At 35.9% G+C, this 144179-nt stretch overlaps 1 protein-coding gene across 1 annotated transcript; it reads left to right on the top strand.

The window, feature by feature from the left end:
- Positions 1-27576: 27576 nt before the first annotated feature.
- Positions 27577-115743, top strand: LOC137240462 (autophagy-related protein 16-1-like). The gene is made up of 5 exons (XM_067766760.1): positions 27577-27768; positions 98475-98775; positions 98877-98961; positions 108464-108607; positions 115493-115743. The coding sequence occupies exons 1-5, from the start codon at positions 27577-27579 to the stop codon at positions 115584-115586; spliced, it is 816 nt and encodes a 271-aa protein (XP_067622861.1). The 3' UTR covers positions 115587-115743.
- Positions 115744-144179: the final 28436 nt, after the last annotated feature.

The raw sequence follows: 144179 nt of genomic DNA, 5'->3' as shown, positions 1-144179 counted from the left end.
AAATCACCATGTTGTAAAAGGAACCTAGGGTAACCCTGGAATGCGTTTGTATGACATGTGTATCAAATGGAAGGTATTAAAGAGTATTTTAAGAGAAAGTGGGCCATAGATCTACAGATGGACGCCATTTAGGGATATCGCCATAAAGGTGGATCAGGCCTGACTGGAGAATTTGTTTGTACGATATGGGTATCAAATGAAAGGTGTTAATGAGTATTTTAAGAGGGCTTGGGCCTTAGTTCAATATGTGAACGCCTTTTCGAGATATCGCCATAAACATGGACCAGGGGTGACTTTAGAATTTGTTTGTACTATATGGGTATCAAATGAAAGGTGTTAATATGTATTTTAAAAGGGAGTGGGCCTAAGTTCTATAGGTGGACGCATTTCGGAATATCGTTATAAAAGTGGACCTGTGTTGACTCTAGAATGCGTTTGTACAATATGGGTATCAAGTGAAAGGTGCTAATGAGTATTTTAAAAGGGTGTGGGCCTTAGTTCTATAGGTGGACGCCTTTTCGAGATATCGCCATAAAGGTGGACCAGGGGTTACTCTAGAATTTGTTTGTACGATATGGGTATCAAATGAAAGGTGTTAATGAGTATTTTAAAAGGGCGTGGGTCTTAGTTCTTTAGGTGGAGGCCTTTTCGAGATATCTCCATAAAGGTAGACCAGGGGTGACTCTAGAATTTGTTTGTACGATATGGGTATCAAATGAAAGGTGTTAATGGATATTTTTAAAGGGTGTGGACCTTAGTTCTATAGGTGGATGCCCTTTCCAGATATCGCCATAAAGGTGGGCCAGGGGTGACTCTAGAATTTTTGTGTACGATATGGGTATCAAATGAAAGGTGTTAATGAGTATTTTAAAATGGTGTGGGCCTTAGTTCTATAGGTGGACGCCTTTTCGAGATACCGCCACAAAGGTGGACCAGGGGTGACTCTAGAATTTGTTTGTAGGATATGGGTATCAAATGAAAGGCGTTAATGAGTATTTTAAAAGGTCATGGGCCTTAGTTCTATAGGTGGACGCCTTTTCGAGATATCGACATAAAGGGGGACCAGGGGTGACTCTAGAATTGGTTGGTTTATACAATATGGGTATCAAATGAAAGGTGTTAATGAGTATTTTAAAAGGGGGTGGGCCTTAGTTCTATAGGTGGATGCCTTTTCGAGATATCGCCATAAAGGTGGGCCAGGGGTGACTCTAGAATTTCTTTGTACGATATGGGTATCAAATGAAAGGTTTTAATGAGTATTTTAAAAAGCCCTGGGCTTTAGTTCTATAGGTGGACGCCTTTTCGAGATATCGACATGAAGGTGGACCAGGGGTGACTCTAGAATTTGTTTGTACGATATGGGTATCAAATGAAAGGTGTTAATGACTATTTTAAAAAGGAGTGGGCGTTAGTTCTATATGTGGACGCCTTTTCGAGATATCGCCATAAACGTGGACCAGGAGTGACTCTAGAATATGTTTGTACGATATGGGTATCAAATTAAAGGTATTAATGAGGGTTTTAAAAGGGAGTGGCCCTTAGTTGTATATGTGAAGGCGTTTTCGAGATATATACCAAAATGTGGACCAGGGTGATCAAGAACATCATCTGTCGGGTACCGCTAATTTATTTATATATGTAATACCACGTAGAGTATTCCTTCCAAGATACCAAAGGCTTTTGATTTCGCCCTGCAAAACTTTTTCATTTTCTTCTACTTAAATTTATATCGAGGTAAAGATGTCTTTGGTCAGTGCCAAAACAACATAACAACAACAAAACATATCTTAGAATGCCTTTGACGAAAAAAATTAAAATATGATAACTTTCTTAAACATTCTGACTCGAATTTGACTCTCCTTAACTGCAATATTTCCAGTTGTAAATGACAAAGCGTCAGATGTTAATTCGAAAGCGACATATAGAAAACAGAATAGTAAATTACTAATGCGAAAGCGTTATATGCAAATGAGAATAGTCACTTCTAAATGGGAAAGTGTCAAATAAAATTTCGAAGGCGTTAACTGTAATTGAGAATAGTCTGTTGTAAATGAGAATGGTCAATAGTGAATGCGAAAGCGTCACTTTGATTTAAGAATAGTCAATTGTAAATGAGAAAGCAGCAACACAAATGCGAAAACGTCATTTATGACACGTAGAAAAGCTTGCTTTGGGAGCAAATAAGGTATGAATAAGTTTCAACTACTACTTCGCTGTAAATATTTATTTTTACTTTGATAAACCAAAGAACATTAAAAAAATAGAGCTCGTAGAAGATAACTATATCTGCTTCACATTTTTCAAGAACAAAAAGACAATCATTTGATTTCAGTTTTTTTCATCCGTGGTGTCTCTTTTGGAGGATTGTCCCTATTTCTAAATATTTAGCTCCAAAATATTGCAGAAAATCCCACATTAGTTTCGAAATAATTTCAAAATTAGCTCGAAAACTGTTTTTAAACGATGTCAAAGGGTCTTGCAATAATCCCGTAATAGTCCCAAAAAGAATTCCGAAGTTTTTTCGATCAGGTGGCAACCATTATCCTTTAAAATTTCTGTATACGATCGGTTGTATACATATACGAAATCAATTGTTCCTCGGCCAAGGCCGAATAGAGTTCGACACCCAGGCAATTTTTTTGGCAATCATGGATTTTACTATAGATACCAAAACGTTTGTTACGTGACTAATTTAACGATAAAAAATCAGTCGAAGGCACTTACTCATATTGTAATCTTCAAAAATTTCGAGAACCTTACAAACCATATCCCATAAATATTTTGAAATCTTTGTTTTTTGGTGAATGTATTCGTTACTGGAAAGAATGAGTTAGCACACAAATGTGCATTTGGCGGCAATTTTTATACGGGGGCGAACAATTCGCGTGTCTAAGCGTTTTCTTAAATTCACATCAGAAAACGTTCGAAACATTGGATCTTGCTAAGAAAGTGGAAAGGAATTCTCAGAGCAAAAGTCGCAAGCAATAATTAAACGTTCCTATAGGTAGAAACTAGCAAGTATTTTAAGCGTAAATTGATCATCTACATTGCTTGAAAATACATTTTTTGTTATATACGTTTTATATCTTCAAATTTTGTTTTTTTCTTTTCAGGTGAGCTGCTTGTTTATATCTAACTTTCATTACTTTTGTGAAACTGATGAGTACTCTCATATTATATTATATAAATAACTTTTATGGCCAGATTTTGATAAAACATGGCGACTTCAGATATGTGGGCCCTTACTTAGAAAATGTTATCTTCTATGATCAATACTTTGGGCGGAGTCTTGCATTATATCTCAAATATGTAGCCGGTTTTGGGAATCGTATCTTCCGATTCCAATTGGTGGCAAGAGGACTTTTAATTTGCCTCCTAAAGCGCTAGGTTAATAAACGTATAAGGGTAATAATATACTTGCAACATTCAGGCGTGCATGAGCAGCTAACACTTGCTGCAAAGTAAATAACCGTAGCAGAATATTTTTCTTTTATTATTATAGTCGAGGGATGATTGTAAATCCCTTAAAATACGAGGTTAAACAAGAGTTGACGATTTATATAATGAATCCTTCTCTTGTGATTGAATCATGGAGTATAACAATGAAAAATACTCTTCCAATTTATACACGCGTATAGTAGCAAAGATGACAGCTGACTAATTCTTCAACGTAAACGACGCCATTATTATGGCAAAATATGTAGCTTTAAGAGCGACTTTGTATACGAAGTACGATAGAATGAAATTGCCACCTATTTAAAATTTTTTTTAAAAAATAATTTAAACTAATAAAAATCAAGATTTTTATAAAAACTTTTTTGAGAGTTGCCACCTATTTTGAAACATATTTTTTTTTAACTCAGATAAACCTTGTAAAGGATGCAAAAGCGCCAGATAGTATAGGATGTTACAGCAAGACGTGGTGTTGGCGGATGCGTTTATCAACAGCCCGACTATCACGGAAATGCGTGCTCAGATCCCTTTTCGCGGGAGAATGATCTTTGAAGAGATTTAAAAAGTGACTATTTTGTTTTTGTAGGACAAAAGTCCATCCTCTACTTAGAAACTCAAGTCTAAGAAAATATCCCAACATACTAGAGAATATTGAAATAATGAAATTTGAAGTTACCTTGAGGCTAATTATTTCAAAAAAAGTCTATTCAAACTAAATTTTAACAGGGCAGTGTAACCGTCTTATTAATAAAAATTATAAGAGGTTTAAATCTTTTAAGGATTATGCTTTCATTAAAATTTCCAGTTTTAAGAACTTCATGAACCTAAGAAGCTAACCTTACTGAAACTCATTTGTTTCGTTCTTCTTGCCCTTTCAGGAGCAATCTTGCTGGACGCTACGCTCTATAATCGACTTTTAAATAAAAAAATACATGAAATAAATTTTTTTCAGTAAGTGCCTTTCGCGTTGTTAATGTGAAAGCGAATTTAAAGATTGAAATAATTGATGCTTAGCTAAATGTTTTTATTCTTACGCCAGCTACTTTGACTGACTGCGAATGTGCATGTTGGGTTGTACGTATGTAGCAAATCAATGAAAGTCATTGAATTTAATGGCTTCTATTTTCTCTATGTGATTTTTTTTGTTTTTCTGTATTGTAAAAAGCTTCTATTGTGCATGATGTCTGTTATTTATTTTTTTTTTTTGTTTTTTTTTTTTGTTCCAAGCTGTGAGCTGCATTTTTGGCCTTGCAATAGATTTTCGTTATAAAGTATATGTGCTATACTCAAAGTCTATTATGAAGTGTCTACGTGTTGCATGTTGTCGTTTCTTCCCTACGTTTTGTCGCCAATCACCTTTTGACATTGGCATTGGCTTTCAATTAAATTTTTATGTCTGTCTGGTGCTATACAAAAACGTTTGCTATTTTTTTTTTCTTTGTTTTTTTTCGTTGTTCTCTTTGGTCTTATCAGTACGAATGCATTTTTAATATTCGCTCGTGAAAAACGTGATTCGCAAACATTCAATAATGAGGTATTGTAGCCACAATCGAAACGATTGTGTATAATTGCATTGCCATTAGGGGCAGTTAACAAGTAGTGATTGGTTTACTTTACACGAAAAAAAGTTGGCAAGAAAAAGGATTTCGATTGGAAAACATAGAAAACCATTAAAATTGATGTTGTCGTTGTTTTGGTCTTCGCGTTTGCAAGGGCGGTCGTAAATTTACACTTGTGCCACTTATACAAGAAAAAAATACAAATACAAGAGGCCGTTTTGCTGCAGCTTGGCGAGTAGCAGCGGCTTCATAAAAGTCGAAATATTAAGACAGAAAATGTGAGTCAGTTTTGGTCTAAAAGTCGGTTAGGAGTATTCGCCTTGCTCACACTAAGAGTAGCCATCATGAATTTTTGCTAGTTGAAATTTTGAGCTTTTGCAACGGATTACTGAAAGCGTAATGAAGGGCTGATTTGGAACTATGGGAAGTATTATTATACTATCATTTAAAGAGCTATTGAAATCGAAATATATTGGAATCAATTTCAGTAACATGAAAGATTGAAAGATTAGTTGATTTAAGAATTGATTTTAGGAAATCCACTCGTAGATTTTTATCTACCCATTTGGCAATCAATAATTAAATAAAGAAAATTATTGTTGCCTTGCTCCAACAACCTTCGTAATAATATGTTTAGGCAGCAAATGTTGAATATCCAAAAAAGTGCAACAAATGATAAAAGTTGATCAACAAATGTCAAACACAAACTTGGTTGCATGCAATTATTGCACGAACTATTTACAATTTGAGAATTAACCAGAAGTTGATTGAAACTTCATTACAATTACAAAAATTTGGAAAATTAGTAAAATAAAACATTATTTTGAATTGTAGAACTTTATATGCATATTTCGGCCATTTCACGGCAAACGACTTTAGGGTTTCAGTTTCACCGGGATTTTGTTATTTTTCTCCGTTGCAAATTGAGTTTCGTTTTCATTTCCAGTTTCGCTCTAGTTCCTGTTGTAATTTAAATAGAAATTTCGGTCTCGTACCATGTTCTAGATTAGGTTCCTGTTTCGGTTTCCGTTTCTGTTCCAATAAAGTTGCTTTTTGTTCTTGCTATGGTTTCGGTTCGGTTATTGCTTCAATTTAAGTTCCGATTTGATGTCAAATTTTAGCACACTGTTTCGGTTTCGGTTTTGAATCCGGTTTCGATTCTGATATTGGTATCTGCAATAATTTTTGTTCCGCGTTCGGTCTCGGCCCCCGTCTCAGTTCTGCTTCAATTTGGATGTCGATTTTGGTCTCAGATTATGTTCCAGTTTAGTTTCCTGTTTCGGTCTCAATTTTTCTTCCAACTATAATATAAGTTTCGGTTCCAATATTAGTTTGGATTTCGCTTACTGTTTCGGTTTAGATTCCGATTTCAATCCAAATCTCAGCCTATGTCTCTAATGCAATTTAGGTTTTGATCTTGGTCCCTGTAACAATTTATGTTACGATTACGGTTTCAGTTCCAGTTTTAGTATCGTTCCTTGTTGTTTTGTAAGTTCCGGCTTCGATCTTGGTCCCTATTTTTATTGAGATGTTCCACAATCGTGCAAAAAAAGCGAGAAAACAATCTTTTTTAAAGAACAAAAGCACCAAAAAATGTACTCATGTCCATAAAATTCGAATGAGATCGATTCAAATCAAAATAAGTGGTGAAAATATATTTAGATATTTCTGAAAAACATTTTTAAAAAATAATTTCTGTGATAACTGCGGAATTTCTAAAAAATATCTATACGAATCCTTAAAAGTACCGATAAAAATCGTTAAAATATTGATAAAAATCGTTAAAGTTGTCAGTTAAAAAATCGCAGAAACGATTATAATCAATAACAGGTATTAACAAGTAAGGAAGGCTAAGTTCGGGTGTAACCGAACATTACACACTTAGTTGAGAGCTATGGAGACATAATAAGGGAAAATCACCATGTAGGAAAATGAACCTATGGTAACCCTGGAATGTGTTTGCATGACATGTGTATCAAATGGAAGGTATTAAAGAGTATTTTAAGAGGGAGTGGGTAATAGTTCTATAGGTGTACGCCATTTACGGATATCGCCATAAAGGTGAACCAGGGCTGTCGCTAGAATTTGTTTGTACGATATGGGTATCAAATGAAAGGTTTTAATGAGTATTTTAAAAGGGAGTGGACCTCAGTTCTATTGTTGGACGCATTTTCGAGATATCGCCATAAAGGTGGACCAGGGGTGACCCTAGAATTTCTTTGTACGATATGGGTATCAAATGAAAGGTGTTAATGAGCATTTTAAAAGGGAGTGGGCCTCAGTTATATAGGCGGACGCCTTTTCGAGATATCGCCATAAAGGTTGACCAGGGGTGACTCTGTAATGTGTTTGTACTATATGGGTATCAAATTAAAGGTATTAATGAGGGGTTTAGAAGGGAGTGGTGGTAGTTGTATATGTGAAGGCGTTTTCGAGATATCGATCAAAATGTGGACCAGGGTGACCCAGAACATCATCTGTCGGGTACCGCTAGTTTATTTATATATGTAATACCACGAACGGTATTCCTGCCAAGATTCAAAGCCCTTGATTTCGCCCTGCAGAACTTTTTCATTTACTTCTACTTAATATGGTAGGTGTCACACCCATTTTACAAATTTTTTTCTAAAGTTATATTTTGGAACAGAATTATGGCATTTTTTAATTTTTCGTCACTTTCGATATCGAAAAAGTGGGCGTGGTCATAGTCGGATTTCGTTCATTTTTTACACCTATATAAAGCGAGTTCAGGTAAGTACGAGAACTGAGTTTAGTAAAGATATATCGATTTTTGCTCAAGTTATTGTATTGACGGCCGAGCGGAAGGATAGGCGGAGGACTGTGTAAAAAACTGGGCGTGGCTTCAACCGATTTCGCCCTTTTTCACAGAAAACAGTTATCGTCCTAGAATCTAAGCCCCTACCAAATTTCACAAGGATTGGTAAATTTTTATTCGACTTATGGCATTAAAAGTATCCTAGACGAATTAAATGAAAAGGGGCGGAGCCACGCCCATTTTGAAATTTTCTTTCATTTTTATATTTTATTGCACAATATCATCACTGGAGTCGAATGTTGACATAATTTACTTATATACTGTAAAGATATTGAATTTTTTGTTAAAATTTGACTTATGAAAAATTTTTTTTATAGTGGGCGTGGTCGTTCTCCGATTTTGCTAATTTTTAATAAGCATACATATAGTAATGGGAGTAACGTACCTGCCAAATTTAATCATGATATCTGCAACGACTGCCAAATTACAGCTTGCAAAACTTTTAAATTACCTTCTTTTAAAAGTGGGCGGTGCCACGCCCGTTGTCCAAAATTTTACTAATTTTCTATTCTGCGTCATAGGGTCAACACACGTACCAAGTTTCATCGCCTTATCTGTCTTTGGCAATGAACTATCGCATTTTTTCTGTTTTTCGAAATTTTCGATATCGAAAAAGTGGGCGTGGTTATAGTCCGATATCGTTCATTTTAAATAGCGATCTGAGTTGAGTGTCGAGGAACCTGCATACCAAATTTCATCAAGATACCTAAAAATTTACTCAAGTTATCGTGTTAACGGACAGACGGACAGACGGACGGACGGACGGACATGGCTCAATAAATTTTTTTTTCGATACTGATGATTTTGATATATGGAAGTCTATATCTATCTCTATTGCTTTATACCTGTACAACCAACCGTTATCCAATTAAAGTTAAAATACTTTGTGAGCTCTGCTCAACTGGGTATAAAAATCAACAAACTTGAAGTTTTCACTTGGTATATTTGTACGAGCTGTGTGTAGGTTTCTAAGGTTATTTGTTTTATGAAATTATATCGTCTAAAATTCGAAAAAATTTTTAAAAAATGACATATATCCATACGGATAAGAAAATCGACATAGAGTAACTAAACGCGAATTATATAGGCCAGAATCAATAAAATATCACTTAAAATTTAATAGTAAAAATGTTGGCGGAAATTGTTAAAATATATATAAAAGTTGTTCAAAATATCTCTGAAAACCTTTAAAAAAATTGTATAAGGTATCGATAAAAGTCATTAAAGTATCTATACAAATCGTTTAAATATCGATAAAAAGAGTATATGCGATAAAACCCGATAACATGTTTTTAAAATCACTTAATCAAAAAACAAAAATGAGAATAATCGATATCAGTTGTTAATAATCAGACACTACGAAAAGCTTACATTTAGTCTATTCAAAGGAGCTGTTTGATAGTTTCGAATGCTGCTTTTTTGAAAATATTTGGGCTAAAAATCGAATGAAGTCGGTAGGAAATGATACATTTCGACAAAAATCAACATAAGTAATAAATAGAAATTATATTGAAAACTGTGAAGATAGGATGCAGTGTTTAAGTAGGTGTCAATACTTGCTTTTTTAAAAAATTATCGATAAAGAAATTGGATAAGTCAAGTGGGTCAATATCTATGATAATTAACATTCAATAATAAGGGAATATGCGAAGATCAGCGGCGAGTAAGTGACCGAATTTCACTTTAAAATTGCAAAAAAAAATCGATAACAATATTTTACTAAAAAAAAGCAACCGATAACAATATGGATTGAGGCAATTGAGGAACAATAACGACAATAATTAATGAAATTCGATGATAGCTACGTAGTAAAGAACGAATAACCGATATTTAAAATCGATAATATTTGCTAAGAATAAAAAATGTTAAAATGCATTAATGATCGTCAAAAAAGAAGATGATAGAGAACCCAATACTCTTATTATTTAATCATAACGTTTTATTTTGTATTCAATTTCTCTGCTATTTTTTATTATTCTTACCATACTTAATTGACGAAATTCGTTAATATTTACGTTACAAAGAACGAATAACCGATATTAATAATCGACAGCAGTTGGTAAGAATCAAAAAACGTAAAAGTGCATTAATGATAATTAAAAAATATATATATAGGAAAATCAATATTTTCCATATTTAATATTTTCTTTCATTTTATGTGCAATTTCTCTGCCATTTTTTACCCGCCAATCTTTCTTTTTATTTGATAAAATTTTGTTTCATTTGTTCTAGTTCTGTTCTTGTTAATTAAGTATTATAATTTTATTTCCTCTAATTTACACTCTAATAAACAATCACATATCAGTGATTTTAAATACACAATCAGACGACTATAAAATTGTTGTTGTCGTTATACTGCTTTTTGCCATAGCGTGTTAAACAGGCTGTCCAATATGTTTTGCTACTCATGCTGCTGCTATTGATGATCTTTTATATATTCGTGCCGATTCTACACGAAATTGCTGCCTGCAATACCTTAACCGGCTTTTTTTCAAAACTTGCCTACTAACTGTGAGCTTTTTTTTCATTGATTTCGTTACTCTCTTTCTCTTACTGCTATGCATGTACGTTTGACTTATTTGACGTTTGCTGATTCTTTTGTTCTTTTACTTACAAATTTGTATATTTATACAATTCTTGGATCTGTTTTTGTATGTAAGTGTGTGTATGTGTCGCTTTAATGCGTGAAATCTAACTACATAAATTTTCTACCAACCGACTGTCTTTCGATTGACTAATGTGCTTTCAAAAAAAGAGGAAAAAAAAGTCAACTAGTGGAACATTTTTTTTCCTGCAATTGTTGTAGGTGGTTGCGTCTTGTTTTTGTCTACGCTTGAGAATTATTCATTAATAAAGATGGAAATAGGTTTTAGTTAATTATGCATGTGCATATATTTATTTTTCTGTGTTACAATGCTAAAGGGAGTAGAGCAAAGTGTAACCAAATGAGATTAAGAAGCTTTTAAAGTTAGCTCATGACAAACTTAAAACATTTTTAGTAAATCAAAAATAAGGTGAGATAATAAATTCATTGATGCAAAAGTTCTCATTCATTTACATATTCTCAAACAAACTTAAGTGCTTTCATGTGAGTCATGGGTCAAAGGTCTATTATAGTTATTTGAAAAACCAAAACATTTTCTTAAGGCATAGCACGATATCTAAAAATCTACCTCCAGACTTGAATCTAATATTCAGTTGCCATAAGCGATAACAGCCTAAGTCACATGTAAGAGGAGCATAGCACTTAGGCTGTTATTGCTTTGCACACAAAATTATTTATTAAGGTTTTGATTGGATTTTGTTTATGCTTTTTCATATATAAACTTTATGGGTTCCCATCTTCCCATGAGAAATCTAATATCACCTTCATATATTTATTTCATGTGAGTAACGAACAATGCCACCAAAAGTCCATTAAAGAAATGCATTAAAGACGGACGATAAGTTATTCTTTTCCATTATTGTAATTAAATTATGCAATATTCACAATAAGATAAACATGAACTGTATATAGCCAGTGGTTTATAAAAATATAGAAATATACTCAATTTCATCTTAGTATTGTGGTAAAAGTAATGTTTTTTACAGTGAAAACGTAGTTGGAAGCCTCTTTTCTAGAAGCCCCAATTTTCACAGATAAAGATAAATTTCTATCTGGTTCACCCTAATTTATGTATATACTAGCACTTCCCGCTGCGTTGCAGCTTAATACAATATTGTAACGAATTTACTGAAATTCCTCTTATTTGCAACCTTCTACTAGCGTTCGAATTACTAAACTGTTGAACAAATAGCTCCACTATTCAATAATGCAAAATGGCCTTTATTTAAATCAAACTGATTGGTCGTGCCTCAACTGCTGCGGCTTTTATACTGTTTGGTTTCCTCGTTGGCATATTTCTAGGCGGTTATATTTCTAAAATTTACTAGTTAGTTACCAGATATAAAATTACCAGTTATAACTACGTTTATAGCTTCTCATATACGCGTGTATATGTGAGTGACACTTGCACAAATTTTTGCCTACATTTGGGGTTATCTCAGATATATGCATGTGTTTGTGCGTTGCTCTCCGCTGCTTGTATGGACATATATATAGACATATTGATTGATTTATTGATGTGCATACAAGTCACTGCTTAGTATTGGCTTAGAGATGATAGTATCCTTTAGTGTTGCTAATAGTCGTCACAATATATAAATATTTCAAAAGTAAATCTAAGATAAATCTTTTCTATCTTACGTATTCCACCTCACGATTTCTCTCTATATACCTCTTCTTTTTCTATAGCTCTACTCTAGCTCTTGCTCTCACTGTTCTTTTTTTGTTGATAAGTCACCAGCTTTACACATTGTAAGGGGGATATAGACTGTAAGCGTAAGTGTAAACAATAAACTGCAGCGTAATGTAGGGAAAATGTGGGTAAGAACGAAATCACACAGAAAATCACGGATAGGGCAGAAAAGAAAAGAAAAAGAAGCGAAAGGGCAGGAAAGAAGCGGAGAGGAAAGGAAGGAAAAGGAAATAGAAGGAGAAGTAAGAAAGAGAAAATAATAAAAAAAGAGTATTAACTTCTTGTTATAGATAACATCGGCGAGCTACTATCCATTTGGTTGTAGTTTGTTGTCGTGTTATGGGTGGGTTATAAATTTGTTACCAAAGATTCGTCGATTTGTTATCGAAAAGTTAAAAATTTCTTATCTTTAATTTATTCATTTCGTATCGAAAAGTTTCCGAAAACTTTTCGAGAATACCGATTTTTTTAAACTATTTTTTATGTATAAAAAAAATTTTATTTAGTATCGACCCTTTACCAATTTGTTATCGCTGTGTTATTATTGTGTTATCAAAAGTTATAAATTTGTTATTGGAGTGTAATCAGTTTTTATCAAAAAGTTATCGATTTGTAATGGAAAAGCTAATCTTATAAAATTATAAAACGTTTCAAGGTTCAAGGTATAAAACTTCAATAAAATAACTTTTTTAGTATCGGTTGTAACCTATAAGATCTCTTTATTATTTATTATTTTCTTATATCATTAATTGCACTTTTAATTCCCAACTTATCTTTTGCTCCTCTTTCTTTTGCTTTCCCTTTCCCTTTCATCTTCTATTCCTTTTCACTCTCCTCTTCAGCTCTTTCCACTTCTCCTTTTTCTCTCCCACTCTGCCTCCTTTATCTTATTCTATACCGTCTTCCATTTCTATTCCTGCTCCTTATCTACTCATTTTTGCACTCAGCAATATCTTACCACTCTTTCTACTTTTTAATCCCCTCAACCCTTCTCTTAACTTTTCCTATCTCCTATCTATCCTCCTCTACATTATAATTTCCCAGTGCCTGTTTATTTTCCCGCCTTTTGCTTTCCCCCTGGGAAATCCCCTTTCGCCCATTTCCCATTTCTCCTACCCCATCCTCACCTTCTTCTGCCCTATGAGTACGTGATCACTAAGTCTTATATTTTCTTAATCAACAAGACCTTTACATAAAAAAATTTAAACGTAATATACTTGCGGTTATTAGGATTAAAGAAATCATTTCGCCTGGCGTGGGGCATCTCCCGCATTGCTCGTTCATTGAGATGAGAAGTAGAATGGAAATTGACCCAAGTTCTAGCTTACCATCGCCACTTTATTTGAGTAAAATATAAAAACGTTCCTCAAAGGATTTTTAATAAAAGTTAATAGCCTTGAATATTGTAAATAGTTAGATTTCTTGAGCTAGAAGGCTTCACAGAATGAATAAAACTTATTTTATTTTATTTTGTAATTTGTTTGGTCGATTTTTCGACTTCAATCTGAAGTCATCATCATTGTCCTCAGTCTGGATGATGACCTCAGATTGAAGTCGAAATATCGGCCAAATAAATTATAAATGAATAAAAACAAAAAAAAACAAGTTTTATTCATTCTGTGAAGCCTTCTAGCTCAGCAAATCTAACAATTTCCCCAAAAGAGGTGAAAGGTTTGCTAGTTGTTTGGAAATTCTTCTTTCCTTCGCGCAAAAATCTCGAATGTTTCGAAGAATTTTTACTTTGACTTTTTAAAAAATAAACTCCCATATACTGTTGCTTTTGTTTAGTAGAATGTAACTCTTCAGATCTGTCTCTTGGTTGATTTTCACCTGCAACGCGAGCACAATTTGTTTGAGCTCTCGAACCGTTGACCTTGTTTGTATACTCCCCAAAAGAAGTGTACAGGATATTGATAGTTAGAGATTAATTTTTTTTTTATTTATATAAATTAAAATTTCGCATTATATAAAATTCGTATCTGGCATGAGAGTTGGTCTTCGTATTCAACATACGCCATCACCGCTGTCTTTTACTCATTTGCCCTTTCATTCACCATGTTCTCGCGAACTTTCTTTTTCTTGTAATGTCCTTCCTTCTTTTTCATCTCTCCATTTCTTCCTTCTAGTGATTCTCATTTTTGTTTTTCAAAATTGGTTTATGTATACTTATTAACCGGGTTTTTCTCGTTTTCACTTTTTTGTTTTGCTGATTAACTGAGTTTATCTCATATATACCCAACCGTGTTGGTTTTGTTGTTGTAGCAATAAGGACACTCCCTGAAGGCCCTTAGGAGTGTTGTCGATGCTGATTGTCTTTTGCCGGATACAGATCCTGTAAGTTCCGGTAACAAGCGCCATTAAGGTATTAGTCCGACCATATCGGGAACGATTTCCTATGAACACATGAAACCTTCTGGGCCATCCCGCCCCTAGATCCATAAGGTACTTGGGGTCGCCAATCCATCGAATGTTAAAGAAACAGGATTCGCTACGGGTTGGTGAGGTTTACAATTGGGCTGGAGAAACTATATATTGCACTGGAAATCCCTTCAAAGGATTGCGCGACACTAAATCAATTTGGTATTTTAGTCGCATACCTGCCGCGGGTATATTCTAAGCCCCTAACCCCCTGGGGTTACCGAGCCGTGTAATGCTTCTTGCTACAATTTCCTCGCTACACATTCCAAGCCGAATTTCCACTACAATCAGTAAAATGTATGTACGTACATATTTTATAAATATTATGTGCTCATCAGCTAGCTTACGGGAGCTGAGTACTGAACTCGAAATCTTACACATTCATACTGGCTACTCAGCCATATGAATGTCCCGCTGCACGCTTTGTAAATTGTCTCTAAGTGTTGCCTTTTTGTTGCTATTCCTTTTATTCACAATTTTGGTGCATATGTTTACTATATGTTTTTTAATACGAATTGTGTGGAATATTAAAAGACGAGCTTCAAGAGCTTAGTAGCATTAGCTTTTTTATAAGAAACATGTACTTGTAATCTTCGTAGTTTTTAATTTTTGTAATTTTCTCTGATATCTATATTTTATAAATAAACAGTTTTTAAACTAATATGAGATACCAATTCGTTACAGATGGTTTTATTTTTATCTTGCACGATTTCTCAACTGTATTTTTGGGCGCATGCGCCCATCCCATTACAACCAGTTTTGTAAAGTCTTTTTCTGCAGCCAAAATTTGGCATTGCCGTCTTGTCAAAAAGCACCGCTATAAACTCATAGCGCTCAGCGGCACGCTTATCTCCAGAATAGTAACTGTACGCTGGCAACGACATTAAGCACAAGAACGCATATTTTAAAAAAAAAAAAAAAAAAATTATAAAGTAAGGTAACAAAATAATACTTTAATACAAGACTTCTTTTTGTATTCGCATCTCTTATGCGGCAGTTACCCACCGACGTGTGCCGTACGTAAGGACGTTTGTCGTACGAAGCACGTTTGGCCGAACTCTCAAGACCGTAGGAATCAATGTGTTCGTCTGTGTACATGTACATAACATATTTGTGTGTGTATTGTTTGCAGATAAGCACTGTTGCCATTGACCATTTTGCATGTATGCTTATGGAAACATCAACTTTTCCAATTTAATTTTTGATATTGTAAAAGTCCGGAATACATATTAAATAAGTATAAATAGATTACATATTTATAATCAGCACTTTTACATAATTATTTCGAATTATTTTCACAATTTTTCAAACCTTAGTTAGGTGCTTTTGCATAAAATTGCAAACGATCAAAAATTAGCGCACAAAAGGCAACTCTGTCTAGTGAGAGAGCGATCAGCTGACACGTTCTTACGGAAAAAATCAAAATTGTTTTGATTTCTACGTTCCGGGCTACGTACGTACGGGCGTTGCACGTCGGTGAGTTTTGGTTTACATTGCACACTCATAAGATAGGTCCTGTCAGCGACAAATTTTTGGTACGTACGTTCGTGAGTAACTGCCGCATTAGCGTAGCGGTGTTTGACAGTTGCTTTAGACGCATGTCCACTTGTGCGTGCTCGATTATTCGCTTCCTTTTTATATTTTGCGTAGATATTTGCTGTGTGCATTCGAACGTTAAATGTGAATTAGATATATATATATTTAAATGCATATATATATAAATATATATCTTATTTTGTTATCCTTATATATTTGCTTATTTTTTTTTTTTATATTCAGCTATTGTTGTAGTAATTCTTGCTGCGCACATAGCAACGCTGTGCTTCTTTAAGCTTAGAAGGAGTGAAGCTTTCCTCTAAGTTATATTATTTTTCTACGCAGCCTTTACTGTGCCGCTTTGTATATGTAGCGAGACAGTTTCTGCTACTTACCAAATGTTCGGATGCCAAATCAATCAATGGTTAGCGTATTTGATTGTATTTATTTGGTTATAAAAAAGGATCACAGCTAGGTTATTTTATGCAAATACTTATTTGCATTTAGCTGGGGGAAAATGTAGCTTCTTAAAAGTGATGTCCGTCTCTGATGAATGTTCGCCGAAAAAGGAAAGAGAGAACGCAGTTAAGGTACCGAACAGTGATTTTAATTTTCAGTGTCAAGGGCACGGCGAATTAAATCAGCTGTTGAGGTATTACATTGAATTAGACCATTAGGCTGACATCACATGCACAATTGTAGAGCGAAAGTCGCTACACACTCCCCTTGTTTAAAAAAAAAATATCTTGTGATATTTAGTAATATAAATTAATCATGTGATGACAATGCAAAGATTTGAAAAATAAACAATGTTTAAATTTGATAATATAATGTTTAGCAAGAATATGAAGCTTATAGTTAAGTAATTATTTTTTGAATGAAACTACTGCAGAGTGTTGAGTCGACGCCAACGTATGAGAGGATGTGTTTGAAATTTGTATGTTTTCATCTGCAACATAAACTGGCTTTAATCTGTCAACTGATATTGCGTTATGTTTTCCTTTATAATCCACTATGAAATATTTGGCATGGCGTGAAATAACTCGAAAAGGTCCCTCGTAGGGTGGCGAGAACGATATCTCGATGTGGTCGTTTCGTATTAAGACGTGTGAGCAGGTATCGAGTTCCTTAAAATAAAAAGTAGAGCGCTGGCCGTGACGTGACATCTCGGCGGGCGCCAAAGTTTTGAAAAAGTCCTTTAACGAGCACAAGAGCTCGCTAGTTGAAATTTTAGAGTTAGATGGAGCGATAAACTCACCTGGTAGGCGTATCGGCTCACCGTACACAAGTTCGGCAGGAGTTGTTGCTATGTCCTCTTTCCAGGCCGCACGAAGGCCAAGTAATACCACGGGTAGAGCGTGGTACCACGATTCGTTGTGGCATAAAAGTGCTGACTTAAGTTGTCTATGGAGACGTTCAACTAAGCCATTGGATTGTGGATGATACGGTGTTGTTCTTAGGTGCTTGATTCCGAGAACTTGCGACAGTGTTTGAAATAGCTTGGATTCAAATTGCCGGCCTTGGTCCGAGGTAATTCTTCTGGGAACTCCATATCTCGCAATCCAATTTCGTATGAGTTCGCGTGCTACTGTCTCTGCGGTTCCGTTTTCCAGAGGCACCGCTTCTGGAAATCTTGTGAAGCGGTCGACTATAGTTAGACACTGATTGAAACCGCGTGACGACGGCATAGATATCAAGTCTATGTGGATATGCTCAAAGCGTTGCGAAGTCGGTTGGAAGGTTCCTATTGGCGAAAACACATGACGTTGTATATTTTGTTGCGCTGGCAGTTGATACACGCTTTGGCCCACGTACGGCAATCTTTGTTCAACGAAGGCCACGCGTAGCGCTGACTAACGAGTTTTTGGGACGATTTGATTCCGGGGTGTGCGAGAGAGTGAAGCGCATCAAAGATGCTTTTCCTCAAAGGCATAGGAACGTAGGGTCTGACAGTACCCGTTGATACGTCGCAGTATAATGTAGGCTCGTTTGCCTCAATACGCAGCTTCTGTAGGTTTAAAGCGGTGTTGGAATTGTTGATTAGACGTTGAAGTTCTATGTCTGTCTGCTGTGCATCTGCGAGCTGACGTATTGAAATGGTAGGTGAGATGGCTTCTACACGCGAAAGGGTGTCGGCTACTGTATTATCACGCCCTGAGAGATGTCTGATATCAGACGTGAACTGGCCTATAAAATCTAGCCTTCTAAACTGCCATGGTGAAGCCCTCTCTGTACGTTGTTGAAACGCATGCTGTAGTGGTTTGTGATCCGTATAAATGATGACGGAACGGCCTTCGAAAATATGACGAAAGTGCTTCACCGCCTCGTAAACTGCATGTAACTCGCGGTCGTACGTTGACAGCTTTTGAATAGACGGCGGCATTTTTCTGCTGAAGAATGCTAACGATTGCCAGTTTTTACCGACAAGTTGCTGCAAAACTGCTCCTACCCCGTAGTCTGATGCGTCTGTGAATATGGCCCACTGTGCTGTTACGTTTGGGTGTGCTAAAAGGGTGGCTTCTGCAAGAGAGCTTTTCGCTTGCTGAAATGCAGCTTTTGGTTCCTCGGTCCAGTCAATTTTTTGGGAGCCTTTCACGTTCGGCCCTTCCAATAGTTTGTTAAGTGGCGCAAGAATCTCTGCGGCATTCTTTATAAACTTCCTGTAAAAATTTATTGTTCCAAGGAATCCTCGCAAATATTTTATTGTAGAAGGTAGCTCGATATTAATAATAGCGTCAACCTTTTCAGTTAAAGGCTTGATGCCATGCCTATTTACCGTATGACCCAGAAAACGAACTTCACTCTTGCCAAAAACAGATTTTGAAGGGTTGATAACTAGGCCATAATCTTGAAGTCGTTGAAATAAAGTCTCTAGGTGTTTCAAATGATCCGTCTCGTTGTTTGACGCAACGAGTATGTCGTCAATATAAGAAAAAATATATGGTAGATCGCGTGTCACCTCGTCGATGAACCTTTGAAAGGTTTGCGCGGCGTTCCGAAGTCCAAACGTCATGTAAGGGAATTCAAAAAGCCCGAAAGGTGTAATAATGGCAGTTTTGCAAATGTCTTGCGGTGCCACTGGGATCTGGTTGAAAGCACGTACTAGATCGATAGTCGAAAATATTTCTTTACCACTGAGGGTTGCGGTAAAATCTTCTAAGTAGCGTACTGGGTACTTATCAGGAACAGTGCGAGCATTGAGACCACGGTAGTCTCCACAAGGTCGCCATTCGCCAGAACGTTTAGGTTGTAGATGTAGTGCTGATGACCAGGGGCTATTTGAAGGTCGTGCAATACCCAGTTTAATCATTTTGCTGAACTCTTCGCGAGCGATGTTAAGCTTATCTGGAGCAAGTCGGCGAGCCTTGCTTGTTACTGGAGGTCCTTCTGTAGTTTGAATATGGTGCTGTGTAGCGTGCTTCTTAGGTTTATTGACACCTTCAGGTTTGGTGATTTCAGGGTACCTACTGAGCAACCTGTGAAAAATTGTGTCGCCGTCGATTGCTTTAATCGATGAAGCGCCGGTTGCGCTGGCAAAAAACGCAGGCGATGTAAACCCTGTAACTCCATCACGCAAACATTTTCGCTTAAGGTCGACAAGTAAGTCAAAGTGACTCAACAAATCTGCCCCGATAATGGGTTTCGTTACATCCGCAACGATAAAGTTCCATGTCAATTCCCGTCTAAGGCCGAGATTTAATGAAATTATTTTGGTGCCGTTAGTTTGAATCACCGTACCATTTGCTGCGTGGAGCTGGTAGTTGACTGGAGGTAATTGGGTTCTCAGCCGCGACTTAGGAAATACGGACAGATCGGAACCTGTGTCCACCAAATATGACGTACCAGAGGTGCGATCTTTAATAAAAAGGCGGCGAGAGTCGGGTAGTGAATCACTATCCGCCATTAGTGATTCTCTTTCGCGTTTCCCGAAAACTTACAGCCCTCAGTACAGCGTTTAGCATCTTTACCAAACTTTTCGTGGTAATAGCAAATTCCTTTCGAATTTAGTTTGCGAACTTTTGAAAAACTGCGTGACCTATGTCGAGGTTGGTATTGTTTTCGTCTGCTTCGCCTAGACCGTTGATTGTTAATAGTAGTAGTCAAAGCGGCCACTTGTTTAGTTAAATCTGATATTTGCATACTCACGTCCGTAGTACTTGAGGAAATTGCAGCTGTCTGCCTATTCTGAAGAATTTCGTGCAATTTGTCAGCGCTGGCACCTAGCTCGTCTAACGAAGCGGTGGTTTGTAGTGCAAGCATGGCGCGCGTGTCTTTAGGGAGCGCTGATAACCACTTTGCTTTAATAACGTCTTCACCAACTCCGGTTACCAAGGATTTGAGGTGGCGCAAAAATTGAGAAGGCGTTCTGTCGCCGATGGCTTCGCCATCCAGTAATTGTTGCAGCTTTGCCTCCTTGGATTTTGAAAAACGCGTTATTAGCGCCGTTTTAAGGGTCGAGTATGGATTTACCGACGGTGGTGCGACAATTATGTCCTCCACTTCTGCGGCGTAGCGGCCGTCAATTACCGAAATTGCATGGTAAAATTTGTCTACTTCTTTCGAAACATTTAAAATAATAAATTGAGCTTCGATTTGGGCAAACCAAAGAGATGGCTTATCAGGATTAAATTGAATTTGCCTCACTACAGATTGAGCAAATATAGGTTTGAGTTCAGGCGCAGTGTTCTCCGAATTAGTCATGTTAGTTTTTTACGTACTTCGGGCAGAAGGAAAATATCAAATCGAGATGGTAAAATTGGCAAAATTAAATGCGCGTTGCTTTTCCTACGATTATTGTGCAAATTTGTGGTTATGCATAAATATGTAGCAACGTGCACTTTACCGGGTGGCAATGTGATGATTTCACAAACGATGATGATAGCAAGTCGCAAAATTACTGCTTGCGAAACAATTCTTCGTCGGGGTCTCCAATGTAGCGAGACAGTTTCTGCTACTTACCAAATGTTCGGATGCCAAATCAATCAATGGTTAGCGTATTTGATTGTATTTATTTGGTTATAAAAAAAGATCACAGCTAGATTATTTTATGCAAATACTTATTTGCATTTAGCTGGGGGAAAATGTAGCTTCTTAAAAGTGATGTCCGTCTCTGATGAATGTTCGCCGAAAAAGGAAAGAGAGAACGCAGTTAAGGTACCGAACAGTGATTTTAATTTTCAGTGTCAAGGGCACGGCGAATTAAATCAGCTGTTGAGGTATTACATTGAATTAGACCATTAGGCTGACATCACATGCACAATTGTAGAGCGAAAGTCGCTACATATACATATATATGAAGCGCATCGATCACACTTACCGCAATGCAGCGCTAAAATACTGCAACGACAGCAACTGCAACAATCAGCTAGCGATCAGCGATCAACAATTTTTTTTTTGCATTGTGCATTTTTTGTCGTGAAACTTGTTAGCGTTTTGCAGACTTGATTCTGGACTTGGCCTGAATAGCTGCGCGGCTGGTCATGAGTAGTCAGCTTGTTGAACGTTGCTGCTGGTGTATTCCGTGTGTGTGTGTGTGTATGTGTGCTCTATAGTTAATGCTACTGTATGGTGGTGCATATCTTCCTGTATAGTGCGTTTTTGTGGCATGCTAGAATCGTCAACATTTGCTTTTGTTGTTATTGTGATGTTTTTCAAAGGCATTGTGCTGTGTGTTCTGTTTTAACTGGAATTTCTAGATTGACATTCAAACGGTTTTTTGTGCTATGCAACAAAATGTGGCAAGCATCTTTGTAGTAGAAATGTATGTATGTCTCATATATTGTAGCTTTTAATAGTATAGAATAAAATATAATAAAATAAAAGAGTGAGTACCAATTGAAACGCGTTTTCCAATCGAGATTTGTTGACTTGCTGTGCGGGTAAACTATGCTGCAAGTTGATGCTTAAAGTTGTTGTTCTTGTGCGCAGTTCCTATTTTTTATATATGTCCCCTTTTTCTTGTCAACGATGCTATCACATCTCAATGCTGTGTATGCTTTGCTTGACCGATCCTCATAGCTTTGTTTTTCCAGCGATTTCATTCTCACCAGTTTTCCTAAGCCGCTTACGGCATGTGTCATTCGTTGTATTGCTTAAATGTCGCTATTGCATTTTTGTGCACATCTAGCAATTTTGAAATAATTCTTATGCGATAAAATGCAATTTCACTGTGACCATTAAATTTTTTTTTTTTTTCATAGAAACTTTACGTCTGATGCGCTAATTTTTATTGCGTAGCGTTTATTATAATTCGAGAGCAGGAAAAACAGTCTGCATTGAAATATTTTCTAATTATGCAGATAGAATTTTTAATTTGTCCAATGATATGACGTAGTTTGAAGTAATCATGCCCGTGAAAGTTGTTAGCTTTATTTAAGTTTGTTGATATCGCTGTGGCGATTTTACTGTTGTAGCGGTTGGTAATGCTTCCGATACTAGACCCACTCTTGTGTAATAATTTGACTCAAATCTGGAAACTTGCAGGGTTGTATTGGATCGATCCTTCTGCTGTGGCGACCACACTTACCAAATATTAGAAACGTAGCTCCCTACATAGGTCCAGTAAAGGCAACATAGTGACGTAGACATGCATAATAAATCCAGTATGCAGTACAATGACTCGATTGGCATAATTTCTGACGATGCAATTATTAACATTGCGAAGCTTTCGGTGTGCAGGCTTCTGCTTCGGCATTGCAGTTTGCGTAGCTAACTGCTGCACCATTTAGACTGGTAGCTCTTTCTTAATCACATCATACACCGCACGACTACCCAAACGAGTATTTGTTTATCGGCTTTAAGAAATGGAAGGATTTACTGTAATATTTTGTAAAGAAGACCAGCAAACACTGTTATTCTTGGGGACGGTCGGAAATCACAATCTCAAACAACATAGCTTTGTTAAGACGGTCCAGTATTCTAACTAAAAAATTCGTTTCCTCCGGGTGCATTCCTTCCGAAAACACCTGAAACACGACATGTTCTGCATTATCCAGTTCGTTGTAACATTTTGAACTAAAATTATTCTTCACCATCCTTGATTGTTGTTCGTGAACTTGTCGTTTTCTTGGCGTCTTCATGTTATTGATTGGTATCTATTTCATAATAAACCGATGGGTCTTCGATAATACATGGATAACAAATTAGTAACGCTCCGATGACAAATCTTTCCGAGTCCATAAGTTTTTTTTGTACAAATCGATAATTTTTCTATAAAAAATCTCTAACTTTCCGATAGCGAATCGATCACTTTCCGATAACAAATATATAACTTTATGATAGCGTACCGAAAACTTTCCGATAGCAAATCAATAAAATTTTGCTTACATATTGATAGTTTTTTTATGAAAAATTGATAAATTTTCGATAAAAAATCTATAACATTATTATAATATACCGATAACTTTACGATAGATAATCGAGCACGATTCAATAATAAATCGATTCATTTTCGATAAAAACTCAAAAACACGCCAATAATAAATTGTTAATTGTCTGATAAAACTTATATCATTTCAATAAGAAATCGATAACATATTGATAAATTTTCTATTACTTCTCGATAACAAATCAATAGATAATCGGTAACTCATCGAAAGCCTACTTTATAGACAGCAAGTGTATAATGCTTCGATACCTAATCGATAACTCGTCTATGTCTCTCGGCTAATGCAACGATAACAAACCCTCCGATAAAAAATGGATAACCCGCTCATATGCCTTTGATAATAAACCACTAACACTTTGATAACGCCATTTGGAGTCTGTTCAGTTCTAGGTTTTGGCTTCAATTTTGACTTCTAGTTATACTCAGCTGAGCAGAGATCACAGTGTATATTAATTTTGTTCTCATAACGGTACCCAGTAACAGCACAAACTAATCGAGATATATATAGCCTTCTATATATCAATATGATCTGGGCGAAAAAAGAAATTCATTTAGCCATGCCCGTCCGTCCTCCCGTCTGCCCGTAAACACGATAACTTGAGTAAGTTTTGAGGTATCTTAATAAAATTTGGTATGTAGGTTCCTGGGCGCTCATCTCAGATCGCTATTTAAAATGAACAAAATCGGAATATAACCACGCCCACTTCTTCGATATCGAAAATTTCGAAAAACCGAAAAAGTGCGATAATTCATTACCAAAGACGCATAAAGAGATGAAACTTGGTAGGTGGGTTGACCTTATGACACAGAATCGAAAATTAGTAAAATTTTGGACAACGGGCGTGGCACCGCCCACTTTTAAAAGAAGGCAAAGGTTTTGCAAGCTGTAATTTGGTAGCTGGTTATGTAGTGTTCGGTTACTTACACTCAAATTTAGCCGTCCTTACTTGTTTTTCCTTCCTCTTCCTTCATTTTTCCTTTCTATTCCGCTCTGTCCCTTTCCTTTTCTTTCCTGTCCTTTCCTTTCATTTCATTTCCTTTGTTTTCCTTTCCCTTCCTTTCCTTTCCTTTCCTTTCCTTTCCTTTCCATTCCTTTCCTTTCCTTTCATGTAAATATTCAACCGGATAAACATGTAGTGGTAAAGGATGGAACGTGTAATTAAAGGAGAGAGGCTAGACTTGCTATTCATACTGGAATACCAAGCTAGCCTTACCAATGGAATTCAATTATGTATTTAAGAAATATAAATTTGCTACTAAATCATTCAGCGCGTTCTTATTAACTGTTTGCTAATCGCTAATATAAGTGCGTGTGCTTAAAAGAAGGGAAGCAAAAATTCTCACCTACTAGCTGACCTGAATTTCTAAGTAAATATACTTAAAGCATTAATGGTTAAAAAACATTTTTATAACGGCAACTCAAATTTAAATAAAACAAGGAATTAAATTAGCAATCAATCAGCATGTGATTTCACATTACTCATACGCCATGTTGTACCAAGAAACCAACCGCCGCGCATATCTACAATTAGTGTATAGGATCTAAAAGCAACTGGAAAAAACATTACCTAAATACATACTTAAATATTTATTTAATAGCGGTTTGGGAAGAAATTTGCAAAACTATGTAAATCCGTAAGGTTACTTAGCGCTTTGAGTTCTAGGATACGATTAAAAAACAAGTAAGGAAGGTTAAGTTCGGGTGTAACCGAACATTACATACTCAGTTGAGAGCTATGGTGACAACATAAGGGAAAATAACAATGTAGGAAAATGAACCGAGGGAAACCCTGGAATGTGTTTGTATGACATGTGTATCAAATGAAAGGCATTAAAGAGTATTTTATGAGGGAGTGGGCCATAGTTCTATAGGTGGACGCCATTTAGAGATATAGCCATAAAGGTGGATCAGGGTTGACTCTAGAATGCGTGTGTACGATATGGGTATCAAATGAAAGGTACTAATGAGTATTTTAAAATGGCGTGGACCTAAGTTCTATAGATGGACGCCTTTTCGAGATATCGCCGTAAAGATGGACCAGGGGTGACTCTAGAATGCGTTTGTACGCTATGGGTATCAAATGAAAGGTGTTAATGAGCATTTTAAAAGGGAGTTAGTTCCATAGGTGGACGCCGTTTCGAGATATCGCCATAAAGGTGGGCCAGGGGTGACTCTAGAATTCGTTTGTGCAATATGGGTATCAAACGAAAGGAGTTAATGAGTATTTTAAAAGGGCGTGGGGCTTAGTTCCATAGGTGGACGCCATTTCAAGATATCGCCATAAAGGTCGGCAAGGGGTGACTCTAGAATTCGTTTGTGCAATATGGGTATCAAACGAAAGGAGTTAATGAGTATTTTAAGAGGGAGTGGGCCTTTCTGGACCAGGGGTGACTCTAGACTTTGTTTGTACGATATGGGTATCAAATGAAAGGTGTTAATGAGTATTTTTAAAAGGGAGTGGGCCTTCGTTCTATAGGTGTTCGCCTTTTCGAAATATCGCCTTAAAGGTGGACCAGGGGTGACTCTAGAATGAGTTTGTACGATATGGGTATCAAATTAAAGGTATTAATGAGAGTTTTAAAAGGGAGTGGTGGTAGTTGTATATGTGAAGGCGTTTTCCAGATATCGACCAAAATGTGGACCAGGGTGACCCAGAACATCATCTGTTGGATACCGCTAATTTATTTATATATGTAATACCTGCCAAGATTTTAAGGGTTTTTTATTTCGCCCTGCAGAACATTTTCATTTTCTTCTACTTAATATGGTAGGTGTCACAACCATTTTATAAAGTTTTTTCTAAAGTTATATTTCGCGTCAATAAAGCAATCCAATTACCTTACCATATTTCAATCCTTTTTTCGTATTTGGTATAGAATTATGGCATTTTTTCATTTTTCGTAATTTTCGATATCGAAAAAGTGGGCGTGGTCATAGTCGGATTTCGTTCATTTTTCGTGCCAAGATAAAGTGAGTTCAGATAAGTACGTGAACTGAGTTTAGTAAAGATGTATCGATATTTGCTCAAGTTATCGTGTTAACGGCCATGCGGAAGGACAGACGGACGACTGTGTATAAAAACTGGGCGTGACATCAACCGATTTCGCCCATTTTCACAGAAAACAGTTAGCACCATAAAATCTATGCCCCTACCAAATTTCAAAAGGATTGGTTAATTTTTGTTCGACTTATGGCGTTAAAAGTATCCTAGACAAATTAAATGAAAAAGGGCGGAGCCACGCCCATTTTTAAATTTTCTTTTATTTTTGTATTTTGTTGCACCATATCATTACTGGAGTTGAATCTTGACATAATTTACTTATATACTGTAAAGATATTAAATTTTTTGTTAAAATTTTACTTTAAAAAAATTTTTTTTTTAAAAGTGGGCGTGGTCCTTCTCCGATTTTGTTAATTTTTATTAAGCGTACATATAGTAATAAGAGTAACGTGCCTGCCAAATTTCATCATGATATCTTCAACGACTGCCAAATTACAGCTTGCAAAAGTTTTAAATTACCTTCTTTTAAAAGTGGGCGGTGCCACGCCCATTGTCCAAAATTTTACTAATTTTCTATTTTGCGTCATAATTTCAACTAATCTACCAAGTTTCGTCGCTTTATCGGTCTTTTGTAATGAATTATCGCACTTTTTCGGTTTTTCGAAATTTTCGATGTTCAAAAAGTGGGCGTGGTTATAGTCCGATATCGTTCATTTTAAATAGCGATCTGAGATGAGTGCTCAGGAACCTACATACCAAATTTCATCAAGATACCTCAAAATTTACTCAAGTTATCGTGTTAAGGGACGGACGGACGGACGGACGGACGGACGGACGGACGGACGGACGGACGGACGGACATGGCTCAATCAAATTTTTTTTCGATCCTGATTATTTTGATATATGGAAGTCTATATCTATCTCGATTCCTTTATATATGTACAACCAACCGTTATCCAATCAAACTTAATATACTCTGTGAGCTCTGCTCAACTGAGTATAAAAAAACGCATTAAATCAAGCGTAATCAAAAATGACGTAAAAAGAGAAAATAAAAATAAATTAAAGTAAAAAGTAGGCAAAAGAAATGCACAAAATTAGTAATAACAACAACTGCATAGCAGCAACATTAAAAGAAATTAGAATGACAAAAGCAATTTTGGTGGAGCTTATCATCAACAACCGATCAATTGAAACAAATGACATCGAAATCCACTTAAAAGCTGGTTGGCGCACCGCATTCGCTGATGGCAAAAGAATTTTTGCACAACAATTTGTGGTTTTTCAGTTGCGCTGCTGTTGGTTCTCCATGATGTTTTGCTATTTATTGAGATGCTGCAGCAGTTTTAGTTGCAGCTGTTGTTGTTAATGATTAGATCTGTTGCTGTTGATATGCTGGCTCTGATGACCTAATAAAATGCAATGTTGTAATCAGCAACTTATTTTCTACATTCAAAGTGCGCTTCTGAAATGTGCCAATGAGATGTGTGGCAAAGCGTTGGTAGCAGCGTGTGAATGCAACACTACCACATACATATTTACTTTGTTGAAAAGGGCACAGGTTGCTGCTGGTAGGAAAATGTGTCGTGAGTAAGGAAGTCAAATAGAATTTAATTGCATAAATAATTTGCTGTGGTTGCTAGTTATGGTGTCATAGTCATTGTCATTGCCGCTTATGCTGAAGCCAGCCAGCCAGATGCAGCAGCCAATGATGATGATCAAACTGGCACGCACGCTGCCACTGTGATGAATATATATTTTACCACAAAAATTATTGTGTAGATGTTTGTAAATTTATATTGTTAGTGTACTGGTTTTCATGTTTCGTAATTTTAATGGAAGGATAGATCCGTTACTGCACACTTAAGCCGCGAATTTATATGGTATGATTTTGTTAATTATAACGTGGTAACTAAATTGTTGCTTTGAGTTGGAGTAATGTTTGAATTGGTAACCTACTTCAGGATTTCCTGTCTTCCATAAAGTGCATCTTTTGTCAAACTTTTCTGATTATGGAATGCCCTCTTCGCCAAATATTTTGCTTTTTTAACGAGTTTATCAACCATTCCTTGGCTGAGGTGGCTAGACTCTATGGACTCCAATTCAGTGTGCCGATTTAATATCCAGACTTAAGAATTTACCACCAAAATGTTGTTGGAAATCAATGTTTTGGGTGGTTGTTGTACCTGCACAAACACTCACCGAAGGATTAGTGGAACGTCAAGGGAATGGGTAGTCCTTTTATAGAAATGAATCCAGTACGCTCAGGTACAAACATTTTGTGGCACCTTGAACCTTCTGGTCTCTGGAGTCTAACCGCCCCTTTCGATATGCATGTCTTGCGAATATTCTCCTCATGCTTAAGCATTTGCGATGAGGTATTGTAGAGGGTCTACAGGAAAGTGTGTTGAAAAATCAAACATTAAAATTAAAACAAAAAAGACACGACGTACCTCCGAAGAGATTTAGGCCGAGTTTCTCTTCGAATTTGCGTGGTTCTCCTTTTAATTTATTCTGATTTTTTGATAGAGCGTTACCTACGGGCAAATGATTCTTAACTAAGAAGCTTTTTATGACAGATATACACTCAGAATATTTTCCAAATCACTACCTACTACTTACTATCGCTTAAAAAGGGTTTTTTAAAGTTTATTATTTACTTTAGTTAGATATGCATGTATGCCTACCAGCAGATGGATCCTTTTTCGGGAGGATGTGCTCTGGAGTCTTGGTATGCTCTCTCTTTAACAAAGTTGTATGTTATCTCCCCAGCAGCTACGACAATGCGAAATATGTCGACTTAAGTCCGATTAGTCTAACTAACGCTGCCTCCAACACTAAAATACCCGTTTGCTCATTATCTTTTACGTCCTGTGGCATAGAACCAAAGTCGGGAGGTCAGCGTTTTCATTTTTTAGCTGGTTCGGTTCTTATTTTATGCAATCCTGATTTTATACCAAGTGACGAATACTCGTTGAGGGTAGCTTAACTCTTTCTCAATATGGCGATTATCTTGTTCTGGGGTACAATTCCCTTCGGCGTTTAGGTGCCGTCTGTGGTGCTATCAGTTCAGGAGGCATTCTGAGTTGGCTTGCATAAAAGAATCAAATTTTACCTTACTACCTGTTTAGGAATTAATTCCCTAGGAATTTGAGAAATGTATTAACTTTCGCCCAATTTATCCATTACCTTACCTTACCCTGCGAGAGCTTTATTTTCCAAATAATAAAATTTTCGTTTGGCTGACTACCCTTTTGCCACGTGTAGTAGATTATTTCGAGAATTTCCTCCTATGATAGAGTTGGATATGTTAACAAGGCCATTGTAATGCAGGCACACGCATCTGCATTGATTTTTCTGGGAATGCTTCGCTGTTCATGGGTGATGATTTGATTTGTAAACCAATCTCCTCAGTAAAGATTAACTCCTTGTGCTGCTTTTACAGGAGCTAAATGCCAAAAACGGCCTCTAACGTATTTACTTTAGCTACTTATTCTTTGTTCTAATGAAAGCAGGGGCGGAAACTGTTATTCCTTTTATAATATAATTCCTTGCAAAACTATTAATTTAAGATAAAAATTATTTTCAGATTTTTATTACCTGAGTCCGATAGAACTAGTTAAACTCGGACTTTTAAAAATAAAAGTCCGGAAATAAAAGTTAAATCCGGACTTTTATTTTTTAATGCCAAAATGAAGATCTGGCTTGATAAGAAAGAAACGTTTCTTTTACTTTTAAAAGTCCGAGTTTAACTAGTTCTATTGGACTAAAAAAATAAAAATATAGATTTTACTTTTAATGTGGACTTTTATGGAAAAAGTTCGAAAAATAAAAAGGATGCATGATTCGACATGATATTGCTATAGGGATACCTAGGAACTCAAACATTTTCACCTAGGACAATTTTTTGACCAGAACTATTTCGACTCCGAAAAAAAATTATTATTTTCCGTCCCTGGATGAAAGGAATGAAAGCCATTTTTAGAAAAAAATATATATTTGGCTTTACAGGTTCCTTTTGTGTCAGCTTTAGTGCTAGCATAATACGTACACCACAATTTCCTTCCCTACAAGATCGTACCTGTGACATTAAATATTGCACTATTTCAGGCATATTCACAATTCTATTAGCGAAGATTATGTAGTACCTACTCTTCCTTTAGAGGTTTTGCCTTAAATTTGTATGAAGCCTCAAACTGAACCTAGATGATCTGGATACATTGAGCTCTGGCATCGGGTGCTTACTTTTGTCTATGTTATGCATGGAGCCTCCAGTTGAACGTAGATGTTAAAAGGAAGCATTGCTACTATCAGAGAAAATCAGCAAGTTATCTTTAAAGGAGTATGTTAAAATTGGCGTTTTCATCTTAATCGCGAGCCGTTCGGTTTCTCTCATCATTAGAAGCACTGACCTATCCACCAATTCAAGCCTATTCAAGTTGATGTATGCTACTTGAAACACAAACCCATACTCATCCTTTAAGACGCGGCTTCTAGCTCTCAGATTTGATTATGGTCCGTATATCTTTTTCTATGTCTTTAAAAATACGATATACAAAACCACAGACCATTCTTCTAACGTTTACCTTTTTCATTCAGGAAAGCAGTCAAGGCAAACTTGCTTTAAACAGATGCTTCATTTTGAATACCACTTTATGTAGCGCAGTCTCTTTTGCTGTAGCCCTGCATAGTCGCCATATCCACTAATGGATATAAAATGAGGAATAAAACAAGGTTGGTTTCACTTAAATGGAGGCAATTAGTCTTCTTATATCGATTTAGGAATAAATGAAGTCTTGAGTGATATCCAGAAAAATTTCAGGTTTTCTATTTTATTTGGATCAGCTCAGTTTTTGAGCTGGGATCATTTTTTATATTAGCTCTTCTTTTGAAGCGCTGAGTCAGGAGATCCCGTAAATGCTCTTTGAATAATCTTTTTTCGGGGCACAGGACGAATACCAATTTCTTGGTTTTCTATATGGTTTTATTTCACAATAAGATTCACGACAATGGTCATGAGATCAGAATAAATATGACTATAAATAGTAAGTAATAACCAATTGTGGGAACGCACACTGCAGTCTCGTATATAACAAATCTAATTAGCTAACAATCATTGTGTCAACATGCGCAACAACAACAACTGAAAAGTATAAATGGCATACAGAGCAGAAAGTAATCTAACAAAGCGATTCCGCCGTGGGGTACAAATATGTATTGTAATAAAAGCAGCGCTGCCAATATACTCGAATTTCATGAGTTAGCCAACAGCTAAAAACAAAGACATACGAACAAGTGAATCTTATCAAGGGCTACAATGCCATCAAAAAAAAAAAAAAAAAAAAAAAAAAAAAAAAAAAAACCGACATCAGCATCGCAAATTCTTTTCACATGTTCAAGTGTCTATACCGCGTGTGTTCAGCATTCGCACATACACAGGGCAGTTAGTTTCAAAAGAATTGAGGGAACGCCAAATATTGAGCGACACACTATTCGATATATGTAGCTTATGATCTTTAACGCTGCCGCCACCAATTATGCGTCTCAATACGTACCTGCATGCTGTTTTTTATTACCCGCAACCTAAACATGTCAGCTAAAGGCGCTGCTTAGCTTTCGCATGGTGTAAGATGATGATGCAGAAAAGCCAAAAACATAAAAAAAAACTCCAACCAAGGAAGAAGAAAAGCATGCCAGCAACAAGCAACTGCTTGCACATTAAGATAAGTACGTAATTTAAGTGTTTTTTGGCCAATTTCGCGGCAATTGTTGGCACGCATATGAGGCCAAGCTACGCAACGAGCTTGGTTGTTGTTGATGTGGTTGGTTGGTGTTACTTTTGGGCTGCTGCTGCCGCTTTTACCGCGATAAAGACAAAAATAGTTCAAAAGACATGCGATGCGCTTGAATGGCGCGAATTGATTGTGTTGGTACTTTTTTATCTATATTAATTCTTTCCTATTATAATATTTTATTTTATATGTACTTGCGGCTCTTTGTTTTGTGTCTTTGTTAATTGAACACTCGAAATTGGGATAATAACGTAACGAAAGCTCTTTGTAAGGTCGATTGGAGTAAAATTTCAAAACAATTTGCCACGCCAAATACTTTTCTAGATAGAAATAATTTTGCGTAAGAAAGCGTGGAATTATAATATGCACTTACTTAATGATGTTGAATTGCGGCAAGTAACTAGAATAGCCGCATATAAGTATATAATTATATGCCTATTAAAATAAATACCTCCGAATATGCAACTTAGACCAAGCGTTAACGAGAATTATTAGGCAAAGAATAGTAGAAAACGTCCCCATTTAGAAAAAAGGTTTAGACCCATAATATGTAAGTCATGCACATCAGCGAACACGAAAATTTCAGTGGCAATTTTTATGAAAATATCGCCAATTTAATCCTTGTTTCTATAATGAAAGAACACGTTTTCTTGAGCTTTGCAACTGAAACAATGAAAAACCAATATCAAAAGCGTTTCCGAAAGTTCGAGAAAATTTAATGGAAGTTTCGAACTATCAATTTTACTCCAACAAAATATTGCTATAAATCTATCAAAATTTGCAAATCAGATTAGAATATTTCGGGAATATTTTCGAAACACTTTAGGACATTTAAACATTATTTTGGAACTCTCTTCTTCTAATTTCGTGCTCGTTTGGATGCTATTTCAAATAAATTTTTGAACCATATTGCGATAAATTTTGTACAATTCGGTAATGTCTTCGATATCAATTCGGTTCGGTTTGGGAATTATTTCGGAACCTTTTCGTGATGAATTAGATTCCAAACGAAATTTAACAAGGAATGACGGCAAAACGTCGGAAAATCAGACCAAATTAATATCTTTTCTCTGTGCAAGTCAGTCTCCTAGAGCAATCTTATGGATTTACACCTCCGTGATCAGACCTAGTATCACGGACTCTTTTGTTGAAAGTAAGTAGAGAGGCAGGAGCTGATACATATCTCGTGAAAACAGGATGCTTCTTTGCCTTTATCCCTATTTTTTCTTTTATTTTTGCACACTGAATTTGGCTTGAAATTTAGAATTGTTTTGAAAAAGTTTTAATTTGTTCCCGATATCTTGGAATTCGCAGTAAAAGCTGTAGCAGGTTTGTGTCTTAAGTCTTTCATTTATTCTAGAACACCTGCAGAAAATGTATGTACGAAGTTTGTGTCTTAAGTCTTTTAATTAAGCGAGCGACAATTTTGAAATCTGCTGCGGAAATATAAGTTGCAGTTACATTATGTTGCCAAATATAACGAGGTTGACCAACAAGACCGTTGTTCTAAACTAGCAAAAAGGTGGTAGTACTCCCTTCTTCAGTCTTATAGTCCTTGATTAAAAACTTTGTAAAGTGAGATCGACCTTTCTGCTTAAAAACTTTTGAACAATTTTATATATTTACTTCAGATTTAGAGATCTGTTAATGTATACTATAAGTAATATTGATGTAAATATCACGGTAACTGGTAACGTCCGTTTCAAACCTACAACCAATTCTTTTCACTCGCCCGTTTACGCTTTGGCACTCCGATTTTTCACCTACCGCACCTTATCTTTACATATGCCTATTTGGCGGTGATCATTGCATTTACTCACGTTTACTCACTATAACCAATAGCTTCAGCTGCACTGACCTTCTCTCCTAGCCTTTGCAGTAATTTTATCTGGTTCACAGTTTGTTTAACAACTTTAATAGCATGTTTATTCCTTAAGCGCCTCTTTTGATCCATTTTTCACATTGTTCCTTTTTTTTAAAATTTGTCTGCCTTTTACTAACATTTTTTTAAGTTTTTGCCTCTATGGCCCTTCCGCTTGCTGCTTATTTTTTTATTTCGGATTATTCGGTGTCATGTTCGGCAAGCTATTTTGCTTTACCTTTTTTTACATTTTTGTAGTCAATGATCGCATAATGACCTGTACGTTTTGTACATATACTTGTGCATATGCTTGTTCTAAACGCGTACAGGTACACCTACAGTAGTGAAACGAAAAATGCAGTGATAATTTGTATCAAGTTTCCTCAATTAGATTTTTCTTTTTTTTTATCTTCGAAGAAACGTCTATGAATTTTATAAAAAAAAAACTATGCAAACCAGTTTCAAAAACATATTCGAAAATTTTCGAAAGTTCGAAAAAATTTTACTAAAACTTCGAATCTTATATTTGGACTTATCTGAGTTTGTTTAAAATTCGCATGGATTTTATAATATTTTTTTTTTTCATACAAGGTGTGAAAAATGTCTTTCTTATATGGAAGAAAATTGAAAACACCGTTCAGAAAAGGCGAATGTTAAGAGTCCTCTAACTTACTATTTTGCTCGACTATAATTTATTGGGCTACAAAAAGACTATACTATAATGTTCGTACAACTTTATTGTATTTTCAAAATTTTTCCAAAACATGTTTCATATAGATTTGCATAATTTCAGTCAAAAAATTCATACGAGTTGTTTTCTAAAATATAGAAAATAAAAAAGGCGAACCTACTTCCAGAAATTTGTTAAAAATTGACACAGGTATTTTTCTATGCGCTGCTGTAAGTCTGTATATTTGTTTTTGTGTACCTTACATACGAGCATCTTGTAGCTTGTTTTGTTTATTTAAAATTGCTCTCAAGTGTTCACTTTAGTCCTACATCTTTGCGTTTCTCTGCCATACAATGTCTCCGTTGCCTTGCATACGGGATGTACATATGTTGATACACCCTTAAGCCTTTGATTACCCCTTTAAGCGGCATTTTGCTGACCACTCAATTTACTTATATATTTACATAGTGTAATTTTATTAGTTTTTGCTCGCACTTAATACATTTTGAAGACAATAGCGTTTATATTCTTTAGACGACTAGCTGGTATGCTTGAAGTTTTTATTTTGTTGCAATCTGTATGTCTGTAGCTTATGACCGTAGAGGTCGACCCTTAAAAGTTTTGGACCAGTTGAGGTGGCTTCCATTTGGGAGTTAAACCTTCCTAGTAGTAAAATTGTTTCTGTATTCATCATTACATTTTTTTTTAATTAATAGAACAATATCTTCTTCATGCATTCATAATTACTCCTTAAATTTCTAGAGTAAGCTATGCTTTCAGCTTTCTACGTCTAACACACTGCTAACTTTCAATATTTGTGTTTTTTTTTTTTTGGTTTTTTGATTTGCGGCCATGTGCATGTGCAATAACAAAAACTAAACATTTTCAGATTTATGCAAATTTTTTAACCGTTTTTTCATTTTCTTAGTTATGTATGTGCATACATTATTAATTTACACATCAGTTTAATGCATTTTTTGTGACAATTTTCAACATTTGACACTTTCGCGTCTATCCAAATTTATGTTCAAACAAGTTGTATTAATTAAACAATCTCTTTATGTTGTTCATTAGTTTTCAAATGCGTAAAAGTAAATTTGCGTTGTCTTAAGAAAGTTGAAGATAAGAAAACTGTTTGTCGTTGTACAAGCTTTACTAGCCTTTTAGCTAATAAAGCACGTTTCTGTATAGTTTACGCTTGAGAAAGTGTATATTTTACGATTGCAAATTGTTTAACGCATTTTGGAATGCAAGTTCCTACTATACAGAAGTAAAAAAAAAAGTAAAAGCACGCACGTATGTAAGTAGGTAAATGTAAGCAGGTTCGTGTCTTAAGTCTTTCTATGTTGGAAAAGGTCTAAAACAGATCTGTACCAAGTTTGTGTCCCTAGTTTTTTTTTTATTACGCGAATAGTCACATAAGATTAAATGATGAACCAGTAGGTGAATAAAGAAACTAGTCTGAATGTATCCCTTTGAACGATTACACCAAGTATTACTGAAGGTCATATCTTTTTATATGAAGGCCATGTACTTTCAGATACTCTATATAACCGCATGGACTATGATTGGTCTTACTAAAACAGTTTGTATTGCGCTTATCAACCCCTTGAGTCCTGGAAGCGAGCTTGAATGGGGCCAGTGGAGGAGAACATTTTCCGCTCCTACGACATAAAGTGGCCATCAACGCTGAACTAGGTCATCACCATTCGTTTTCCTTCAAGTAACAATGCCATTTACCTTAAATAAAAAAAACGTAATGTTGATTCGCCAATTTCAAAGGAGACTATCTTAAATCTCCAACCAGACTGCGTACCAGTAATACCTTGCATTCTTCTTAGATAACGAATATTTTCGATTGATACCCGCTTGCTGACCTCATTGCTTGGCACCACCTTCAATTTCTGTAACTACAAAAGTAGCCTCGATCAACATTTTTTATTTGTTATGACTTTAGAAATATTATTTGATAAATTACGAGCTTAAAATGAAGTGATTTTTTTAGACAGCAGCAACAATACGCAGGCAAGGAAAAGTAAAAAATTAAAAGCAGGGAAGTTGTTCGATTAAAAAAAATCTCTGCCACTACCATACATTTGGATTTAACGATACACTTTTACCTTAATAAACAATTTTCGATGAAATATTCGAAAAAAAAAGAAAAATAATATATATAATATATATATCTATTTGGTTTGAAATGGGTTACCAAAACATTTTTTTGAAAACACTTAATTCTAAAATTCTTTGGCTATGTTAGTCTTCATCTGTTTTTCTTTTTTTACTACTTAACAGGTGTAAATGTCATGTTTTCATTAGAATATTTGTTTGTTTGTTTCGTAGTAGCCAGGAGCTAACTTATGAGCGTCGCAGAGTGCCGTCCGCTAGGTGCCGCACTTTCAACAACTTATTTATAACAAACCATTTTTAAAAATGTGTACCCATATAGTAAACTGGGTTAAAACTCCATACCTTATGTGCCAGGTGAGTTCCGCCTAATTCAGGCATACCTTGTTGATAAATTTTTAGTAGCGAAACTAATTTCCGCATAAACGAAAATAATCTATTAAAATGTCATAATACTTAATCTATCTGGGGTGATATTGAAAGTAAAGAAATAATGTTTTTTTTTTCGCACCAAACATTTACATATTTTATTAAGCCATACCAACTTTCTTTTCCTCAGTACCTTCTTAATCTCTTTTTTCAAGCTTGTCAGTTGCTATTTAAAAATATTCATAATATTTTAGCATCACTAATTAGCACACCGCACCCATATTTGGGTAAAATATGCGCGATAAAGCCAAAAAAAAAAAAAATGTTACCAATTAAAAATAAGCCCGAAATTTTATTTGTAGTTCAATAAAGAGCACAAGCTCAGCGTCAAAGACATTAATATAGGTCAACTGACACCTGTGCCTCATCTAGTAGTTATGATTCATAAAATTTAAATAAAAGGAGAAAGTTTAGCGCGTTTTTGAAACAAGAAACATGAAATATATAAATATGTAAATTAAAAAAAAAAAAATAATAATAATAAAAATAAAACAAATTTAACATCGCAGAGTACGTTAGTCAGTTTTTGCGGCTTACATAATTTATTAAGCTGGAACTAATTTAAGTTTGGAAATAAGTCATGACATCTTGCCTTATCGCTTTGTTTATCTTAATTTATCTTACAGTTCTTGCAATATTCCTGCCATTTTTGGCACTTTTTTCTTGAAACTCACACCTTAGCCGAATAAAGAATCAATACCAAACGAAAAAAGTCACATTAAGAAAAACGAAAACCAATTTCAAACTGCATACTACCGCGCGAGCTATTCAGACAGGGATGTAGATTTCGTTGGTTGGTTGCTCTGCTGCCCGTATACTGGAGATACGAGCCCAAGTAGCGTACGGGGTGTCTTTTTGAATCACTTTGTCTTGGAACTAATTCCCAAGGTATGGTAGAGCCATTAAGTGCCCCTTTCAAACCATTTGTTTCACTCAATGAACCTGCTGATATCTTTAAAGGAGCCTTTAGCTGCTTCCTGAATTTACGACAGTATGTAATTGCCTATAATTTCAAACCTGTATGTGCTCGAGTTGGTGGTGCGTGACTGTTTCTTCTGCCTCCCCTACTGGCTCATTAAATGGATACCTCGCACACTTTCACCAAGTCCTTCAACAGTAGCGTACATGTCGTCTCTGTACTCACACCTGAGCTAGGAAGACAGATCGACAGCGACATCTTAAGTTGCTCAGAGCAGACACCAGCTCCGATGTCGCAGCCCAATTTGTACACATGACTGTAAAGTGAAATTGCGTCCATCCTTTGCACTCTTTCTCTCCGGCAGTCCACTCTTCAGGAAAACTTCAAGTTTTGACACTTGTCGAAACTTAGTGGTGGCGTGTGATTAACTGATGACGGAGCTGAGAAGCCACTGTGATCATACTGCCTCGAGCTCCAACAGTCACACTCGCGAAGTGTTGCTGCCGAACAAGTTGCAGTTTCACGTATGCACATGAATGTCGGTGGAGCACATTGAGTGCGGCAGTTGGGCACGACTTCAGTTCACCTTTTACTCGTCCAAAGGTTCCTCGCTGTACTCTATTCATATTTTTAATAATGTAATGTTTGTCCTTGGCCGGCCACCATACTATAGCTGGGACTGACGACGCCCGTATAGACCCCAGTTTCTATTGACGATTCTTTAACATATGTAGAGAGCTATGCAAGCCCTTTTTATACGCTACGTGTGATATGATATTTCCAGCTAAGCTTGCTGTCTATATTTACCATCAGATACATGGTTCCCGTAGAGAGTGCAGAGGGTAGTACCAATTTCAGAGAGAACTCGAAATTGCGGTATTGTGTTCTGTCAAAATATGTGTTTTGCGTTAAAAGGAGATAGGGCGATACATGAGGGCCTGCATCAAAAGCACTCTTGACGGATGTGTTCGAAAGTTTGAAGGACTTTATCTATCTGGGAGCTAGCACGACGAACAAATATATTTACTTGGCCTGACCCACCGACGGGAAAAAGCTATCGAAGAGAAAGAAAGTTCAACTGAGAACTTTTCGCAGATATGAATATAGTGCAACGAATAAAAAGACAAAATATACTTCAGCTCGGTCATTGTATATGTATATATGACTACACTAAGTGAGGTCTCACCTCAGTGAGAGACAAGCAGATAAAGACTTTATCTCTTCTCTTTCTCCAAATTGGTGTCAGTTAGCGTGAAACAGATATGAACGGCGTGAATTGCTATCATTAGGCGAAAATCGCTTAGGCACTTTAAGTCTCAAACAAAACAAGTAAGGAAGGCTAAGTTCGGATGTAACCGAACATTACATACTCAGTTGAGAGCTATGGAGACAAAATAAGGAAAATCACCATGTAGGAAAATGAACCTAGGGTAACCCTGGAATGTGGTTGTATGACATGTGTATCAAATGGAAGTTATTAAAGAGTATTTTAAGAGAGAGTAGGCCATAGTTCTATGGATGGACGCCATTTAGGGATATCGCCATAAAGGTGGACCAGGGCTGACTCTAGAATGTGTTTGTACGATATGGGTATCAAATGAAAGGTGATAATGAGTATTTTAAAAGGGAATGGGCTTTAGTTCTATAGGTGAACGCCTTTTCGAGAAATCGCCATAAAGGTGGACCAGGGGGACTCTAGAATATGTTTGTACGACATGGGTATCAAATGAAAGCTGTTAATGAGTATTTTGAAAAGGAGTGATCCTTAGTTCCATAGGTGGACGCCGTTTCGAGATATCGCCATAAAGGTGGACCAGGGGTGTCTCTAGAATGTGTTTGTACGATATGGGAATCAAATGAAAGGTGTTACTGAGCATTTTAAGAGGGAGTGGGCATTAGGTCTATAGGTGGACGCCTTTTCGAAATTTCGCCATTAGTGTGGGCCAGGGGTGACTCTAGAATGTGTTTGTATTATATGGGTATCAAATGAAAGATGGCAATGAGTATTTTAAAAGGGAGTAATCCTTAGTTCTATAGGTGGACGCCTTTTCGAGATATCGCCATAAAGGTGGACCAAGGGTGACTCTAGAATGTTTGTACGATATGGGTATCAAACGAAAGGTGTTACTAAGTACTTTAAGAGGGAGTGGGCATGAGGTCTATAGGTGGACACCTTTTCGAGATATCGTCATTAGGGTGGGCCAGGGGTGACTCTGGAATGTTTGTACGATAAGGGTATCAAACGAAAGGTGTTACTGAGCATTTTAAGAGGGAGTGGGCATAAGGTTTATAGAATGTGTTTGTATTATATGGGTATCAAATGAAAGATGGTAATGAGTATTTTAAAAGGGAGTAATCCTTAGTTCTATAGGTGGACGCCTTTTCGAGATATCGCCATAAAGGTGGACCAAGGGTGACTCTAGAATGTTTGTACGATATGGGTATCAAACGAAAGGTGTTACTAAGTATTTTAAGAGGGAGTGGGCATGAGGTTTATAGGTGGACGCCTTTTCGAGATATCGCCATTAGGGTGTGCCAGGGGTGACTCTAGAAGGTGTTTGTACGATATGGGTATCAAATGAAAGGTATTAATGAGGGTTTTAAAAGCGAGTGGCCCTTAGATGTATATGTGAAGGCGTTCTCGCGATATCGACCAAAATTTGGACCAGGTGATCCAGAAAATCATCTGTCTAGTACTGCTAATTTATTTATATATGCAATACCACTAACAGTATTCCTGCCAAGATTCCAAGGGCTGTTGATTTCGCCTTGTAGAACTTTTTCATTTTCTTCTACTTAATATGGTAGGTGTCACACCCATTTTACAAAGTTTTTCCAAAGTTATATTTTGCGTCAATAAACCAATCCAGTTACCATGTTTCATCCCTTTTTTCGTATTTGGTATAGAATTATGGCATTTTTTTCATTTTTCGTAATTTTCGATATCGATAAAGTGGGCGTGGTTATGGTCGGATTTCGGCCATTTCTTATACCAAGATAAAGTGAGCTCAGATAAGTACGTGGGCTAAGTTTAGTAAAGATATATCGGTTTTTGCTCAAGTTATTGTGTTAACGGCCGAGCGGAAGGACAGACGGTGGACGGTGTATAAAAACTGGGCGTGGCTTCCACCGATTTCGCCCATTTTCACAGAGAACAGTTACCGTCATAGAATCTATGCCCCTACCAAATTTGAGAAGGATTGGTAAATTTTCGACTTATGGTATTAAAAGTATTCTAGACAAACTAAATTAAAATGGGCGGAGCCACGCCCATTTTGAAATTTTCTTTTATTTTTGTATTTTGTTGCATCATATCATTACTGAAGTTGAATTTTGACTTAATTTACTTATATACAGTAAAGATATTAAATTTTTTGTTAAAATTTGAATTTAAAAAAATTTTTTTTTAAAAAGTGGGCGTGTTCTTCATCCAATTTTGCTAATTTTTATTTAGAACATATATAGTAATAGTAGTAACGTTCCTGCCAAATTTCATCATGATATCTTCAAAGACTGCCAAATTACAGCTTGCAAAACTTTTAAATTACCTTCTTGTAAAAGTGGGCGGTGCCACGCCCATTGTCCAAAATCTTACTAATTTTCTATTCTGCGTCATAACGTCAACCCATCTACCAAGTTTCATCGCTTTAACCGCCTTTGGCAATGAATTATCGCATTTTTTCGGTTTTTCGAAATTTTCGATATCGAAAAAGTGGGCGTGGTTATATTCCGATATCGTTCATTTTAAATAGCGATCTGAGATGAGTGCCCAGGAATCTACATACCAAATTTCATTAAGATACCTCAAAATTTACTCAAGTTATCGTGTTAACGGACGGACGGACGGACGTAGGACGGACATGGCTCAATCAAATTTTTTTCGATACTGATGATTTTGATATATGGAAGTCTATATCTATCTCGATTCCCTTATACCTGTACAACCAACCGTTATCCAATCAAAGTTAATATACTCTGTGAGCTCTGCTCAACTGAGTATAAAAAGAATGAATATATTGAAAATAAAAAAATAAAAAAATGTTTAAGTTAAACGGTTTTATTGAAAACAATACTTACATTAAGTAATAATAGTACTAAAAGTTAGAAAATAATTAGGTAGGTCCTAGGACTAGTCATCACAATCCTCATCAATCTAGGGCATTGATCAGAAAATTAAATTAAAGCGTTGGGCGCGTGAAATTTCTGCTCGCCGGGCGGCCCGCCTGTCAAATCAAGCTAAATAAAACCGTTAAAAAAATTCATATCGTTGTGCTATTTGTCCAAGTAATATATTAATTTAATGCGAAAATGAATGCGGCTAACATTCACCAAATATTCTTCCAATTCTTCAAAACATTGCAGTGTTTCTGAAATAGAAAGACTTAAGAAACGAACTTTTTGTGAGGTGTTTTTTTCTAAATAAATAACAATAGTAAATCAACCTAACATAAGTTTGAATGCGTATAAGAAGTCGAAGAATATCAAATTTTGATGAATACAAAAACATTTATAAATATGTACGCTAACGGCTAATATCTGCAATATATTTTTATATACCGTCACCGCCGCCCTTTTAACAAATTTTAAGCCTAAGTTTTCAATGAACAAAATCAAATATTTAAAATACGAAAACAAGTTGCCCAGCTTAAGAAACAAGTGCGCTAAGATATTGAAAAAAAAAATAAAAAAAAAAAAATTCAAAATATAGTTTTAGCCAACACGTTTCACATGTGCAGCCACACCAGCTGAGGCTGTAAAGCTTAAGAGTTTCTCTAATAGTCTGTGAATAGCGGAGTCGTGCTGCACGAAGAAAAGAAAAACGTCTCATACGCACAAAGCTGCAAAAGTTAAACATGTAAGAAACTTTAATTAAAAAAATAAAAATAAATGTAAGGCGCGATAACCTCCGAAGAGATCTAAGGCCGAGCTTCTCTTCCAATTTGCGTCGTGCTCCTCTTGATTTTCCCTACAAATTGGCCGGACGGGACCTACATGTTTTATGCCGACTCCGAACGGCATCTGCAAAGCAGATGAGTTTTCACTGAGAGCTTTTCATGGCAAAAATACACCCGGAGTGCTTGCCAAACACTGCCGAGGGGCGACCCCGCTTAGAAAAATTTTCTTCTAATTGAAAAATCTTATTTCTAAAATTTTGATGTTACTTTGCCCGGGAGTTGAACCCAGGGCATACGGTGTGATAGGCGGAGCACGCTACCATCACACCACGGTGGCCGCCATATGAGCCATGTTTAGGCAGAGAAAATAAAATGGCTAAAGCTGAGGCCATCGCTGTCATGAGGATGCTTGCCCAGAATCACTCTTTTAACTCAATGTACCGAATAGCAAAATTTAATGCTTCTATATACACAGATTCGGCAATTTCAAAGAAGGCGAGTTTTTTAACAAAACTTGCTAAAAATAAATCACCTAAAGTATAGATTTTTGCAAGTGACTTGCGGTAAAACAAAATCTAGGGGTGTTGCAGTATTTCTGGGACAAGAAAGTCAACTTCTAGTTCAACAAATGAGACAAACTCGGTTTAGTCTTATAGTGGACGAAACTACTGACATATCGACCACCTAATGTTTAGTTCTGATCGTAAGACAATTCGATATGGAAACGGGTAAGTCCACGGAGCGTTTCTTTCGTCTTGTTGAGCCCGAAAATAGTCAGAGTATCACCTTATACAACTCCATAATTGCATCTTTGAAAGAAAACGATATTCCAATTTCTAATTTTATTGGATTTGCTTCTGACAACGCAGTTACAATGGTTGGAAGAAAAAGTGGTGTAGTAACACATTTAAAAAATAACATACCGAATATATTTCATATTGGATGTATGTGCCATACGGTTGCTTTGATGAACAATGCAGCATTAGTCCATGTACTACACGAAAATCATCAATCCTTGGCAGTTAGTCGAAGTGAATTGTTATTAGGGGCGGTTAGTTGGTGCACCAAAGTCAAAGCCATGTCTATAGTTAAAAATAAAAAATAAAAACCCACACAAATATACTAGAACTTAAACATAAATGCGCAGCACGGCAGAGAACAGATTTGTGGCGCGAAAAAAAAAAACTAAACGTAAGCGTGGAACCTCCTCATACATGACTGGTAAAATAAATTAGATTTTCACAGCCCTACTTTCTCTGCATTAGCTTTAGCTTAGTGGCCCACACAGAAGAGCATATGAAGCTATATAACGCGCTTACTTACTGCCACAGCCACCACATTAGGTAATTACAGTTGCTGCTGCTGTGCTGCAGTTGGTCTGGGGAAATTGATTGATTTTATTGAATACAATAACAACAAGTACAACACAGATTAACAACAGTAACAACACTATTTTTTCTAACTACTTTTCACAAGTAACATAGTGACCTCTTGGCGAGCCATTTGTAGATTTATATCTATAGTCAAGGCCATTCTACAACAACCAGGGTACTCATTACAACTGAAAAGGTTACTGAATACATGAATGTAGAAGAAACAAAATTTAGAACACTTTACAGCAATAAGAACAAAAACAACTGATTTTGTGGTAAAGCTGCACTAAATCCTTGGAAAAGCGGATTGAACGTCGCCGGCCACCAGCAGACAAATTAGAGCAAACGAAGTGCGTGAAAAGCATTGTAAATAGGTGTACATGCGCATTGATCTTTAAGGATATGGAAATTAATTTTTCAAGACACTAATTGGAGCTGATGGTGGAATATTATTGGTGTTGAAAGGCACATCTTTAGTCATAATAATATGCTTGTGTGGTTTAATAAATGAGCAAGACTGTGTGCTTATCAAGAAATGATTTAAATATAAAAGACAATGCCAAATATTGCAAAAAATAAAATACATACACACGGTTTAGCACGATGACAACTGGTTGTGTTATTATTTTGAATAACTAACTACAGCAGAGAAGACGAAAATAGCAGTGGCAAATTTTATAAAGTTTCATTATTTGAATTCTGTTTTTCTTTTTCAATAATTAAAAAAAAGAGAAGTAAGGAAGTCTAAGTTCGGGTGAAACCGAACATTACATACCCGCTGTACACTTGAATTGCTGCTGTTGTTTGGTTTGTGTGCTTAATAGTGTTACAAGGCTGCGCAATAATACAGATACATAGATATGGTTCTATTCTGAACTAATTTTCGTTTAAAAGAAGCAAAAAGGATACAGAGGCTAACACCAATGACCTTGAGCGAGTAATAATGCAGTTTTCCTTCAGAAATGGGGATTTCCCTACTGTCTGTTTTAAAATAAAGATAACAGAACAATAAAAATACGACTGGTACAAAACTATTTTCCGCTAAGATTTAGCTTACTATTTCTGCCTACGACCCTTTTGAAAGTCATTTATATAAAGGTGGGTGTGGTCCTTAACCAATCTTATCCATTTTTACTAGAAATATTTCCTGCTATAAGGAAAATATGTGTACCCAATTTTGTTACGATCCGTTAATTTTTTATCGAGTTATAGCTCCCGAAGCATTGAAAAATGCTTAGTCATAAAAGGGGCGGTGCCACGCCCATTTTTATTTAATTTGAAAGTTTTCCTGTTTATTGTTATAAATCCACCTGGGAAATGAAATACCATTGATATAAAGCTCTTTCTTGCAAAGATATAGCTTATTTAATCGTCTACGACCCTTTTATAAATCTTTTATATAAAAGTGGGCGTGGTCCTTAACCGATTTCTTTAATTTTCCTTCAGAGCATTCCTTATAATAAAGGCAACCTCTCTGCCGAATTTTGTTACGATAGGTTTAACGATTTTTGATTTATGACTAATAATATTTGCAAAATTGATTTTATCACAAATGGGCGGTGCCACGCCCATTTTAGGTTTTTTTTTCAAATTTTCATCAAGAGTCTCAATATTAGTCCTCATGTCACATTTCCACATTCTAGGTTTATTATTTACTAAATAATCAGGTTATTTGTGTATTCCAAAATGTTATATATATAAAAAGTGGGCTTGGTTATCATCCGATTTCGCTTATTTTCAATACCAATCTATTCTGGGGAAAGATAAGCTCGTGTACCAAATTTGGTGAAGATATCTCAATATTTAATCAAGTTATCGTGTTAACGGACAGACGGACGGACGGATATGGCTCAATCAAATTTTTTTCGTTTCTGTTGATTTTGATATAGGAAGTCTATATCTATCTCGATTCCTTTATACCTGTACAACCAACCGTTATCCAATCACAGTTATAATACCCTGTGTACAAGTACAGCGGGTATAAAAAACTTCTATGAATTTTGTAACAAAATTTTTTTCGAAAAATTACAAGATTCAAGAAAATTTTACGACAATTTTATTTAAAGTTTTCTGAATTTTTTTTTAATATGCAGATTTGTAGCTCAATTTATATTAGCCTAACAAACTACAAGTTGGCAATCTTTTTTTCAGAGGGGTTTTCAGATTTTCTTCATACAATGTGCGCGTAATTTAGTTTTTTATATGGCATGAAATCTAAAGCAAAAAAAATTGCCAAAATTCAGTTCGAAGTCTATGAAACTTATAATTTGCACTTTGATAGACTATAATTGAATGGGCTACAAAACTGCATACTCGAAAAAAAACTCTAAATAAAAGGTTCGAAAAATTCTTGTAATTTTCTCAAATTTTCGATTTTTTTCGAAACGTTTTCGAGGATTGTTTGTATAGTTTTATTTACAAAATTTGTGAAGTTTACTGAAAATAAAATAAAGAATTTAATTGACAAAATTCGCTAAAAATGCACTGCAATTTTAACGTTTAGTGCTATGTATAAAAAAACTTCAATAAACCAGATCGCTTCTTGAGTCTTTCATTTTTAAACTCTCAAAAATTGCAACAAAATTTTGCGAATGTAAGTCGCAATAATTTGTATATTAAATGGCGCCTAGGAGCTTTCTTCCGACCATTGGAGCACGAAGGAAATCAGGTCTTTCTCCAGCTATATTTTTTATCGTGGCGGAGGTTTCCCACTCCAATAGGAATAAATTCACTACCGTCTACGTCTTATGGGCTTGGTCTGGAGTCCGGTATGAATTTCTGTGCAATTTTAAATCTTAACCTCGCCACAGCAACGTTGCTATGAATATGTAACTTTTGTTGATTTTTGTTTTTTTTTTTTTTTGATGACAGCAAGTACTTGGGCTTGATCTCTCTAATCGAAAGTCCCTTTACTTTGCCTCCTTATCAAAGTCAAAGAAAGCAACATTTACAGCGAACTTGTCGGAATGTCATGATATCAGTTCAAATGGTCAAATGTAACACTAAAGCTAGTTCTTTGAACCAATGCAGAAAATATATTTGTGTTTTACCATATTTCTTACCATTCTCAACCGCCACATCTAGCAATTCCGTTTGGTCTTGTCATACGAGTTTATAGTTGAGCACAGTGCACACAATTTTCTATTAAACTGCCATAACATTTTTATTTATAGTGAAAAAAGTTTATTAAAATAAATTATTTAAAATAACTTTTTACTATTAGAATAAGTTCGTATATAGGGGTAAAGTGGACAGTGTGTACTTGAAGGTGGTCGGGCTTTGCAATTCAGTATTAGTCCTGGTTGCTGCGGACGAGCTAATTTCTGTTCGCAGTAAGGCATAGGTGTAGAAAGTGAAGGCGCTTGAAGTGACAAAAAACCTTGCCACCACTCTTTGTCGAACTGAAAACCTGCGTAGATGCTACACGCGTTGCTTCGAACAGAATTAGAGCTTTTATGACCGAAGTCGTTAGTTCATCAAGCTGGTGATGTTAGTTTCTAGAACAAATCTTTTAAAAATCATTAGAGCTCTAAATACTGGGTATCGAGCAGCTCAATACTCCCCACAGTCTGCAAATATGCCTATCGTAAACGCATTTTATAGATTCTCCAACCCAATTTTCAATGACCAAAGATCCAGACAGAGGTTCGACTTTGTTAATATTCTTCACGTGATAAGAGGGCTCTAAAATCATGTATACGCTGGTGATGTTTAATCTTACGTTAAAGCGTTTTACTTCGCTGATGAGAATTTCTCTTTAGCTGAGTAGTTTTGGAACTCGTCGCTTAACAAACCCATGCCAGTTATCGTGTCAATTTGGGGGCATATGGTATATAATCTGTGGGGTAATATTATCATTAATAATAAATCTTAACACAAAATTACGATCTACTTACTACCGAATCCTGAATTACAATTAAATAATTAAAAAAAAAACACGAACTATTAAATCGATTTGAGCGCCATTGTATACAAAATTTAAAAATATCAAAAACTAAAATATCTAACTACTTTTTTTGAGGTCCTCTGCTAACAAAAAAAAAATAGTATTCTTCGGTCTGCCAGCTTATAAGTTGTGCTTTAACAGAAAAAAAGGCTGCCAGTTTGATATATTTAATGTTTTCTAATAAGCCAATAGTTTGCGAAACAAATGCGAACAATTATTATAGTTTCCAAAAAACGCTTTAATTTAACTTTAACTATATTGGGCATACCATTATGTCATGGAGTATTGTTCAGAAAAAAAATTTGCGTCTAAACGATGAATTGCAAAAATTCTCGAATACAACCGGAACAAGTTTTAATTAAATTTTACATTACTGTTTTAATTAAAAATTGCGTGTTCAATTTCGATGCTTCATTAAATTAGATAAGAAGCGACTTTAGTTATTCTTTTATAGCTCAAAAAATTCGTAGCAATATCGTGTACACATAGTTATAAAATTTTTCGGCAGAAAATACACTTCGACATTTATGTAACCAGTTGCGTAATACTATAGGTGTAAGAGTTCAATGCACTGTTCCTCAAAACTGAAGATCAACAACTCTTTTGTCCACGTACTCATTAGCAAACATTAATCGAGCACTAGTTTAGTTGATTTACTCTGCTTCACCAGGCACAGCTGTTGTCAGGCCGGTGTGTACGTATGTATTTTTAAACATATTAGCATGGAAGATAAGTCAGTGTGTATGTATGTAAGGGAGAACGGCTTCAAACAAAACAAAAACAAAAATAAAAAAATCTAAATACCGCAACATTGCATGACCACAGACCGCCTCCTCTTTTGTTGAGACGCTAAAAAACCAATTTGCGGCAGCAATCAATCATTAATTGAACGATATTTTCAGAAAAGTCGGCAATTGTTCTGACTAGTTGCTGCTGCTTAAAACGTTTAAGTATATGCGTTTAAGAATATTGAAAGCTAAAACACAAAAGAATATATTAGCTAAAGTGTATGTAGAATAAAAAAAGAAGTGAACGAATTTACTAGCATGCACTTTTCCCGCAGCTAATGAATGAATAAGCCCGAAAGCAAGTTCGTTGCTTAAGTCTTTTGTAGTTGTTGTTGTTGTTGTAGCGATAAGGTTGCTCCCCGAAGGCTTTGGGGAGTGTTATCGATGTGATGGTCCTTTGCCGGATGCAGATCCGGTACGCTCCGGTAACACAGCACCAATAAGGTGCTAGCCCGACCATCTCGGGAACGATTTATGTGGCCACATTAAACCTTCAGGCCATCCCCTCCCTCCCCACCCCCAAGATCCATGAGGAGCTTGGGGTCGCCAGAGCCTCGTCTGTTAGTGAAACAGGATTCGCCGCGGATAGGTGAGGTTGACAATTGGATTTGGAGAAGCTATATATTGCGCTGGCAACCTGAAGGGTTGCGCTACACACCCCTTGAATCTGGTATTTTAGTCGCCTCTTACGACAGGCATACCTACCGCGGGTATATTCTGACCCCCTTACCCGCTGGGGTACCCTTTTGTAGTGGTTTGCTAGGGTGGAAAGTGTAGTGTGTAGAAAACGGTTGTTAGGTTAAAAGTGCATGTCAATTAACGAATGGAAGACTAAAATTATAAATCAAATTAAGAAAGCCCAAGTGATGAGTTATAAGCTTAAACGAAATTTGAAGAAAAGAAGAATTGAAGAAGTGGATACTGAAAAAAAAAAGAAAAAAGTTTTGTATTAAAAAAAAAAGATTACAAACAACAAAACCAACAGTCCGATCATCGCAGCAGTACGGGTTCTAATCCCACTCCCTAAAGAAAAGGCTTTGATGAGATCTAAAAGGTTTTATCGAAACAGCTGTCGCCTTGTCCGTCCTGGTGTCGAGTTTAAATTTTCTCCCAAACATTTAATAAAATAGAAAATATAAAATTTAAAAATTGGCGTAGTTGCGCTCCACGTAAATAAAGTACGCGGTAATTCAACATTTATATACAGATACAAATGAAATTGAATGTTGAAGAGCAAAAGCGAAAGGTAGTAGATAGTTATATAAAACAATAAAATTTAATAACGATGCTGACAACAAATTTGCAACATAGCTAGGCCGTCAGCTGTAATATACAGGTCAACATTTCTGTACCAGCATTAGTATAGGAATTGAAAAGAATAAAAATTGCTATACAAAATTCGTATTTACCACGCTTTATGAATTCCCATACTGTTGCCTGCCACAATTCTCGTTTATTGTTTTTTTGTTTATTTATTTTTATTTTTTATTACATGCCCCACATCTCTACTTTATGCTTTTATTTGTTACTCACATTATGCTATGTTTGATATTATTATCGTCCTACTTGTGTTTAGCTTATCTGCCTGCGATTGCTTAGAACTCAGATAGTAGTTAGTCCCTTTTGCGTACATCCACAGCTATGAGTGCCAAGTTACAATTATGACTTCAAGGCATAACAACGCCACAACGTGCCACAAATATGTATCATACGTATCATAAACAATACAAAAGCAACAGCAACAACACCAAAATCATTGATAGTGGCAACGCTGATGGTAACGTCATCATCGTCCTAAATCGTCTACTTGGCGGCAGTAGCAATTTGATCAAACACGATTTTCTCTCTGTACCTATTTTGCTGCACTATGATTTTTAAGATTCGCATACACGCAGACTTAAAACGCATGCACGCATAGGACAATTGCATAGTAGCATCGTTAATATTCTGGTAACAGTCGCTATTATAGATATCTGAACTAATGTGAGAAACACGCTATTGCTGCATGTAGTGCGTAGACTATCAAAAGCGCAGAATGTGGAAGACAGGCTAACTATAGCCGGTAGGTGCAAAATTTTGTACTTTATGTGTGAAAAAATGATCACATACTGATATTTTGTTTCTTTTTAATTCTTTTTATTTTCGCAGTTTCGTGGAATTCTTGCTGAAAAGTGTCTAAGAAGTGAATACTATACAAAATTTGATCCATTCCCGAAGTGTGAAAATGTTTTCGAAAAAACTCGAATATTTTAGAAAATTTTAATAAAACTATTTTATTTTGACTTTTTGAATTTCTTTAAGCATGCAGGGCATATGGGAATAGATGGGAACGAAAAAGCAGGTAAACCAGCTAAAAAGGGCGCATCCCTTGAAGCTTGCTCCGTAGACGTCCCAATTAGACTGGGCGAGATTAAGAGAGGGCGAGAGGTGCACATGATCGACCAAGCGGGAAAGGCGTGGGTTCAAGCGCGGGGCTATAAAGTGTCAAAGATCATTACAATCTTAGACTAACAAAGTTGCTTCTATCATTAAAAAGAGAGGACTGTAGACTCATGACGGGTATTCTGACTGGATACTGCCTTCTTGCGTCACATACCTTTAAATTAGGCTTGGTCAGCGATAGCAGATGTAGGAAGTGCGGGTTGAGGGAGGAAACGATTGAGCACGTGCTGTGCTCATGCCATGCGCTTCCCGGGCTAAGACTTCAGCTATTAGAAGTGATAAAGCTGGCAGATCTAGAAGCAGCAAGGGGCTTAAGACCTAGAAATCTTCTAGTATTTGTCAAGATGACGGAGTTATTTTATAACATAGGTCCTGGTTTTTGATAGGGTTTTTCAATTTGGTCAGTCAGTTTATGTGAAGTCCTCATGGATCGGCCAGTTCAACCTAGCCTAAAAATGCAGTTTTGTAGCGCAACCAATTGTAGTACTACAAAGTACAAGTTATTGGTCTCGCAAATTTCGCATTGATTTATTGCCAATAAATTTTCAATTAATATGCTTTGTCTAGTTCGGATTTTTCGGCTGCTTCCTTAATAATAAAAAATATATATGTAATGCTGATATAGGATGACAGACAGACCATTAAAGAGAATAGTGCACTCACCCTAAAATATAAGTTGAACGAGAACTTGACGAAACAATACAAACTACAGCTACGGAGCAATTTGAATAAAAGACGAACGTATAGTTTAAGCCGGACAATGAATTCGCAAAGTTGCACTTGAACGTGTTTATGTGAAAATAATTTATTTGATATAACCATTAACTATTAACTATAACTACTTTATTTTAATAAACTTTGTTATTAATAAAAACTCTAATAAACGAGTGTTGTGTGCTCATTAAGTGGAGAGCCAGGTAAGAATTCCTACATATATATACATATAGAAAATAGCAGGTATGCTGGCACCTTTATTACTCCGTTTGAGGTGTCAGTGGGTGATTCTGGTGCTTTCCATGCTGATCATAGAGTTAAAGAGGTTGCATGCATAATAAGAGCAGCTGAAGTACAAAAGCTTCAAGTGCTAGATAGAATGAACAGCGCGTAGCCTTATATACATAAACGCATTTGCTATAGTTATTGTAAGTATATTTAAAAATTTACTAAGCTATTTATTTTCTATTGAAGTTGTTCTTTTACTTACTGCCTCTGCGTAAACTATGGAATAAAGAAAAGGCAAGTTCAAGTCATGTCTTTGTTAAGTTCTCAAGATAAGACTGTTCTATTCGCTAGAACTATTTTTAATGAAAGTAAATCTTTTCAGTAAGGGATCGCATTTTTTATTTCATTTTTTATACATTCTATGTTATCTATTTTAAATTTTTTTTATATATGTATGATTTTAATTTTACTTTACAAATAAAAAAATTTAGGTCGAGCGTCTCATCCCATTTGCGTCGTGTTACTTTTTTATTTTTTCTAAAAATTTGTACATGTTTTATTTTATTTTTTATATATATTTTTTATTTGTGTCATGTTTTGTATTTTTTATAGTTTTCTGATCAATTATTTTTATTTTTTTTAATTCGTTTTTAATTTAGTTTATTTTAATTTATTTCGTTTCCTTACTTCACGTTTTAGCTTTAAGTCTGTATTGTTCTTTTATCATCCTACAAATTGGTGAGATCATGGGGTCGCAATGAACTCAGCTCTTCGAAATAAGCCTATACAACCAGCTATGGCATATGAAATTATCATTCTTCTATTCTAAAACAAAAAATTATCGTTAAGCCCTTGAGCTCCTTTCTAACCCATATTTCTGCTTTTTGATTACATTATTATTATTCCAGTTTTTTATTTATTTTTAATTTAGATTTTTTTAAAACATTTTTATTTTTAATTTCGCTTATTACTTTATCTTACTTTTTTATTTTATTTAACTTAAATTAAATTTTATTTTATTGCAATTTATTTTATTATATTTAACTTGCTTTACTTTTGTTTTTTTTTTTTAAGTTTACCTTATTTTAAAATATGTATTTTATTTTATTTTTATTTGTTTTATTTTATTTATATTTTGCTTCGTTTTAATTTTACTTTTTTTTTATTCATTTTAACAAATTAAATGTTTTGTTTTAACTTATTTTATTCTTTTCATTTTTTGTTTTATCTAATTTATTATTTGTTTTATTTTAATTTATTACTTTTTAGTGTGACATTTTTTTACTGTGATCACATTGTTTATTTACTTTATATGACTTGGTCACTTAATTTTTTTAACTTTATAATATTTTATTGCATCTATTTACTTTGTTTTTATTATTTTATTTTACTTTGTTTAATTTTACTTTTTTTTAATTTTTCTAAATATATTTTACTTTGTTTCTTTACTTTTTTGTTTGTTTAATGGCGTGTTCAATTTATCTTAATATTTAAGAACTCATGAACTTAACACCGGCATACAACAATTGAAAATTCAATTTCATTCAGTTTCTCTTAAACAAATACAATAATTGAATATTAAATTGTTATAAGCCGTTGTTAAGCTCATGAATTCTTAAATTTTAATTTTTTTGTTATTTGGTTTTATTTTATTTTATTTTATTTTGCAAATTTGAAAAACGGCGATGTGCAATTTTTCTATAATATCAATAAGAAAACAATTTTATAAAGCAGTATGACCAAGTCTCGCTAATTAATTTTGTTTTACTTTATTTTATTTTATTTTATTTTATTTTATTTTATTTTATTTTATTTTTAAGTTTACTTCATTTTTATTTATGTCACTCATTTTATCTTATTATATTTTACTTTGTATTATTTTATTTTATTTTGCTTTATTTTAGTCTAACTGATTTTGTTCCATTTTTACAAGTTCTTTATTTTTTAACATAAAATAATTTGGTTTCAGTATATTATATTTTGTTCCATATCTAATTATTTTAATTCTTCTAGGATTTATTTGAGTAGGTTAGTATGATCTCATATTTCCGGGTACAAATAAAGATTTATTTTACCTTTCGCTGAATATTTTAGCCTCTTCAGAGGCTACACTATTTTTATTTTCACATAAATAAAGAAATGAAATGCCACAACACATAGAAGTTAACATCAAAACATTAAATTACACTTACAACAATACAGGACAATATGAAAATACATATAAAAGTAAAAAATCGGTACCACCCTACGTGGTAGTCTTGTCCAAAAAAAAAACACAAGAAAAAAATATGTATATTTTAATTTTTTTGAAGTTAATTTTATTTTGTTAATAATATTCTATGTTTAATTTTGTTAGTTGTAATATGTTTATTTCAATTTCATTTAATACTATTTTATTTTATTCAAGCTTGCTTTATCTAACTGAAGTTTTTCAATGTTTCATTGTTTTAAATTTGGTTGTTTATATATTTTTAAGTATATTTTTCTTTTAATTTTAGTTTATACTATTTTGCTTGTTTTGGGTTTTAGGTAGTTAATTTTTTTTTTTACTTTTTTTTAGTTGTTGTATTTTTTTTTGGGTTTGTTTGTATATTTATTGCTATCTCATTTTATTCGTTTTAATTTATTTTCATTCTCTCATTCTATTTTATAAATATTTTTTTTTCAACTAAAATTAGTTTTTGTGTTTACATAAGTAAGTACGTGTAAGTTTTTCCCTTTCTACTTAAAAGTAATAACCATTTTTTAGTTCTGTCCAATTACTCATTTGATAAAATAAGAAAAATTTTTATTTCACTTACCAAATTGACTCTGCCTTGAGATATTTTTAAAAATTTCCAGCAAGCGCACAATTTTCTACAGAAAAATGCTAATCGCGGTTTAAATATTTTTTTGTTTATATAAAAACGAGTATTTCACTATTTGCGTTCCGCAGAATTCACAAGTTCTTGCAACAATTTTTTCTTTTTGAGTTTCACCAAGCACTCTTGCACAAGGATCATACATACGTTTATATGTAAGAAAGATAAGCAACCCAAACGTTTTCACCTTTCGATACTTTATTCAAACACTGAGTTTTTTCTTAAGTATTTTTTTTTTTCAAAGAGCAATAGCACGTTGTATATTTAAATGCAGCCACAACTTTCGTATATAATTTTCTCAACGAATACCTACCGTTTTTTTTAATAAGTTTACTTTTTCTTTCCAATTCAAAATCAAATAACTGTTCAGAGAATACACAACACAACTCTTGAGTTGCTTGTTGTAATTGTGTTGTGCAAAAATCGTACTTGACCGTTGTAAGGTCGCCGAAGGATTAAAGTCTTTTACCAAGCTAATATGTTGTTATATAAATTAGAAGACTTCTTTTACACACAAGACATACCATCAAACCAAACTTCGATTTGTGTGAAGTTGTCAGGGAAAACCATTTCTTGCTGCTCTGCTCACTGCACAAGAGGTGATGAGCGTACTGCAAACTACAATACATATTCACACACACAATAAAAAGCCTACAAAATAATCATGTTACAGCTTAATTGTGTGTGTTGGTGTTGCTTGCTGCGGTCGAGTGTAGAAATGCTGCCTCAGTGGGAAGTCATTGTTAGTTTTGGAGGTGAGAAAACTCGCCAAAGTAAATTTTAGAGTCAAGAATTGTTACAGTGGTAGAAAAAAAAAGAAGAAAAGTTATAACGTGAAATTTCTCTTCATTATCATTTGTGTTAACAGCTTGATTATATTGGTTATGATAATGTTGTTTGTCATTATTTGTTCGCTAATTAAGCCATGCTTAATTATGACTGCGAATATGATGAGCTTAATTAGGTTGAGGAAATTAGAAATGGTTGGCTGTTGAGAGGATTTGTATGTTGTTTGCTCGAAATAAATAAAATTCTTTTAATACCCATTCTAATCATGCTGTTAAAGCCATAGACATATAAAATAAATTCGAATGCTGTCGCAATAATCGTTTGTCCAAAGAACTTTCTACAATTTTTAAACTAGCGCCAAGAACTGCTGCTTTTCAAACTCTGAATATAACTCGTGCTTTATTAAGGGCCTTCTATTGTAAATGTGTCCAAGTACCGACTTTTTGTTGTGAGTGTAGTTCCAACAAACTGACTGACCTGTTGACAATCTTTTGACCCGCACAGCATTTTTCCTACATAATTACTAATTATTATTAGCGTCTTTTGATGGACCATTTGGCGTTGCTCGCTTCTTGGTGAGCACTTAAAAATATTTCCTCATCATCGTCGTCGTCTAAATACATGCACTTTGAGAGTTGAACCAGTTAGTATATATTTTCTTGAAGCGCCCCGGTCCAAAGAGCTTTAAGATCTGCAATAAGTCTTACTCTGTCTGCCGATTTGTTTCAACAAATTTTTGGGTGGATGAAACCGTTTGTAGAAATATACAAAAGTAATAAAAACTTTGGATCGTCATTCACGAGGAAATGACCAGTGCAACTCATTGACGTGGTTCACTGTTTCCTAGCGCATGCGTCAAAGTATTCACTGGTTAGACACGAAACCTCCAGTTGAGGGTGAGCAGATGTGTGAAGACTGCAAGACCAGTTTGGCATAGTCTGTTTAAGGGCTGGCTGGGAAACATCATCAGCAGCGTCTGATCATCATAAGGTGCGGCTGTATGCAGGTATTGGTCTGGGTCGCTGTAAAAACGTGTGGCACAATATCATTTCCCGCATATCGAGTTGTGCACTAAGTTCAAGATCCGCCACCTAAAATCATATATCAATAAAACCCTCAAGAACCCTAAGACAATTAAACACCCTACTTTAAGGACGGCCATTTAAAAAGATATAAAGCCCACGATATGATGACATATGCCTAGGAAGGATGTCTTTGGCCGGATGGTTGATGTCGTCATGAAGGCGAAAGCTGACTATCCGAGATACACAAAGGCATAAACATGGAGTTAGGACTCTTAAAATATGTGAAATATACTGGATTAGTCATGCAAATAAGCGCAGTTTCAGAGTCGGACTCGCATGTAAACGAGCGTCTTGCTACATTGGCATGACAACTCAATAGCCCATGCAGATGCGTTAAAATATCGAGGGAGTATATGGGCGACAGAGAGAATGGCACATTCTATGAACGCCTAGAGCGTCCCCACCTTCATATAAAATACGCACTTGGCGACTTCTACACCAAGACCCAAAAAGTTCCGTGTTTCGTTTTGTAACTCCAGTATTTCATATTAGCGCACTATCCGACATCCTAACATCAACTCAGATTACAACCTCGTTGCAGCAAAACCTCACGCCCACCTCCGTACTGCTTAAAACGTGAGAAAAACGCTAAAGTAATTCCAACCGAAACATACAGCCATAGACTTTGTGACTCAGATCTCATTCCGGCTCTCTAAGACCGCGACAGATGCATGAGTAGTGGAAGGGAAGGATATGTATGTATCTTTAAGGCACATCGTACCTTCGCGGAGGAATAAAATTACCTAATTAACCAGTCGCTGCTTTGTGCGTATAATGACTTGATGGAGCCTCCTCCATCTTGGCGCTTCCACTGAGAGCATGCCATCGGGAACTTCAAAAATAAAAATGGCTCTTAGCTGCAACTCTTTAGCTCAGTGATGGATTGATGTGCTTTTCCGTATGTGACATTTATAATCCTCGATCCCTCTGAGGGTTAGTGTGTAAGGCCTAAATCGGGCCAACGTATATGGTTTAATATTTTTAGTACGTGATTAAAAAATTTTAAATAACATTGTGATTATGTTTTGTCGCAGTGAAATTTCATTAAATTTGTTTACAGAACTAAATCGTAATTTTAAATCACTTTATGACAGTGAAATGATCCCCTTATGCAAAGATCCCAAAATCAAATTAATAAAATCACCATATCAACACCATTTCGCAATATCACCTCAACACAAATGCAAAAGTTTAACAGCAGAACGAAGTAGAACCATTAAGTCGACGCACTAGTTTCAAACATACATAAATATAAGTAATTAGCAACCTGTGCTTAGCAGCAAGTTTACAGTAAAGCTTTCATACCGTCGATTCCCTTGACATTGACAAGAGAACAGCCTTGAAATAGAGCTGGTTCGCTCATGCAGCGTTGTGACGAAATACAAAAAAATAGAAACTTGGCGAGAAACAATTTTAAAAAGAAAAAAGGCGGTTTGATAGACTACCAAAAACTCTCACACACCGGTCTTTTCATGAAATGCAGTTAAGTTGTACATTAATACTAGCGCTATTAACCATACTCACTCGTTTTTTGCAGAGCATTTTAAAAACCTCACCACATCTCTCATTATGTGTTCTCACATTGCCATTATGAAAAAAAAAAATTGTATTTCAAATCGGCGCGCTCTAAAACATGTTCGCTTAAAAATGTTCCCTTTGTTGAGAGGATCGCATCGAACCTTTTGTATGATGGAACCACCTGTGCGTATAGATCTCCACCACTTATCAGCAAGCAACAAAACTTGTAATGCACGTGTTTTTATATTCTGCACATACGTACATTGACCGCATACGGCTAAATGTTATATGTGGCGTGCTGAGCATAAGAGCGAAGAGTAGGCACAATTTTTATTCTCTAATAATTTTTCTTGTTTCTTCTTTCTCGCTCGAACGCTTTGTGTTATAATTTTGTTTCCACTGTGTGCGCTCTCATGCCAACTTTTGCCGGTTATGGTTAATGTACATAACTTTGTCCATGAACATGAACTTTTGTGAATAAAGTAATTGCTGACCTCAAACTGTTTTTGTTCTGTGTCTTGCAATGTGCAACTTAGCATAAATATTGTCTAAGTTAACAGTGTATGCTTAATGAATGTTAGGCTTCAACACAAACTGATGATATCAACTTGTGCTGCACCACATAAAATAAAGTAAAACAAAGCAAATAATTTGATTTACAGTTTAAAGCTTATTTACTTAAACATGTTTTAAATATGATAATTATTGCAAATGTATTAAACGCACTGATTTTGTAAACACAGTGCTAGCGAATTATTTCTTATTATTATTTTTTTTTTTATCCATTCCCATCAACATTTGAAATCTTAAAATAGTGTCCTAAAATGGAGGGCTTACTTTCTTTATGAGCTCGTGCGATATCAGCCTTTTTTAATACATTATGTGAGCCTAAATAGGAGTCCGATCAGACTCCCATTTGGCTAATAAACAGCTCATAATTTGTTTCTTGCATGACTCTTGTCGTAGCCATTTATGTGCTTTATATTAGGCATTAGGATTGTCCAGAAGTGAACGAATTTTCGACGCGTGTGGTTTCAATGAAAAAACACTGTGGTGTCCATGCTAATTTATATCGGGAAAAGCAAGACTCGTCATAAATTATGATTTTATTTTCAAAATATGATATGAATATTTGCTCCAAAGTTGCCTTGTTTGCTGAACACTCCTTGCATGCAGCTCATCATTTCATAATATCGGAATTATAAAATATTTCTGAGTCTCATATTTCGGACTCATATTGGATTCCTAAATTAGGCAGCTACGAGAATATTTGAGGTGTTACAATTTTGCTTTTGAAAATATCAGAAAAGCTGATATTTTCGGCGTTATTCCGTATAATTTAGTTAGAGGTATACTGGTGGAACTATAAAGGTGGAAGAACCAGGGTACGAGGTGGAGCAAGAACAAACAAACAAAATTTTCATAAATAACTGGAAATTTTATAAAAAAGAAACACTAAACTTATTTAATAATTCCGCACAGAACATTTATTTTGTATATAACGTTATTTTTGCATTTTTAAGTCTAACCATGTAGGATAGTGTTTTTCAATAATGCGAAGGAATGTATAAATTGGGCATGGCTACTTACCAAAATTTGGTTAATACTAAAAAGAGAAAAAAAAAGTTTAATAAATAAATAAAAAAAATATATCCTTCTTGTATAACTCAATTTAGAAAAAAAATTTATTTTGCAAAAAAAGCCGTTTGTGTGTGTGTTCGCTGTGAACCAAACGTTCAAAACCAAGTGCGAGATCATTCCATTGATCAATTCATAAAAATCATATTTGAAATACAACTGCGTACGATGCAATTTCTTACTGAGATTATTAGGCGCTTCAGACACAGTTTTTTTTTTTTGGGGTAGTGGACTGGCACCGTTCCATGCAAGAAAATCTTATTTATGGTGCGAGTTTTACGAAATTCGCGCATATTAATATTTCGCATTTGTTTAGGAAGCGGATTGCTACTAATTCGGATAAGAGACGGAGAGAAATCGAGGGGGAAATGGGAATAAGTGATTACGCCCTTACCAAAGTCATGCAAATAACTTGAAATAAGGCAGAACAAAGATGACGGGTCGGCTAGTTTTCATACAAAAATTGATTTCGGGCAGGTAAATGGAAAGTTTCACACACATTTTATTACTACCGCAAAGCACCCAGCTAAACATGTATTCTGGGTAATATTGATATCTGCTCTCAAGCAATTTACTGCACTTAAAATCAATGATATTATTAATGTTTTATAGTACACTTTAGCTTATGACTTTATGTTGAAAGATGCAAACTGAAATAAATGGCGCCAATAATAAAGACTTTTATTATATACATATATATATGAATGTATTTTTAATAGTTATATATATAGCTATAAGTGAAGCAACTAATAAAATTAAATTGGTTGGGAAACAATACTCAGCTGCTCCTATCTCATGGGTCACCTGTATATACGTGGAAGAGGATCACCTTGCTGTATGGGGTAAATATAAGTAATTTGTTTTATTCTATAGAACGCAAAACATATTATTGACACGCAAATATTGAAAGAACACTGACAGATTTTATGCTAAGAGTTTTTTACTCAGAAGATGAGTGCAATTTGCAAGCCCAATAAATTTCTGAATTGGTGTTTCATAATATTTTTAAAAATATATTAGCGTGTCAGGTCAAGCCTTCAACAACGGGGAAAATGAGTAAGAAGGAAAAGCTAAGTTAAAAAAATTTTGTATATTTGGACGAATAATCCCAATGCTAGTCACAAAAAGTTGACAAAACTCACAGGATTATCCTACGACACTGCCCCGAGAACGGCTTTGTATTTCAAGGAAGGACACGCCAAGAAGTGGTTGTCTAAAAGGATTATCAGACGCTCAAATGGAGACTAAGGTTCTATCCCTAATTAGGAAAACCCGATCCATGTGAACAAGACATGTTGCCAAAATAGCCAAAACCACACATGTGCAATTCATACGAATCAATCAGAGAAAAACCTACAAAAAGAAAAAAGATCCAAAGGAAAGTGAAAACCAGACGTCAAAATGCATTTCCCTTGTACGTAAGCTCTATGCGACCAAATTGGCAAAAAAAAATTTTTGTGTAATTATGGACCGCAAAACGTTTTGAAAATGGACCTAAGAAAGTTTCCAGGTTTCGAAAAAGAACACCTTGTGAGAAAAGTTTGGCAGAAGGATCTGAATTGGAAATCTTTAAATAAATCCACGCCGTTCTCTATGATGGGAACCATAAACGCAGATATTTACTCTAAAGAGTGTATTCACGCCTTCTACCAATCTTACGTCTCCGTAATGGTTAATCTATATTTTGGACGGACTTAGCTCCAGAATATTGCGCTTGTGTGACCCAAAAGTTGTTCGAAGATAACAATGTATATTATGTTAGGAAAAACTTCAATCCACCCAACGTGCCTTATGGTCGAGCCACTATGAAGTTTTTCAGATAGATGCGTTCAACAAAATCTTATGCATGCCAGTAGCCTCGCCACAATCACGCAAGATGTTGCATTTGTAAATATAAAGGAAATTCATAGTTAGCAATTGAATTTTATTTCACCTTGACCAATCGCATACAAAATTTCGCGAAGCACTGATATAAATATTCTCTCTATACAACAAAAACACTTGCTAACATACTTTGTGTTCTATTCGTTTGTTTAGTTGCAGTTCTTAACTGTGAAAAATGTTAGAAAAGTATCAATAAGTGGGAAAAATAATTTCACTTGCAAAGTGTGAAGCCACCCTTAGCCAACGAAATTGTTCTTTTTCTTATGCAAAAGTTTGCTACTTTTGTCGCTCAAAAAACGGTGCAGAAGTAAAAATAAGGTGGCGAACGGTGTCGCTAAGTGGATAAAACAGCTGTATAAAATACGATGTCGGGTCTCTCCAGAAAAGTTCGGTCATACAGACAGCAACGAATAAAATTATAAAAATTTTTCACGTGTTGTTATCATACACATTTTTTACCCGCTAGACTAGAAAAAAAGACATGTCAAAAGTAGTAAAAAAGTAATAAATAAAACGGTAATACCATATCATTGAATTCGCAAAAGCAGAATAGTAAAATTCTAAATATAAACAAATATTCTGCTAATAAGTCAACTTAACATACATAGTACAACCATAAGTCATAAGTCAACAAACATCTTATTAGCATTTGTTTGGTCAGCTAAATAGGCGAAGCAAAAAAGTTAGCGCTATGTTGGAAGCGGGGAGGGGTTCGCTTGTTAAAATAGAAAATACATTTATTCTACACAAAGAAAAGTGGCACGAATTATGAAAGAACATAACGCTTTAGCGAGTAAATGAGATGTTTTCTTTTACACCTAGAGACATTTTCTTATCTCAATATTAAAAACTATCTAAACGATAAATAAACATTTTTTCGCAAAAAGAAAACTTAAAGCATAGTACACAAAAATATTTATGCAAACACATACATTTTATTTTAAAAAGGGTTACACAACTTCCAAAATACTTACAACAGCGATCACGAAAGCAGCGAATGCAATTTCTATCACCTTTTGTCAATAATATTCTAATTTTTTTATTTTCGATAATTTCAAAAACAAAAAAAAAAACTTTCCATCAATTCGAATTCTTCCCTAGAGTTTTCTGAATTTTCTTGATTACGCAGCTCTCTAGCCCAATCAATTTAAGTTTAACGAAGTGTGTTGATTTTTGAACTGTTATTTTTTCCGAAGCGTGTTTTTAACTCTTCTATATAAAAAATAAAGCTATGCGCCCTTCGGATGCAACAAAATATAAAACATCCTTCAAATAATTTGTCAAAAATCAAAGTAAATTTTAAAAGACCTAGGCTGTACATATTCCAAAAAAATTCAGATAGCTCCAAATAAAAAGTTTAAAATTTTCATGAAATTTACTCGAACTTTTTCGAAAAAATTTTCTAAATAAGATTGCATACCCAGTTGCAAATGAATGCATGAAACATCGATATTTGTGTCATGAATTGAGGCAGTATATCCGTGCTAGTATAAATTCACGTTTATTTCTTTTTCTTTGGGATCATACATATTCTTATTACTCCCCTTTGTACTACTTACGTATGCATATGGTCGTATTAATGCCGAATGCATTAAAAAGCACTAAAGAAACATGTATACATCTATATGTATGTTTCATACGTACGAAAGCACTTTCCCTGTATTGACCAATAGGAATTTATGATATACATGTAATTACAGTATGATTGATATGATGAGAGATCTCGCAACTTGAATCCATCAAATTGGATTATATGGACAATTAATACGCGCTCAATTCTAGCTGGTTTAGTAGAATCTCACCATCCTGAAAATTGTCTTCACAACAGTTCTACGACTGCAAAGCATCATTTGCCAAACGGTGGGCTGTCGTCATTGATCCTCGACATATTCCATGTTTATTGCTCCAAGTTGCCCAATATCTCATCAGTTGATCACACCATGGAGTACTTTTCGACAAAAAAAAATTTTCTTTCAAGTACATAGATTTCGTAAATACAAATAAATTTTTCAATACGGTAAAGAAAAATCAGAGTCCTACTTTCAATCATTGATCCAACATGCATATTTCCTGCATGCATAAAGCTTTCCCCCACTCGGGTACCAATCAATTGTTCATACTTTTCCACTAATACAGCAAGCATACTTTTTGTATGAATAAATATGTTTTCAATTTTGAAAATATGAATCTTACATACTTTTTCATGCATTCATCATATTTTTACAAACCTTACCTCAACTGAGTAGTTTCGGTTACAAAATTTACAGAACTTTTTTCCTGAATTACCGATAATAAAAAAACGATTTTAACAAGAGAGTTTGGTTAAAAGTTTTCGCTGCTATTTTCGCGTTCGTTGCTGTATATATTAACCTAATTGAGCGTACAGATTTAAATTGAACGATTCTTTATCTAAAAGCTTACCTTAATCAATATTAGCTTAAAACAGCCAAAAAAGTATGCAATTTGTCAAAAAAATCGAAGCTGGCACAACAATTTGTTAGCAGCAAAATAATCCAGGCATATGCCACAATTCGTCTCATGCGTATCATTTACTTTAATCGCTTATCATACTACTTCTTCTGATCATGATTAAAACTGGTCGTAAATTTGATTTATGCCACTTTAAATAAGTATTTCCCCCTGCCACTCTCAAGTGCCGTTTCTTTTGAAGGCTTTATGTTAACAAAGAAGAAATTAATAACAAAAGACTTAAGAAACAAACTCGCGTATAAATTGTATACTATTTAATTCTACTGACTTGATTTACAGCAAAATTTCACGAATTATAAAAAATCAATGACCATTTTAGTACACTCTTGTAGTAATGTGAAGGTGCACGGTAAAGCAATAATTAGTTAATTTTCAGTTGGTTTGTAGGTCTCTAAGAATGTTTTGCTTTTATTTATTGCATTGATTGTTACGTGATTGCTAATTTATACGCAATTCGAAGTGTTAATTATTAAAGCATAAATTATTTAATATTTTCGTGTTTAGCATCCAGTTATTTGTTTGGCTGTCGACTGTCTAGACTATTATTGCAGTTGGCTTAGATTCGTCACCTTTTTCAGATTATTACTATTGCCCCAGCTTGACGACGTGGTGAAGCAGTGCACCTAACTTTATCTATTGAGAACGTTGGACTAAAATAGAGTCTGCAGGAGCACCTGTTATTTCGTATGTGCTAAAGCGCATTTTGATCTGAGCCATATTAGGATGTAGAGTTTTAGTAGGGAAATTTTCAAGCAGACAAGCTACTTTGGAAACGAAAAAGAAAACAAGTAAGGAAGGTTAAGTTCGGGTGTAACCGTATATTACATACTCAGTTGAGAGCTATGGTGACAACATAAGGCAAAATAAACATGTAGGAAAGTGAACCGAGGGAAACCCTGGATTGTGTTTGTATGACATGTCTATCAAATGAAAGGCACTAAAGAGTATTTTATGTGGGAGTGGGCCATAGTTCTATAGGTGGACGCCATTTAGGGATATCGCCATAAAGGTGGATCAGGGTTGACTCTAGAATTTGTTTGCACGATATGAGTATCAAATGAAAGGTGCTAATGAGTATTTTAAAAGGGAGTAATCCTTAGTTCCATAGGTGGACGCCGTTTCGAGATATCGCCATAACGCTGGACCAGGGGTGACCCTAGAATTTGTTTGTACGATATGGGTATCAAATTAAAGGTATTAATGAGGGTTTTAAAAAAGAGTGGTGGTAGTTGTATAGGTGGTCGCCTTTTCGAGACATCGCCGTAAAGGTGGACCAAGGGTGACTCTAGAATACGTTTGTACAATATGGGTATCAAAAGAAAGGTGTTAATGAGTATTTTAAAAGGGAGTGGGCCTTAGCTCTATAGGTGGACGCCTTTTCGAGGTATCGCAACTTAGACTTTGTTTGTACGATATGGGTATCAAATGAAAGGTGTTAATGAGTATTTTAAAAGGGCTTGGGCCTTAGTTCTATAGGTGGAAGCCGTTTCGAAATATCGCCATAAAGGTGGACCAGGGGTGACTCTAGAATGTCTTTGTACGATATGGGTATCAAATTAAAGGTATTAATGAGGGTTTTAAAAGAGAGCGGTGGTAGTTGTATAGGTGGTCGCCTTTTCGAGATACCGCCATAAAGGTGGACCAAGGGTGACTCTAGAATACGTTTGTACAATATGGGTATCAAAAAAAAGGTGTTAATGAGTATTTTAAAAGGGAGTAATCCTTAGTTCCATAGGTGGACGCCGTTTCGAGATATCGCCATAAAGGTGGATCAGGGGTGAACCTAGAATTTGTTTGTACGATATGGGTATCAAATTAAAGGTATTAATGAGGGTTTTAAAAGAGAGCGGTGGTAGTTGTATAGGTGGTCGCCTTTTCAGAGATATCGCCATAAAGGTGGACCAGGGGTGACTCTAGAGTGCGTTTGTACAATATGGGTATCAAACGAAAGGTGCTAATGGGTATTTTAAAAGGCAGTAGGCCTTAGTTCTATAGGTGGAAGCCGTTTCGAAATATCGCCATAAAGGTGGACCAGGGGTGACTCTAGAATGTGTTTGTACGATATTGGTATCAAATTAAAGGTATTAATGAGAGGTTTAAAAGGGAGTGGTAGTAGTTGTATATGTGAAGGCGTTTTCCAGATATCGACCAAAATGTGGAGCAGGGTGACCCAGAACATCATCTGTTTGATAGCGCTAATTTATTTATATATGTAATACCTGCCAAGATTTCAATGGTTTTTTATTTCGCACTGCAGAACTTTTTCATTTTCTTCTACTTAATATGGTACGTGTCACAACCATTTTACAAAGTATTTTCTAAAGTTATATTTTGCGTCAATAAACCAATCCAATTACATGTTTCATCCCTTTTTTCGTATTTGGTATAGAATTTTGGCATTTTTTTTCATTTTTCGTAATTTTCGATATCGAAAAAGTGGGCGTGGTCATAGTCGGATTTCGTTAATTTTTTATACCAAAATAAAGTGAGTTTCGATAAGTACGTGAACTAAGTTCAGTAAAGATATGTCGATTTTTGCTCAAGTTATCGTATAAAGGGCCATGCGGAAGGACAGACGGACGACTGTGTATAAAAACTGGGCGTGGCTTCAACCGATTTCGCCCATTTTCACAGAAAGCAGTTAGCGTCATAAAATCTATGCCCCTACCAAATTTCAAAAGTATTGGTAAATGTTTGTTCGACTTATGGCATTAAAAGTATCCTAGACAAATTAAATAAAAAAGGGCGGAGCCACGCCCATTTTGAAAATTTATTTCATCAAGATACCTCAAAATTTACTCAAGTTATCGTGTTAACGAACGGACGGACGGACGGACGGACGGACATGACTCAATCAAATTTTTTTTCGATCCTGATGATTTTGATATATGGAAGTCTATATCTATATCGATTCCTTTATACCTGTACAACCAACCGTTATCCAATCAAACTTAATATACTCTGCGAGCTCTGCTCAACTGAGTATAAAAAATATTTGCCACGGTTTACTTCCGAAGGGATTTCAGGCGATGCTCTCTTCTGTTTTGCGTCGTGCTTCTTTCTAATTTTTCCTAAAAATTAGCAAAATGGGCTGTTAGGATTATAGATAACGTTCTGGGCATGGAAAAATTGATGAATACGGTTATACCTATGATTTTAGCTACGGTTACGGCCATAAGTATGTTCACGACCATGCCATTATATAACAAAAAAGAAATTATCTGTTTTTATGTCAAGTTTCACGTCTACAAATATGTACTGGTATTTTCAATTATTCCACCTTTGATTCCATAAGTCCAGTTTTCTTATGTTAATAAACTAAACAGCCTGATAAACACAAGTCTTCTTCATATCATAAAGTTCAAATGAGGAAGAAACACGGTCAGTTAACTTTCGTTTTTTTTACCAATTTCTTTGCATACCAGTTCCTTATTTTAAGGCTTATTGTACCAGCTTGCCCTTTTGTGCCAGTCTCTTTTTATTGCAGCTCATTTCACAACTGCCACTTCTTATACCAGTCTCGTTTTGTACCAGTCTCATTTTTTACCAATCCTTTACCAGTTTTGTTCTTCTAGTCCTTTTTGTAACATTCTCCTTTTATACGAATTGATTATACCACTCTCATTTTATGTAAGTCTATTTTTATACCAGTCTCTTTTCTCTACTCACTAAACTACTAGTCTCTTTTTAAGTCTCTTTTTATACCAAATTTTTTTCATTACAGGCTCTTTTAAAACCAGTCTCTTTGACAATTGTCAGTTTTTATACCCCTTCCTTTTCATATCAGTCTTGTGTTATACAGGTTTATTTTTATACAAATCTCTTTTTATTCCATCCTCTTTTTATACCTGTCTCTTTTTGTACAGTCTATTTTTGCGCCGGCGTTTTTTATACCAGTATTTTTTAAATTAATATCTTCTTATACCAGACTTTTTTTTAAAAACCTTTTTATATCTCTGTTAATTCCAATCTCTTTTTAAATCAGTGCATTTTTACAACTGGTACTTTTCGTACCAACATCCTTTTATACCAGTTTATTTTTATAAAAGTCTTTATATGGCAATTTCTTTTAAATCCGGTCTCTTTTTTTATAATTGAAACTTTTTATACCATTTTTATACCTTATACCTGTTTCTTTTTATATACACTTCTTTTTATACCAGTCTCTTTTTGTGCCTGTCTTTTAGAGTTCCTTTTTATATCAGTTTTTTTATCCGTCTATTTTTATGTAATATCATTTAAATACCAGTGTATTTAGGCACCTGTCGCTTCTTATATATTAGTACTTTTTATACCTGTTTACTTTAGTTCAAGTTTCAATGATTTTGATACCAGTGTTTTTTATAGCTGTTTATTTTAATGCCAATCGCTTTTTATACCAGTTTTTTGTTCAAGTTTATTTTGATACATTTCGCTAATACCAATTATTTTGATTGCTGTAAATTTCTGTAGCAGTTTTTTTAATACCAGTCAATTATTTTCTATATTTTTTATAGTAGTTTATTTTTATACCAGTTTATTTTTAGTATAGTATTTTTAGTAGTTTATTTTGATGCCAATTTATTTTGATATCACACTTATTGTAGCAGTTTTTAATGCAGTTTATGTTGATGCCAGTTCATATTTATAAGATTATTTTTATACTAGTTGATAATAATAATAATAAACCCAAGGGATTAATACCCTCTAAAACCCGCCCCACCGACACGAGGAGCGCATCTTGCAAAAAAATTTGTTGTAGGTTTTAGCAGCAGTCGGAAAATAAAACATCAAAATTCATTGGCCAAAATTATCCTACAAAGACAAAAAAAAAGAATAACAAGATATGACATTGGATTAAAAAAATGGAAATCACTTTTGATTTTCGCTTTTGAATGAAAGAGTGGTTATTGATTTTGATTGCCTTAAAGCGCTGAATGCTCTTGCGACGTGCCTTGAGTGCTGCCGCTAACGATTACTAATATCAGCAAATTGTAGTGCAATATTAACAAAAAAATTTATAAAATTTTTGTGATTAAACGAAAGTTAATGGTGGGATCTGTATACCGGTATACTCGTAAGCTCATCCTTAAAGAGTTTTCTGTCGTTATAATTTCAACATAATTATAATCCGCACATCATTAACCCAATTAAAATTCTCTAAGCGTTTCAAATATGCCGCCTTTGAAACTGCATTATGCACATAAAAGTAAATTGCTGCAGGCCATTTAACAAGTGGGGAGTGTTTAACGTTGAATTCATACGCACGCTTGTACATAGCCAATCGGTAATTGAAAAAATTCGTTTCTAATTTAGCAATGCTATATTGCAACCTTTAAATGATATTTCTAGCTTTACGTAAATCTTAGGAAATAAAACTCTAAAGGTTAAATAAGTTTTTTTTTAACTTTTTAGAATGGTAAGGAATGCTCAAATTGCTGGTCTTCTAGCAAAAATAAAAATTAAAAATTAATAAAATCCGTTTTAGGTACCCACATATTTTTCATTCAAGTAGCTCTACTCTTTTTCGTTTTTTTTCAAGTTTTTTGTTTCGTGCCTGGAAGCTAAAACAATTCATTTACTTTTCGACTGATGGCCGTTGAAAGAAATTAAAATTCAATTTAATTTTATTGCGAGTGTTTGTAGGAGCATTTGGCATACTCCACAGCAGTGGCCGCATAATCAATAGCTTTTTAATATTTTTGGCTTAAATTATTTACAATTTTTGGCTACCACTTAGTTAAGCTTCTTTTTTGCTTCAGGTGGAGCAAAAAATATGAAAATATTACGAGTGAAATATATCAAAGGTGCGCGGCAAATTACAGTTACGTTAACCCTTATTTGCCTTGTGATTTATTGAGTTTCAGTAATCAAATAAATGGACGAGTTATAGTCTTTTTTGGTACATGAAAAAACAAAGAATTGCTTGGCATGTTAGGAAAGGTTGAGGCATCATCGTGGCTTATAGCTCCGCCAGGACTACAGAGAATATCAGGACCAATCGAGCTTTTAGAATAGGAGACTTCCCATCTTGCAAATTTCTTCGACCCGGTACCAATGATGATGCTGTCATATGGTGATTATATTGTGACGAATATTACCATCTCTAAGTGTTTACTAAGTAAATAATCAGGCAACAACAGAAAAAAAAACATTGAAGCGAGCCACACACGTACATGTACATAAACACATTAATCATCATGTACACACAAGCAGCAGAGAGATACTCCCAAACATATGTCATCATCAGTTACTACTTCGCTCACATATACACACGCATATACACACGCATACAAATATACGCGCGTCGTATGGTTGGTGACCAGATAGAGGATTCTAGAAGAAGAAACGTCTAGACATGGGCAAAGTGTATAAAAGCAGCAGAAGCTGAGTAGTCCCTTATCAGTTTGATTTAAGCACGCTATTGGTTGTGAAGTATAAGTGTTATTGTGAAATACTTTAATAAAGACCAGTTTGCATTATTGAATATTGAGTTATTTGTTCAACAGTTTAGCGATACGAACGTTAGTAGAAGGTGTGAAATAAGCGGAGTTTCCCTAAAGTCGTTACAATAAAAATATTATTGACCTTAACAGTCGAGGGTTGCGTGATTTTCTCTGAATTAATAGATGGAAAGGTGATCCTACTGTGAAGGAATAACCATTAATTACTCTTTGGTTTTACACTTTTATTAACCACTGGATAATCACTGTTTTTGTATTTGTTGTTACGGTATATCGTTCTCCGAATGAATGAATCCGGTGAGCTTTTCTCTTTTTGCATTTTTCGTACATAAGCGACTGCTGCGAAAATAATTTGCTTAATACCACAAACCAGAGGTGATTGATGGCCTGTTATGAAATACACTAGATCAGCAAATTTGCTTCGCGGCATTAACGACATCTTGCCAACAGCTGTGACATTGACCAAGTAGGCGAATGGATAAATATAGACTTTGTTCGACAATCAAAGATCACCCTGTGCCATATCACACCAGCTTTTAAACCATTGTCTTCCGGTCCCTGTTTTAGTGGCTTATTTTATACCAGTCTGTTTTTATAGCATCCTCTTTAATACTTGTCTATTTTTAAACCAGTTTTTTTCTATACCAACGTCTTTTTATACCAGTCTCATTTTAATCCCGTTTCCTTTTAAACCAGTCGCTCTTCACACTTTTTATATCAGTTGCTTTTAGTAAACCTTTTTTCACTAGTACATTTTTATTCTCGTCTCCTTTTATATTATTTTCTTTATACCATTTTTGTTTGCACCATACTATTTTTACACCAGTCTCTTTTTATGCAAGTCGGTTTTTACTCCAGTAATTTTTTTCATGCTCTTTTTATTCAAGTATTTTTCCAAGCTCTCACCAGTGTCTTACTAAACCAAATTACATACCGGTCTCTTATTAAGTTAAAATGTATACCACTCTTTTTTATGCCGGTGTCTCTTCAAACCAGTTTGAATACCAGTCTTATTTATACCAGTATGTTATAAACCAGATTTTAAGCCAGTGTTCTTATAAACCAAATTGTATATCAGTGCTCCATTAAGCCAAATTTTATGTCATTGTCTTATTAAACCAAATTTTATACCAGACTTATGAAACCAAATTTTGTACCAGTGTCTTATTAAACCAAATTTCGCACCAGTGTCTTCCTAAGCCAGATTTTACAGAAGTCTCTACTTACGCTCAATTATATATCAGCGTCTTATAAAGTCAAATTTTTTCCACTTACTTAATTGGCGCTTAACCGTTTAAACGGTTATGGTCGTTCAAATACATATATATATATATAAGTCTCTTATTATTAGTCAAATTTTATACCAGTCGCTTATAAAACCAAATTTTATACCAGTCGCTTATTAAACCAATTTTGTACCAGGGTCTTATTAAACCAAATTATATACAAATTTCTTACTAAACCAAATTGTATACCAGCGTCTTATTAACTCAAATTGTATACCAGTCTCTTATAAATCCCCGGCAAATATTGATACATAAATAATTGAGGGCAAGTGGCACATAATACAAACGCTTGAAAGCAACATAACAATAGCAACGCGGTCCACAGCAACAGCAATCGCGATAAAAAAAACTTGGAGCGTAGAATAGAGAATTAGGCCTTAAAAATTGTATGCTATAAAAATGCGAAGCATGCTAATGCGTTACAGCTACTGCTGATTTGTTTAGAAATAGTGATTTTAGAAAGTTTTTTGGTTTTTTGGGTTGCTAGAGCTATATTATCCAATAAAGCGTAAGCGCAGTGTAGTCAGCCAAATAGTTTTAGCATCTTTTTTTCGTTTCTCAATATCAAATTGAATTTCGTATTACGGAACGGAAGTGTAGTGGCAGCAAGCAATTGGCACATACACCTGGCTGAACTTATCGTTAAAAACATATTCGTCAGAATAAACGACGGCATTTTTGTTGGTAGTTTTTTCGTTGTTGTTATTGCGTGTTCTATAAGACCAGGATATTAATCAATGCAATGCGTCGGCGCAATGTCAGGCAAACTATCATAACGCCTACGCCACCCCAACTTACTAACACGCTGACTGCTCATCCATTGTCCACTACTTTTGGTGGAAGCATAAGCAGCTTTAGCATGCTATGAAAAGTTAGTACGTGCAACAACCGAAAGGATTTATGCTTTGTTGCAATAAAAGTTAACAACAATCGGTTAAAATCGCATCAAAATTAATTATTGGCGAGCTGCAGTTTTTCTTTGAATGTGTGTGTATGTGTTGTGGCTTCCTTACCTTGCGTGCAGCTTTTGCTAATTTGTTTTACAGTTAAGAGGTCACCACGTTCGTTAGTTGGTTAAAATGCCTCTCATGCTGTTTTCATTATATTCTCAATTTTCTTCTGATATATATTGAACTCTTTTTGGGCTTACAACAATACATTTTGTGGTTTTGCTTTAGCAGAATTTTATGAGTATTGAATGTTTATACAAAACGCATGGATCTTATATAAGAACAATTATATAGAGATCTCGTAATTGAATAGTACCAGCGCTAGACTCAGTAAATCTCAAAGACCAACTAAGCTTGCGTTTAGTTGGTTATGGCTGTATTAAGTTTAGTGAATACACTGTAATAAATTATGCCCTACAATTGGTTGTACTTATACTATCTTTTTAATACAAATAGCTATCAGGCTAATTTTTGGTGAGTTTATCCTTAACACCATATTGCAGGTGTTCTGGTCTGGTTCACTCTAGTTTATTGTTATACCATTTTTTATAAGTCTTTTTTATGCCATTAATTTTATATGCGAGTATTTCTTATACCAATCTCGTTTTATAGCAGTCTGTTTTCACACCAGTCTTTTTTGCACCAGTTTCTTTCTACACTGGTTCATTTACTTTAACAGTCTTTTTTATACCAGCCTATTTTAATATCGGTCTCTTTATACGTGCATCTTTTTATACCAGTCCTTTCTGACTATACTCTTTATATCCCTGCCAATCTTTTTTGTACGATAATTTTTTTATACCAGCCTATTTTCGCTAAATTCTCCTGTTGAACTAGTATCTTTTTATACCAGTAAATTTTTATATAATAATCTTTCTATGCCATTTTATGCTCTTATTATTCCATAGTTTTTTTTATACCAACGATATTTTATACCAGTTTGTTTAGGTGCCAGTGTATTTTCTACCAGTCTATTTTTATACTAGACTATTTTTGTACTAGTCTATTTTTATAATAGTCAATTTTACACAATTTTTTTTATACCATTCCCTTATAAAAGCCTCTTTTTAAATCATTATTTCTTTATCTAATTATTATTTTTATACCAATTTCGTTTTGTACCCATAATTTTTATACCAATATCTTTTTTTCCCACAATATAAGATTACCGAGAGCTCTTTCCTAGTTTAGAGAACAAGTCCTTGAATTCCTTGATTTGATTTATAGTCCGACTGAAAAATGAATTCTCATTTACGCTTTGATTTCGGGTAATAGGTTACGCTCTTCTTTATGGGCTCATCTGCAGATCCATTTTAACTGGGTTTCCGGTTGCACTTCCAGTTAAAGTTCTAGTGTCAGTCTGGTCTCATTTAAGTACTCAGTTCCGGTTTCGGCCACGCTTTGGGTTTAATGTCGGTCCCGATTTCCGTCCCGGTTTCGGTTAAGATTTTATTAAGCATCCGGTTTCCGTTGCGAATTCAATTAAAGTTTCAGTTTTGGTCCCGATTGTCATTCCGGTTTCAGTAACGTTCTGCTTAAGATTCCTGTTTCGGTTCCATACAGGATTCGTTTGCGGCTTCAGCTTCTTATCTTTTATTCCCCTTCCTTACCTCTTCTTTCCCACTCTTTTATAAGATTGCAAATTTATTTAGAGGTGAAATATTGGATCCCTCCGCTTTCATTGCAAGGTCTTTAAAGGTCCCTTTCCAAAATATTTCCTTCATATTTGTTGTATTCATCGGCTACTATTACATAAGCGCGGCTTAATAGTTCGCATAAACTACTTTTTGCTTTTGAAACTTTTTGGCCTTTGTAAGTCCGAAGATTTTCTTATTTACCGTGTGCTTTTTCGATTTAAAAAGTTGCTGCTTTTGGCTGATATCTGCCTATTTTAAAATAATGCGACAATTGCGTTACATAAAAGCTATAACTATAAGCACATTATTTTCAATTTTATACCGCATACCGCACAACGAAATGAAAAATTGCCTCCTCTACACTCTAACAATTCCCACCTAAATCACACACATATTTCAGTCCAAACGCAATTTCGGTGCAATAGCCCACTTAGTTAATATCCGTACCAGTCAACATCCTAAGCAAACAATGGGATTGCAACAGCATAGGAACTATAGACAAAAAAGAAACAACAAAATTTAAAGAAAAAAAATACTACAAAAAGTAAGCAGAGCAACCATATAAAAAAAATAAAAAATATTTCGCACATTCGACTAACAATGCCGTGATTGTGGCACGTAAGCTGCCGCCGAATAACTTGTGCCACTGATTATCTAACTAGTGCGCATGTGCCGCCATATTGCTCTGGAGTGCAAGGCAATTCCAACTCCTTAACCCAATTTAAAATGCGTTACGGTCAAAGAATTAGATTGAACATAATTTTCAGTTATCTGCACAAAGAAGCAAACCACAACAAAAAAACAAAAAACTAGAAACACGCGCGTTAAACGCGCTGCAATAAAGCGCACAATGAGCTTCTCATAAAACGTAGAAAAAAAAATAAATAAAATGTAAAACATATATAGGAAGCCATTGTTAAAGATAAAATATAAATAAATAAATAGCTGCGGCAGCGAAAAATCTGAGAAAGTTCCATATTGAATAGATGTGTTAGTTTTTACTCTTGAGCACTTGAGCAATTTATTGTACGACAGTGTAGCTGAATGAATGCAGCAACAGAACAAAGCAGAACCAAAATATGCCGCAATCGAAAACCATTTCATTAAATTACATGCTTAGCGAGCGCAGGTTAAACCCAAAGCGCTACAACAATAAAAATCTCTAGTAGGAAAAATGCAATAATAACAATAACAATATCGAAAACAGATTACCACAATAGTCGTAGCAATAACAAAATCAAAAGCAACAACAATATAGAGTTTTTACCACAAGGCAAGCATATTAAATAGATATCTACCAGCATTGCGAATTCTTATCCAAACCTAAAGTCAGTATTCGTCTCCGTGCTTGCTATGCTTGTACGGCACGAGCTAGAAGGAAAGCTTAAAATTCAGCAGCAAATATTTGCACAAAGTGCGTTTTTGTGCACAGATAAATGTGGCCGAAATGGTAGCATAAACACATTTACAGCTGCGAACTCGAATATAGATACGTCTTACAAAGTAGTAGTTTGGATTAAGTTAGAAGGTTCACTGCGGTCATATGAAAACTTTCCCGAGATGGTCGGGCTAGTACTTTAATGGTGCCAGTTACCGGAATATTTGGGATACACAGCAGCGCAAATGAAAATAGCAACGGACATTTTTATAAAATTTCGTCAATTATTCGTCATTTCTTCATTTTAGATAATTTAGAATATAACTTCTATGAATATTGCAAGTGAAACTAATCAAGGTAATATCAATTCGAATTACCACTTGGAACTTTTAATTTAGTTTTTTTTTTTAGAATTTCTTGAATATGTAGTTTTATAGCCCAATCATTTTTAGTCTACCAAAGAACAAGTTATAGGTCTCTCAAAATTTGCATTGATTTTTGAATATATTTTCCAAGGGAGTTTCAGAAGAAAGTATAAAAACCTTTCGCAAAAAAGGTGTAACAAATTAATACGCATTCAAAGAAACCTTGAATTTATACTTTGTTGGATTAAAATTGATTGGGCTACAAAACTTTATATTAAAAAAATTAAAAAACTATAGCTATATAAAGTTCAAGATTTTTGAATTGTTTTCAAAAATGCTTTTGAGCTTGGTTTGCATTATAAATGAAAAGTTCGAAACCTGTTTTAATTTTTTCGAATATATTTTTGACAATGTTTTACATATTGAATGAAGATATAGAAAATTTCGTAAAAGTTTTCCGAAAACGTTATTGATTTGCATAATAAATTAAATTGTGTTACAAAAACAATCACGCTTATATCTTATATAAGAATTACCTTAAATTATTTTTCAACGACATATCAAACTTTATAAGTAAAAGAGCTATTCATATAATTTAACTTTGGCTATGTTTTTTTTTTGTTTGAACCCTAAAAAATTATTATAGGTTTTGTTTTTCAAACTAAGGTGGATAATTGCAAACTTTATTATTTTGTATAGCGACCGACCCAGTTCACTATTACTAAAATAGTAAAAATATGTTGAAGTTATTTTATATGCAATTTTTGTTGTTATATCGGCCTACTGATTTTTAAGATCGCGGGTTCGAATCGAGCTCAAGGCCTAACAATAATTTTTTATCATTATTATTGTTATGATAAATTTTTTCTTAATTGAAAAAATTTTTAAATTAGAATAGAAGAAAGAAAAAATTTTAGACAACTGCCAAAGCTCGTTGTATAGATCCATTTCGGGAACTGCTAAATTCCTTCATCGGCAACGTTTAGGCGCCGCTGCTATAGCCATTCAGCCACCACAGCGGTTTTTTGTTTGTCTTCATTAATCCTACTTCTATTCTGGTTCGTGCCAATTGATATTCACACCACTGCGACATCTGTTGCAGAATAGCTGTGAAAATTGGACTTGTTTGTTGGCAATGCTGCCATAGTGTCATATTTTATTGACACTTTTTTTCCCCCGTGCTCTGGGATGTATTAACAATTTTTGTTGTTATATCGGCCTACTGATTTTTAAGATCGCGGGTTCGAATCGAGCTCAAGGCCTAACAATAATTTTTTATCATTATTATTGTTATGATAAATTTTTTCTTAATTGAAAAAATTTTTAAATTAGAATAGAAGAAAGAAAAAATTTTAGACAACTGCCAAAGCTCGTTGTATAGATCCATTTCGGGAACTGCTAAATTCCTTCATCGGCAACGTTTAGGCGCCGCTGCTATAGCCATTCAGCCACCACAGCGGTTTTTTGTTTGTCTTCATTAACCCTACTTCTATTCTGGTTATTTTATATGGTTTTGTGTCTTCCCTGGGGAGTTGATGTTATTCAGCCTCTAAGTATGGTGCTGCATTGTTTCTTCATAGAATGTTGGTGTTCCTATATTTATGCGTGTTGGCGTACAAATAAAACAGATTTCAATGCGTTCGCTCAGCTAACCATTGACTATGACCAAACCATAATGAACATTGATATTTTACTGTTTATTCTGATATCAACGATTATGCGAACCTACATCTAAACATATCTTTAGTAGATAGTATAAAATAAGTTTCCAATACAGTTTCAAACAAAAACATCTTATGCTTGGTTCTTCGAAAGTACCTAATTTTATAATTTGTTCTGGAAACGCCCTGTTTCAGATTTTTTTTAAAACACCTGCTTCCGAATTCGATGAAAAAACGCCATATCTAAAATTTCTTCATAAAAGTCCGCTGTCAGCATAAATCGTATAGATTTAAGTTGATAAAGGACTTTTATGAAGACATTTTAGATATATTATATTTTGAAACATAATAATAATGCAATATTCCAATCAGCAGTTGATTTTTAGTCCCATTCTGAAGATGATATTTTATTTTTTCTTCCTATGAAGATAATTTTGATTTGCTTTCCTTACTTCCACTATCCTTATCTTATATCTTATATTATTATCTTATATCTTTATCTTAAACTTTCCCGATTCGTCTTCTAAGGCATATATCTCAAAGCATCATACTTGATTTTTTCCCAGCCCTAGCTTTGTACCGCCCTAAGAGTATCTGCGACAAAAACACTTCATATTGTGGATATTCGGCGAATTAAATTTTTTTTAGTTTTGATACGGTTTAATGTACATATAAATATATTTTGATGCTTTCTAGTTTATTCACTTGCCATTCGAAGCGTGGACGTGGGCTTAATCCCTCTTTGGCCATATAAAATGCCGTTAGTAAACGCTACCTTTATGCCATAAAGTCGTTTCGATGCTTTTATTGTGATTTTTCATATATTACAGAATTTTAATTCCTATATTTTTCTTTTTGATATGAAAGCAATAGTGATTATGTAAATAGACACATTACATTATGTGGGCTATATTAAAAAAACCAGCGATAGTCAAATGCTTAACGTGAAGTTGTTTAAATTCCATTTTAAAATTTCAAGATAATTGAGTTTCAATTAAAAATTTGTTTACGAAAAACAACTTCCGTCCACTTAGTACACTTATCAAGAATGTAAAGCGTTTTACAACTCAAAACCGCAAGTGCGACATAACATCTTCATCTATAATGTCTTCAGTTGTTTGTGCTTGGAGGTCAAAACAAAATTATTAAAGCAGAAAAGGATTCTGAAAATGTGCTTTGTTCTTTTATTTTGAATTCCGCAATAATATAAAATGTCTTAAGAACCGTTAGCTTTATCTTTTTAAAGCCATAAAAACTATAACGATAGCTGCCGTTATAAGAAAATAAGTACTGCTGACTTACTTAATGAGTTTTACACTGAAATAGGAGCACAGGAGCAGAAAATTTACCTGCAAATGGATAAACTGTCTATAGAACGACATGAAAGTACCCTGCCGCGAGTATGAGAGACAGTTACGCAAAGCACCAGATTCGAAATAGGGCTTTAATAACTGTCTCCCAACTGGTCCTAATAGGTTGAAGTTCGTTAAAGTTTATAAATTTAAAGTAATTAATCAAATGCTACGACTTTTTCACAACCACCTATGAATAAACCAGTTATGAACTCCTTTGGAAACCTCTGAAAAGGGGGACATTACAATTCTAAAAGTGTAAGTTGAAAGCACTGCGAGGGGACAGAACTAGAGCTAGTACCATCTCTTAATGCTATATTTGTACGCTAGTTCGGACCTAGTGGGATTCGCTGCAGGGTAGTTCAGAGATGTCTAGGATAAAAGTATTGCATACACCACAGCCTTTAATTAGTTCGTATCATGATTTGGCGACTTTTATATAAAAAGAGTTCAAATATAAAATTATTTGCGAATTGATAGTTTTTGGGTGGTACTCTTCATATTGAGGAAGGCGTAAATGTAAGGATTTTATGTGCATTAGGGTGGTCTAAAATAATTATTATTTTTTCCTTCTGGTATATTGAAAATATTGTCCTGGACATCTAAAAAGGTATCACATAAAAGTATCAGCTTTTTTTGTAGTATTTGGAGGTAGCACATCGCTACTTCAGTTTTACCATTCAAATCCAATGGCGGGACTGCGCCATATTCTCCTGCTCTGAGAGGGTATCGAATTCAATCCGGGACCTGTACCCGACCCCGGTGCAGAGAAATTGTTTTGCTGCGTTTGCCGGAAAATAATCTTTTTAGGACGGTCTTACTCTTGTCAGTGTGTCGCGTGCAAGGGATGGTAGAATCGGACAGGATGATTTGGGCTAGACTCCAGAACCCGACATCCTGTTATATTTTATAAATCTTTTGTGGCTCCTTGCTGTTCATGCCCAAGGGTGTCCCGTAGTAGTCTGCGCCTTAGCGCCACCACTACCTTCTAGAAGCCCCACTGCTCAGCAAGCCACAACAAGTGCCCGCTGCTGCTCGCGCCCTACGGAGCCACCAGCTCATAGGGCCGCTCCTTCTCATAAGCGCAATCTCCGTCTGGCCGCAAACCCAACTACACCGGTTACCCATATGCTTACCCAGGGACGTCCAGTGCCAGGGCCCAACATAAATTGCGTCTTGGCCTCCCTCAACTCAGTCGTAGTCACATATCACTTACCCGTTACACTCAGAATTCTGCAGTTAAACTGTAATGGGTTAACTGGGAAGATCACAGAGATAGTTGATTTAATGAAACGGCATAACATCCGCTTTAGAGTGATCCAAGAGACCAAACACACAGCAAGATCTGCTCTGCAAACCTGTTCCGGACATATAGTCCACAGAAAAGATCGCAAGAGCGGAAATGGAGGCGGTGTCGCGTTTATCACCCACCACTCAGTGCAATATAACCTATTTGATCCCGACATCAACATCTCGCTACCGACTGCCTTACACCCTAAAATCTTGTGTGTGACGTTCGATGAAGCTCCTTCTCTTGAATACCCAGAAACCTGGGCACCCCAACAGACATCTGATTGATGAAGCTACACCTCCCAGTGGCTTAAGGGGTCATCTTCGTAAGCATTATGAGGAAATACGGCAAAAGTATCATACATTTTCCTACCGCTAGAAGCAAATTTGAATTGTGTTTGAAAGTAGCTATGTGCAATAAAACGGCGCCAATATTTATCACGTCGTAATGGGTTAAAAAACATGATTTTTTCCTTCACACATCAATAACATACTTTCCGTAAAATATTTAAAAAATACAACATTTGGAAAATGTTGCAAATGGACACCAGAAATAAGTTTTTTTGATCTCCTGAAAAGTTACTGAAAACACACATAACTGTTTTTGTGAGCGCAGCGACGTTATTTTATAGGGGCCAATATCATCTTAGGCACCGAAGCTTAAGCTTTTAAAGCTTAGGCACACATGATCGACGGACATCATGAGACCAAATTAACCTATAAATGCAAATTGAAAATAAACTAAAAAGTCCAGCAAGCATTAGTGTGTTCAGAAAAATTTATTAGTGCGATGTCTCCTTTCCGAAAACCCGTCATATTCAAAGTTGGCATACACATTTTTTCATGACTACTTTTTGTCCAGGCCATCATGCGTAAAGCTAAATCAAATTTTATTCCTCAGCCAACCAAAAACAACTAATTACAGTTTCTCTGAATTATTTTGCGCACATGTTCGCAAATGCCGTTAATTGCATGTACTTTTATTTAGTTGTCATTTATTTTTGACATTTCAGCTTCACATATTTTATACACACCCTGTGCCGATGTTTCCTTGAGCTGAGTTCTGCTCTTTTCAAATCTATTGTCTTTTGAAGGTGGAAAGTTTTTTTCATTTAACCGCTACATGCCGCGAAAAAGTGTGGCTTATATTGTCGTCTTAGTGCTATGACCTTTTAGTGGTAATGACCATTTAATAAAGCCAAATGATTGTGACTTTTTTCTATACATAATTTACAATAATTCTTTTGATTTACTGAAGACAATCACTTCGAAGCAAAAATTTGGCAGTTCTTTGTAAACAAATTAAAATAAATTCGAGTTACCTAAAAATGAGTGTGTACCGTTAGTCTAATGTTGTACATATATTAAAAATTACTAAATGCTCATAAACATTTTTATGAAGTGTAAATTGTCGACCTTTTGACGCATTCAAACTCCAACTAGGGTTAACATTATAATTGATTGGCATTAAGTAAGCGTTGAATGCTCGTAGGCTGACAAAAGATTCGATAAAAAAAGGCTTTAGTACGAAGTACTCGTGAAATCCGATGTGTGATATGTTCACAAGTGTACGTCTAGAAAATCAGAAGGAGGAAATGCTTTGAGCACTGACCGAGATATTTGAGCCTCACTGCAGACTCTTCGAGTGAAAGACTCCCTTCTTCCATGAATGGCTACCCACTAAACCTAACAGTCCACGGCCCGTGCAATTCCCCGTACCTCGAACAGGGTTAAGCATTATTTCGGGTACGGGTGTGCACTACATGTTCTCCATTGCTACTCTCACGTTAATGATGGGTTAGGCATCCATCCATTATTTTGGTGAGGAGTATCAGCCTCACGTAGTTTTTGTGTACTGAAAGGTATTCCATCTGTCACTTCGGCAGGTCATGTTATTGATGACAATGCCCGGGGATAGGTCGCCAAGTATTTCTTCTACACTCCATCGCTGTTCGACGAAGTACTCGCATTTTAAGAAGGTGTGGCATAAATCGTCTAGTTTTCCACATTAAAAACAGTTAGGGTTTTCAACCTTGTGCGGTAAGAAACTGAGTTAGGTAAAAGTCGACCTCATGTATACTAGAGATATACGACGCCAATTCGCGTTGTTTTTCGCATGCCGCCGCCGAATGTAAAAAAAATCGTTGCGGCGGCGGCTTTCGGCGTGTTACTATATTTTCTACTCTATTGTTCATCTCGAAAATTGGTCCGATATGCTCGAAAGGGATGCACAACGCTGCCAGTTATAAAAATCCAATTGCTAAATTTAACACTTTCTAACCGTTCAAAAGTTATTTGAGAAAGCAAGCGCTTTCAATGCCGGATTTCGCATCACCGAATTCACCAAGTTATTAAAACAAAACACTTAGAAAAAAGTTATATAATAAATTTAAATGCTCACTTCGCATAATTTTTTTAAAAAATTAATAAAGAACAATGAATTTAAACAAAATGTCCCAAACTGTCGAACATATTTTCAAATTGTTCTCAAGTTGTTAAAAAAGCAAGTTACCCGAAAAAGATGCCAAATTTTATAGACACATTTTTTAACCAGGTTAGGCTATGTCCTTCGCAAGAACACTCAAAGTGGTGAAGCAAAAGCTTTCTCAAGACAGTCGAACAAATGACCGGGTGTTTTGATACTCTAACGTAGAGGATAGTCGAACTTGTCTGAAAACTTAAGGCGGTCATCCATAATGAGCTCTTATATCATAAGGCCTGAAGCGAAGGCTATTGAAGTAAATTTATCGTAAACAAACGTCTGCAAATTTTGGTATACATTTTAAAACTTATCCATGGTCCTTGTAAGTTTAAATTATGTATATGCGCCAAGGATTATACGATTTTCACCCATGAGTTACGCAATGATATCCACTTAAACTGCTTATGACGTCGAGAGCGGCATCCTTGGCAGAATAGTTACTACCTAATGTTTCAAGGTGTTTTTTGGTGTAGCTCGGAAGCATAGCCTGACAAAAACATCCGTCAGAAAGTCTTCGGAGTTACTCCTAGAGCTTTTAGGAAAGTGACGTCGACGAAGGTATGAGTTCGAAGTCGCAGTCCTATAGCTTCTGTGGTGGCATATGGTATAAGGGCCAGGACTGGTGGTCGGGATTGCTACTGTTCGCACGTCGGGAATTGTAGCTCTTAGAAACAGCTGAAAAAACTGAAGGCGCCCTTTGGCGCGATCAACAATAAGCCAGCATTCATGCTAATCTTTAAAACTGAGCCACGAGAGTCATGACTATTAGTGGATAATTAATAGCAACCTTAAATCGCCTTTGTGCGTGACCAGCATGTAGCTACATGTGATTTAAAGACATCGTACCGACGACGGGTATTAGAGTTAGCCCAGAACATCTCCTTCAGTGAAACTACGCTACAAAAGTTTGACCATTTTAAGTATTTCTCCTTCTCTACCCCCGAAATTTTTTTAACGATCCGCGAGATTTTGAGGCAGAAACCGCGCATCTTTCCGAAATGGCCGAAACGTCCATTTCCTTAAATACATATAAACAAAACCTTCCCAAATATAATTTTTTTAAATTTTTTTTTACTCCTCCGCAAGTTAATGATGTTGTTCCATATCGTCAAACATACCATTGACGTCAGCAGTATGTTTCCATATTTATTAGTTGTGGACAATGTGATACTCTGAAGTTCAGCCATATAATTCAAAGGTTTACGCCGATAACTTTCTCTGCGTGCCGGACACGCCGCCGCGGCCGGTATATAATAGAGCCTACGCCGCCGCTGCCGATTAAATGACCGGCGTAAACCTCCAATGTGTTCCTCAGCGGGATTCACTTTCATTGTGCTTGTGTCTTTAATTTTCTCGCCGATCAATCATTAGAGTAAAAGTAGAAATTCGGCTGTTTTGGTACTAGAAAAGCGTTACAGCGGTTAGGGGATGAGACTAAAACCGTTCTGAAACCTCTTCAGGTTTTGCATTAAAAATAACCCTTTCAGCACTTGCTGAACCTTTCAGCGTACAGACACTTTATGTCGAAAATCAGCTTGAGACGATATAAAAAGTGTGTTTGCGAAAGTCAATTAAAGGTAGGTTTAAACTCTTTGGAAGTAGAACCAAAATCCACAGTACTCTAACCTTCTATAAACTGATGAGATATTGGTTATTTTGACAAGCTTTAACCACATTAAAGAGCCACAGGTCAGAGATCTTCTTTCAAAGCCTATTATGTTAAACATTCCACCAACTGGTTTTACTGTCAATTGTGTGACTCAAGTAAATTGCGGCTACACCAAGTTATGACATTTAAATGGGTATTCATAAATTTCACCAAATTATTTAAGTTTGAACACGTGAATTAAACAGGAGCAGGCAGCGATGGCAATCAAAAGCATACTTAAGCTATCTACACCGACAACGATCGTAACAAAAGTAAAGCCTTCTGTTTTTTTTTTTTTTTTTTGAATATTTTCATTGTGCTGCCATAACTGTCCTGCCTCAGGCTTTGAGCAGCCGCTGTTGCTGCTGCAGTCTGGGTGGGTATGCCATTCACAGCTAGAATTCCGACGACGACCTACCCACAACTCAACTAACATTCGACTTGACTAGCTGTCACTTCCTGCTATGTAGCTACCATTTGCCAGTTAACTGTTGTTTCTGTTGTTGTTTTCGTTGCTTTGTGCGATGTCGTTGCTATTAGCAGCCAATTTTATCTTTTTTGCGCATTGTTAGAAATACAAAAATTTATTTCTTCCTTACAAAAGCAACACAAGCCAATGCACACACAGACACACAGCTTACACACCCACAACAACAGAGAGGAATTACAACAACAACAAATACGTATTCTGATCTGTTAATATTTGCACTTAAACGTTTATTGCTGTTGTTACCCTAAAGGCTGTACAATAAAATTTGCAGTGCACATAAATTAAACAGAGAAAATTGATCCTAGGTAACTAAAACACACAAGCGCATGCGCATATAGCGATGAAGTAAAGAAAAGTGAAAATAAATAAAAAAAAAACATACACTTTAAAGTATTTAATGCTAGGATATACATAAATACAATACAATTTATTGGTCCGATACCATTATTGGCGGTGATATTTAACTCGGTACGCAAATGCGCGATGTACAATGTAATGTTAAACAGCAACAACAAAAACAATAAATAGTTTTAATAGCACTTCATGTGACCCGATTTTCTCGTGTAACTTCATTTAACTGTACTTGTAATGTGTCCAGTTTGGAATTTAATGCTGCCATATCCGCCTGCCAAAAGCTTACTTACCTATTTATTTCAAAAAGGGCAAAACGAATTCATTGATTCCATTTAATGTCATTGTTTGTACGATGATTGGGGGTACTTATTAATAAGCAGAGTTTCTTTTAAGTACCAGATTAAAGGAGTAAGTGCAGTAAAATATTTGACGTTTTATTTGGTCTCTGATTGCTAGTAGATTTGCCGTTATTACTTTTATTATATCTTGTCGCACGGCGACCTTAAGTTAAGTCTATTGTACTTCATCTTTCAGCTTCTTGCTACATATGGGTTCTTTCAAGGCATTTAAGCTCTTGCGCAGATTTTTTCCTCCATACCCCGTATGAATTCAGAATCACACAGCTGATAGGAGTGTACCTGCCTTGAGAAAGGTGTTTAGGTTTTATCTCTATCTAGATGTACATATCCTCTTTGCATTAGGTATCTCCGTGCCCCTTCACCTCTTCCATGTCGTTGATATGGAAATAATCAGCTCGTCCACTTGACTTATAGTTCGTTGTCTATCTTGAATTATATCTCAGTAGTAAAATATCGCCCCTTCATTCGAAGATAATGACAACTAGCATTTTATCGGCTCGCTGTCTTTAAGATTTATTAAAAATGAAGATTTTTTTAGCTGCTTATCTTAATTAGTTTTGGGTCTTGTACAGGGTTCCTTTTTCAGCAATTGTAAGAAAAGTGAACTCGTGTTGTATCCTAATTCATATCTTGCCTTTTTCCTTGGTCTGAAAATCAACCTGACATGACATGAATTTTCCGTGGGATATTTGCATACATCATATGCCCCTGCACCCAGCGCTGCAACCGCCGATGTATTAAAACCACCAAAATAAAATGTTCTCCACAAGAAATCCCTAATGAATTATTTATTATAACTAATGAATTACGTGCATGACTTTCGTTTATCAGTGACCGTTACTTCAATTTCTATTTCTAAAAAGTCCCGTTTCGTACAGTCGATATCCCAACATATTTCGTCAATCATATTGTCTTCTAACGAAGCTTTTCTTATCTACTAAATTTTAATTAAACAACGTTTATAGGTTATTACGTCCTGATCAAAGCCACAGTAGCGAGTCCCACGTTGGGCGCCGTTTTTATCTCTCTCGTAGACGCCAAAAGATAAATACCATAAGATATTTTTCTTGAAAAAGTGACACTAAATATAGAAATCTTAACTTTGTTTATGTAAAATAAATGATTCTCTCGAAGAAAAAATTTTAAAAAATTCTCCTTAGGCATTTATCTATTCCTTATACTAACAAATAGCATTTTTTATTTTTTTTTAACATAAAATTAGTATAAGCTTTACTTCTTGAAAGCGGTGGTCGCTACATACAGTGGGACCGAAAAGTTCAAAACCACCTACAGCTGCGAACTCGAAAGTAGCAGTGGCAATTTTTATCCAGTTTCGCCAGTTGAATTTTTCTTTTCTCTATCCATAGATATAAATATTATTTGAAAGTCTTGATTATATCAATGTATTAATCAAAATCCGAAACTTTTTAAAGAGGTGGTATCGGACACCAATGAGCGGATTGCATAGCTACCTAAAATAAAACTACCCCACCTAGATATGAACTATTTAAGAACTAAGCTACAAATGTTTTTACACTACGCACAGCACTGCTACGAACGAATGCAAATACAGTGCTGTAGCGGAAAGATGTGTAATTGTGTGAGTAGTAAATCAACTGCCCTTTGTTTGGTTGACAAATTGGTTTAGTGTTTGTGTTCTTTAAAAATGAAGTCAGCATGTATTGAGCATCTTTCAACTGTATAAATAGGTACGAGCTAAATAACAAAACGAAGCAGAAAGGTTCAATTTATGCTATAACAATTTTATGGCGTAATTCTTAAAACGTAAGCTACGGCGAAAACAAAAGGGTAAACTCAGTGTTAAGCTCAAATCTATTTTCCTTTCTTTTCATTTTTAATATCGATTGATTAGAAACTATTTATAAGATATCCGTTAATTCGTAAAACTTCACCGGGTTGTCTGAACTGTCAATTCAGCACGGAAGCTTTCTTTTATTGGGTAAAACGTGTTTACATAATATATACCTACTAAAATTTATTTTTTGAAGTTAATTTTTTATTTCAATTAACTAATCGAAAAACATTACTGTGCAAATAGACAATTTAAAATCACTTTTTCACGAATTTATCGATCTCACTTTATTTTACATTTAAGTCAACCCAGAGTTTTTAAGTACTCTGAATTATCTTAAATTTGATGTAATAAACTTACTTACTTACTTAATTGGCGCTTAACCGTCTAAACGGTTATGGCCGTCCAACAAGGCACACCAGTCGCTCCTTCGCTCCGCCAACCGGCGTCAATTGGTCACACCAAGGGAGTTTAAATCGTTTTCCACCTGGTCCTTCCAAGAGAGTGGGGGCCGCCCTCTACCTCTACTTCCATAGGCGGGTTCCGATAGAAACACTTTCTTGGCCGGAGCACCATCTTTAATTCGCATAACATGGCTTAGCCAGCGCAGCCGCTGCGTTTTAATTCGCTGGACTATGTTGATGTCTGCATATAGCTCGTACAGCTCATCATTAAATCTTCTTCGGTACTCGCCATCTCCAATGCGTAGAGGTCCATAAATCTTTCGAAGAACTTTTCTCTCGAACACTCCCAAAGCCGCTTCATCTGCTGTTGTCATGGTCCATGCTTCTGCCGCATATAGCAGGATGGGTGCGATAAGTGACTTGTAGAGTATGATTTTCGTTCGCCGAGAGAGGACTTTACTTTTCAATTGCCCACCTAGTCCAAAGTAGCATTTGTTGGCAAGATTGGTTCTTCGCTTGATTTCAGTGCTGATGTTGTTGCTAGTGTTGATGCTGGTTCCCAAATAATCCGTTTACTATTTCGAAATTATGGCTGCCAACAGTAACGTGGTTGCCAAGGCGCGTTATAGCTGACTCTTCGCTCGATGACCGCAGGTACTTCGTTTTGTCCTTATTCACCATCAAACCCATCTTTATCGCTTCTTTTTCCAGTTTGGAGTAAGCAGAACTATCAGCGCGGATGTTTAGGCCGATGATATCAATGTCATCAGCATATGCCAGTAATTGCACGCTTTTATAGTATGTTGTTCCAGTGCGGTTGAGTTCTGCATCTAGTATAATTTTCTCCAGCAATAAATTAAAGAAATCGCATGATAGGGGGTCACCCTGTCTGAAACCTCGTTTAGTTTCGAACGGCTCGGAGAGGTCCTTCCCAATTCTGACTGAGCTGATGGTGTTGCTCAACGTGATTTTGCACAGCCGTATAAGTTTTGCGGGGAAGCCAAATTCAGACACAGCGGCATATAGGCAGCTCCTTTTCGTGCTGTCTTGTGTACTGGGCTAAGACCACTTAGATTCCAACCGTCGGGCATGCACTCGTCCGCCCATATTTTTCTAAGAAGCTCCTGCATGCGCCTTACCAACTCCTCGCCGCCGTACTTGAATAGCTCCGCAGGCAATCCATCAGCGCCCACGGCCTTGTTGTTTTTCAATCTGGTTATTGCTATTCTAACTTCGTCATAATACTGTTAATTGAATTGAGTTAATTTGATTAAAAATGAAGTTGAGACAAAAAAATCGCGAAAAAGTGTGCCCGATAATGAAAATTTTCCTTTTGCATCGTAATATTTTATGATGAGTTTATTGTATCAAAAAATGATCAAGAATAAAAAAATTTATGTTAAAACTTTCATGTACCATCCACGGTTTCTTATATATTTTTACGAATTTTGGGGAATTCCTGATTATTTTGCACCTTCTGCTAACGTTGAAATCGCTGAAATATCGAATAAATAACTCCGATATTCAGTATGGCAAAATGGTCTTTATTTACAACTATACTGTGACAGTAGTACTTCACTATTACAGTTATCTCGTACTTCACTAATAGCGTGTTTAAATCAATCAACTGATTCATTATCGCTTGCAGCGCGCTGCTTTTTTACTCTTAGTTAGCCTCGTTCACCTATTTCTCCTAAGGTCTAGACTTTTCACGAACCTGCCTTCGGGAACAGTTGTATCTCATACTTAGATATTTAGCTATATACATTAGGGTGGGTCGATTTGTATGGACGAAAGTTAACCGTTATCGCGCCATCAATTTTTCGATAGGATTTGGGCTCAGAAAAAAAAGTTCCACTACGCATACCCAAAAAAATAAATTTCGAGCCTGCGAAATTTAATTTTTTTGACTTATTTTCGACTTTGATTTTTTAGGTTTTTTTTCATGACATACTAAAAAAATGTTCATATGTATACCCAGTCCGATCCAAAAATGACCGCTAAAAGCGTTGTCGATAACAGTTTCTTTGAAAAAAAAAATACATATATAAAAATATTAGAATGAAATGAAAATTATAATTTATTAAATTTTGATGAGCTCGAGGCAGTTTAAAAAATTGAAACACAGTTTAAATGTTTGTATTTCTAATTTTATGTGGTCGATATTTCGATCTCATTCTGAGATCATCTTCAGGAACTGTGGACAAAAACAACAATTAGTTAACTTGTAAACAATTGTTCACCCTAAACATAATACCACTTACACAATTGAATATGTTTTACCGACTAACAAGATGTACGAAAAAAGAAAGGGTGGAAGTCAAATAAATATGAAAATATAAACAATTTAAAACACCTGTTTTTGTAAACACAGTAAGTATAAACAAAAATCTGCAAAAACAACAATACATAGAATGACGAACAAAAAGACATAATCGTTTGCATTAACATACAAATGTACATATGTACATATATATTGGTCATCCCACTGCATTTGTTGTGTTGAGCTGCAATTCTAACTAGAACAGTGTTGTTGTCTTAAAACTAAGTCGAGTTGTCTTAAACTGTGTTTCAATTTTTTAAACTGCCTCGAGCTCATCAAAATTTTATAAATTATAATATTTGAAGGCAAATAAAAATATTTTTAAAATGAAATGAAAATTTTTTTAGAACGTCATGAAAAAAACTCAAAGTCAAAGTCGAAAAAAAGTCAAAAAAATGAAATTTCGCAAGCTCGAAAATTATTTTTGGGGTATGCGTAGTGGAACTTTTTTTCCTGATCCCTAATCCTATCGAAAAATCGATGGCGCGATATCGGTTAATAAATGGACCCACTCTAATATAAATGTATATCTGCCCACTCAGCATTTAGGTGATTAAATACAATTTGATTACTTTTTGTGACTAAATAATGACTTATCATACAATTGGACAAAAGAAATAATCAAATATAAATACTTTTGATGATCAAAAACTGAATATACTTTTTCAATCACATTTTGGAATCATATTTGAATCAAATGTGTTTACTTTAGGTGATCAGAAATTTTTAATCATTTTTCATTCAGCTTTCTGAATATTTTCTGACTATCTTTGTTGACTGAATAATGAATTTTATACTTGTTAAAATTTTACTTTTCATTCAAGATCTTATTTTTTTCACATACACACATTTTTTCAATCATCAAGTTCAGAAAAAATATATTAATATTTTATTCTTCAAGACAGATAAATAATGTAAATAATACTCGTAACCGAAGATGTCCCCAACCATTTCTCCACTTTCGGCTTCCCAGAAAATACAAATCCAACCATTAGACAATACAGAAGTTGTGAACTATTTGAACCCCAGGTAAGTGAAACTCTCTTGACATATGTACCTGGATATGGCTTCAACATCACGTACCATATCGTATTTTAAGATGTTGATAATCACAGCTGATGTTGGATGTTGTATTCGCAGGTGTATATTGTCCACGTTTGTTTGCGAATTACCTTTGGTTCAAATAGCTCACATCCGCATGCTTCTTCCCGCGGTGGAACAAGATTATCATGTAGTATCTTATTTTGAATGAAATATAAAGAATAAATGCATGATAATCGTATTCAAAAATCTCAACCAAAACAATTGAAATATGTTCACGAATATGATCAGAAAATTACTGTGAAAAGCAATCAAATATTGCTCTAAAACAATTAAAGTTCAATTTTACAATGATATCAATTATGAATAAAAAGCATTTCGAAATATTAACCATAAATCATTATTTAAGAATAATCACATTTAGGGTACATTTTTCTCCCAATGATACATTCATTTTCGAATGGAATATACTTTTAAATTTGAACGTTTTTAAACATCTTGGGGTAAGACATTTGAATACTTTTGATCAAAATTTTCAAAAAATTCTTACTGGGTGAAGTTTATGTTTTTTTTAGCTGATGATAGCGTGATGTGTGATTGTTTCACTTTCTTCTTCGCTCTTATCTGCTGACTACATATGTGTAAGTGAAATAATCTCTTCGCTTCAAGCTGCTGGTTATGTGTGCGAAATATTCTTCGTTGCCTTCTATGCATGTGTGTAAATGGTTTACTGTCGTTGTGTTTATTTACTAACAGCATAGTTATGTTATGGTGGCCGCCGTGGTATGATGGCAGCGTGCTCCGCCTACCACACCGAAGATCCTGGGTTCACGCCCCAGGTAAAGCACCATCAAAAACTTTAGAAACAAGTTGTTCAATTAGAACCCGTCGCCCCTCGTCAGTGTTTGGCAAGCACCCAGAGTGTATTTCTGCCATGAAAAGCTCTCAGTGAAAGCTCATATGCAAGTAGGTCCCATCCCGCCAATTCGTAGTAAAACAGAAATAGGAGCACGACGCAAATTGGAAGAGAAGCTCGGCCTTAGATCTCTCCGGAGGTTATCGCGCCTTACATTAATTTATTTTTATAGTTATGTTATAAATGCTAATATTCGCCACAATATTGAATAAAATAGATAACATCTTATTTTGCATAACTTTGCCAAACATATTCGCACGACCCTGCAAATCTGAACTTAAGCTTTCCCTTATGAACTGTGTTAGTTTTCCACGCGTGGGGCTGTAAAGTGTTAGTTTTACATGCGACCGACGATATAGTGTATGCTCGCTGTACACAAGTTGAAGTGCTTTCGTAAGACCATTGCTAAGCACTTAATTTATTGAAATAAATTCTGCTGACGTTTGTAAGAGCTCTAAAACTTCACACAACAGTCGTTCATAGTGTGGCAACCCACACATGGCGAAGCGTTATGAGTGCACTACAGTTTCACACTGCACATAAATGAAATCCATTCAATTTCTTGTAGATGTACAGAAGTGTAAAGATCTTTCTCTTGTCATTTTAAATACTATGAGCTATATAAACTAAAGTGTAATTGTAAATATTCGTCTAGCCGCATATATTTTTTTGTACCAACTTATTGCTTTCTGTACAAATTGGTCTAGTTTTAATTTTTTGTATTTGCGTTTATATTTTTAGTACAGCTAACATTGCACAGTCAGTTTTCGAACTACATACCTGAATGGTATTTGTGCGCATCTTCCAATCCCTTGCAAAATTTCGATAATCGTGCGCACAATTCTTTCGATTTGCATGAAAAAAATTCGGTTCATCGATATACAGCAGCGGTCGATATCTTAGTAGTAGATAGACCTAAAAAATAATCGCTTCTATAAAAAAAAATTCTCTCTTATAGCCCAACCTTCTAAAAAATCAAATTAAAAAACTACATCGAATTTTTTTCCTCTCAAAAACTTAGTAGTATAACAAGCAGTAAGTAAAATTTTGATAAACTTTCATAAAAAGGTAGTTTTATTTTTTTACATTGGGTGTTGGCTAATATTTAAATTTGTATTTAATTACATGACCCTAGTTCTTTAGAATTGCAGCACAGAGACGGGGCGAGTCAATAAATTTTGGCAACTTTCTATCGAAGTCGACTCCCACGCGCTTTTTACAACTTAGCATAGTTGCGTATTCGATGTTCACTGCCTCCTTGACATCAACCCAGTGGCGGCCATTTCATGACGTTGAATTGGGTTTCATCGAACCATCTTTTTGCTACTTTGCTCGTATATTTGGGATAGCTGTCTTGCTGGAACGTTCAAACAAGAAACACTTGTTCTCTGGAATATGGCAACATGATTTCCTTGAGTATATAAACATACGAAGCGTCATTCATAACTTCCCTAACCCAATGAATGGGTCCTACGCCAAGCCAAGGAAAGCATGCCCAGACCAAAATACTGGAACCTCCATGCTTTACAATTTTTGTTGTTTACTTCGGATGGTATTCGGTATTAGGTGGCCGTGTGACATATTGGAGTGAACTCTTTCCAACTAACATGCCAACTTTCGGCCATAAAATGTATGCCCATTGTGAGTCTTAAGACAACTCTTCAGAGGTATGAGCCACTTTTTAAGTCTAATATCGTAGGATTTGCACATGATCTTAGACATTTCGCAACCCCGCCGCTTTTGTCCACACCTTTCTTGCTGAATGGATCACAAGCAACTCCGCAAACGCATTGAGAGCTCTACCGGCGAATCAGCGAGTGCTGTGCTCTCCTTTACCAACTCATCGGCCTTCTCGTTACATTCTATCCCTTAATGACCGGGAACCCAGTACAAATGTAGGGCGCAGCTTGAGCGAAGTTTTTCCAATGCTTCTTTGCATTCCAGGTCACTTTTTGATGAAATAATGTGTGAGATTATTGCCTCAACCGCCGCCTGACTATCAATATATACATTGATGCGACTGCAGCTTAAGCACGCTTTCTCCAGGATTTCTGCTGTTTTTTTCACGGCTATAATTTCCGCCTGAAAAACACTGCAGTAATCTGGCAGCCTGTAGGATCTACTTATTTCTTGATGTTGTTGTTTTTGTTGTTGTTGTTGTAGCGATAAGGACACTCCCTGAAGGCCTCGATGTTGACGGTTCTTTGCAGAATGCAGATAGGGTGCGTTCTGGTAACAAGCACCATTGCGTTACTGGCCCGACCTTCTCGGGAACAACTTATTTCTGGATCGACAGTAAACAGCAGACCCGACCCCTTCGCTTAATTTGGAACCATCGTATACATGTGTATAATTTGGTTTGCTTTGGCGCCAAACCTTTGACTCAATTGTGGCCACCAGAACTCTTTCGCAGCTCAGACACAGGACCATATATTCCGTTTTTTCGATATAAGATGGCGCTATACTGCTATGGCCGAACATCCTGCACTCAAAATGCTTCGAGGCCTTAATCCATTAATAAATTTCTGGAAATTTTAATTTATTGTACTTAAAACAAAACTTTGTTTCGCCCACACGTAGTTTCCCCTTCCCCAAAATGCCTCTATGGACCTGTCCGTGATTGTGCATAATACCACAATAAATTATTAATGTACCTACACTTGTTTAGTCCAGAGGGTAAACATAATCAGTGTTTGCTATCGAGATGATAACAGAGGACGAAAAAATCTATGAAATGGTGTCGCTGCTGCCAGATTTGATCAGAAATAGTGGAGCCGGCGAATTCAACACAAACCATGAATGCGGTGAACTAATCTAATGATATCTCAAATTTCATTAAGCATAACAAATATTTAAAAAGTTCTTGATCATTTTCTGTTTTTCTTTCCTCTAAATATATTTTCTGTTGGAAAACTTCTCTAGTTGAGTTAAATACTTCCAATGAAATACATATGCTAACTTCCGTTAGATGCAACAATAGTTTGAGGCGAAGTAAATCTCATAGAATTACAATAAAAATTTTATATTATATAATAAACAAACATGTCTCGGTTTTGTTTTCGTTTGATGCAAACTCATTCTTTAGCATTCTAACATATGAAACGCATGCACAACCTGTTGTTTTATTGTTGTATAACATTCAAATAAAAAACACTCTGACAGTTTTACAACTACACAGCTTCCTATAAACTTTTGTGTCCCTGCAACTTCTACCAAAGCTAATGAATCTCGTTAAAAATTGTTTATTGTCTTAAAATAAGAGCAATTATTCGTAAAATTAAATCAGATTTTTTTATTACAAAATTAGTAATAAAACGCAATGAATTCTGTACAAAGGTTGTTCATTGCCGAATCACCACCAATAAGTGCGCACCGTAATTGTAATGGATACCGTAATAAAGTTGAATTGCATTACAGTCAATTTTATTTTTTTATTTTTTATCTTCCTTTCCTCACCTAAGTGTTTGGTACTCGTTGAGGAATTTTTGCTCATATAAGAGGGAGTAGGTAGGTAGGTTGAACTGGCCGGTCCATGAGGACTGATTGAGTCCGTAGTGTTACCAGAAGTTTGTTTTAACGACCAAACTGAAAAACCCTATCAAAAACCAGGACCTATGTTATAAAATAACTCCGTCCTCTTGGCAAATACTAGAAGCTTCCTAGGACTTAAGCCACTTGCTGCTTCTAGATCTGACAGCTGTATCACTCCTAATAGCTGGAGTCTTAGCCTGGCAAGTGCAGGGCACGAGCACAGAACGTGCTCGATCGTTTCCTCCTCCAACCCGCACTTCCTACACCTGCTATCACTGACCAAGCCTAATTTAAAGACATGTGACGCCAGAAGGCAGTGTCCAGTCAGAATACCCGTCATGAGTCTACAGTCCTCTCTTTTTAATGATAGAAGCAACTGTGTTAGTCTAAGGTTGTAAGACCTACACATAATCTTCGACACTTTACAGCCCCGCGCTTGAACCCACGCCTTTTCTGCTTGGTCGATCATGTGCACCTCTCGCCTTCGCTTAATCTCGCCCAATCTAATTGGGACTCTAGGACTGGGTCCTTTCTGCCTCTTGAAAGCAGGCTTGTCGCCTTCTGCCGAACGTTGCCTCTTCATTCTGCCATTCGACGCTTCTTCCTCCTCGTACCGGTTGCAGAACCGATGGTTTCTCGCAGCAAACCTTTTGACCTGCCTTCGACCTACTTCTACCGCTTCATGGGCCCATTCCAAGCGCTCGATCTCCACTTCTGTTGGGTCGACCACTGCTCCCAAGCGTTGTTCAATTCTTAGTGCTGCACGGTACTGCGAGAGAGCTCTTTTACTTCCTCTGCTCCATACCCTTCTCCACTCTTCTACTCCGTTTTCATTTGTGTGCTTCTCCAACACGGAGTTCATTGAATCAGGACTATTCTCGCTCCCCGAGTCCGACGCATCGCTTAATTCGTATTTGTCGTTCTTGGATTGCGACTCAGTCCTCCTCTTTAAATCCTCCTTATTACATTCAGGTAATGAGTTGTTCATCTTGGTCGTACGACCACCTGCCCGACAAAGCGGGCTCAGCGGTCCAGTATTATATACGGGGAAAGAACCGTCCGCCACAGCAGCGCCCCTTACTGCGGTAAGGCCATAAATACTTCCCAAGATGGCCCGGTATCGGGAAGGCTCCGTTCGAATACAGCCGAATTTATCCCCTGGCTGCAAATCGTCCAATAGGCACAGTGGATTGCGACTCAGTCCTCCTCTTTAAATCCTCCTTATTACATTCAGGTAATGAGTTGTTCATCTTGGTCGTACGACCACCTGCCCGACAAGGCGGGCTCAGCGGTCCAGTATTATATACGGGGAAAGAACCGTCCGCCACAGCAGCGCCCCTTACTGCGGTAAAGCCATAAATACTTCCCAAGATGGCCCGGTATCGGGAAGGCTCCGTTCGAATACAGCCGAATTTATCCCCTGGCTGCAAATCGTCCAATAGGCACGGTCTGCATAACACCCTGGATTAGGGGGTTGGCAGTTCTTGGTCACCGACATCCCGCCGCCCTCCTATGAGGCGAAACGGCGTAGATGTCAGTCCTAAACAGCTCCGCCTCATAGTCGGGCGCTATGGAGTTCGGCTAAGCCCTCACACCAACAACAAGGTGCCTACCCTAGTGAGGGTTCTAATGAAATCTTAACAGGGAGTGATTCGATTAAATGTCCTATGAACTTCGCTATTGAGAGCACTGTATATTTTCCCTATCTCAATTTTTCTCGTTCCCTAATGTTTCTATGTTTCAAGCACTAAACCACTCAATATATCTAACATGTGACTAATTTCATTACTTTGCTTGTCGCATTTATTTTCAGCACACACTCACAGGTCACAGCGGCAAAGTGATGGCAGCCAAATATCTACAAGAGACCATCAAAGTGGTAACAGGCAGTCACGATCGTACGCTAAAAATTTGGGATCTGCGCAGTATTGCTTGCATAGAAACCAAATTTGCTGGTTCCAGCTGTAATGACTTAGTAACCACCGATAGTCTTGGTTCGACCATTATAAGAGGTCACTACGATAAAAAGATACGTTTTTGGGATATACGTACCGAAAAGCAAGCGGATGATATATTAATGTCAGCAAAAATAACGTCGATAGATTTGTCAAAAGGTATGCAAACGAAATTGTGACAAATTACTTTTATTTAATCGAAATTGTTGCGTTCATACATGTTTATATTTAAATTGAAATGTTTTTTTTTTATGTTTTAGATGGCAACTGTCTTATTTGTTCCATTAGAGATGATACTATAAAATTATTAGATTTACGCAAAAATCAAATAGTTTCATCGTTTTCGTAAGTATTCATTCGTTTTTTTTTTTAAGCTATTGCATAGATTTTATCGCGGCCTTGGCGACTAAACCAAAAAAAACCGTAACGGATATTTGTCAAAAAAGGTTCGAAAAAGTTCGATAAAGGTTCGGTGTTAGCAACACGCCAAATATATAAAATTGGATCTCTATCATAATGTTAAAGTTAAAAAGTTAAAGTTAAAGCTAAAGTTAAAGTTAAAGTTAAAATTAAAATTAAAATTAAAATTAAAGTTAAAGTTACAGTTACAGTTAAAGTTAAAGTTAAATTTAAAGTTAAAGTTAAAATTAAAATTAAAATTAAAAATAAAGTTAAAGTTAAAGTTAAAATTAAAGTTAAAGTCAAAGTTAAAGTTACAGTTTTTTTTTTTTTTTTTGTGTTTCGTGGAAGGAGGAAATGCTTTATGCACTGACCGGGATATTTAAGCCTCACTGCGAGACTCTCCGAGTGTAGGACTCCCTTCTGCCATGAAGGCCTACCCACTAAAACCTAACCTCCCACGGCCCGCGCAAATCCCCGTACCTGGGACCGCGTTTAGCATTACTTCGGGTACGGGTGCGCGCTACGTGAGCTCTATGGCTACTCTCACGCTAATGGGCTAGGCATCCGTTTTCTCGTTTACTGTTAAGTATATGCCTCACATATGTGCTGACCGTATCCCATCTGTCTCTTCGACAGGTCATGTTATTAATGACACTGCCCGGAGATAGGTCGCCAAGTACCTCTTCTACCCTCCTTCGCTGATGGGAGAAGTGCCTGCATTCGAAGAAGGTGTGGCGTACATCGTCTATTTCCCCACAGTACAGACAGCTCGGGCTATCAACCTTACCCATTCTGTGTAGGTATTTGCGGAAGTAACCATGTCCCGTTAGAAACTGGGTCAGGTAAAAGTCTACCTCTCCGTGCGGTCGCTTCAACCTTGGATCAAGTTCAGGGATTAGTTCCCTAGTCCACTTTCCTACGATGCTGTTGCTCCACTGATCTTGCCAACGTCGGATCGATTCTTCTCGCGCCTGCATGGCAACAGCAGCTTTACTTGCTTGCGATCCGTTGTCATATATTGTTTTTCTTTCCTCAACGAGAAGATATATCGGTATGGTTCCCGCAACGACCAGGACAGCTTCAGCTGATACCGTGCGGTAAGCCGAAGATATTCGCAGCGCCCCTCTGCGTTGGACCGAGATGAGGGCGACTCGGTTCTTCCGGTATTTCATTGCGTCCGCCCAGATTTCTGCAACATATAAGAGTATAGAATCCGAGGCTGATGCAAGCAACTTCCTTGTGCATGGCTTTGGGCCACCTATGTTTGCCATTAATCTACTCAACTGCGCTATTATGCGCGCAGCTCTTTCGCAGGTCCCTCGTATGTGATCCGAGAAGTTGAGTTTGCTGTCTAACCTCACTCCCAGATATTTCGCTGAAGCGAGTGTTTCTATTGGCTGGTCCCCAACCATCATGTTCCTGGTAGTGGGAATACGTCTCTTTGTGAGGATGACGATCTCCGTTTTGGCTATTGCTAATTGGAGACCGTGCTCAGCCATCCACCTATTTACATTACGCATGACCTGGTTTAATTTTAGCTGTGCCAGCTCGCAGCTTGGTGCTGTTATCACAGCTGCCACGTCGTCTGCAAATGCAACGAGGAAGGTGCTTTCTGGCATGTCTAATCGAAGAAGACTGTCGTAAGTTATATTCCAGAGATCGGGACCTAGTACCGAACCCTGGGCTGCTCCACCTGTTATTTTTACCTTTTTTTGACCGTGAGTACTTTCATATATTAGATACCTCTCTCTTAGGTAGTCCCTTAAAATTTCTAACAAATATTGCGGTACTTTGAAAGTGCTTTCTAGTGCCTCATGTCCTCCCACCTAGCTGAGTTAAAAGCGTTTTTGACGTCCAGCGTGACCAGCAACACTATAGGTCTTGCTCTGTGGCACGCTGTCTCGGCTTTCTTGACTGCGTCTATAACTTCTGCTATGGCATCCATTGTAGAGTGCCCCCTCCGAAAACCATGCTGTCTGGGCGACAGTCCTCCGGCGTCCTGTAACGCTCTGGTGAGGCGTTGCTTCAGGAGACTCTCCATCAATTTCCCTGCTGTGTCTAACATACATAGGGGACGGTAGGATGATGGAGAGTTGGGATCTCCTTTCCCTTTTGGAATGAGAACCAGTCGTGCTGTCTTCCATATGGTGGGGAAAATTATTTCTTCGAGACATTTGTTGTACATGTGCAACATAAGTTCTGGGCAGTCGTTTGCAGCTAGTCTAATTGCCTCCGCGGGTATTCCGTCGGGCCCAGATGCTTTCCTAGGTTTCATAGTTCGCACGGCAGTTTTAAGCTCTTCTTCTTGGAATGGTTCCACGTTGCGATCTTCATGGGTAACGTACCCGCCCTCCCTAGGCAGTTGGGTGGGAAACAGGCCATCCACAATGTTCCTTATTTGGTTCTCGTCCATCAGCTGGTTTGGCGGACGGAACTTCTTCATTACTATCTTATATCCCTGCCCCCATGGGTCTCGATCCACTTCCTCGCAAAGCACTTTCCAGCACTTAAGCTTGCTTTGCTTAATGGCAGCACTAAGAGCTTTCTTCGCTCCTTTGTACGCTTCCGACTTTTCTAGAGCCTCAGGCCTGCCGCGCGCGCGAGTTGCTAGCCTTCGCATCCTGTGGCATATTTTCCGCAGCTCCGCGATTTCGCTATTCCACCAGTATACCTGCTTTTTACCCCTCCACACTCCCCTCCGTGGCATAGAGAGGTTGCAAGCGTGGCGAAGACAGCTCATTGTCTTTTCAACCGTCTCTTCCGTCGGACTGGAGTTGTTGATTATCCGTCGGGCATCCCCCAGTACTGATGCGGAGAACGTGGCAGAGTCGACCTTGGATGCGTCCCATGCTTTTGTTCTGCGTGGCCCGTTCGGAATCTGCCTCTGACCGGGATCGTTTAGGTGGAAAGTGATGTAGTTGTGATCGCTGCCAGTCAGATCCTCTATGACTCTCCATACAGCAGCGGTCAGCAGCAGGCTTTCTGACACTAGTGTTACATCGGGGATCGAGTATCCAAAGCCTGGCCTTCGGTATGTAGGGGTCGTACCAGTGTTAAGCACGTTCAAACCGAGCCTGGCTGCCATCTCAAGGACTAACCTTCCACGGGTGTTAGTCTGCGGCATTCCCCATTCGACGGCTCTTGCGTTAAAATCTCCCGCCACAACCAGGTTACTAGTTAAGTCCCTCAGGTCGTCTTCAATAAGTTCAAGCTTCTCCCTGAACGTTTGAATGGGATCATTCGGGGACAAGTAGCAGCTTACTATTGTGGTATTATTCGTAGTTAGGCGGACGTAGCCTTGTCCGGCAACACGGTTCACAATATTGGCGTTTGCATCTGTCATCCAGATTGCGGCGGTGCCGGTGTTGTCTATATGCCAATCATTTCGGGCTCTATAGGGTTCGCTGATGATAACGCTGTTAGCTTTATGGTCTAAGACCAACTGTTGTAGTAGCTCATCAGCAAGTCTGCTCCGATTTAGGTTGCCTTGGATAAAACTAATCACTATTGAATTGAGACTTTGGCCTTTGCAACAGCGAGTGCCGCTCTGAAAATGCTGCATGCTCCAGATCCAGGGACATGATCGAGCTTCTGTGTATTACACAGGTAACATTTTGGAGCTGCGGTACAGGCCGAAGCTTTGTGGCCGCTTTGCCCACACTTCCAGCAGGCGTTACTCCTGTCTGGACCCTTGCATTCTGCCTTCCGGTGTCCGTAGCCGAGACACCTAAAGCAGCGTTGTACTTCTGCTCGCTGTCTGATTCGGCACTGTATCCATCCGATCGGAATTTTACCTTTTTTGAGTAGGGCGTTGCCAATATTCTCGTCCACTTCGACGACCGCCATTTTCTGTTCTCTTTGGTTTGCTGCGAACACAGAGACACGGAGAGGTCTAGTGATTTCTTCTTTTCCGACCTCCCTCCTTATTGCGTCTTGGATTTCTGTTTCAGTTGTGAGACAGTCCATGCCAAGTACTTCCAACTTCATCCGCTTGGAGAGCTGTTGTGCTTCACCGACCTCTCCTACTGCACTACCTATAGCTGCTCTGAAGGCCGTCTGGTCACTGCAGCGCGCCGTTTCAATCAGTACGTTATCAGATTTGGTTTTTCGTACTGACCGTACCACCGTACCTGTGTCATTAGGGCGGAGCTGGCCGCGTATGGCCCCTAGTACCTGGGCATAGCTTTTGCCTTCCGCAGGTTTTACCACAAAAGTTGCTGCTTGTCTCCTCTTTCTCGCCCGTTTTTGAGCTTTAGGAGCTTGGACGGGGGTTGCCTGCTTGGCTGGCTGGGCCCGCTGTTTCAGCCTCCGGCGCGCTACATTGGACCAAGACTCACCTTGTGAAAGCGTATTTGTTCTTTCATCTCGTTTCTTTTTGGCTTCCAAGTCCTCCGAGTGGGAATCTGAGCTCGTTCGTGCCCTCTTGCTTTTTCGGCCCGATTCTCTGCTCTCATCTACCTTTTGGGCCCTTAACGATCCCATGCAGCTTAACGCTTCCTCGAGAAGAGCCATACCGGTTTTTATGTCCTTGGACACGGTCTTCTGCTTGAGAGCGGTTTCCTGCATCTCGCGCAGCACTGATACCGCGTACTCCAGCAGTTCGTCTTGGCTCTTCCCTTCGAGGCTTGTGTATGAGAGTGAGCCTCTTGGCGGAGTCGCACGTTTCTCCTTCCCAACAGCGCGCTGTGCAACGACATTGGGTGAGCTGACCGACGCTTTTTCCCTTGCAGTAGCAGGTGTTGACTGGCTGGGGTTATTGCGCAGCTGTGCTTTCGCTGCCTTTGTCTTTTCCGCCGATTCGGTGCCTTGTGTGGGCATTACCGACAAGGTCGCTTTAGCGGGGGTTGTTAAAACCGGCGATCTCAGCACTTTAGTGCTCTTCTTGAACACCGCTTTATCGCCCCTTTCTTTCTCGCTTTCTCTACTTTTATCTTCCTTTGTTGTTTTTATTTTGTTGCTCATTTGTTCTATTGGGTCTCCGCTTCAAGCCGCTATCTCCGCACGATGTGCAGTCGCCGTCTTCAATTCCCGTGGTTTTCTTTGCAGAAGCAGGGAGGCCACGCGTGGGTTGACACAGGTCCTTATGGGAGTCTGTGTTCAGAGCCAGAATACAGCGTTAGTCAGGAGTCGTCTCAACTGAGCCTGCACCACCAACTTAACGGCGACGTGCTTCGAACGTACTTGAAGACCTGCCAAGGTTTTAACGAGACGGAGACGATGCCGATATTAACCTACCAGCCGTTTCGGCAAGGTGTCACCCTTGCTTATTAAGGTAGTAGCCTATCGTCATCGCCAGCCCGTAGCAATCAGTTCATAATCATATTTCCAGTTTTGGTCAACAGGATCTTACTGGTCTCGATCCTGTGGATGCTTGATGGGGTATTTTAGGGCGGCATCCTATCGCCCTTCCACCGGAACTTTGGGATGTGTTGCCCTTAGAGCAACACATTCCCATTTTTCCACTGGATTGCTCGTTTTGGTTCGCCCTGAGTACTTAATTCACTCAGTACCTCCCGTCTTGTGGGAAGCAGTCCTCTATCCACCAACTGAGGAGGCGCCCGGTAGGGGACCGATACCCCCGCGGGTAAAGTTACAGTTAAAGTTAAAGTTATAGTCAAAGTTAAAGTTAAAGTTAAAGTTAAAGTTAAAGTTAAAGTGAAAGTTAAAGTTAAAGTTAAAGTTAAAGTTAAAGTTAAAGTGAAAGTTAAAGTTAAAGTTAAAGTTAAAGTTAAAGTTAAAGTTAAAGTTAAAGTGAATGTTAAAGATAAAGTGAAAGTTAATGTTAAAGTTAAAAATAAAGCTAAAGTTAAAGTTAAAGTTAAAGTTAAGGTTAAAGTTAAAGTTAAAGTTAAAGTTTAAGTTAAAGTTAAAGTGGAAGTTAAAGTTAAAGTTAAAGTGAATGTTAAAGTTAAAGTTAAACTTAAAAATAAAGTTAAAGCTAAAGTTAAAGTTAAAGTTAAAGTTAAAGTTAAAGTTAAAGTTAAAGTTAAAGTTAAAGTTAAAGTTAAAGTTAAAGTTAAAGATAAAGTTAAAGTTAAAGTTAAAGTTAAAATTAAAGTTAAAGTTAAAATTAAAGTTAAAGTCAAAGTTAAAGTTAAAGTTACAGTTAAAGTTAAAGTTAAAGTTAAAGTTAAAGTGAAAGTTAAAGTTAAAGTTAAAGTTAAATTTAAAGTTAAAGTTAAAGTTAAAGTTAAAGTTAAAGTTAAAGTTAAATTTAAAGTGAATGTTAAAGTTAAAGTTAAAGTTAATGTTAAAGTTAAAAATTAAGTTAAAGTTAAAGTGAAAGTTAAAGTTTTTTTTTTTTTTTTTTTTTTTTTTTTGTGTTTCGTGGAAGGAGGAAATGCTTTATGCACTGACCGGGATATTTAAGCCTCACTGCGAGACTCTCCGAGTGTAGGACTCCCTTCTGCCATGAAGGCCTACCCACTAAAACCTAACCTCCCACGGCCCGCGCAAATCCCCGTACCTGGGACCGCGTTTAGCATTACTTCGGGTACGGGTGCGCGCTACGAGAGCTCTATGGCTACTCTCACGCTAATGGGCTAGGCATCCGTCTTCTCGTTTACTGGTAAGTATATGCCTCACATATGTGCTGACCGTATCCCATCTGTCTCTTCGACAGGTCATGTTATTAATGACACTGCCCGGGGATAGGTCGCCAAGTACCTCTTCTACCCTCCTTCGCTGATGGGAGAAGTGCCTGCATTCGAAGAAGGTGTGGCGTACATCGTCTATTTCCCCACAGTACAGACAGCTCGGGCTATCAACCTTACCCATTCTGTGTAGGTATTTGCGGAAGTAACCATGTCCCGTTAGAAACTGGGTCAGGTAAAAGTCTACCTCTCCGTGCGGTCGCTTCAACCATGGATCAAGTTCAGGGATTAGTTCCCTAGTCCACTTTCCTACGATGCTGTTGCTCCACTGATCCTGCCAACGTCGGATCGATTCTTCTCGCGCCTGCATGGCAACAGCAGCTCTACTTGCTTGCGATCCGTTGTCATATATTGTTTTTCTTTCCTCAACGAGAAGATATATCGGATTGGTTCCCGCAACGACCAGGACAGCTTCAGCTGAGACCGTGCGGTAAGCCGAAGATATTCGCAGCGCCCCTCTGCGTTGGACCGAGGTGAGGGCGACTCGGTTCTTCCGGTATTTCATTGCGTCCGCCCAGATTTCTGCACCATATAAGAGTATAGAATCCGAGGCTGATGCAAGCAACTTCCTTGTGCATGGTTTTGGGCCACCTGTGTTTGCCATTAATCTACTCAACTGCGCTATTATGCGCGCAGCTCTTTCGCAGGTCCCTCGTATGTGATCCGAGAAGTTGAGTTTGCTGTCTAACCTCACTCCCAGATATTTCGCTGAAGCGAGTGTTTCTATTGGCTGGTCCCCAACCATCATGTTCCTGGTAGTGGGAATACGTCTCTTTGTGAGGATGACGATCTCCGTTTTGGCTGTTGCTAACTGGAGACCGTGCTCAGCCATCCACCTATTTACATTACGCATGACCTGGTTTAATTTTAGCTGTGCCAGCTCGCAGCTTGGTGCTGTTATCACAGCTGCCACGTCGTCTGCAAATGCAACGAGGAAGGTGCTTTCTGGCATGTCTAACCGAAGAAGACTGTCGTAAGTTATATTCCAGAGATCGGGACCTAGTACCGAACCCTGGGCTGCTCCACCTGTTATTTTTACCTTTTTTTGACCGTGAGTACTTTCATATATTAGATACCTCTCTCTTAGGTAGTCCCTTAAAATTTCTAACAAATATTGCGGTACTTTGAAAGTGCTTTCTAGTGCCTCAAGCATGTCCTCCCACCTAGCTGAGTTAAAAGCGTTTTTGACGTCCAGCGTGACCAGCAACACTATAGGTCTTGCTCTGTGGCACGCTGTCTCGGCTTTCTTGACTGCGTCTAGTTAAAGCTAAAGTTAAAGTTAAAGTTAAGGTTAAAGTTAAAGTTAAAGTTAAAGTTAAAGTGGAAGTTAAAGTTAAAGTTAAATTGAATGTTAAAGTTAAAGTTAAACTTAAAAATAAAGTTAAAGTTAAAGTTAAAGTTAAAGTTAAAGTTAAAGTTAAAGATAAAGTTAAAGTTAAAGTCAATATTAACTTCTCATTTATTCAATAAAAGTAAAAAATTTGTTTTCTTATCGGTCACCACGCTTAAAAAGTGTAACTTGAATTAAGACAAAACTTGAATTAAAATCAAAGAAAACAAAATGTTGCATAAATATTATAATTGCATAAGTTGATAATATGCAATAGCTTTACCGCGGCAGTCTCCGAGTGCCAGACGTCCTTTTTGTTTTTATTTTGGGTTTGAGCTCAGACTATTTTGATTTACGTTTATTCTGTATTTATTCAGCCATGAAAATTTTAAACTCAGCTGTGATTGGGCGCGAGCTTCTTTCAATTCGTGTGGCTCAAAAGTTGCGTGCGGTTCATCAGATGGTTTCGTTTATATTTGGAATGTTCTGGGCGAATTTGAGGCGACGTTGAAAGGTCACACGTAAGTACTGTGTTTTGATTTAATAGTGTGTCATCTTAAAATTACATCATGCGATATCATTGTGTGATGCTATATGATATCACATTATAACTTTAAATGATAGATAATCACGTCACGTGCCTTTCTCTCATACTGGTTTTATAATCTGTCTGCTCGATTGGTACAAACATAATATGTATACCGGGGGTATAAATATTATATAACAGTTGCCGGTTTTAGGGATATTGTATTGTAAATGTCACATATCTAGATCGCATGATTTCATTCATATCATACGACACCTTCGTTTGCTAGCATTACGTAGCATACAAACGCACTTTTCCGGAAGCTTTCCATGATTGCCTTCGCGACCAAAAGTTAAAGTTAAAGTTAAAGTTAAAGTTAAAGTTAAAGTTACAGTTAAAGTTAAAGTTAAAGTTAAAGTGAATGTTAAAGTTAAAGTGAAAGTTAATGTTAAAGTTGAAAATAAAGTTAAATTGCAAGTGAAAGTTAAAGTTAAAGTTAAAGCTAAAGTTAAAGTTAAAGTTAAGGTTAAAGTTAAAGTTAAAATTAAAGTTAAATTGGAAGTTAAAGTTAAACTTAAAAATAAAATTAAAGTTAAAGTTGAAGTTAAAGTTAAAGTTGAAGTTAAAGTTAAAGTTAAATTTAAAGTTAAAGATAAAGTTAAAGTTAAAGTCAATATTAACTTCTCATTTATTCAATAAAAGTAAAAAATTTGTTTTCTTATCGGTCACCACGCTTAAAAAGTGTAACTTGAATTAAGACAAAACTTGAATTAAAATCAAAGAAAACAAAATGTTGCATAAATATTATAATTGCATAAGTTGATAATATGCAATAGCTTTACCGCGGCAGTCCCCGAGTGCCAGACGTCCTTTTTGTTTTTATTTTGGGCTTGAGCTCAGACTATTTTGATTTACGTTTATTCTGTATTTATTCAGCCATGAACATTTTAAACTCAGCTGTGATTGGGCGCGAGCTTCTTTCAATTCGTGTGGCTCAAAGGTTGCGTGCGGTTCATCAGATGGTTTCGTATATATTTGGAATGTTCTGGGCGAATTTGAGGCGACGTTGAAAGGTCACACGTAAGTACTGCGTTTTGATATGTGCCTGTATACTTAAATATATTTCTGCTGCTTTTTGAATTTGCAAAATTAATAGTGTGTCATCTTAAAATTACATCATGCGATATCATTGTGTGATGCTATATGATATCACATTATAACTTTAAATGATAGATAATCACGTCACGTGCCTTTCTCTCATACTGGTTTTATAATCTGTCTGCTCGATTGATACAAACATAATATGTATACCGGGGGTATAAATATTATATAACAGTTGCCGGTTTTAGAGATATTGTATTGTAAATGTCACATATCTAGATCGCATGATTTCATTCATAGCATACGACACCTTCGTTTGCTAGCATTACGTAGCATACAAACGCACTTTTCCGGAACCTTTCCATGATTGCCTTCGCGACCAAAAGTTAAAGTTAAAGTTAAAGTTAAAGTTAAAGTTAAAGTTAAAGTTAAAGTTGAAGTTAAAGTTAAAGTTAAAGTTAAAGTTAAAGTTAAAGTTAAAGTTTAAGTTAAAGTTAAAGTTAAACTTAAAGTTAAAGTTAAAGTGAATGTTAAAGTTGAAGTGAAAGTTAATGTTAAAGTTAAAAATAAAGTTAAAGTTAAAGTGAAAGTTAAAGTTAAAGCTAAAGTTAAAGTTAAAGTTAAGGTTAAAGTTAAAGTTAAAATTAAAGTTAAAGTGGAAGTTAAAGTTAAAGTTAAAGTGAATGTTAAAGTTAAAGTTAAAGTTAAAGTTAAAGTTAAAGTTAAAGTTAAAGTTAAAGTTAAAGTTGAAGTTAAAGTTAAAGTTAAAGTTAAAGATAAAGTTAAAGTTAAAGTCAATATTAACTTCTCATTTATTCAATAAAAGTAAAAATTTGTTTTCTTATCGGTCACCACGCTTAAAAAGTGTAACTTGAATTAAGACAAAACTTGAATTAAAATCAAAGAAAACAAAATGTTGCATAAATGTTATAATTGCATAAGTTGATAATATGCAATAGCTTTACCGCCGCAGTCCCCGAGTGCCAGACGTCCTTTTTGTTTATACTCAGTTGAGCAGAGCTCACAGAGTATATTAAGTTTGATTGGATAACGGTTGGTTGTACATATATAAAGGAATCGAGATAGATATAGACTTCCATATATCAAAATAATCAGGATCGAAAAAAAATTTGATTGAGCCATGTCCGTCCGTCCGTCCGTCCGTCCGTCCGTCCGTTAACACGATAACTTGAGTAAATTTTGAGGTATCTTGATGAAATTTGGTATGTAGGTTCCTGAGCACTCATCTCAGATCGCTATTTAAAATGAACGATATCGGACTATAACCACGCCCACTTTTTCGATATCGAAAATTTCGAAAAACCGAAAAAGTGCGATAACTCATTACAAAAGACAGATAAAGCGACGAAACTTGGTAGATGGGTTGAACTTATGACGCAGAATAGAAAATTAGTAAGATTTTGGACAATGGGCGTGGCACCGCCCACTTTTACAAGAAGGTAATTTAAAAGTTTTGCAAGCTGTAATTTGGCAGTCGTTGAAGATATCATGATGAAATTTGGCAGGAACGTTACTACTATTACTCTATATGCGCTAAATAAAAATTAGCAAAATTGGATGAAGAACACGCCCACTTTTTAAAAAAAAAATTTTTTAAATTCAAATTTTAACAAAAAATTTAATATCTTTAATGTATATAAGTAAATTAAGTCAAAATTCAACTCCAGTAATGATATGATGCAACAAAATACAAAAATAAAAGAAAATTTCAAAATGGGTGTGGCTCCGCCCATTTTCATTTAGTTTGTCTAGAATACTTTTATTGCCATAAGTCGAACAAAAATTTAGCAATCCTTCTCAAATTTGGTAGGAGCATAGATTCTATGACGGTAACTGTTCTCTGTGAAAATGGGCGAAATCGGTGGAAGCCACGCCCAGTTTTTATACACAGTCCACCGTCTGTCCTTCCGCTCGGCCATTAACACAATAACTTGAGCAAAATCCGATATATCTTTACTAAACTTAGCCCACGTACTTACCTGAGCTCACTTTTTCTTGGTATAAAAAATGGGCGAAATCTGACCATAACCACGCCCACTTTATCGATATCGAAAATTACGAAAAATGAAAAAAATGCCATAATTCTATACCAAACACGAAAAAAGGGATGAAACATGGTAACTGGATTGGTTTATTGACGCAAAATATAACTTTGGAAAAACCTTTGTAAAATGGGTGTGATACCTACCATATTAAGTAGAAGAAAATGAAAAAGTTCTACAAGGCGAAATCAACAGCCCTTGGAATCTTGGCAGGAATACTATTAGTGGTATTGCATATATAAATAAATTAGCAGTACCCGACAGATGATTTTCTGGATCACCTGGTCCACATTTTGGTCGATATCGCGAGAACGCCTTCACATATACATCTAAGGGCCACTCGCTTTTAAAACACTCATTAATACCTTTAATTTGATATCCATATCGTACAAAAACATACCAGAGTCCCCCTGTCCCACCCTAATGGCGATATCTCGAAAAGGCGTCCACCTATAGACCTAATGCCCCCTCCCTCTTAAAATGCTCAGTAACACCTTTCGTTTGATACCCATATCGTACAAACATTCTAGAGTCACCCCTGGCCCACCCTAATGGCGATATCTCGAAAAGGCGTCCACCTATAGACCTAGTGTCCACTCCCTCTTAAAATGCTCAGTAACACCTTTCGTTTGATACCCATATCGTACAAACATTCTAGAGTCACCCCTGGCCCACCCTAATGGCGATATCTAGAAAAGGCGTCCACCTATAGACCTAATGCCCACTCCCTCTTAAAATGCTCAGTAACAGCTTTCGTTTGATACCCATATCGTACAAACATTCTAGAGTCACACCTGGCCCACCCTAATGGCGATATTTCGAAAAGGCGTCCACCTATAGAACTAAGGATTACTCCCTTTTAAAATACTCATTACCACCTTTCATTTGATACCCATATCGTACAAACACATTCTAGAGTCACCCTGGCCCACCCTAATGGCGATATCTCGAAAAGGCGTCCACCTATAGACCTAATGTCCACTCCCTCTTAAAATGCTCAGTAACTCCTTTCGTTTGATACCCATATCGTACAAACATTCTAGAGTCACCCCTGGCCCACCCTAATGGCGATATCTCGAAAAGGCGTCCACCTATAGACCTAATGTCCACTCCCTCTTAAAATGCTCAGTAACACCTTTCGTTTGATACCCATATCGTACAAACATTCTAGAGTCACCCCTGTCCCACCCTAATGGCGATATCTCGAAAAGGCGTCCACCTATAGACCTAATGCCCACTCCCTCTTAAAATGCTCAGTAACACCTTTCGTTTGATACCCATATCGTACAAACATTCTAGAGTCACACCTGGCCCACCCTAATGGCGATATCTCGAAAAGGCGTCCACCTATAGAACTAAGGATTACTCCCTTTTAAAATACTCATTACCACCTTTCATTTGATACCCATATCGTACAAACACATTCTAGAGTCACCCTGGCCCACCCTAATGGCGATATCTCGAAAAGGCGTCCACCTATAGACCTAATGCCCACTCCCTCTTAAAATGCTCAGTAACACCTTTCGTTTGATACCCATACCGTACAAACATTCTAGAGTCACCCTTGGTCCAGCTTTATGGCGATATCTCGAAAAGGCGTCCACCTATAGAACTAAGGATTACTCCCTTTTAAAATACTCATTACCACCTTTCATTTGATACCCATATCGTACAAACACATTCTAGAGTCACCCCTGGCCCACCCTAATGGCGATATCTCGAAAAGGCGTCCACCTATAGACCTAATGCCCACTCCCTCTTAAAATGCTCAGTAACACCTTTCGTTTGATACCCATATCGTACAAACATTCTAGAGTCACCCCTGGCCCACCCTAATGGCGATATCTCGAAAGGGCGTCCACCTATAGACCTAATGCCCACTCCCTCTTAAAATGCTCAGTAACACCTTTCGTTTGATGCACATATCGTACAGACACCCCTGGTCCACCTTTATGGCGATATCTCGAAACGGCGTCCACCTATGGAACTAAGGATCACTCCTTTTCAAAATACTCATTAACAGCTTTCATTTGATACCCATATCGTACAAACACATTATAGAATCACCCCTGGTCCACCTTAATGGGGACATCTCGAAAAGGCGTCCACCGATAGACCTAAGGCCCACTCCCTCTTAAAATGCTCAGTAACACCTTTCATTTGATACCCATATCGTACAAACAATTTCTAGAGTCAGCCCTGGTCTACCTTTATGGCGATATCCCTAAATGGCGTTCATCCATAGAACTATGGCCTACTCTCTCTTAAAATACTCTTTAATACCTTTCATTTGATACACATGTTATACAACCACATTCCATGGTTACCCCAGATTGATTTTCCTTATTTTGTCTCCATAGCTCTCAACTGAGTATGTTATGTTCGGTTACAACCGAACTTAGCCTTCCTTACTTGTTTTATTTTGGATTTGAGCTCAGACTATTTTGATTTACGTTTATTCTGTATTTATTCAGCCATGAAAATTTTAAACTCAGCTGTGATTGGGCGCGAGCTTCTTTCAATTCGTGTGGCTCAAAGGTCGCGTGCGGTTCATCAGATGGTTTCGTTTATATTGGGAATGTTCTGGGCGAATTTGAGGCGACGTTGAAAGGTCACACGTAAGTACTGCGCTTTGATATGTGCTTGTACACTTAAATATATTTCTGCTGCTTTTTGAATTTGCAAAATTAATAGTGTGTCATCTTAAAATTATATCATGCGATATCATTGTGTGATGCTATATGATATCACATTATAACTTTAAATGATAGATAATCACGTCACGTGCCTTTCTCTCATACTGGTTTTATAATCTGTCTGCTCGATTGACACAAACATAATATGTATACCGGGGGTATAAATATTATATAACAGTTGCCGGTTTTAGGGATATTGTATTGTAAATGTCACATATCTAGATCGCATGATTTCATTCATATCATACGACACCTTCGTTTGCTAGCATTACGTAGCATACAAACGCACTTTTCCGGAACCTTTCCATGATTGCCTTCGCGACCATTTCTGAAGCTTTTTATGACCATTTCAAAATTTCTTCCAGATTTCCGGGATCATTTCGGAATGATTTTCGGAATCAATTCAGAACGATATTTCAATCACTGCGAAAACTTTTGGGGATTGTGTGTGGGATCATTACACAACTATTTCGGTATTGTTGATAAAATTTCTAGACTGGTTTGGTATCACTTATTGAGTGTTTTCGACATAATTTCCAGATTTTTTAGGATCACTTCGTATTGTTTTCGGAATAAATTCGGGGTGGGTCAATGAAAACCTCACAGCAAATTGCTAAATTTACGGCAATTACAGGATAATAATCGAGATTGATTCGAAACCGTTTTGCCATTATTTCGGCATCAATTCGGAGCGATTTGATAACATTTCGGAACTATCTCGTGCCCTTTTCGAGACCGTTTTTGGATAATTTTAGGACTGTTACGAATTTGTTTTCGGGGTTTTCTGAAAATAATTTCGGATTTGTTTTCACAATAATTTCGACACTAATTTTGATACAGTTTCTAAAAAACTTCGGAATGGCTTTTTAAGCCTTTTCGGAAGAGTTTCGAACCCACTTTGGAAGCAATTACAATATTGTGTTAAACTTTTTTTCTACAACATTTTGAGATTGTTTTTGAGATAACTGCGGGATTGTTTCAGGATGCTATTGAAATTGCCGGAGTTCTGATTCTGAATTGAAACTGTACTATTTAGGATAGTTCGGATCGGATTTCGGCTCGTTTTTGGATCACTTCAGGACTGTTTGAATCAATTTGGAAATGTTTTAGGATCATTTCGGTTTTTTGTTTAAGTTTTGATGAAATTTGCTTAGCTTGGCTTTCAAGGAAAAATTTCGTGCCATGCTATGCACTTGTAATTTTAAAGAAACAATATATTAACGGCCACCGTGGTGTGATGGTAGCGTGCTCCGCCTATCACACCGTATGCCCTGGGTTCAACTCCCGGGCAAAGCGACATCAAAATTTTAGAAATAAGATTTTTCAATTAGAAGAAAATTTTTCTAAGCGGGGTCGCCCCTCGGCAGTGTCTGGCAAGCGCTCCGATTGTATTTCTGCCATGAAAAGCTCTCAGTGAAAACTCATCTGCCTTGCAGATGCCGTTCGGAGTCGGCATAAAACATGTAGGTCCCGTCCGGCCAATTTGTAGGGAAAAATCAAGAGGAGCACGACGCAAATTGGAAGAGAAGCTCGGCCTTAGATCTCTTCGGAGGTTATCGCGCCTTACATTTATTTTTTTTTAATATATTAAAATTTAAAGATATGGCGACATGTGCAAAAATTAAACTTAAATACCTCCTATCTGTATAAATCTGTCTAGAAAGCCACCTGGTATCTATTAAGCTACTTGGTAATAAAAGCGTTAAGCTATTTAGTTCACTTGCCGATAATCTAACTGATAAACTAACCGGTAAATTTCTTGGTAAACTTGTCAGCAAACTGCATGATAAACTACCTGGTAAACTTGTCGGTACGCTGGTCTTTAACTTTGGGTTCAGTTTATTTTATTTAAATGCATAAGATTTGAGTGTGAACTCAAAATACAAATGATGATATTTTAGCTCACATGCCTAATTGTTTACTTTTATTTTATTAAATTTTTTCATACTCACTTTTTCACATTTTGTATGGATTTACTAATTACAAAGCATGGCTCATCACGTTTTCTGCGTTGTTTTTCTTTCTTTTTTCTTTTCTCTTTGGTTTAACATTTTTAAATCTACGTTGCGACAACTTAACAGTTCTGGTTCCGGTTTATTCCACAGCTCTGCGGTCAACGCGGTCAGTTGGTGCCCCAACAGTAATGCTCTGGCCTCAGTGGGCAAAGGAAAACGTTGCATTATTTACACTGAAACGTAACCGTGATTTGCTAATGTTAACAAATCCAAGAAAGCCGAGGAGGTGACAGCGAGTTTATGGGTAAAACAAATATATATGGCTATTGGATATAGCAGCAGAATGTGGATTCACCTTTACAATACATAAAATGGAAAATATTAATTGTGGCAACAACAAACTCCAGTGATGTTAGCCTTAAATAAAAATCGTTTTTGCAAGTGTACTTTGACAAAAAAAAGCAAGAAAATTGCCAACAGTAATTTTGGAAGATAACAAATTACTGCTAATACCTTTTTCTGATTTTCAGAATATTGACACTTGTCACTAAAAAACGCCATATGATATTATGTTGCATGAAAGTTTTTTCCATGTACTAAATGAGCAGCCAGTGTTTTCCGCAGGGCCAAGGGCTGCTGTACTAATTTACTTTTTTTGCAGTGCTTAAAGCAGGGACCGGTATGATCGTGACTTTGATTTGAAAAGTAAAATTTTGCACAAAATATTTAAAACAAATATTTCTTAGCTAACCGGCATGAAATAAAAATATTTACATAAATGTCAAATATACCAATTTTTCATAAACGAATTTTTTATTGAAATTTCTAAAATAACTGTTAGTTGCGGTCCCTAAATAAACGTGTTTTCCTTTAAATTAATAATATTTGTTTGTATGTCACAATAAGGGGACTATTTTTATGTTGCACGGTACATGGATTGTATATATCCTACGACAAAATATACAAAACTACGGGAGCAGCTCATTGCGAAGGTATAGCATGCATTAGTAAAAAGCGTCAAAAAAATTTACACATAAAATAACAAAATATGACGAATGTATAAAAAAAAATTGCTCAGTCTTTTCGTGAGCAAATGAAAAGAATACCTGCAACTCGTTGCATGAAAGTAAACATAGGTCTGAAAACACTATATATTTTGTTGTTGTGACTTTACAATCCGTGCAATCCATGCATTTCGTGCAAACCATGCACTGTTTGCAAGACAAAGCGAATCCCCATAATATAAGATGAACATGTTAAGCAATTATAACAATTACAATAAAGATATGTATAGTAAAAATACAGTTTGTTTGCATAAGTATATATTAAGGCGGTTAGCAATATATAAAACAAGTAAGGAAGGTTAAGTTCGGGTGTAACCGAACATTACATACCCAGTTGAGAGCTATGGTGACAACATAAGGGAAAATAACCATGTAGGAAAATGAACCGAGGGAAACCCTGGAATGTGTTTGTATGACATGCGTATCAAATGAAAGGCATTAAAGATTATTTTAAGAGGAAGTGGGCCATAGATCTATAGATGGAAGCCATTTAGGGATATGGCCATAAAGGTGGACCAGGCCTGACTCGAGAATTTGTTTGTACGATATGGGTATCAAATGAAATGTGTTAATGATAATTTTAAAAGGGAGTGGGCCTAAGTTCTATAGGTGGACGTCTTTTCGAGATATCGCCATAAAGGTGGACCAGGGGTGACTCTAGAATTTATTTTGTACGATATGGGTATCAAATAAAAGGTATTAATGAGTATTTTAAAAGAGCGTGGGCCTAAGTTCTATAGATGTACGCCTTTTTGAGATATCGCCATAAAGATGGACCAGGGGTAATTCTAGAATTTGTTTGTAGGATATGAGTATCAAATGAAAGGTGTTAATGTGTATTTAAGAGGGCGTGGGCCTTAGTTCTATATGTGGACGCCTTTTCGAGATATCGCCATAAACGTGGACCAGGGGTGACTCTAGATATTGTTTGTACTATATGGGTATCAAATGAAAGGTGTTAATGAGTATTTTAAAAGGGAGTGGGCCTTTGTTCTATGGGTGGACGCCTTTTCGGGATATCGCCATAAACGTGGACCAGGGGTGACACTAGAATTTGTTTGTACGATATGGGTATCAAATGAAAGGTGTTAATGAGTATTTTAAAAGGGCGTGGGTCTTAGTTCTATAGGTGGACGCCTTTTTGAGATATCTCCATAAAAGTAGACCAGGGGTGACTCTAGAATGCGTTTGTACAATATGGGTATCAAATGAAAGGTGCTAATGAGTATTTTAAAAGGGTGTGGGCCTTAGTTCTATAGGTGGATGCCTTTTCGAGATATCGCCATAAAGGTGGACCAGGGGTGACACTAGAATTTGTTTGTACGATATGGGTATCAAATGAAAGGTGTTAATGAGTATTTTAAAAGGGCGTGGGTCTTAGTTCTATAGGTGGACGCCTTTTCGAGATATCCCCATAAAAGTAGACCAGGGGTGACTCTAGAATTTGTTTGTACGATATGGGTATCAAATGAAAGGTGTTAATGAGTATTTTAAAAGGGAGTGGGCCTTAGTTCTATAGGTGGATACCTTTTCGAGATATCGCCATAAAGGTGGGCCAGGGGTGACTCTAGAATGTTTGTGTACGTTATGGGTATAAAATGAAAGGTGTTAACGAGTATTTTAAAAGGGTGTGGGCCTTAGTTCTATAGGTGGACACCTTTTCGAGATATCGCCATAAAGGTGGACCAGGGGTGACTCTAGAATTTGTTTGTACGATATGGGTATCAAATGAAAGGTGTTAATGAGTATTTTAAAAGGGTGTTGGCCTTAGTTCTATAGGTGGACGCCTTTTCGAGATATCGGCATAAAGGTGGACCAGGGGTGACTCTAGAATTTGTTTATCCGATATGGGTATCAAATGAAAGGTGTTAATGAGTATTTTAAAACGGAGTGGGCCTTAGTTCTATATGTGGACGCCTTTTCGAGATATCGCCATAAACGTGGACCAGGGGTTACTCTAGAATTTGTTTGTACTATATGGGTATCAAATGAAAGGGGCTAATGAGTATTTTAAAAGGGAGTGGGCCTAAGTTCTATAGGTGGACGCATTTCGGAATATCGTTATAAAAGTGGACCTGGAGTGACTCTAGAATGCGTTTGTACAATATGGGTATCAAATGAAAGGTGTTAATAAGTGTTTTCAAAGGGAGTGGGCCTTAGTTTTATAGGTGGACGCCTTTTCGAGATATCGCCATAAAGGTTTGTACGATATGGGTATCAAATGAAAGGTGTTAATGAGTATTTTAAAAGGGCGTGGGTCTTAGTTCTATAGGTGGACGCCTTTTCGAGATATCTCCATAAAAGTAGACCAGGGGTGACTCTAGAATGCGTTTGTACAATATGGGTATCAAATGAAAGGTGCTAATGAGTATTTTAAAAGGGTGTGGGCCTTAGTTCTATAGGTGGATGCCTTTTCGAGATATCGCCATAAAGGTGGACCAGGGGTGACACTAGAATTTGTTTGTACGATATGGGTATCAAATGAAAGGTGTTAATGAGTATTTTAAAAGGGCGTGGGTCTTAGTTCTATAGGTGGACGCCTTTTCGAGATATCCCCATAAAAGTAGACCAGGGGTGACTCTAGAATTTGTTTGTACGATATGGGTCTCAAATGAAAGGTGTTAATGAGTATTTTAAAAGGGAGTGGGCCTTAGTTCTATAGGTGGATGCCCTTTCGAGATCTCGCCATAAAGGTGGGCCAGGGGTGACTCTAGAATATTTGTGTACGTTATGGGTATCAAATGAAAGGTGTTAATGAGTATTTTAAGAGGGTGTGGGCCTTAGTTCTATAGGTGGACGCCTTTTCGAGATATCGCCATAAAGGTGGACCAGGGGTGACTCTAGAATTTGTTTGTACGATATGGGTATCAAATGAAAGGTGTTAATGAGTATTTTAAAAGGGTGTTGGCCTTAGTTCTATAGGTGGACGCCTTTTCGAGATATCGCCATAAAGGTGGACCAGGGGTGACTCTAGAATTTGTTTGTACGATATGGGTATCAAATGAAAGGTGTTAATGAGTATTTTAAAAGGACGTGGGCCTTAGTTCTATAGGTGGACGCCTTTTCGAGATATCGACATAAAGGTGGACCAGGGGTGACTCTAGAATTTGCTTATACGATATGGGTATCAAATGAAAGGTGTTAATGAGTATTTTAAAAGGGAGTGGGCCTTAGTTCTATGGGTGGATGCCTTTTCGAGATATCGCCATAAAGGTGGACCAGAGGTGACTCTAGAATTTTTTTGTACGACATGGGTATCAAATGAAAGGTGTTAATGAGTATTTTAAAAAGGCGTGGGCCTTAGTGTTATAGGTGGACGCCTTTTCGAGATATCGACATGAAGGTGGACCAGGGGTGACTCTAGAATTTGTTTGTACATTATGGGTATCAAATGAAATGTGTTAATGATAATTTTAAAAGGGAGTGGGTCTAAGTTCTATAGGTGGACGTCTTTTCGAGATATCGCCATAAAGGTGGACCAGGGGTGACCCTAGAATTTGTTTGTACAATATGGGCATCAAACGAAAGGTGTTAATGAGTATTTTAAAAGGGAGTGGTGGTTGTTGTATAGGTGGTCGCATTTTCGAGATATCGCCATAAAGGTGGACCAGGGGTGACCCTAGAATTTGTTTGTACAATAAGGGTATCAAAAGAAAGGTGTTAATGAGTATTTTAAAAGTGAGTAATCCTTAGTTCTATAGTTGGACGCATTTCGGAATATCGTTATAAAAGTGGACCTGGGGTGACTCTAGAATGCGTTTGTACAATATGGGTATCAAATGAAAGGAGTTAATAAGTGTTTTCAAAGGGAGTGGGCTTTAGTTTTATAGGTTGACGCCTTTTCGAGATATCGCCATAAAGGTGGACCAGGGGTGACACTAGAATTTGTTTGTACGATATGGGTATCAAATGAAAGGTGTTAATGGGTATTTTAAAAGGGCGTGGGTCTTAGTTCTATAGGTGGACGCCTTTTCGAGATATCTCCACAAAAGTAGACCAGGGGTGACTCTAGAATTTGTTTGTACAATATGGGTATCAAATTAAAGGTGTTAATGAGTATTTTAAAAGGGAGTGGGCCTTAGTTCTCTAGGTGGATGCCCTTTCGAGATATCGCCATAAAGGTGGGCCAGCGGTGACTCTAGAATTTTTGTGTACGTTATGGGTATCAAATGAAAGGTATTAATGAGTATTTTAAAAGAGTGTGGGCCTTAGTTCTATAGGTGGACGCCTTTTCGAGATATCGCCATAAAGGTGGACCAGGGGTGACTCTAGAATTTGTTTGTACGATATGGGTATCAAATGAAAGGTGTTAATGAGTATTTTAAAAGGGCGTGGGCCTTAGTTCTATAGGTAGACGCCTTTTCGAGATATCGGCATAAAGGTGGACCAGGGGTGACTCTAGAATTTGTTTATCCGATATGGGTATCAAATGAAAGGTGTTAATGAGTATTTTGAAACGGAGTGGGCCTTAGTTCTATAGGTGGACGCCTTTTCGAGATATCGCCATAAAGGTGGACCAGGGGTGACTCTAGAATTTGTTTGTACGATATGGGTATCAAATGAAAGGTGTTAATGAGTATTTTAAAAGGGCGTGGGCCTTAGTTCTATAGGTAGACGCCTTTTCGAGATATCGGCATAAAGGTGGACCAGGGGTGACTCTAGAATTTGTTTATCCGATATGGGTATCAAATGAAAGGTGCTAATGAGTATTTTAAAAAGGAGTGGGCCTAAGTTCTATAGGTGGACGCATTTCGGAATATCGTTATAAAAGTGGACCTGGAGTGACTCTAGAATGCGTTTGTACAATATGGGTATCAAATGAAAGGTGTTAATAAGTGTTTTCAAAGGGAGTGGGCCTTAGTTTTATAGGTGGACGCCTTTTCGAGATATCGCCATAAAGGTGGACCAGGGGTGACACTAGAATTTGTTTGTACGATATGGGTATCAAATGAAAGGTGTTAATGGGTATTTTAAAAGGGCGTGGGTCTTAGTTCTATAGGTGGACGCCTTTTCGAGATATCTCCATAAAAGTAGACCAGGGGTGACTCCAGAATTTGTTTGTACGATATGGGTATCAAATGAAATTGTTAATGGGTATTTTAAAAGGGCGTGGGTCTTAGTTCTATAGGTGGACGCCTTTTCGAGATATCTCCATAAAAGTAGACCAGGGGTGACTCTAGAATTTGTTTGTACGATATGGGTATCAAATGAAAGGTGTTAATGAGTATTTTAAAAGGGCGTGGGCCTTAGTTCTATAGGTGGACGCCTTTTCGAGATATCGGCATAAAGGTGGACCAGGGATGACTCTAGAATTTGTTTATCCGATATGGGTATCAAATGAAAGGTGTTAATGAGTATTTTAAAACGGAGTGGGCCTTAGTTCTATAGGTGTACGCCTTTTCGAGATATCGACATGAAGGTGGACCAGGGGTGACTATAGAATTTGTTTGTACTATATGGGTGTCAAATGAAAGGTATTAATGAGGGTTTTAAAAGGGAGTGGCCCTTAGTTGTATATGTGAAGGCGTTTTCGAGATATCTACCAAAATGTGGACCAGGGTGATCCAGAACATCATCTGTCGGGTACCGCTAATTTATTTATACATATATGTAATACAAAGTACAGTATTCCTTCCAAGATTCCAAGGGCTTTTGATTTCGCCCTGCAAAACTTTTTCATTTTCTTCTACTTAATATGGTAGGTGTCACACCCATTTTACCAAGTTTTTTTCTAAAGTTATATTTTGCGTCAATAGACCAATATAATTACCATGTTTCATTCCTTTTTTCGTATTTGGTATATAATTATGGCATTTTTTTCATGTTTCGTAATTTTCGATATCGAAAAAGTGGGCGTGGTCATAGTCGGATTTCGGCCATTTTTTACACCAATACAAAGTGAGTTCAGATAAGTACGTGAACTGAGTTTAGTAAAGATATATCGATTTTTGCCCAAGTTATCGTGTTAAAGGCCGAGCGGAAGGACAACTGGGCGTAGATTCAACCGATTTCGCCCTTTTTCACAGAAAACAGTTATCGTCCTAGGAGCTAAGCCTCTACCACATTTCACAAGGATTGGTTAATTTTTGTTCGACTTATGGCATTAAAAGCATCCTAGACAAATTAAATGAAAAAGGGCGGAGCCACGCCCGTTTTGAAATTTTCTTTTAGTTTTGTATTCTGTTGCACCATATCATTACTGGAGTTGAATGTTGGCATAATTTACATATATGCTGTAAAGATATTAACTTTTCTTTTAAAATTTGAATTTAAAAAAAATTTTTTTTAAAAAGTGGGCGTGGTCGTTCTCCGATTTTGCTAATTTTTATCAAGCAGACATAAAGTAATAAGAGTAACGTTCTTGCCAAATTTCATCATGATATCTTCAACGACTGCTAAATTACAGCTTGCAAAACTTCTAAATTACCTTCATTTAAAAGTGGGCGGTGCCACGCCCATTGTCCAAAATTTTACTAGTTTTCTATTCTGCGTCATAAGCTCAACTCACCTACCAAGTTTCATTGCTTAATCCGTATTTGGTAATGAATTATCGCACTTTTTCGATTTTTCGAAATTTTCGATATCGAAAAAGTGGGCGTGGTTATTGTCCGATATCGTTCATTTTAAATAGCGATCTGAGATGAGTACCCAGGAACCTACATACCAAATTTCATCAAGATACCTAAAAATTTACTCAAGTTATCGTGTTAACGGACAGACGGACGGACGGACGGACGGACATGGCTCAATCGAATTTTTTTTCGATACTGATGATTTTGATATATGAAAGTCTATATCTATCTCGATTCCTTTATACCTGTACAACCAACCGTTATGCAATCAAAGTTAATATACTCTGTGAGCTCTGCTCAACTGAGCATAAAAAAAACTTTGTATTTTGTAACTTTTATTGTTAAGTGAAAAAAGCAATCATTTCGCAAGTAATTGTAATTTCTTTTTTTTTTTTTTGTATCGATCAAGGACCATCAATATTTATTAATAATAATATTACATATATTTGAATTTGTTTATGTCTTGCGATATGGTGTTTGTAAATTTGTCATATTTTGAAAATGTCTAAATTAATATAAATGTTTTTACAAATTTCTCTTCAAAGATATAAATTTTAGTCTTAAGTATTCGCTTGTAACTGGTAAACATTATATGTACTGCTGAAATAAAAAATAACTTGTGTTTTTAGTTACTGAAACTAAAGATTATAGAATTTAAGTTTATATGTACCGCTGCGAGTATAAAATTAGCACAAAAAATATTATAATAGTTTCGGTTAATTTTCTCTTTTTTTATTTTTATTAATTAAAAAAAAAAAAACTTGATGGTTGCATAACAAAAACTGTAGACAAAGAAATGGAAACCGTTCTTTCAACGAAAATCGAAAATGCAAAAAGTTTTTCAGTTATGAAAATTTTCGAAATTATATTTCGTTCTGGAACATACAAGTAAGAAGAGCAAGAGATCGTAAATTCAATTCCTTTTTTGCGAATTCTTTTTCCTGAAGTGTGTTCTAGATTTTCTTCCTAGCCTGGAGGCAATGCCGTAAATTAAAAAAAAAGGACGTGCGGCACTCGGGGACTGCCGCAGTAAAGCTATTGCATATTATCAACTTATGCAATTATAATATTTATGCAACATTTTGTTTTCTTTGATATTAATTCAAGTCTTGTCTTTGATATTAATTCAAGTTAACCTTTTTAAGCGTGGTGACCGATAAGAAAACAAATTTTTTACTTTTATTGAATAAACGAGAAGTTAATATTTAACTTTCACTTTAACTTTAACTTTATTTTTAACTTTAACTTTAACTTTCACTTTAACTTTAACATTCACTTTAACTTTAACTTTATTTTTAACTTTAATTTTAACATCACTTTAATTCACTTTAACAATAACTGTAACTTTAACATTAAATTTAACTTTAACTTTAACTTTAACCTTAACTTTGACTTTAACTTTAACTTTGACTTTGACTTTAACTTTAACTTTCATTTTAACTATAACTTTAACTTTATTTTTAACTTTAACTTTAGCTTTCTCTTTAACTTTAACATTCACTTCAACTTTAACTTTAACTTTAACATTAACTGTAACTTTAACTTTAAATTTAACTTTAACTTTAACTTTAACCTTAACTTTAACTTTAACTTTAACATTGACTTTAACTTTAACTTTAACTTTAACTTTAACTTTAACCTTAACTTTAACTTTCATCTTAATTTTAACTTTATTTTTAACTTTAACTTTAGCTTTATCTTTAACTTTAACATTCACTTTAACTTTAACTTTAACTTTCATTTTGACTTTAACTTTAACTTTAACCTTAACTTTAACTTTAATTTTAACTTTAACTTTAACTTTAACTTTAACTTTAACTTTGACTTTAACTTTAACTTTCATTTTAACTTTAACTTTAACTTTATTTTTAACTTTAACTTTAGCTTTCTCTTTAAATTTAACATTCACTTTAACTGTAAGTTTAACTTTAAATTTAACTTTAACTTTAACCTTAACTTTAACTTTGACTTTAACTTTAACCTTAACCTCATTAATAACATGACCTGTCGAAGAGACAGAGATGGGATACGGTCAGCACATATGTGAGGCATATACTTACCAGTAAACGAGCAGACGGATGCCTAGCCCATTAGCGTGAGAGTAGCCATAGAGCTCAAAAAAAAAAAAAAAACCATAGAGCTCACGTAGCGCGCACCCGTACCCGAAGTAATGCTAAACGCGGTCCCAGGTAAGGGGATTAGCGCGGGCCGTGGGAGGTTAGGTTTTAGTGGGTAGGCCTTCATGGAAGAAGGGAGTCCTACACTCGGAGAGCCTCGCAGTGAGGCTTAAATATCCCGGTCAGTGCATAAAGCATTTCCTCCTTCCACGAAACACAAAAAAAAAAAAACCTTAACTTTAACTTTGACTTTAACTTTAACTTTAACTTTAACCTTAACTTTAACTTTGATTTTAACTTTCATTTTAACTTTATTTTTAACTTTAACTTTAGCTTCCTCTTTAACTTTAACATTCACTTTAACTTTAACCTTAACTTTAACTTTAACTTTAACATTAACTGTAACTTTAACTTTAAATTTAACTTCAACTTTAACTTTAACCTTAACTTTAACTTTAACTTTGACTTTAACTTTAACTTTAACTTTAACTTTAACCTTAACTTTAGCTTTAGCTTTAACTTTAACTTTAACTTTGACTTTAACTTAACTTTCGTTTTAACTTTAACTTTAACTTTATTTTTAACTTTAACTTTAGCTTTCTCTTTAACTTTAACATTCACTTTAACTTTAACTTTAACATTAACTGTAAGTTTAACTTTAAATTTAACTTTAACTTTAACTTTAACCTTAACTTTAACTTTAACTTTAACTTTAACTTTGACTTTAACTTTAACTTTAACCTTAACTTTAACTTTAACTTTAACTTTCATTTTAACTTTAACTTTATTTTTAACTTTAACTTTAGCTTTCTCTTTAACTTTAGCATTCACTTTAACTTTAACTTTAACTTTAACTTTAAATTTAACTTTAACTTTAACTTTAATGTTAACTTTAACTTTAACTTTAACTGTAACTTCAACTTTAACTTTATCTTTATTTTTATACTCAGTTGAGCAGAACTCACAGAGTATATTAAGTTTGATTGGATAACGGTTGGTTGTACAGGTATAAAGGAATCGAGATAGATATAGACTTCCATATATCAAAATCATCAGGATCGAAAAAAAATTTGATTGAGCCATATCCTTCCATCCGTCCGTCCACTAATACGATAACTTGAGTAAATTTTGAGGTATCTTGATAAAATTTGGTATGTAGGTTCCTGAGCACTCATCTCAGATCGCTATTTAAAATGAACGATATCGGACCATAACCACGCCCACTTTTTCGATATCGAAAATTTCGAAAAACCGAAAAAGTGCAATAATTCATTACCAAAGACAGATAAAGCGATTAAACTTGGTAGGTGAGGTGAACTTATGACGAAGAATAGAAAATTAGTAAAATTTTGGACAATGGGCGTGGCACCGTCCACTTTTAAAAGAAGGTAATTTAAAAGTTTTGCAAGCTGTAATTTGGCAGTCGTTGAAGATATCATGATGAAATTTGGCAGGAACGTTACTGCTATTACTATATGTACGCTTAATAAAAATTAGCAAAATCGGGGAAGGACCACGCCCACTTTTCAAAATTTTTTTTTTTAAGTAAAATTTTAACAAAAAATTTAATATCTTTACAGTATATAAAAAATTATGTCAACATTCAACTCTAGTAATGATATGGTGCAACAAAATACAAAAAATATAGAAATTTTCAAAATGGGCGTGGCTCCGCCCTTTTTCATTTAGTTTGTCTAGGATACTTTTAATGCCATAAGTCGAACAAAAATTTCCCAATCCTTTTGAAATTTGGTAGGGGCATAGATTTTATGACGTTAACTGTTTTCTGTGAAAATGGGCGAAATCGGTTGAAGCCACTCCCAGTTTTTATACACAGTGGTCATTCTGTCCTTCCGCATGGCCGTTAACACGATAACTTGAGCAAAAATCAACATATCTTTACTGAACTTAGTTCACGTACTTATCTGAATTCACTTTATCGTGGTATAAAAAATGAACGAAATCCGACTATGACCACGCCCACTTTTTCGATGTCGAAAATTACGAAATTACCTGGTCCACCTTTATGGCGATATCCCTAAATGGCGTCCACCTTTAGAACTATGGCCCACTCCCTCATAAAATACTCTTTTATGCTTTTCATTTGATACACATGTCATACAAACACATTCCAGGATTTCCCTCGGTTCATTTTCCTACATGGTTATTTTCCCTTATGTTGTCACCATAGCTCTCAACTGAGTATGTAATGTTCGGTTACACCCGAACTTAACCTTCCTTACTTGTTAACTTTAACTTTAACTTTCGCTTTAACTTTAACATTCACTTTAACTTTAACTTTAACTTTAATTTTAACTTTAATCTTAACTTTAACTTTAACTTCCACTTTAACTTTAACTCTAACTTTATTTTTAAATTTAACTTTAACTTTAGATTTAACTTTAACTTTATTTTTAGCTTTAACTTTAACTTTCACTTTAACTTTAACTTTAAATTTCACTTTAACTTAACTCTAATGTTAACTTTATTTTTAACTTTAACTTTAACTTTCGCTGTAACTTTAACATTCACTTTAACTTTAACTTTAAATGTAACTTTAACTTTAAATTTAGGTTTAACTTTAACTTTAACCTTAACTTTAACTTTAACTTTAAATTTAACTTTAACTTTAACTTTAACTTTAACTTTAACTTTAACTTCAACTTTAACTTTAACTTTCGCTTTGACTTTAACATTCACTTTAACTTTAACTTTATGATCCGGGGTGGGCGTGAGCTTAGCACCTGCTAACAAGCCAACCTAATATAAACGCACGCAAGTCATTTTCTGTCAAAAATGTCTCATGCACATACAACTTGTATAAGAGCAACTCAAATTGAATTTGCTGCGTGAAAACCTAACTCGATTTCCAATTTTTGTTCTGCGTGACATTTAGATTTGACGTTTGCACACATGCTTTACATTGTCGCAACGCATGCTTATTTGGGTTAGGGCAAAAAACGCCGGTTGTTTGCGTGCGCTAAAAAAACGCAGTGCGGTTTTATTAGGTTGGCTTGTAAGCGACCATATATGTATACGCCGCTGAAAAATTTCAAAAAGGGTCACAAAAAAGGGTCCCAACAGAAAAAAAGGGTCACCCTTCTTTTTAGATAGAAACGCATTTCATAAGTTTTTGCCAATTTATTTGATGCTTGAAGCAATTCACAGCCTTATAAAAAATACAGTACAGTTAAGAAACTTTAAGCAAACATATTTAGTTTTATGTCTATATTCTACAAGTTATAATATAACTGACTTAAAATTTACATGACATATATTTGGCAATCAAATTTTCCTCCGGTACCCAGGAATCTAAATCTTTACCGTCAACTAAATTTAGTGCTGACAGCATTGAATTACACGAATTAACTTGCAAACGGTTTGTTATCTAGTTCTTAAATGAAATGAAATCCAAAACTGGTACATCCTCGTTTGATTTTATCACTAATGGATCCAAATAACTTAGCACTTTAAGTCTTTTTTCGGAAATGTCTACTCTCTGCAGTATTTCGTAACACAGTTTTTGATAATATTTTAAAATATTGCCCTTAACGCATTTAATTACATTTTCCGAAAAATTTTGCTCAGATTTAAGCCATATGTATATTTCACTTAAACTTTTAATACATTCATTTAATTTTATCAACATCGTTAATCATATACTCCTTTTTTATAAAGTTTTTAAATATTTTGCGCAACAACTCTTTCGTCGTCGAACCTAAAAATACAATTTTGGAAGACACGCTACGAAAATTTAGATTCATATCATTCATCAGATTAAGGATATATGTTACAAAATTTAAATATGTCAAATTTACAGAGGAAAGGCCGTCTAGTATTGATGATATTTTTTTCAGATCGCTTTCCGCTCGACTCTCAAACTTCTAAAATTAAAAAGTGCTGCAAGACAGACCACTGATCTACGATTCGGTTGGCGACTGATTCAAATGATAACCACCTCGTGTTACAAAATCGTAGTAAATTGTTTTCTTGCACATCGAAAATACTTTGTAGGTGCTTAAAATTACGTTTTCTGTTTGCGCTATTAAAATAATTATATATATTCTTGCACAATTCTTCTACATCTTTCGGTACATGGACTAATGCTGCATTGTTCATCAAAGCAACCGTATGGCACATACATCCAATATGAAATATATTCGGTAGGTTATTTTTTAAATGTGTTACTACACCACTTTTTCTTCCAACCATTGTAACTGCGTTGTCAGAAGCAAATCCAATTAAATTAGAAATTGGAATATCGTTTTCTTTCAAAGATGCAATTATGGAGTTGTATAAGGTGATACTCTGACTATTTTCGGGCTCAACAAGACGAAAGAAACGCTCCGTGGACTTACCCGTTTCCATATCGAATTGTCTTACGATCAGAACTAAACATTTGGTGGTCGATATGTCAGTAGTTTCGTCCACTATAAGACTAAACCGAGTTTGTCTCATTTGTTGAACTAGAATTTGATGACTTTCTTGTCCCAGAAATACTGCAACACCCCTAGATTTTGTTTTACCGCAAGTCACCTGCAAAAATCTATACTTTAGGTGATTTATTTCTAGCAAGTTTTGTTAAAAAACTCGCCTTCTTTGAAATTGCCGAATCTGTGTATATAGAAGCATTAAATTTTGCTATTCGGGACATTGAGTTAAAAGAGTGATTCTGGGCAAGCATCCTCATGACAAGTTTTATTTCAGCGATGGCCTCAGCTTTTGCCATTTTATTTTCTCTGCCTAAACATGGTTCATATGGCTGCCACCGTGGTGTGATGGTAGCGTGCTCCGCCTATCACACCGTATGCCCTGGGTTCAACTCCCGGGCAAAGTAACATCAAAGTTTTAGAAATAAGATTTTTCAATTGGAAGACAATTTTCTAAGCGGGGTCGCCCCTCGGCAGTGTTTGGCAAGCACTCCGGGTGTATTTCTGCCATGAAAAGCTCTCAGTGAAAACTCATCTGCTTTGCAGATGCCGTTCGGAGTCGGCATAAAACATGTAGGTCCCGTCCGGCCAATTTGTAGGGAAAATCAAGAGGAGCACGACGCAAATTGGAAGAGAAGCTCAGCCTTAGATCTCTTCGGAAGTTATCGCGCCTTACATAAATTTTTTTTTTTTATAAACATGGTTCAATTTGCATTTTTTTGGCTTCATATATATCGCTCATTTTTTGTGTGTGTTTTATAGTTTTTTCGTGCCAATGTAAGAGTAAAATAGGAACAAGAAGATTTCTTAAATTTTTAAGAAAAAACTAAAAAATATTATTTCATTACAGTTTTGAAATTGTAAAAGGGTCAAAAGTGCCACGAATTTTGAAAAAGGGTCAAATATATTACATTTTTAAAAAAGTAGGGTCCGGGTTCCTGGCTCAAAAAAAGGGTCAGATTGACCCTTTAGGGTCATCAACGGCAACACTGTGTATACGATAAGCGATAGCACAATGACTACTTCGTGAAAATCAACGAAAGCTCTTTTAGTTTGATTTCGATGGTCGTACGGTGAGGAAGTGTCGCACGCGCGCTTAAAACAGAGTACCAAAGAGTGCGTGTGACACATGTTCACTGTTCAAGCATTGAAATCAAACTAAATAAATAATTGATTTTGCTTTCGTGCTCGCTACGCGTTCGTGTTTACTAACACATTCTCAATTTGGTAACCTGCCCACCGCTGATTATGATAGAGATCCAATATTATGTATTTGGCCTGTTGCTAACAACGTACCTTTACGAACGTTTTTGAATCTTTTCGAACCTTTTCGAGCCTTTTCGGATCTTTTTTGACAAATATCCGTTACGGTTTTTTTTGATTTAGTCGCCAAGCCCGCGATAAAATCTATGCAATAGCTTAAAAAAAAATTTAAAAAAAGTAGTTCATATCGGTGATTGAAAGTACTAGATCACTCTGGAGGTTTTATTTTGGTAGCCTGAACATGAACAGATGATGAATTTATTGTGCTCGGCTACGACCTACGTCGTGTTTTAGAGCGGAGCAGAGGGCTGATTAAAAACTGTAAACCAAATGCTATTTTTAGTGGAGCGAGAGCAAAAAAAAAATTTGTTTTGATTGTTCTGTTGGACATTGTAATGCAGCAGTTCTCGCGCTAATTCTTATCTACAACAACTTGTAAAACTTTTCATGCTATGGCTCTGCTCTATGCTCTGTTCATGCTCAGAGTCGAAGCAGCAGCGAAGCATATTTTTTGTTGCTACAGCCACTCTGGAGTACCAAATTCAAATACTGTTGAAAATAATAGAAACTCATTTCCGTTTTTGGACTCCACACACGTGAGTTGCCTCCTGTACGTCGTTTTAGACAAAAAATTTCCGTAAAAAACCTGTATTAAAAGGAAATGTTTTGTCTGCAGTATACGAAATGCTTAAAAGAATGTTCTTTTAAGTCTGCAATGTGTGTGGCAGGATGCCCTTGCACTAAGAGAAAGGGTGTGATAATTTCTAAGGCCTTTAGTTTGCTACGTGTAGCAAGACGCCACCTACAATGACATGTCAATGTGAGAACGGCATATAATAAGTATAGGCCGGGTTTTTTTTTTCTGTAGAACTAAATTTTCCCCCATAAATTCATAAAACAAAAATTCAGAAACACATTTTTTCAGAAAACATTAGTCAGAACCCTTTTTTCAGAAAGCCAAAATTCCTAAGTCAAAACTCGGAAACAAAAATTCAGAAATCAAATTTCAGAAGTAACAATTCGGAAGTCAAATTTCAGAAGTAAAATTTCAGAAGCCAAAATTCAGAAAGTAATCAGACAGCAAAGAAACATTAAAATTGTACTTCGGATTTTTTTTTCTGCCTGGAACACAGCAATGTCGAAAGAAGGCGTTATACTCAATTGAATTATGGAATATGTATAATATCACCAAATTGGGTGAAGTCCGTACAAATAATTCCATCGAAAGGTGGCACAACGTCATTCGAAGTGTGTTTGGGATACACCCTAACATACTTAATTGCATTACTAAAATAAAAAACGAACAGGCAATAATAGAAACAAAACTGCAGCAATTTTCACCTGGAGGCGGGCCATATCGAAAATGCAAGAAAAAATATAAATACTTCGTTTTTTTAATACTATAAATTCAATAGATCGCGGGTTCGACTCGAGCTCAAGGCCTAACAATAATTATTTTATCGTTATTATTGTTATGATACATTTTTATCTTAATTAAAATAACAAAAATTGTTTACATCCGTCATTTTTCTGTTTTTCGTTAATATCTTTAGAACAATCTAAAATTTTTATTTTCGGCCTTCGGATTATTGTTGTCGAGGTCAATATGAGTCTGTTGATACCTCACTGGGTATTTTTGGACATACTGTCGTATAGAATTACCATATATTTTTGCGTTCTAACATTAATATTATGATAATTTATCCAAAACCGAATTTTTTATTGGTGGAAATAACCAGAAAATAAGTAATCTCAACGGTCAACCGCATTCCAGACTTTTCAATTCAAGAATTGTATTGTGATTTCCCGCAAAAGGGAGAATCAGGCCACGATCCTCTTCTGAGGAATTTTCTTCAACAAATTGTTAAGAATGGTATCAGCGTCTGCGCGACGAAGAAAAAAAACTCGACTTACCGCCAAGGTGTACGGAAGAGATACATATCTACTAATAATAACTATTTGGTGTATATATCTGAGGAGATTAAGGTCTAGTTTTCCATCCAATTCGAAGGCTACTTATCGTGTATTCATTTTTCTTCCAACTGTCTCACCTAAATAGATGTTTTGTGCCGACCCAAAAACTTATCTGCTAATTCGGATGAACTTTTGGTGCCAAGGTAATGCCGCGGGACAATCAATACCATTTATACAAATTTTCTTAAATATTTTTGATGGATAGGCCGACACACTTCACGACAGCGTTCAGCCGGTAAATGCAGCCTCCATGGACTATCATGCTCCAACTAGACGATGATGTTTAGCTAAGCTCCGAAGAGCTACAGCGTTTTTGCTGACGTGGGCAAGTTATGGGAAGATCTCCAATGGGTTCGGAGAAGCAGGTGGGGGAAGACTTTGATCTCTCTTGGTGCCCCTGTTGGCGTCAGCTGGAGTGACTTGTTACGCAACGATCAGCAACTGCTAAACGGTTAAGCGCCAATTAAAAAAATTATCTTCCAACCGCGAGGAAAAGGACCAAAACAAACCAAAGAATATCTCCAAGAACATTTTTTTCCGCAGTAGCGAGGACACTTTAGACTGGTGATCTCTTATAAAGTGAAGTTTCAGCATATTTAAGGATTAAAGACGTATCAACCAAGTGAAGAAGGATGAATGAAAAATAAGTAGGGGCGGTCTCCAACATTCGTTCTTCATTCCCTTTGCAAATATAGCACGTGCTGAGGCATCCAATATATTGGTAGCTCATTTTTTTGCCATATACATAAAAACCGATTTCAAAACTTTTCGAAATATTTTTTCACTTATTTCATAAGCATTTTATTTTTTTGATATTAAAAAAAATGAAAATGTCAAACCAACATTTTTTTTTGTATTTACTTTGGTTTGGCATTTCCACAAAGTTTAACAGAGTGATTCATGTTTCAACTATATGGTTGGCTCATCTGTAAAATAACAAAACATGTCTGTTCAAATTGTCAAAATCTGTGTATTGGTGTTGGTGCGAATGGTGTGGAATGGAAACATAAAACAGCAGTTTTTGTATGTGTAAGAAGATGTTGCCAATGTGTTGGTTTCATTTTGAGTTTGCCATCTCCTTTTGACAATCCCATCGACCATGCAATGAAATAAATAAAATCAGCTGATGCGATGAGCCAACCATGTAATTGAACCATGAGAGTGATTTTAAAATTTTTTTAAAAATCAAAAAACCTTTATGGCAGCCAAGAAGAGTAAATGGTTTTACCTGGTAATATTTATACCATGATTCCTTCCAAATAAATAAACGTGTATGAATTTTGAGAAACATTTTATGTTTATTTTGTCGTCTGATTACTTTCTGAATTATGACTTCTGAATTTTCACTTTTGAAATTTGACTTCTGCAATTTGACTTCTATAATTTGACTTCTGAAATTTGACTTCTGAATTTTGACTTCTGAATTTTCACTTTTGAAATTTGACTTCTGAGATTTGACTTGTGAGTTCTGACCTCTGAATTTTGTCTTTCCGAAAAAAGGATTCTGACTAATGTTTTCTGAAAAAATATGTTTCTGAATTTTTGCTTTCTGAATTTATGGGGGGCACCAGCACTAAAGGGTGAATACTCGAGAAAATTTGCGATTATTTCAGAACCATTACGGCAATATTTTGGCATAAATTGAATTAAAACCTCTGTAAACTGTATATATCCATATTCCTAAATTTGGAACGACTTCAGGATCATTTAGGGACTCCTTCAGGATAAATTTAGAACTATTGCGTTGTTTGGGGCTATTTCTGGATTGTCTCAGGATTGTTTTCCGTGTCAATCCGAGATCAATGAAGCATTTTGTAATTGTTTTAAGATCGATTCCACAACAATTGAGAATAATTTCGCAACTATTTTGGTATATTTTATCTCTACGGGACAGTTTCTGAATCATTTGCTAATTGTGTTTTCAGGTTTTTAAAAATCAATTCAGGCCCATTTGGGAATCACATAGTGGCTGACTCGATATCATTTTATATCATCTTTCGGAATCACTGCTGAACTGTGTCTGGATCTTATCGGGATTGTTTTCAGCATCGGGATCATTTCGTGATTTTATATAATTTTCTATAGTCTTTGCTTTCCTATCAAAGAAAAATTTGCAAAGACGTGAAAGAATGAAAAAATTGCTTACAAAAATTTAATCAAATGTATGAAAACTCATTATCATTTAGTCGCTTCACAAAACGTGAATTGCCACCATACAGCGATAGACAAAACCATTTCGATCCGAATTATTATTTTATTTTATTTTTTTTTTTTTTTTGATTTCGAAAAAGGTATAAAAAATTTTCATTTGTTTTTGAAATTTCAAAATTTGATATCAATGATATTGTTTTTTGTTAGCTGACAACGTTAAAGTTATTGAAAATTAAATGCAAAAAAATATTTATATATCGTTAGCTTAATGTGAAAATGTGCTAAGTCACTTTTTTTGAAAAAGTGTATTTTAATGCAGTTTTAAAACTGAATTCAAAATACATCGATCACAAGAAAAAAATATAAAAATTTTTAATTTTTACGTGCTGTTTGCAATGATGTGTAAATGTGCTAAGTCTTCAACTGTTCAAAAAAAATGTGCTAAGTCAATCAGTCAATAAAATCAATCTGAATTACTAGTCATTTCTTTGTGCGCGCATTTTGCTTATGTATTTAATTCATCCAGTCTAAAAGTACATGTTTTGTTGTTGTTGTTGTTGTTGTTGTTGCTGTATTAACGATAAATACACTCCCCGAAGGCTTTGGGCCGATTTTGATGGTCCTTTGCCGCATATAGATCCGGTACGTTCCGGTAACAAAGCACTATTAAGGTACTAACTAGTTCGACCATCGCGGGAAGGATTTATGTGACCACATTAAGCCTTCTAGACCATCCCGTCCTCCCCACTCCCTAGTTCCATGAGGAACTCGGGGTCGCCAGGGCCTCGGCTGTTAATGAAACAGAATCCGCCACGGGTAGGTGAGGTCGACAGTTGGGTTGGAGAAGCTTTATATTACGCTGGGAACCCCTTGAGAGGGTTGCCTACACAACCCCTTTAAATTGGATTCACCCAATTGATACATGCCTTTGGTGTGTGATAAATACTTTGCGCCGACTATAATCTACTTCAATTGTTACATGTCGATAAATACATGCTTTGTTATAGACTAGTTAAAAATAGAAAACAATTCAAGCTTAAACTTATATAAGCTGTTATTAAAATTAATAACACTACTGAGTCGATTTGCTAGATGTACAGTCTAGTTATAGGTTCATTCATAGCATAATTCGTTTTATGAGTTATTTCGATAAATAATCTATTATGCCGAAGATCACGCAGTGGAATATATGGAATGAACAAATTAGATAAATCAGAGCAATTCGTGCTAAAGTTTATTACATTATAGGCAAGCATGAGTGAGATAAAAGTCCTTCTGATATGCAAAGCCTGAATACCAATCAATTTGCACCTGATGGTATATGATGGGAGGCCGTCTGGCCAGTGAAGCATACGTAAAGCAATTTTTGTAACAATTTTTTGAACTTCCTCAATTTTATAGGAGTTAGATTCATAGAAAGGATTCCATATTATTGAGAAATATACAAGACGACTTCTGACCAAGGATATATAAAGTGCCTTCAGCGTCATAGGGTTCTTAAAGTCATTGGTGTTACGTCTACTGAACCCAACCATTGCAACAAATTTTGAAACAACGAAGTCAATGGTACTAGAAAAAGAGAGTTTGGAGTTAAACATTACACTCAAGTCTTTACTCTCTTGGCAACGATTAAGATATTTAGTATTTAGTTTGTAGATAAAGTATGTGGCAGTTGTCTTTTTGGAATAAGACACAACACACCATTTGTTTGAATTTAAATATAAATTATTGTCTGTGCAACATCCGGCAAAAGAGTCCAGATCAGAACCGTTAGAAATAGTTTGAAAAATAGATAGAATTTTTTGTGAAATATATAGTTTTAGGTTCCTTATTTCAATCATTGAAGGTGAGGAGAGATGGTAAAACATATTGAGTAAAAAGTGCTAAGTCAGGAAAAAAATTTTGTTATGAGTGCGGAAATTGTGCTAAGTCATAAAATAGCTGCTGGGTTAGCATACATGATTTTTATTTGTCTTCTTCAAAGGTTCTACACTCAAAAGCATTGCAATTAAGGTATACTAATTCACAGTTTTGAAAAAAGAAGTTTATTTCAAAAATTATTCAGTTTTTTTCGTCTCCTGTAAAATTCGTAAAAAGTGACTTAGCACATTTTCACTTGAAGTTAACGATATGTATTTTTTAATGAAAAAATTGTTACAAATTACAATTAAAAACTAAATTTGTAACTTCTTCCATACATAGTGTTTGGAATAAAGTCTGGAAGCGACTTTAAACTAATTTTTATTTCGGAATGAAATTGATTGCCTTACAACACTGTATAATAAAAATGTTTCCTCAAACTCTGAATACAAATTTTCAAAAATAAATTTAAAATTTTTTAGAATTTCGAAATTTTTAAAAAAATGTTCTAAATTTTTTCTCAAAGTTTTCGTCATGCTATGCATTTTAAGTTTTTTTTTAACTTAACGAAACTAAATATAATTTAATAAACTATAAAAATTTATAATATTTTTTTGTTATTATTTTTTAACTCGCAGGTGTACATGAATATGTCTCATTTAGTCTGTTCATCTGTGGAGTATATCTAATATTTGTTTGAAAAACTTTTGCATTTCTCACATTTCCGTCATACTTGATGGGATATACATAAGTATATTTATTTCCAATTATAAAAATACTCAGTAATAAAAAAAAGAACAAATACGCTTAGTCCGTCCGTTTGTGAGACTTAAAAAAATGGAAATACAAAAATGTATTTCACAAGGCAAAGTTTTTGTTTTTCTTTTTTCAATTATATGATTAATTTAGAAGTTAAATTGACAAGGGCGGTGTAAGTCGCATACCTAGACCTTAAGAAAGTTTATTCTAAAATCTCAATTACTGAAGTCATATATACATTAGGGTGGCTTTTATTTCACACACTGTTCGGATTCTCGATCTAACCCCCAGAAATACTAAAATAGCTTTAAAATTTGTATTTGCAAAACTTAAGCCCCCAAAATATTGAAATGGCTTTAAAAATTGTATTTGCAAAACTTAAGGGCAACCAAAAAAGATTAAATTGAGAGGTGATTGAAAGCGTAAGAAGGGCGAATTTTTACATTTCTATGGTTCACCATAATTAATTTATTATGGGTGGAATCGTCTCACTTGTTATCAGTAACCTCTCACACAGATTTTGCTTTCAAAATTACAAAATTTGGTCAAACAAAGTTATAAAATAGAAAGCGGTGCCAAGGCTTCATTTGCGCGTAAAATTTCCAAATTTTTATTTTGAATATTTCGATATTTTTCGAGTACGTAGGTTCGTAGCTAATACAATTTGACGGCGTGCAAATTGTAAGACGCCCTCGACTTCTGTTTAATTTTGAGAATCTTTTTTCTTGACGAGTGATGCTTATTTTTTCTATACAATGAATGGGGAAAAACTGACAGCGACTATGATTGGGATTAAAGGTAAGCGTGATTGTGACTGCGACTTAGATCATATTCCTCATCTATCATTGCTCAGTCACAGATTTTTCTGTAAGACGAGACCCATTCGCTGAATCTGAATCTTAAGTCCTTAAAGACCGTATAGTATATGAAAATTCCTTATTTTTATTGAAACTTTAAGTGTAGGCGCTAAAATTTAGATTCATCACAAAATTTGAGTTAGCCCAAGCTTCAATAAAACCAGGCCGGTGAAGTCATTAGTAGAACAACAAAAATTTTACTTCCCTCATAATTCAGTCATGAATTTTATAGTAGTAGGGACGGAAAAATTTTGGTACTATTTTCCTACTTTTTTACTACTCTAATAATGTACTGTGCAGAAAAAACCAAACTCGTTATATCTCCACATCGGAAACGGGTCAAAAAGAAGAAAAAAGAGAGGAAACGGTAAAGAAAAGTAGAGAAATTAGGAGGGAATTGGAAGTAATAAAGAGAACAAGAGGAAGGGGCAGAGCGAGGGTAAATGTAAGAATAAGGGTAGTGGTTTGCAAAAAAGGTAGTAAAAAGAGGTTAACAGGAAGAGTAACAATAACATTAGGATAAGATTAAGAGTAATAGTGGTAGAAGTCTAACTTGGATAAGAGCAAGAGTAGGAAGATAAAAATAAGACGGGAAATAAGAGAGGAAGAAAAGAGTTAGCCAAAGGAGAGACAGGTGGATATATACAGAAAGTCGGAACAATGTCAGCAGGGTTTGAGCATACTGCTATTTCACGTTCGACTAAACTTTTCCAGGGTCAACCAAAGCTGTTTAAAATAAAGTACTGGCAAGCCACATATTTCTTGTTTGCCATCAATGAATTTCTATAAGCTCGGATTTTTTGAGGCATCGCTGCTGTAGAACTTCTGCGGATTTTTATTTTTCACCAGCCCATTTTTTCTGCCCCATGAGCCTATTTATTAACGCTGCGTTTACATAAACAAATGTTGGGTATTGGGACCGTGTACCGCCATTCACGAGTTTTCATATTACAGGCCTCCCAGATACGCATGCGCAATTTTATGGCTTTGCTCATATCATCAGTAATCCCATTGACGTCAAAAGTCTGCTTAGTTATGGACAATGGGATACTCTGAAAATCCAGCCATTCAGTTTCGCTGACTAAAACTTTTCCATTCTCACTAAGGAAAAGGAAATAACACCCTCCCACAAAAAGAAATATAGACCACAGGCGTTGTTTTCCTTCACGCTATTTCATATTTGAAAAAGGCATAAATGTATTATTTTTTATGATATTAAAAAAATCAATACTGCAATAAGTCAAGATCACTTAAATATATGAGGGCGAGTATTGTCAAATGTCACAAAGGCGACTTACGGTTGCTATTAATGGTCTATTAATACTCATGACTCTCGTGGCACAGGGAGCCTCCAATGATGCCGCCTTCGAAATCATAAGCAAACTAAGTGGATGCCATTGCGTAATGGGTGAAAATCGTATAATCCTCGGCGCATCTACATAATTAACATTTTAAAGGACCCTGTATAAAATTTTTAAAATGTAGACCAGTCGTATAGAATTACCATATATTTTTGCGTTCTAACATTAATATTATGATAATTTATCCAAAACCGAATTTTTTATTGGTGGAAATAACCAGAAAATAAGTAATCTCAACGGTCAACCGCATTCCAGACTTTTCAATTCAAGAATTGTATTGTGATTTCCCGCAAAAGGGAGAATCAGGCCACGATCCTCTTCTGAGGAATTTTCTTCAACAAATTGTTAAGAATGGTATCAGCGTCTGCGCGACGAAGAAAAAAAACTCGACTTACCGCCAAGGTGTACGGAAGAGATACATATCTACTAATAATAACTATTTGGTGTATATATCTGAGGAGATTAAGGTCTAGTTTTCCATCCAATTCGAAGGCTACTTATCGTGTATTCATTTTTCTTCCAACTGTCTCACCTAAATAGATGTTTTGTGCCGACCCAAAAACTTATCTGCTAATTCGGATGAACTTTTGGTGCCAAGGTAATGCCGCGGGACAATCAATACCATTTATACAAATTTTCTTAAATATTTTTGATGGATAGGCCGACACACTTCACGACAGCGTTCAGCCGGTAAATGCAGCCTCCATGGACTATCATGCTCCAACTAGACGATGATGTTTAGCTAAGCTCCGAAGAGCTACAGCGTTTTTGCTGACGTGGGCAAGTTATGGGAAGATCTCCAATGGGTTCGGAGAAGCAGGTGGGGGAAGACTTTGATCTCTCTTGGTGCCCCTGTTGGCGTCAGCTGGAGTGACTTGTTACGCAACGATCAGCAACTGCTAAACGGTTAAGCGCCAATTAAAAAAATTATCTTCCAACCGCGAGGAAAAGGACCAAAACAAACCAAAGAATATCTCCAAGAACATTTTTTTCCGCAGTAGCGAGGACACTTTAGACTGGTGATCTCTTATAAAGTGAAGTTTCAGCATATTTAAGGATTAAAGACGTATCAACCAAGTGAAGAAGGATGAATGAAAAATAAGTAGGGGCGGTCTCCAACATTCGTTCTTCATTCCCTTTGCAAATATAGCACGTGCTGAGGCATCCAATATATTGGTAGCTCATTTTTTTGCCATATACATAAAAACCGATTTCAAAACTTTTCGAAATATTTTTTCACTTATTTCATAAGCATTTTATTTTTTTGATATTAAAAAAAATGAAAATGTCAAACCAACATTTTTTTTTGTATTTACTTTGGTTTGGCATTTCCACAAAGTTTAACAGAGTGATTCATGTTTCAACTATATGGTTGGCTCATCTGTAAAATAACAAAACATGTCTGTTCAAATTGTCAAAATCTGTGTATTGGTGTTGGTGCGAATGGTGTGGAATGGAAACATAAAACAGCAGTTTTTGTATGTGTAAGAAGATGTTGCCAATGTGTTGGTTTCATTTTGAGTTTGCCATCTCCTTTTGACAATCCCATCGACCATGCAATGAAATAAATAAAATCAGCTGATGCGATGAGCCAACCATGTAATTGAACCATGAGAGTGATTTTAAAATTTTTTTAAAAATCAAAAAACCTTTATGGCAGCCAAGAAGAGTAAATGGTTTTACCTGGTAATATTTATACCATGATTCCTTCCAAATAAATAAACGTGTATGAATTTTGAGAAACATTTTATGTTTATTTTGTCGTCTGATTACTTTCTGAATTATGACTTCTGAATTTTCACTTTTGAAATTTGACTTCTGCAATTTGACTTCTATAATTTGACTTCTGAAATTTGACTTCTGAATTTTGACTTCTGAATTTTCACTTTTGAAATTTGACTTCTGAGATTTGACTTGTGAGTTCTGACCTCTGAATTTTGTCTTTCCGAAAAAAGGATTCTGACTAATGTTTTCTGAAAAAATATGTTTCTGAATTTTTGCTTTCTGAATTTATGGGGGGCACCAGCACTAAAGGGTGAATACTCGAGAAAATTTGCGATTATTTCAGAACCATTACGGCAATATTTTGGCATAAATTGAATTAAAACCTCTGTAAACTGTATATATCCATATTCCTAAATTTGGAACGACTTCAGGATCATTTAGGGACTCCTTCAGGATAAATTTAGAACTATTGCGTTGTTTGGGGCTATTTCTGGATTGTCTCAGGATTGTTTTCCGTGTCAATCCGAGATCAATGAAGCATTTTGTAATTGTTTTAAGATCGATTCCACAACAATTGAGAATAATTTCGCAACTATTTTGGTATATTTTATCTCTACGGGACAGTTTCTGAATCATTTGCTAATTGTGTTTTCAGGTTTTTAAAAATCAATTCAGGCCCATTTGGGAATCACATAGTGGCTGACTCGATATCATTTTATATCATCTTTCGGAATCACTGCTGAACTGTGTCTGGATCTTATCGGGATTGTTTTCAGCATCGGGATCATTTCGTGATTTTATATAATTTTCTATAGTCTTTGCTTTCCTATCAAAGAAAAATTTGCAAAGACGTGAAAGAATGAAAAAATTGCTTACAAAAATTTAATCAAATGTATGAAAACTCATTATCATTTAGTCGCTTCACAAAACGTGAATTGCCACCATACAGCGATAGACAAAACCATTTCGATCCGAATTATTATTTTATTTTATTTTTTTTTTTTTTTTGATTTCGAAAAAGGTATAAAAAATTTTCATTTGTTTTTGAAATTTCAAAATTTGATATCAATGATATTGTTTTTTGTTAGCTGACAACGTTAAAGTTATTGAAAATTAAATGCAAAAAAATATTTATATATCGTTAGCTTAATGTGAAAATGTGCTAAGTCACTTTTTTTGAAAAAGTGTATTTTAATGCAGTTTTAAAACTGAATTCAAAATACATCGATCACAAGAAAAAAATATAAAAATTTTTAATTTTTACGTGCTGTTTGCAATGATGTGTAAATGTGCTAAGTCTTCAACTGTTCAAAAAAAATGTGCTAAGTCAATCAGTCAATAAAATCAATCTGAATTACTAGTCATTTCTTTGTGCGCGCATTTTGCTTATGTATTTAATTCATCCAGTCTAAAAGTACATGTTTTGTTGTTGTTGTTGTTGTTGTTGTTGCTGTATTAACGATAAATACACTCCCCGAAGGCTTTGGGCCGATTTTGATGGTCCTTTGCCGCATATAGATCCGGTACGTTCCGGTAACAAAGCACTATTAAGGTACTAACTAGTTCGACCATCGCGGGAAGGATTTATGTGACCACATTAAGCCTTCTAGACCATCCCGTCCTCCCCACTCCCTAGTTCCATGAGGAACTCGGGGTCGCCAGGGCCTCGGCTGTTAATGAAACAGAATCCGCCACGGGTAGGTGAGGTCGACAGTTGGGTTGGAGAAGCTTTATATTACGCTGGGAACCCCTTGAGAGGGTTGCCTACACAACCCCTTTAAATTGGATTCACCCAATTGATACATGCCTTTGGTGTGTGATAAATACTTTGCGCCGACTATAATCTACTTCAATTGTTACATGTCGATAAATACATGCTTTGTTATAGACTAGTTAAAAATAGAAAACAATTCAAGCTTAAACTTATATAAGCTGTTATTAAAATTAATAACACTACTGAGTCGATTTGCTAGATGTACAGTCTAGTTATAGGTTCATTCATAGCATAATTCGTTTTATGAGTTATTTCGATAAATAATCTATTATGCCGAAGATCACGCAGTGGAATATATGGAATGAACAAATTAGATAAATCAGAGCAATTCGTGCTAAAGTTTATTACATTATAGGCAAGCATGAGTGAGATAAAAGTCCTTCTGATATGCAAAGCCTGAATACCAATCAATTTGCACCTGATGGTATATGATGGGAGGCCGTCTGGCCAGTGAAGCATACGTAAAGCAATTTTTGTAACAATTTTTTGAACTTCCTCAATTTTATAGGAGTTAGATTCATAGAAAGGATTCCATATTATTGAGAAATATACAAGACGACTTCTGACCAAGGATATATAAAGTGCCTTCAGCGTCATAGGGTTCTTAAAGTCATTGGTGTTACGTCTACTGAACCCAACCATTGCAACAAATTTTGAAACAACGAAGTCAATGGTACTAGAAAAAGAGAGTTTGGAGTTAAACATTACACTCAAGTCTTTACTCTCTTGGCAACGATTAAGATATTTAGTATTTAGTTTGTAGATAAAGTATGTGGCAGTTGTCTTTTTGGAATAAGACACAACACACCATTTGTTTGAATTTAAATATAAATTATTGTCTGTGCAACATCCGGCAAAAGAGTCCAGATCAGAACCGTTAGAAATAGTTTGAAAAATAGATAGAATTTTTTGTGAAATATATAGTTTTAG

This window comes from Eurosta solidaginis, chromosome 1 (assembly GCF_040869045.1).
Source record: "Eurosta solidaginis isolate ZX-2024a chromosome 1, ASM4086904v1, whole genome shotgun sequence".
NCBI lineage: Eukaryota > Metazoa > Arthropoda > Insecta > Diptera > Tephritidae > Eurosta > Eurosta solidaginis.
This window is presented reverse-complemented; position numbering and strand designations above follow the sequence as displayed.

Coding starts and splice junctions, on each gene's coding strand:
- LOC137240462 (XM_067766760.1), top strand. CDS start 27,577: ATGCACAAAATTAGTAATAACAACAACTGCATAGCAGCAACATTAAAA. Junction 27,769..98,474: donor TTTTTGCACAACAATTTGTG/GTTTTTCAGTTG, acceptor ATTTATTTTCAG/CACACACTCACAGGTCACAG. Junction 108,608..115,492: donor GCGACGTTGAAAGGTCACAC/GTAAGTACTGCG, acceptor TTTATTCCACAG/CTCTGCGGTCAACGCGGTCA.